General features: G+C 38.8%; 14 protein-coding genes and 1 long non-coding RNA gene across 33 annotated transcripts; 11 read left to right on the top strand and 4 right to left on the bottom strand.

Annotated features, from left to right (window-relative positions):
* The first annotated feature begins 8034 nt into the window (after nucleotides 1-8034).
* LOC103452612 (CBL-interacting serine/threonine-protein kinase 1-like) lies at nucleotides 8035-14473 on the top strand. Of its 3 annotated transcripts, none has more exons than XM_029090873.2 (13): nucleotides 8035-8546; nucleotides 8914-8976; nucleotides 11876-11993; nucleotides 12148-12219; nucleotides 12342-12449; nucleotides 12558-12638; nucleotides 12728-12907; nucleotides 13008-13217; nucleotides 13310-13423; nucleotides 13543-13659; nucleotides 13796-13858; nucleotides 13982-14056; nucleotides 14147-14473. In XM_029090873.2, exons 4-13 carry the CDS (start codon nucleotides 12175-12177, stop codon nucleotides 14207-14209), a joined length of 1056 nt encoding a protein of 351 aa, XP_028946706.1. In that variant the 5' UTR covers nucleotides 8035-8546; nucleotides 8914-8976; nucleotides 11876-11993; nucleotides 12148-12174; the 3' UTR covers nucleotides 14210-14473. The 3 variants fall into 3 exon arrangements, with proteins under 3 accessions (XP_028946706.1, XP_028946707.1, NP_001315954.1); XM_029090874.2 differs by lacking the exon at nucleotides 11876-11993 and adding an exon at nucleotides 11259-11428 and having other exon boundaries at nucleotides 8036-8546; NM_001329025.1 differs by lacking the exon at nucleotides 11876-11993 and having other exon boundaries at nucleotides 8325-8546; nucleotides 14147-14209.
* Nucleotides 14474-15053: 580 nt separating this feature from the next.
* LOC103452613 (probable GTP diphosphokinase CRSH, chloroplastic) lies at nucleotides 15054-17752 on the bottom strand. Its single transcript, XM_008392129.4, has 4 exons — nucleotides 17268-17752; nucleotides 16045-16977; nucleotides 15662-15943; nucleotides 15054-15442 (listed from the first exon to the last, which is right to left on the bottom strand). The coding sequence occupies exons 1-4, from the start codon at nucleotides 17643-17645 to the stop codon at nucleotides 15287-15289; spliced, it is 1749 nt and encodes a 582-aa protein (XP_008390351.1). The 5' UTR covers nucleotides 17646-17752; the 3' UTR covers nucleotides 15054-15286.
* A 643-nt stretch (nucleotides 17753-18395) lies between these two features.
* LOC103452614 (large ribosomal subunit protein uL3m) lies at nucleotides 18396-21731 on the top strand. The gene is made up of 5 exons (XM_008392130.4): nucleotides 18396-18980; nucleotides 19565-19774; nucleotides 19968-20072; nucleotides 20922-21035; nucleotides 21339-21731. Exons 1-5 carry the CDS (start codon nucleotides 18600-18602, stop codon nucleotides 21510-21512), a joined length of 984 nt encoding a protein of 327 aa, XP_008390352.1. The 5' UTR covers nucleotides 18396-18599; the 3' UTR covers nucleotides 21513-21731.
* A 13070-nt stretch (nucleotides 21732-34801) lies between these two features.
* Nucleotides 34802-35678, top strand: LOC139190587 (uncharacterized). The gene is made up of 2 exons (XR_011574907.1): nucleotides 34802-35124; nucleotides 35374-35678. It is a non-coding gene; the product is annotated as an uncharacterized lncRNA (long non-coding RNA).
* Nucleotides 35679-47177: 11499 nt separating this feature from the next.
* On the top strand, nucleotides 47178-51793 carry LOC103452610 (uncharacterized). Of its 2 annotated transcripts, none has more exons than XM_029091464.2 (7): nucleotides 47178-47503; nucleotides 48196-49701; nucleotides 49797-50474; nucleotides 50552-50635; nucleotides 50740-50815; nucleotides 50931-51247; nucleotides 51382-51793. In XM_029091464.2, exons 2-7 carry the CDS (start codon nucleotides 48385-48387, stop codon nucleotides 51610-51612), a joined length of 2703 nt encoding a protein of 900 aa, XP_028947297.2. In that variant the 5' UTR covers nucleotides 47178-47503; nucleotides 48196-48384; the 3' UTR covers nucleotides 51613-51793. The 2 variants fall into 2 exon arrangements, with proteins under 2 accessions (XP_028947297.2, XP_070666922.1); XM_070810821.1 differs by having other exon boundaries at nucleotides 47230-47503; nucleotides 51386-51793.
* A 2219-nt stretch (nucleotides 51794-54012) lies between these two features.
* On the top strand, nucleotides 54013-59577 carry LOC103452611 (ABC transporter B family member 11-like). The gene is made up of 12 exons (XM_008392127.4): nucleotides 54013-54412; nucleotides 54635-54689; nucleotides 54780-54955; nucleotides 55036-55257; nucleotides 55342-55580; nucleotides 55716-56241; nucleotides 56357-56630; nucleotides 56746-57638; nucleotides 57768-58034; nucleotides 58169-58432; nucleotides 58548-58841; nucleotides 59097-59577. The coding sequence occupies exons 1-12, from the start codon at nucleotides 54092-54094 to the stop codon at nucleotides 59448-59450; spliced, it is 3885 nt and encodes a 1294-aa protein (XP_008390349.3). The 5' UTR covers nucleotides 54013-54091; the 3' UTR covers nucleotides 59451-59577.
* A 5817-nt stretch (nucleotides 59578-65394) lies between these two features.
* Nucleotides 65395-86357, top strand: LOC103430745 (ABC transporter B family member 11-like). Its single transcript, XM_029091951.2, has 17 exons — nucleotides 65395-65851; nucleotides 66152-66206; nucleotides 66293-66468; nucleotides 66561-66782; nucleotides 66857-67095; nucleotides 75099-75512; nucleotides 76579-76592; nucleotides 78020-78117; nucleotides 78255-78528; nucleotides 78673-78964; nucleotides 79238-79586; nucleotides 80960-81151; nucleotides 83712-84356; nucleotides 84465-84731; nucleotides 84871-85134; nucleotides 85249-85542; nucleotides 85864-86357. The coding sequence occupies exons 1-17, from the start codon at nucleotides 65531-65533 to the stop codon at nucleotides 86215-86217; spliced, it is 4470 nt and encodes a 1489-aa protein (XP_028947784.2). The 5' UTR covers nucleotides 65395-65530; the 3' UTR covers nucleotides 86218-86357.
* A 1879-nt stretch (nucleotides 86358-88236) lies between these two features.
* Nucleotides 88237-98543, top strand: LOC103452608 (INCREASED PETAL GROWTH ANISOTROPY 1-like protein 2). Of its 2 annotated transcripts, XM_017336683.3 has the most exons (10): nucleotides 88237-88442; nucleotides 91172-91305; nucleotides 94430-95342; nucleotides 95674-96117; nucleotides 96204-96335; nucleotides 96651-96832; nucleotides 96933-97044; nucleotides 97311-97454; nucleotides 97539-97597; nucleotides 98026-98543. In XM_017336683.3, exons 3-9 carry the CDS (start codon nucleotides 94806-94808, stop codon nucleotides 97593-97595), a joined length of 1608 nt encoding a protein of 535 aa, XP_017192172.1. In that variant the 5' UTR covers nucleotides 88237-88442; nucleotides 91172-91305; nucleotides 94430-94805; the 3' UTR covers nucleotides 97596-97597; nucleotides 98026-98543. The 2 variants fall into 2 exon arrangements, with proteins under 2 accessions (XP_017192172.1, XP_008390344.1); XM_008392122.4 differs by lacking the exons at nucleotides 88237-88442; nucleotides 91172-91305; nucleotides 97539-97597.
* A 1468-nt stretch (nucleotides 98544-100011) lies between these two features.
* Nucleotides 100012-101887, top strand: LOC103452609 (diacylglycerol O-acyltransferase 3). 2 transcript variants are annotated; one of them, XM_008392123.4, is made up of 2 exons: nucleotides 100012-100603; nucleotides 100894-101887. In XM_008392123.4, the coding sequence occupies exons 1-2, from the start codon at nucleotides 100229-100231 to the stop codon at nucleotides 101659-101661; spliced, it is 1143 nt and encodes a 380-aa protein (XP_008390345.2). In that variant the 5' UTR covers nucleotides 100012-100228; the 3' UTR covers nucleotides 101662-101887. The 2 variants fall into 2 exon arrangements, with proteins under 2 accessions (XP_008390345.2, XP_008390346.2); XM_008392124.4 differs by having other exon boundaries at nucleotides 100026-100603; nucleotides 100933-101887.
* Nucleotides 101888-104257: 2370 nt separating this feature from the next.
* On the top strand, nucleotides 104258-109944 carry LOC103452676 (proline--tRNA ligase, cytoplasmic-like). 2 transcript variants are annotated; one of them, XM_017336993.3, is made up of 13 exons: nucleotides 104258-104400; nucleotides 104746-104802; nucleotides 104900-104985; nucleotides 105071-105163; nucleotides 106193-106309; nucleotides 106677-106864; nucleotides 107133-107199; nucleotides 107360-107482; nucleotides 107582-107734; nucleotides 108180-108464; nucleotides 109006-109224; nucleotides 109492-109585; nucleotides 109705-109944. In XM_017336993.3, the coding sequence occupies exons 2-13, from the start codon at nucleotides 104763-104765 to the stop codon at nucleotides 109767-109769; spliced, it is 1530 nt and encodes a 509-aa protein (XP_017192482.2). In that variant the 5' UTR covers nucleotides 104258-104400; nucleotides 104746-104762; the 3' UTR covers nucleotides 109770-109944. The 2 variants fall into 2 exon arrangements, with proteins under 2 accessions (XP_017192482.2, XP_028947124.1); XM_029091291.2 differs by having other exon boundaries at nucleotides 104276-104395.
* A 246-nt stretch (nucleotides 109945-110190) lies between these two features.
* LOC103452606 (uncharacterized) lies at nucleotides 110191-117903 on the bottom strand. 4 transcript variants are annotated; one of them, XM_070811517.1, is made up of 25 exons: nucleotides 117375-117903; nucleotides 117121-117184; nucleotides 116667-116758; nucleotides 116527-116582; nucleotides 116306-116381; nucleotides 116069-116135; nucleotides 115652-115718; nucleotides 115488-115554; nucleotides 114743-114826; nucleotides 114624-114665; nucleotides 114332-114487; nucleotides 113531-113608; nucleotides 112987-113055; nucleotides 112827-112892; nucleotides 112621-112749; nucleotides 112434-112490; nucleotides 112074-112163; nucleotides 111847-111912; nucleotides 111640-111708; nucleotides 111465-111569; nucleotides 111158-111283; nucleotides 110916-110974; nucleotides 110805-110841; nucleotides 110415-110626; nucleotides 110191-110325 (listed from the first exon to the last, which is right to left on the bottom strand). In XM_070811517.1, exons 1-24 carry the CDS (start codon nucleotides 117615-117617, stop codon nucleotides 110432-110434), a joined length of 2160 nt encoding a protein of 719 aa, XP_070667618.1. In that variant the 5' UTR covers nucleotides 117618-117903; the 3' UTR covers nucleotides 110191-110325; nucleotides 110415-110431. The 4 variants fall into 4 exon arrangements, with proteins under 4 accessions (XP_070667618.1, XP_070667619.1, XP_028947629.2 ...); XM_070811518.1 differs by having other exon boundaries at nucleotides 116667-116755; XM_029091796.2 differs by having other exon boundaries at nucleotides 110265-110626.
* Nucleotides 117904-119072: 1169 nt separating this feature from the next.
* On the top strand, nucleotides 119073-123088 carry LOC103452605 (aspartic proteinase-like). 2 transcript variants are annotated; one of them, XM_017337108.3, is made up of 15 exons: nucleotides 119383-119493; nucleotides 119651-119770; nucleotides 120060-120406; nucleotides 120493-120553; nucleotides 120632-120726; nucleotides 120832-120944; nucleotides 121093-121261; nucleotides 121356-121395; nucleotides 121514-121578; nucleotides 121716-121829; nucleotides 121935-121999; nucleotides 122088-122244; nucleotides 122364-122483; nucleotides 122568-122656; nucleotides 122821-123088. In XM_017337108.3, exons 3-15 carry the CDS (start codon nucleotides 120080-120082, stop codon nucleotides 122903-122905), a joined length of 1500 nt encoding a protein of 499 aa, XP_017192597.1. In that variant the 5' UTR covers nucleotides 119383-119493; nucleotides 119651-119770; nucleotides 120060-120079; the 3' UTR covers nucleotides 122906-123088. The 2 variants fall into 2 exon arrangements, with proteins under 2 accessions (XP_008390340.1, XP_017192597.1); XM_008392118.4 differs by lacking the exon at nucleotides 119651-119770 and having other exon boundaries at nucleotides 119073-119493.
* Nucleotides 123078-124471, bottom strand: LOC103452604 (guanosine deaminase-like). The gene is made up of 4 exons (XM_008392117.4): nucleotides 124351-124471; nucleotides 123870-124060; nucleotides 123598-123702; nucleotides 123078-123509 (listed from the first exon to the last, which is right to left on the bottom strand). Exons 1-4 carry the CDS (start codon nucleotides 124364-124366, stop codon nucleotides 123366-123368), a joined length of 456 nt encoding a protein of 151 aa, XP_008390339.1. The 5' UTR covers nucleotides 124367-124471; the 3' UTR covers nucleotides 123078-123365.
* A 1843-nt stretch (nucleotides 124472-126314) lies between these two features.
* On the top strand, nucleotides 126315-129081 carry LOC103452601 (uncharacterized). 9 transcript variants are annotated; one of them, XR_003767915.2, is made up of 5 exons: nucleotides 126315-126740; nucleotides 126816-126866; nucleotides 126980-127113; nucleotides 128458-128698; nucleotides 128765-129081. XR_003767915.2 is itself a non-coding variant. In XM_029091332.2 (4 exons), exons 1-3 carry the CDS (start codon nucleotides 126342-126344, stop codon nucleotides 127075-127077), a joined length of 537 nt encoding a protein of 178 aa, XP_028947165.2. In that variant the 5' UTR covers nucleotides 126315-126341; the 3' UTR covers nucleotides 127078-127113; nucleotides 128458-129081. The 9 variants fall into 9 exon arrangements, 8 of the variants coding, with proteins under 8 accessions (XP_028947165.2, XP_008390332.4, XP_070667614.1 ...); XM_029091332.2 differs by having other exon boundaries at nucleotides 126991-127113; nucleotides 128458-129081; XM_008392110.4 differs by having other exon boundaries at nucleotides 128458-129081.
* LOC103452602 (1,4-dihydroxy-2-naphthoyl-CoA thioesterase 1-like) lies at nucleotides 127962-129056 on the bottom strand. Its single transcript, XM_008392114.4, has 3 exons — nucleotides 128805-129056; nucleotides 128485-128676; nucleotides 127962-128207 (listed from the first exon to the last, which is right to left on the bottom strand). Exons 1-3 carry the CDS (start codon nucleotides 129054-129056, stop codon nucleotides 128055-128057), a joined length of 597 nt encoding a protein of 198 aa, XP_008390336.3. The 3' UTR covers nucleotides 127962-128054.
* Nucleotides 129082-137940: the final 8859 nt, after the last annotated feature.

Genomic DNA, 137940 nt, shown 5'->3' with positions numbered 1-137940 from the left:
CGACTCATTTCAATTTTTCGTCGAGTCACACGCTACGTGTAAAATTTATGTAATACATGAGCGTTGAAACTTTGATTTATCGGTCAACATTTATTTACCAAAATTTCGATGTCTACATTTATATAAAAAAAAAATAATGAGTACATTTTAGATTAAAAAATAAGTAGATTTTACATTAAAAAATTGGTACATTTTACATAAAAGGAATGGTACTAACAAAACAAAAAAATTGGTACATAAAGTGGTACATTTTTAAATAAAAATGGATACATTGTAAATAAATTACAGGTACAAATAAAAGTTTAAAAAATGGGGGCATAAAAAGAAATTAATATATGGGTACAAATTGAAACTGAAAAGAAAATTGATACAATTTTTTTTTTAAAGCTTGCAAATTAAAAATGGGTACAAACTAAAAGTAGAAATATATGATACAAAGTTTAGCTATAAATATAAATATAGCAAATGTAAAGTTTCTAACACTAAATGAATATATTTAGAAATTTAATTTAATTAAAAAGAAATAAATTTAATTATTTTTACATATTTTATTATTGAAATAATTAATGAGGTTCATAAAACCTAAGGATCTTGATTAAAAATTGAAAAAGAATAAAATCTTAATCAATAGAATAAAAAAAAAAGAATGAAAGTCTAATTTACCCTTTAAAATAATACCAAAAAATTATGAAGTTTTAAGTACTTAATATTATTTTGAGTGGATCCCATGTATTATTGGAAGTCAGTATTTTGTGAGGACTCGGTCTTTTGAGAAAAATGATGCGTTATCCATAGCAAACGACATGATCCTAAAAATAACACTTTAATCCACGTCATAGACACCCACACGGAAAGGAAACTCGTTTTTTCTACAAGTTAATTATTTAATGTGACCATTGAAAATTATGTATTGGATTTTATTAATTATTGTCTTGTACCTTGAATAACAAAAATAATAGGGTTAGTTTAGTTGGTAAGGGCGTGCTTGTGGTTAATCAATAATTTAAGTTCGGTCTCTGTTTGCAGTTCTCGTTGGTGAGTGATTTGTAAATTTATACATAAATTCATACTAATGGTAGCGGACAATTTGGTGTCATGCAAAAGTCATTCCTGCTTGAGATTGTGAGTATGCCTTTTGGTTGTGAGAATAGTCAATTTCTTCCTAAATTCTTGTTAACAAAAAAAATAAAATAAATCTTCTGAATTGAAAAATGGGAAGCATATTTTATATCTTTAGTTTGAGGCAAATATACAAAAAAAAACTCATGCTCCTCCTTTTAGAGTGTTCTATTTGTTGCCCTTTGGGATGCGACGATGAACTCGATGTTGTCCTTTGAGTTTTAAGAAAATATAAAGAGAAGATAACACAAAAGCAATTGAACAATGGCCACGGTATACTCCGTGGCGAATAAAAGTGGCGGACAAGTCAATCTTGATAAAAAATGAAAAACAATAAGGTTTCAATTAATGAGAAAAAAAAAATGAAGAATGCGAATGTAATTTATTTTAAAATGAGACTTATATCACCGATAAGTTTAATTGTTCGTAAAAAGTTTGTTGTTATACAAGATTTGAGGCTTCCAACAAATTATCAAAAGAAAACAAGCTACATACACTATTTTAAAAAAAAAAAAAACCGCTCAAGTTACAAGTTCCTTGCACCGATAGAACTTCAACGGTATAAAACACTACAGCACAATGGATCTAAAGATAGATTCCCAAAATTATTTAGCTAATAATAGAAACTTGATTAGGAGACAAGTTTGTATATCGAGTTATCCATATTGGCTTATTCTATGAGTGCCATCGCATCTCACGTTCAATCTGTATAGGAAGATATACATAAAATAATACAGGGAATTATAAAATAGGTCAACGAAATGTTTTAAAAGTCATTCATTTTGAAAAAACATACGTAGCTTACATGGTTATTAGAAGTTTTTACTCTTATTTGAAATTCGTATTCGAATTCTCGCTCCACCAATATCATTAACTTAATAAAGCAATATATATGTTTAATCTATATATGAAGCTATAAAATAATACGAATTATAAAATAGATCAACGAATTGTTATGAAAATCATGCATGTTGAACTTAGAAGGGTAGCGGTATTTGAATAGAAAAATGCTTGAAAGACTCATATGAGGTTTTGGGTGATGGGTGTTTTTTTTTTTTCCCTAATTGCTTCAAAGTATGAGTAAATGTTAGACAAATATCAAGTGGAATCAAATCAATCATTTAGGGTTTTGGATGGTACCTATAATTTAGGTAACCATTAAAGATAATAATCATAGTTGTGAGCCCTATGATCTTGCATGCATATGCACCTGTCATTTCTATCGACTCTTTCCAAGCACAGTGGCATCTAATAAATCTCTTAATTTATTTATTTTTCTTCATCAAATTTCATATTTGTATGTCAAATGGGTAGGTCTGACTGCTGAATGTATGCAAAAACCATGTTCTTTCTGGTTTCGATTACTCCTTCTTTTAATTACATCTTTAAAAAAAAAAAAACAATAAATGAACATTTTTGTTAGGAGAAAATTTTGATTCGCGATCGTGGTAGCATATAAGATAATAATTTTAATTAAAATATTATTTACATCATAATATGCATAGAAAGAAGGTAAATTTTAATAATTTTTTAAATAAAATTGTACCAAAATGTGTATAGAAAGATGAACATAAGATAATATATTCAGCAGGACAATCTTGGTCAGCCAACCCCCAAATGATGGGATTATGTGAATAGAAAGTTGTTCACTACTTAGTACTATAATTTAATAATATTTTTTTTAATTAAAAGTAAGAGATCTTAAATTGATTTTTATCCAAAATAAATAATAAAAGGCAGCCACAAAACCAGATTAATACAAGTGTCATATTTACTCATCAAGAGGTTTATCCTTTTCTTTCTAGCAACATAAGCAAAAGAGAGGGTCATCGGTCACAAGATCGATAATCTAGGTCCTAACTATTATTATTGTTATTATTTAATGTGATCTTTGAAAATTATGTTTTGGATTTTATTATTGTCTTGTACCTTGAATAACAAAAAAATTCTTCTAGATGCCAACGAGGTTAGTTCAATTGGTAAGAGTGTGCTTGTGGTTAACCTCCAATCCAAGTTCGGTCTCCGATGCCAGCAGTTCTCGTTGGTGGACGATCTGTAAATTCTTACGTAAATTCATACCAAGGACAACTGGTAATTAGGTGCCACGCGTAAGTTCTTCCGGCTTGAAATTGTGGTATGCTCTAACGCTAGTGGCGAGATTAGCCAATCTCCCCCTAAACTTTTTGTTCAAATAATAATAATAATAAAATAAAATAAAACTTTGGATTGGAAAATGGAAAGCATATTTATCTCTTTAATTTGAGGCAAATATACAAAAAGAACTCATGCTCCTCGTTGTAGAGTATTCTATTTATATTTTGAACACAAAATAATATCTACATTAAGAGGGTGGGAGAGTGAGCTAAGCCTTACAATGGGCTTGCCATAATAATGTGGTTCAACTTGTCTTTGGCGAGAATTCTAATCTAAAACATCTTACTTACAAGTAAAGAAGAGTATCATTAGACCGGAGTACTAAGTGGCTTTAGAGTATTCTGTGATGCCACGATGAACCTTTGAGTTTTAAGAAAATATAAAGAGAGGATAAGACAACAATTGAACAATGGCCATGATACACTCCGTGGCAAACAATAGTGGCGGATAAGTCAATTTTGATAAAAAAAATGAGACAGAAATAATGTTTCAATTAATGAGAAAGAAAAATAAGGAATGAGAACCTAATTCTAAAATGATACTCCTATCACCGAGAAGTTTAATTTAATAGTAAAAAGCGCGGTTGTTATACAAGATTAGACATATCTAGTAAATTATCAAAAGAAAACAAAATACGTACACTATCAAAAAATTCAACCACTAAAGTTACAAGTTCTTTGCAACACCGATCGAACTTTAACTTTATAAAACACTACTACATGATGGAACTTTAGCTGATCATAGAAACTTGATTGGGAGACAAATATGTATATCGAGTTATCCATATTGGCCTATTCTATGCAATCATATTTAATATGTTATTTTTTGCTTTCAGTTTCGTTTGGAAGCTAAATAAAATGAGTAAAAAGAATTTGTCGGCACAGACCAAGCAAGGTGGTGGAGTAACATGGCAGCTCCATGAGTGTCATCACTTCTCACGCTCAATCTGTATAGGGAGCTATAAAATAATACAGAGAATTATAAAATAGATCAACGAAATGTTTTGGACGTACGTCATGCATTTTCAAAACTGTCTGTATAGCTCGCGTGATTATGAGTATTTAATCTTATATTTAAATTTCGTGTTTGAATTCTTGCTCTAGCAATATCTATTGTTTAATAAAGCAATGTATATGTTTTAATGTGTATAGGAAGCTATAAAATAATACAGAGAATTATAAAACAGATGAACAATATGTTTTGAAAGTCAAGAACATTGAATGTTCTAAAAATCCTCTTCTAGGCGCTAGGCGGCTGACCATCGTCCCGATTAATGCCTAAGCGTTTGAAAATTAAGAAATGACGCCTAGACCTACTGAGGCACCCGCCTAAACCGCCTAGGCACCCGCCTAGCCCTCTCAGACCCGCCTAGACACCTGCCGAAGTTGCAACTCACTTAGATAGAAAATAGAGAACTTTCCTTTTGCATTTTATTATTTCCAATAAATTGTAAGAGACTTATTGAACACTTAAATAAACATACATTATATGTTTGCTCCTCATGTTTTCATTATGTTCCAATACTCTTCATAATATACATGTCATTCTATTTTCTAACTAGTTTATGATAAAAAAAGAGTAAATTGTAGCAATGGTCCCTCAACTTTAATCAAATTAGAGTAATGGTCCCTCAACTAAAAATCCATTACCATTGGTCCCTCAACTTATCAAAATGTGTAGTTATAGTCATTTTCATCAATTTCGTCAGAATTTTGTTAAAATAAGTTATATTGGAATAACCATTCATATAATTAGGATCCCTCAACTCATTAAAATGTGTATTTGTGGTTATTTTCGTCAACTACGTCAAAATTTTTGTCAAAACGAGTTATGTTGGAAGGACCATTGCTACAATTTGGTTAAAGTTAAGGGACCATTTCTCCAGTTGAATTAAAGTTGAGAGACCAATGGTAATAAATTTTTTAGCTGAGGAACCATAGCTGCACGTTTTGATGAGTTGAGGAATCAATGGTAATGAATTTTTAGTTGAGGGACCATTGCTCCAATTGAGTTAAAGTTAATGGACCATAACTACAATTTACTCGATGAAATTATAAACATACACTTATTTACACGAAATACAATAGATTTACTTAAATCCGCATACGCGTTAGGCCTGCCGCCCGACTAGAGCCTAACGTCTTTTAGAACCTTTGAACTTAGATAGATTACGGGTGTTCCAAAAAAAAAAAAAAAGAAGATAAATTACAAGTGTTTGAATAGAAAAATGCTTGAAAAACTCGCATGAGATGATGAGTTAAAATTTTCCCAATTGCTTCAAAGTATGAGTAAATGTTAGACAAATATTAAGTGGAACAAAATCAATCATACAGGGTTTTGGATGTTACCTATATAATTTAGGTAGTCATTAAAAATAATAATCATAGTTGTGAGTACTATGATTTTGCATTGCACATGCGTCTCATTTCTATCCGCTTTTTCCAAGCAAAGTGGCATCTAATCAATCTCATAATTGATTTATTTTTCTTCATCAACTTTCATACTTTTATGTCAAATGGGTAGGGCTGACGGCTGAATATGCACGCAGAAAGCATGTTCTGTCTAGTTTTCAATATTCTTTTAATTACATCTTTAAAAAAACAATAAATGAACATTTTGGAAAGGAGAAGATTTTGTCATTGCTATCTTTTATGGTAAATACTTCCTTTCCTACCTTCCATATTGTTGTGATCAGATCTGATCAGATCTGATCTGATTAATCATGTATCACGATCATGGTAGCATATAAGCTAAAGATTTAATTAAAATATTAATCACATCATAAGAAGGTTAAACTTAATAATTTTTAAAGAAAATTGTACCAAAATGTGTATAGAAAAATGAAATAAAATAATATTCAATAAGGCAATCTCTGTCAGATTATTAAAAATGATGGGATTATGTGAATAGAAGTTGTCAACACGTGGTTTATCCTATGCTTTGTCCTTTTCTTTTTCTTTTTTTATAAATTTTTTATAGCCACATAAGCAAAAGAAGCAGTCAAAATATTGTCCACTATTCAAACCAATCTTTTCCCAACACTCCTCAATGAGATTAATCCCTTAAGTTATGGTTTGGCATTGAATTAGGTCGTATTATTATTATTTTACAATAACTTTACTTTTTTTCATCTTTTTTTAGTATACAAACGATATTCTACATTAATTTACATTAAAATAAGAAAGTTTTAACTCAAAACGCATAACGTAGAATTAAAGAAGATGTCACTAACCATAAGAATAATTCATCACCTGATGCTTTCACCTTGTCGATTAACATCATGGATTCAAAATGCATTGACTTCCCATGAAATTATATGTGAAAAAAATAAAATAAAATAGAGAGTCATCGGTCACATGAGTGACATGAGGCAACTACACACCTAAGAAATAACAAGTATGCTTAGTTGTAATACCTTTTAATCTCGTGATAAGTTGGAATATAAAATAGTGGTAGAAAATCAAAGCATCTGTAAGGGTGTAGGGTTGAGAGTGCATGGGAGGCTCTTGTGTGGGTGAAATGGCAAGATGGTGGTTGGCAACAAAAGAAGATGAAAAATGTGGCTAATAGTTGAGTCTCGTGACGTTGCCCAAGTCTCACACGGCTGCCGTGTAAAAAGATAAGTGAACCCCGTAATCTTCAAACCCTCCGTCATCCAACCAACGACACACTTTATCTTTTATCCGTGGCAATCCTAACTAATTAACATCTTATAATTTTGATGATCTGTACTAGGATAAGGTAACGTTTCATATGTAAAATAATAAAGATAAGGAGTAAAATTGTTATCTGGACTGCAAAATATTCATCATGTACTTCTGAATCAGTAATTTTTTTTATTGTGTTCTTACAAATGAGGATTATATGATTTTTTATTTTTTATAGTTTAATTTCAGTTCGCTCTATAGAAAGGATGAACACATCATTGAAACTTTGTTGTTGTGTTTTTTTTTTTTTTTTTTTTTTATGGGGGAAAAATTCTTTTACTATTATTAGGGGGCATGAGAGAGTTTGAAACCATTACAATACTTTAGGAGAGGAGGAATTTCGAACTCAGTACCATAGTTAGAAACCCAACACCTATCCACTGGAATATGGGACTACATGTGTGTTATTGAATAACATATCAAATTAGTGTAACCAGTTCTACTCGGAATTCTCTATTCATGATAGTCAAACTTAAAACATCATACTTATAAATAGAGATAACCTCACCAAATCATAATACTTGTGTAAAGATTTTGGTATTAAATTCATAAACTAAAATAAAATTATTAATTAGATATCCATGAATTTGATACCATGTATGTAGGATATATATATTGGAGTAAAAAGATTTCTCTGGTCACCTTTATTTCTAGATATTGTTGATGTATGCCTCTAAAATGATATTTGTCCCTTGTTAATCAGTGGTTTTTTCAAGTAACGTGTATTCAAGCAGTACTTAACACGTTACACTACAAATAGAGAAATAATATATTTTTTCATGTTTTTCCACTTATTTTATAACACGTGAAGTACCCGTTCGGCTTCATACCCGACATTTGGAAAAATTTCTTCTTGTCAAAATAAGACACGAGATTCTCTCTCTCAAGTCAAAATGTTTTTTATTACGGAACATTACAACCAATTTTACCAAGGTCTTCTCTATCTTAATTACAGTTCAACTCCCCCACCCCCTCTGGTATTTATCCCACACACAACGTGCATTGTACGCACGGTCCTTCTGTATAAATACAAGACTCCTCCAATGGCTTCCTCCAATTATTAGAAACTCAAGTTGCCTTCTCATAGTTTATCGCCCCATTTTATATAAGCACACAACTCCAACCGTCCAACGCACAGAGAGATTGGTTCCATAACTTTCCAAATACGTCTCTGTTTCCGCCCGTTTGGACTTTGGACTTTTGCTTCGTTTCACCTTCTTCTCCGCCCTGCTTTTTCTGTATTCGTCGTTTATCAGAACAATTTTCAGACACTGGTTTTTTGTTTCCCGAGGAGATTTTCTGCAACCGCTCTGCACGGAAAAAACAGAGCAGGCGTGTAATTACATGGTGATCGTGAGAAAAGGAGGAGAGGAGGACAAGAACAAGAGGAACAGTGGAAATTACAGTAACAAGGGAATGCGACTGGGGAAATACGAGCTTGGAAAGACACTCGGGGAGGGTAATTTCGGGAAAGTTAAATTTGCTAAGAACGTCGAGTCCGGCCAGTCCTTTGCAGTTAAGATTCTGGAGAAGAACAAAATTATTGACCTTAAAATAACCGACCAGGTTCTTCTTTTTTTCCTTTTAATCTTAATTTTTGTTCAAAGTTTTAATCATTAATTAATGGGTTATTTTTTGTCTGTTTCAAAGTTTTAATCTTTTTGCTTTAAAGCTTAATCTTTCACTAATGGGATTGTTCATAAACTTTGGGTGGGAATTATGGATCCTGCAATCGAAACTGAAATTGGCATTCAAGTTTTTGTATGTTTTAGAAAAATTTCCCATATTTTCTCTTTGCGGAAGAATATTCCAAACTGCCCTAATTTACGAATAAGGTATCGAAACTCGGTTGTGTCAGGCTGGCCTAACCTGCATCTACAGTTTTGTTCGTTTTAAATTTGATGAAGAAAATAACAGAACTGAAAATTTGCAGATAAAGAATGAGATTGGAACACTGAAGCTACTCAAGCATCCCAACGTCGTAAGATTACATGAGGTACGACAATGCTACTACAACTCTGCTAATCGTGTTCTTCTGGTTTAAGTCAATTATAATTGTTTAATCAATAGTTTGATAATCATCATCAACATAATCTTTAATCCTCCACTAATTACGGATTTACAGCATACTAATACTTTAATAGTCACATCGGATCATGAGTCCATCGGTAGGATGTTTGGTTTGGTTTTACTTGGTAACATTTTTCTGATGTTTACCATGTGTCCGTGCTGATACGCGATTAAAATAGCATTAGTAGGTAACCCAAATGGACCACAATATTTCCCATGTGGCCTCGGTTCCCTTTTGTTTGTTGTCAATTTCAAGATTCGCATGTTAATTTTTTTTTGGCTGTTAATTTAGGGTTTTGGTATTTTGGATTTGTTAGGCTATGATTGAAGTAGATACTATAGGCTGGAAGTTGTGTTTATTGTTTGATGCAGACAACTCAATTTAGTTTGAGAAAGGTTGGGAGTTTTCTTGCTCAGGTAGTTGTAGGGGCCTCACCACGTTATTCTAATAAAAATTAAAACGAAAGGGAAATTTGGTTCTGCTTAGTACTATTATCTGGTGGTATATTTTTTTTATTTGTAAGTGAGAGATTTTGGTTTCGATTCTCCCTAAATGCTAATTTGAATAACATTATTGCTGGTTTATTGTGAGACATAGCTCATTTTTTTTTTTGTCGAACACTTCATTCTCTTAGTGTAAATAATATTATTTGTTAAAAAATATATATAACAAAAGCTCCCCTTAAATCAGCAATCCCCGCTCATCAACTCAAAACCCATACATGTGACACCTACAATTCAAAACAAATTGGAACTTGTAAACTCACCACCTACGACCCAATACACCTCAAATAATAGGGTAAGGCTTGAGAGACTAAATGATATGTCATCAATAAGAATAAACACGTTTATTAATACTTAAGTAATAAACCAATCATCAACTTTCATATTCTTTAGTTTCTAAAATTTTGTCTATAAATTTAATCTTCCTAACATTACCTTAAATCGAAGAAGAAGATTGCAAGCAAAATCGAAGAAGAAGATCTTTGAAAAATCAAAGAAGGTGGTTGACAGCGAAATCAAAGACGATCACCCAAAATTGAAGAAGAGGATTGATGACCAAAATGAAATAAGATGATCGTGCAACAAAAAAGAATTCATGCAGATTAAGAAGGAAATCACAGAGACGGACTTGTAATTCGTGTATAAGAATAGGATACACAACCTATCGGTCTTAACATGTCCAAAATACATATCATAGATATTTTAATTGAAAATAACCTGTCACATCTAGCACACTAAACTAAATCTTAAATCACACATTATTACACAATCTTGAGTTCTGCTAAGAAAGAACGGGACTTGGCTGTTGAATAATCAGCAGCACCTCCTGTTGATAACCAATCATTGCTGGACCTGTGTCTAAGTTGTTGATTTTTTAATCACAACTTGGACACGTGTCCAACCGTGATTGGTGATTAGCAAGGAATGCTGCTGATTCTTTCAGCAGCCAAGTTTTATCAGCTAAAAAATATCTCAATGGTTACGTGGGATGAGGATTCTCTCGGAATCCTCAATCCCCATTCGATTTGATTATCCATGAAATGTCATTAGTCTTTCTTCGATCTAGTTAACCAGCGTAATTGAACGTTGACCCTTGATTTTAAATTGTGATTTGATGACCTTGTCAAGTAACCCAGCTTGATGACCAATCAACTTTTTTCTAATGATCTAATGACCAATCAACTAATTACTTAAAAAACTTAATAGGTTATAATTTAAGAAACTGAACACTTATTATAACATAAATAAATGTGTTGGCGAAGGCATTGAAAAAATCCCCAAACAAAAAACTTCTTTTTGATTTTGGTGATCAAAGGATTTGTTGATTTTTAGAATTCGAATAGTAATCTAATCTTTAAATATTGAGAGAATTCAAACTTATGCACATCAGACTCATTGCCCTAAGTTACAAAGAGTGTTTCTCGAGCATTTGGAACACATGACGTTACGCCCCTTCATAACCTTTTCTTGTTTGAAATGAAAAGTTGGACATAAAAAATGCTAGTCTTACCACATTTATTAATACAATATCTGTATTAGAGATAAGACTCACATGTCCGTAGGCCTTACCGCAAGAAATGCTAAGTAGATTCTTTCAAAGTGGACCTCACAGTTTAACGTTAATCCTCATGTCAACAATATAAAATATTGTGTTAAAAATATAAAGTGATAGGGATTTCATGGAGGTTCCACTTTTGAGTACAGCTGTCTTCACCAACCAGTCCATAAAAGCCACGTGTCTACAGTGTTATCATCTCCACTTCCCTACGGGCTACGGCAGTTATTGCGTGGAATGATCTGGAAAACCCACCGACGGCTATTAGCTTCTCGGAGTTTAGAATGCGGTCCCACATGAAAGCTTTGTGGTGGATAAGGTCCATCAATAACGTTTTAATTATTTTCACCCACTTTCCGTAACGTCTTAACTTTATGCCTATTTTGTCCCCATTAAAATTAAAAACGAAAATGACAGGTGGCTTAGTATATTCATTAAGTACCTTAAAAATAAATTTTAGTATTGTAAATTAATATTAGGATGTACAATAATCGTCTTATGCAATTGTTTAGTATAAATACCTTCATGTTTCGCTTAAGACTAAGACAGAAATAATATAGTAAAAAATAAATGAATTTTAATAAGAAAAAGAAAGGAAGGGGAGATGTGTAAGCATATTGGTTAAGAATATGCTTTTTGTTAGGCCAAATTGATCCCGAGGACAAGTAGGTCTCTCACACATAACTATTAACGAAGAGCTAATCTCATTTAACTTTTTTTTTTATTTAAAAAAAATACAGTTCTTCAATTTCTTTTTTTTGTGAAGGGGAAGGAGCAGTTCCAACTCTTGACCTCTTCCAACACTGTCATATGTCGAATTGTGATTTGTCTGCGAGAAGGAACGACTCCTTACATACAATCGGCCAAGTATTTTCAAAGAAATTGTTAGTAGCAATAGTTTGTAAAAGATATTAATTGTGGAATTGAGAAAAATAAGATAATATTCCTTGTTTCTAATCATTTTTATTTTTTATTAGAGTATTCAAAGCAATGACCAACAATGCTTCGTTTGATGCTAAAATTGTGCTCATCTTGCAGGTTGTAGCTAGCAAAACCAAAATTTACATGGTCCTAGAATATGTTACCGGCGGCGAATTGTTTGACAAAATTGTAAGGAGCTCTTACTCTAAGCAGCTTCTAACAAAAACAAAATGGTTATCGAACGAGCACACGATGGAAAACATATAAGTTACTAAGTAGTGGTTATACTAATAAGGTTCTCCGTGCTGCAGGCACACCATGGAAAACTTAGAGAAACTAAAGGCAGGAAGCTTTTCCAACAATTAATCGACGGTGTGAGCTACTGTCACAACAAAGGCGTCTTCCATCGGGATCTTAAGGTACTTCCTGCATTTCCCAAACATTTATTTTTACGATATGGAGCCAAAACAAACTGCATTGTGTTCCAGTTTGCTCACACTTTCAAATATTGTATGTTCTGGTTGCAGCTTGAAAATGTTCTTGTTGATGCCAAGGGGAACATAAAGATATCGGACTTTGGCCTCAGTGCTTTGCCCCAACATTTTCGGGTACATTACTCTTCCAAACCAAACTTTAAGTGTTAAGTTTCGCGTCAAGTACGAGTAATTTAACCCTTTGATTGTTTCTGATATGTCAGGAAGATGGTTTGCTTCATACAACCTGTGGAAGCCCCAACTATGTTGCTCCCGAGGTTCTTGCTAACAAAGGTTACGATGGTGCCACCTCCGATATATGGTCATGTGGTGTCATCTTATACGTCATTCTCACCGGATTTCTCCCTTTTGATGACAGAAATCTTGCAGTTCTCTATCAGAAGGTATCGACGAATTCTCTTTGAATCTTTCTTACGTTGAGTGGAGGAAATTTTCTTGTTTGCACTCCATCGCTTCGATGCTAATATTTTTAGGGGATTTCAGATCATTAAGGGGGAAGCTTTGATACCGAAATGGTTGTCACCCGGTGCAAAAAACTTGATCAAGAGGATTCTCGATCCCAACCCTGCTACCAGAATAACAATGACCGGCATCAAGTCAGACGAATGGTTCAAGCAGGATTACTCTCCTGTAAACCCTGATGAAGAAGAAGATGTAAACATCGATGATGAAGCTTTCTCAATACATGAAGTGGTATGAATTCACAATTCTTGTCTGTTATCTACCCTTTTTGGCTATCCGTTTTTATCTGTGCTAAAACTGAAGAGTTATTTCTTTTGGTATAGCCATCTGAGGGGGAGAAGAGTCCAGACGCCCGGCATGCGCACACCCATATCAATGCCTTTGAGTTAATCGGAATGTCCTCTTGTCTAGACCTCTCCGGCTTCTTTGAGAAAGAGGTGAGGATAAAATGATTTATCTTCTTGTTTGGCATTGAATGTTTCGATATTTCTGCCGAAGTTGAAAGTTCTTGATTATATCTGATTGTGATATCTGCTTTCTGTCTGAGTTAATTTAGGATGTGTCCGAGAGGAAGATCAGATTTACATCCAACCACTCTGCAAAAGATTTGCTCAAGAAAATCGAAGAAATCGTAATGGAGATGGGATATTGTGTCCAGAAGAAAAATGGAAGGGTTAGTATTGTTTACACCCTCATTTCTACTCAAATCCAAAAAAATACTTGCGTTTCAATCATATAAACTTGTATAAATCATGTCGTTTTCATTTCAATATCGACTAAAATATCGTCATGTTTTCTCGATATTTCAGTTAAAAGTGATGCAAGAACACAAAGGGGTGAGAAGCCTGGGCAGTCTATCAGTTGCAGCAGAGGTAAAATTTCATTCCCAAACTTTTGGAGTACTTCTTCCCGGAAAAGTATATTTACCGGCATGCATTTGAAAATTTAAGTTTACTTGAATGTCAACTGACAAATTATGTTCATAATTGCATCAGGTGTTTGAGATAAGCCCATCTTTATTTGTAGTAGAGTTGAGAAAATCATATGGTGATTCTTCTGCATATAGACAGGTATGCATACCCCCCTCTCTTGCAAATTTACCACTACATCCCTTCTCTCTTGGGTTTCTGGCATTAAATCAGTTCTTTTGGTATGTGCAGTTGTGTAAAAAGCTATCAAACGACTTAGGTGTTCCCTCAACCCAAGAGTTGCTGACCAGCTAGTGTGATTAGAAATGTATATAGAGTGTGTGTGTGTGTGTGTATATATCCATATATTACAAGTTTATGTAAATATTCAGTTTTGGATGCAAGACTCGAGTAAATGCGAAATATGATTCAGATTGCAAGAAAAACATCCTTGTGTAGTTTAGCCCTGAGCACCGGCAGATTGTTTCCGATGTTCTGAGCCCTTCATCTCGGGTTAAAAAATGCTGTAGTAAAACAAAGTAACTTGATGAACAAGAGAGTACCTGCTGTCTTCAACCAGATGCTAGAAAATACATTGCTGCAATGCTGCTGCCAATATTTTTACCATGTAACAAAAATCAAGCTGCTGTTCTCTGCAGCTTGACTTTTTCCATTCAACGCGGTCTTGTACTTCTCGTCTCTGCTTAAAGTTAAGCATAGATTCAATATGCAGAGAAGAACAAAGACCATACAAGTTTTATTTCCACTGTCACTAACATCAACTGCCATATGCAAACTCCTGCACCTGCTTGCGTATGACCAGGTTTTTCAGCCATTTTCAGGTTGCTTTAGCTGCCGATGATAGGCCTGCAGAAAATTTATAAACAGAATGTGAAGAGTGCTTAAATTCCCACAACTTCGAACTACTTTCCTGCCCATTGCCCTTTAACCCATGGCGGTGGATACCTCCTAATGCTTCATCTGTAACCTTAGTTGGGAGTTAATCGCCGGTGAACGGAATCAAAGAATAGATGGAATGAATCGATGAGTCGATTTCATTATTTGGTTCGAACTTAGGGAAGATTGAAGCCATTCTATCGCGTTATTAACTGTCGAATCAATTTTTTAAGTAGCAACACATAAAGACAGTAGCCTGCAATGACGGTATACATTCTTTGTTATAATCGCAAAGAGAGGGAATACAATGTTGGATGGTTAATTACAGAATACGGATACATCACTCCTCGTCGTATACACTGTACAAATCAGGCTATCCTTTTGGAACCAACATGTTCTAAACCATTAGGACACCTGAACAATAGACGAGAAATTTAGCATATACAGTTTGAAACCTTATATTTACATGGTGATTGAGAGACTACAGATAAGTCTTCAACCGGATGCAAGCAAATCTAATTCCGAAGCCCTGCTGCTAAGATCTTCACCGGACACCTGGATCAAACTGCTACTGTCTGCAATTTGAAGTTTGTCATTCAACACGGTCTTGTACTGCTCATCTCTTTCCTCGAAATTACGCATAAAGCCAACCTGCAAGACATAGGTAGAAACATAAGTTCTTCAACGGCGAGAATGTGCAAATTCTACACCAGTATCACTATTATCCGGTATTTGAATTATCTCATTAACACCACCCTTTCTCTCTCCACAACCCGGAAAGGAACAGAAATGCTGAAAGAAAACCAATAATCCTTCTAATATTTGTTCTTCCGGCTAACTACTCCAATTGCGAAAGACGGAAATCTTTACCTGTTTCTGAAACAACTCAAATTCATCCGAGCTAAGTGAACCATCACTATTTGCATCAAGTAGCTGCATCATCTCACATGCATCTTCCCCTGGGGCACCAAGCTCTTCCATCACCTCCATAAGTTCCTCAATATTGATCCTACCATCTCCATTCTTGTCAAGAAGGCGGAATACTCGATTATTCTGACTCTGCTCAGTCTCAATGCCTTCGTGATTAATATCTTTAAGGCGCAACGCAGCAAATTCGGCTGCAGCCATCATGATGGCCTTAAGCCTCTTTGCCTGATCATCAACGATTGATTATAAGCCTCCAATAAAACATGCTGAACGTAAAAGACAAAACATTCAAAATTAGCAAATATCAAGTGCATAAATCAAACAACCTCTTCTGGGTCTGTAAGACCGCTTTTGTACAATGAGTGAGATGCCATTCCAGCGTCGGCCAACATGTCCATCTCCTTAGTCCTTATCTGTATTTCCATCAATGGCCTACTCCTCCCACAGTCACTAACATCAACTGCCATATGTAAACTCCTGTACCCATTCGCCTTGGGCCTTGCAATGTAGTCTTTTGTCCTGTGAGGCATTTCCTTCCACATAGATCGAACAACTTCGCGCGTCCTGTAACATGCTTGTTCCCCTACCTCTGCCATATCTTCTCCATCTCTAGGCTCCAATATGACTCTCAATCCCAAAACATCATTCACTTGCTCTGGCTTCCTACCATCCTTCAACAGCTTCTTCATTGTGCTATAGCGACTCTTATACCGCCCATCAACCGAAACATCAACCACCATGTCTGCCAACAACGGATCAACTCTCAACGACCGCAACAACTGTTCCTTGTACACATCCACCAGAGGCTTACTTCCAGTCTCATGACTTCTCAACCAAGAATCGACATAAAGGTACGAATGTGGAAATAAGTACTGAAACGAAAGATCCTCGAGCTCCAATGACAGCCAGTTGGCCCCAACAGCATGAGCCAACGGCGCGTGAAGCCTCATTACTTCTAGAGATGTCAACTGCTGCTGATACCGCGGCATGTAATCAAGATGCCGCATCACATCAAGCCTGAGCACCAAGTCCAAAATCACAGCCCTCATATCGTAGTAAGTCAAGCAAAACTTCCTCAATGCAGTTGCACTGTCATCATCCAAGACATCAACTTTTGAAGGGACTTTCATAACCCGCAAGCTTTCGTGCAAGAGATGCGCAGTGCCAGAACCAATCTGGTTCCTAACATCGAGAATCGAAATTGAACGGGCCTCCACAACTGGCCGGAGAATCCCAGCTGAAATTACTTCAGCATCCATCTGCAACAATCAAATTTACCGAAAACCCATTAATGAGTTCATCCAAATTACACAATGAAGGACCAGAAATTAAAAAATTACAAAAACAGAAGGTTGACTCAAACGATCATTATACAAATACGAATTGCTGAACTGATCAAAATAAAATAATTTACAAATATTTGCTGAAAGTAATCAAACATTAACCACATATTGATCAAATATTTACGGAGAAACGATGATTTCAGCAAATTGGATTTATAAATTCATCGTTTCAGCCAATTTCCCGGAAAACCAAAAGTCTCCGTTACCTGAAGGTCAGCAAGGAGGAGGGAGATGGAGAGGGCTCTGGAGAGAGAAGAACGGCCATCTGGGGTCAGAGGCAGAGCATGGAGCAAAGGAATGGAGAGCTTGAGAGCCTTGAAGAGCAAGTGGGAGCCGCTGCTGGAGAGCATGCCCATCCTCTCCGTGAGCTCGTTGAACGCCCCCACGAGCTCCACCACCATCTTCCCACCGGTCTGCTCCAGCAGAAACGACCTCGTCTTGGAGAAACCATGCCGTCGGCTTCGCTGGTTGCATTTCCGTAGAGTCAGAGTGAAAGGGAAGATCCGCACGGTAGGGTCGAGGGTTCTGGGTATTGGGTCCTGGTGAGGAAGACGGTGGTGAGGGTGGGGAAGGTAAAGCTCCATGGATGGATGATGGACTGGTTTCTTCGTGGTGGAGAAGTAAAGAGAGGTGGTGACTGGTGAGTAGTGAGGACAGGACAGGACAGGACACGTTTGTAATTTTCCAAGTTATTCCTCCTTTTATAATAAAAAAATCAAAAGCTTTGAAATCTGTCATGGGTTCTGTCAAAATTTTTACAATAAATCGGTAAATATTGTCAATATTCATTTATTTTCTTATAATAATTCTTAATTTATTGGATATTTTTTACTAAATCGATCCTCGAATATTTTGACAAAAATATTAACAATTTCATCGATAGTTTAAACATTGATTGGATGTGACATATGGAGCGTAAATTCCTTTTTTAGATCATCTTAACGTGTCAAAATGTTTAGACACATATATTGACATTTTAATATAACATTTCTCATTGCTCATCCATCAGAAAGATAAATCCACAAATACGGTAATTAAGCTAAATCTCCATTAATCTCTGTTACACATCTCAATTTCTAATTTTTCATTTTTACTTTTGATACACATCTCTTAATTTCGATCATCGAATCATATAAATTGAAGATTATCAACAATAAAAAATTAACTAAAATATAATTAATAAGAATAAGTACGTGAATAACATTTTTCTTTTTAAATTACGACAATTATAAAATTCTGGATTTTTAATTGCGACAATTGAAACTACAGAAGTGAAATTCGTCCACCACACAGGGACCAAATTATAAACATCCAAAAATAAAATTACATACTTTGCCTATTTTTGACATAAACGACTTCGTTTAGTAAAGTAACGGAACACACAGAAGAGAAACATCCTCTCTCTCTTCCTAAAGTCCTAAAACCCTACTGCGCCAATTCCCCATTGCGATCTCTGCAACCTCCTTTCGGGGTTTTACACCGCGATATGCCATCAAACCCATCACTCAACTAAACACTCTTCAGATTTCACGGCGGCCATGTCGGCATTATCGAGAGGCCTCATTTCCCGCCTCCGCCTTCTCTCGCTCAACCCCTCCCCTTCTTCTTGCACTGCTACTCCTGCCGCTAATGCTATGACGTCGTTGACGCAGACCCAGTGCCATTTCTTCAGATGCTTCAGCTCCGAGGCCATGGTGGACGCGACGGAGGCCGTGGCGGACAGGAGACCGGTTATTGAAGCGAAGCCCGGCCCCATGAGCCCGGGTTCGAAGAGGACCGGGCTCATAGCCGTCAAGTGCGGGATGACTGCGCTCTGGGACAAATGGGGCGCTAGGGTTCCGATAACTGTGCTCTGGGTCGATGATAATATCGTCTCTCAGGTCAAGACCCCTGAGAAGGAAGGCTTCCCTGCTCTCCAGGTAACCTTTTTCTCTTCATTTTTCGCTCTTCGTCGCAAATTTGATTTGGCTTCGTTTGGTTATTGTTTTAATTAAAATATTTAGGCGTTATGAAATTTCCAAAGTTCAGATCTTTTGGAATTTTCGAGAGAAGAATATGGTAGTGCGTTTCTGAAGTTTTGTAATTTGGTTACAGTGTATTCGATTGAACCAGTAGAAGTTGCATTTTAGCTGTTTAATTGGATTGGCTTGGCCTTAATATCGGGTTGCTTCAGTTGCGATTTGCAGTTTGAAACTATATGCATTCCTCGCTGGGGGATCAAGGGTGTTGTTAGTAGGGGTTTTGATGAATGGGAAACTGACAGGTTCCGAAATTTTTGGTCACCGAGAGAACATCATTTGTAATTTGTTTTCCTACTGTTATTTGTTAACTAGATTCAATGGAACTGTAATTTTGGTACTTGCATCTGGGTTTTGTTTGGTTTTTCCAATATTGATCACATTGATTTTTCTTGGCCACTAAACATAGGGTAATTTTAGTTTTTGAAAAATTCCGAGGTCACGGGTTTAATTATAGGATTGTATTCTGTTGTGGTGCTAGTTAGATTGGTTGCGGACAGAAGAAAGCAAAACATTTGACAAAGCCAGAGGTGGGTCATTTCCGAGGTCAGGGTGTTCCACTTAAGAGGAAATTGCATGAGTTTCCTGTATCAAATGATGCGCTCCTCCCTGTTGGTATGGGAATTGGTGTTCGCCATTTTGTTCCAGGCCAATATGTTGATGTCACAGGAATCACGCGAGGGAAAGGTTTCCAGGTGAACTAATTTATTTATCTTCACCTATGGTTGTGTGTGCTATTTCAAGGAAAAAAAAAAAGAAATCTTTGTAATAGAATTGATCAACGAATTATTCAACTGTGTTTCTCAAGGATCTTGATGTGATGGTGACAATGGTAACACTTTTGTGAGGTTATGAAACATTATGTATCACTTTATCTTCTGTGCCCAGGGTGGAATGAAAAGACACGGTTTTAGTGGTATGCCAGCATCCCATGGCGCATCTCTGTCGCACCGAAGTATTGGTTCTACAGGTCAGAGGGATGATGCTGGAAAGGTTTGGCTTCCAAATCTCCATAAACTATTCTGACAAGTTCTTTTGGGATATCTCTGTATACAACCAAACCTTTCTCTTTTCTTGTAATGATGATGACCTAATTTAGTCAAATAATCTGTTGCTTATTTGTGCATGAATAATTCTATTTGAGCACACAAAGCTGACACACTTTCTAATATAGATGTGCCCTACATTGTATGCGGGACACGTTATATTAGAGAAGTGTGCCAGCCAGTGTGTTAGTTTTGTGTCTGAATAACATTACTTTTTGTTTATTAGTGGACATGCTATATATATTATATTGGTTTACCTGTTTATATTTTTTCTTGGTTTAACTGCGTTTTACACCACAAGGTTTGGGGTTCATTTGCAAAATGAGCCAAGAGGTTTCAATTTTTGCATTTTACACCACGTGGTTAGTGAATTGCACCAATTTAAACTCTCCGTCAATTTCATCATCTAATTAGATGTTGCGTGTTGATGTGGCATAGACTTGGCCCACATTTTAAGCACTTGTTGACCGTCAATTTCAGTGTTTAGTGCTTTACTCTTTTAATCCTTTTATGAAATTGATTGTAAACGTGTGCTTAAAATGTGGGCCTGGTATATGCCACATTAGCACCTAACATCTAATTGGATGATGGAATTGACGGAGAGGTTAAATTGGTGCAATTCAAAAACCACATGGTTGAAAATGCAAAACTTCGAACCTTGTGGCTCATTTTGCAAATGACCCCCCAAACCTTGTGGTGTAAAATTCAGTGAACCCTTCTTTCTTTATCTGTAAAATGCAGGTGGTTTCCAATAATTTAAAATTGTAACTGTTACAATCATTTGTTGTATGAACAGGTTTTTAAAGGCAGAAAGATGCCGGGGCGCATGGGTGGGAAACAGAGAACGGTGAAAAATGTATGGGTCTACAAAATCGATCCTGCAAGGAATTTGATGTGGGTGAAAGGCCAAGTATGATTCCTCACACTTTCTTTTCTTAAGTTCACGCATTTTGATTATTGAACCTTATTCAACAATAGTCTTATGAGCTTAATATCTTCCCGAAGTGTTCAGAACGTTGAGGAGGAAATGTATAATGAAAGGTTTGAGCTGGGTAGATAATTTTGGTTGGTTTATTGAATGCGTTGATACACATTCACAACTGCAGTGTTTAAAATCAATACAGTGATTGGTCCTAATCCTCTTCTGGAGTCGTATGTTGTGCTGTTAATTCCTGTTTCGCGCTACTCAATTAGATGTTGGCTATTTTCACAGGTCCCGGGTGCTGAAGGGAACTTCGTTTTCATCAGAGATGCTTTCTACAAGAAACCTGATGTTTCATCGCTACCATTTCCAACCTACTTTGCTCCAGAGGATGAGGATCCATCCAAGTTAGAACCGCTAGTTGCTGATCTCGGAGAAGTAGATCCGTTCATGGTGGCAGATTAACCAGGAGCTGAATTTGAATTCCCAAAGGTACTAGGTTGTTGAGTTATGGCCAATCGACAACATTTCTGTCGCGGCCTGTCTGAGGCTATTGATTTGTCTCGTTTTCTTTCATCAAAGTTGAATTTTGGTATAGGAATAAGCTGGCGCAGAGGCTGTAATATTATAATTGAGTTCATTTCAACCTCAGAATTGAGTAATGACATCCACAAATGTTTTTGATGTTGGAACTTGCAACCATGTTCTCAAATAAATGTGGCGACTTGAAAATTTCACATCGCCGGACTTGTACATTGCTCGTTCAGAGTGGTAGCTTAGGTCTCCGGACGAGTGGTATTACATTACCACTTCAAGCATGCACACTTGAATTTGGTACGCTACCATTCGACACGCACACTACCGCTTCAAATATGAACTTTATTTGCGTTTAGTGCAGTGAAGCATCGAAGCAATGAGTCGAACGAGTGTGCATACGTGCGTACATTTGTTTTGGTCATGTGTGAATGAGCGATATTCTATTTTAAACCAATTAGATTACGTGAAAGTGAGAAACTTGTATGAGTAATTACCTACCGTCGTTCTAATTTAGATCACGTGAAAGTGAGAAACTTGTATGAGTCTTGTACGAGTGATTACCTTCGCCCTAAAGCAATGTGAGCGGGTTCGACGGTTCAAGTCGAAAATATAAAAAATTAATTTTGTTGTGCAGACGGGGATTTGAAAAAAGAGAAAAAAAACAAAAAGGGGTTCGGCTTTTGGCGTTTTGCCAAAATTTTCAAACGCAAACCGTCAAAGTGTCAAACGCTCGTAGACTTGTCAAACACTCGACTCTGAACAATCTCCTACGCTTCAAAACCCTAATTCGCACCCCAAAGAAACCCTAATTTCCACCTCCCGCTTCCTCTAACCCTAGGGTTACCGTTACCCAATAATCCCGTCCTATCCGGTGCAATCCAATCCCCCACCATCAAATGCGATTCCAATGGCAATGAGGCGAGACGAACCCGAACCCGAGAGGCGACTCTGCGGCGTCTGCGGCTCCTCCGAACGGTGGTTCCTCCATTACATCCGCCACAAAGGGGCGTTTCAGAGGCTCTGCACCAACTGCGTCCTCCAAAACTACCGCGGCCTCTACTGCCCTTTCTGTCTAGAATTCTTCGACCCACCCCTTCTGGCACGTGACCGGGTCATGTGCGTCAAGTGCCCTTCCGTTTCTCACCCCGCCTGCGTCCTCGTCGCCAATTCCTCCTTCCATGGCTTCGAGTGCAATACCTGCCGACAGGGCTACCCCTTCTTCAGCCTCAATCGCCCACAAAACGACGCCAACGACCCCAAAACGGCATTCGTCATCGACAAGGCCAACGCCAAGGCCCTTGTCGCCGCTGCCAAAATTGCTGCGGCTTCGATGGCGAAAGCCGCCGTCGCGGCCAGGACGGAGGCCGAGCGCCGCGTCAGGGAGGCCGTGATGGCGAAGAAGAAGGCGAAGGAGGCGTTGGAGAAACTCAGTTCTCTGGTTAACAAGCAGAAGGAGCAGGATTCAAAAGCTGGAGACGTTGTTTCCGGGCCTAAGAGCCTCAACGGAAAGCCAAAACTGGAGAGTTCTGGTGGAATTCCACCGGCGCCCAAGATTGTTAAGGCTGAGGGAAGTAATGGGTTGGGCAGTGATCCATTGAAAATCGGTAATGTTGACGCCATGGAAGAGTGATCTCAAATCAAAGGAAGGATTCTGAGCCTGTTGAGTTCATGGGTTTCATTTCATCTCCTCAGCTTCTGCTTACACAGCCTCTGTCAACCTGTGAGTCTCTCTGTTAGTTGCAGATAGTTCTTTTTTTTTTTTTTTTTTTTTTTTTGTAATTTATGCGAGGGCAGCCTGGGAACCTTTTTGGAGGCATCGTAGATCAGATCGTTGTTCTGTACTCATATTTACTTTTCCATACAGTTTTGTGTAGCTGAATTTTGATGTTGTGACGATTCTCTGGGCCTCTCTGTATCTACATTGTACTTCTTTTTCATGATCAGGAATTGCATTTTCCAATTTCGAATGTGAAATTTTGTGGTTCATTGAGCTTTCTCCAATCCAATTTGTGTGATGACCTTGCTTGCTGTGTGCTAATGTACTGTGTCCGGATTTTCGATGCTTTTTAAGGAGATGCTAGAAAGTTGACATGTTTTTCAGGACTTCAGCGCCGGTGTCTCATCAAACACACTGGCTTAAAACGAGTCCATTTCTCGTTCCTTACATCTTTGCCGGTTTTACTGTCTTCTCTCTAACGTTTTTTTAGTCAAGCAAGAGCATCATTTGACATGGTGTGTGATTTCCTGCAAGAGATCAGGTTGTGTTACGACGTCGGTTTGTTTTCAAAGTAAGTCTGTTGTGGTTTTAATTGATTCTTCAGACTCGTTTTTCCTTGTTCCTTTTGTTGGTGCTTGCATCGCATGAAGCTCAAAATTTTACAGGCCTAGAGTGCCAACTTCAAGGTTGCAAACCCCTTTGTCTGGTAAAACCTCAAAAATTACCTCTGTGATTCAGTGTCATTCCTCTATGAATTGACCTTATGGCCGTTTTTACATATCTGAGTGTTCAAAACTCGATTTAATTTAACCTCTCTCGTATTTGTTTTGCTATAAACTATTCTCTTTCCTGGTTGCTCTGTTTCCTTCTTATTGTATGTTCTTTGTCACTCCCCAGGGGAATACTATGTTCATCTTCTCAACTTCTTTTCTGTTTCGTGTAACTGGCCTCTCATGCAAGAAATTGTTTCAATGTGCCGTAAATACGGTTCGATGCACAAACTATCATAATACAAATGGTTGGAACTTGAAAAAAATAAATAGAATATACTTAGGTGCTCACTAGTGAGTACCTTATACTCACTATTTAGATTTGACCCAATGATATTTAACACATGTTTTGTTGTTTAAAAAAATAGTGTGTTATTTAATTAAAAAATAGTGTATATGTTAAAAATAAAAAACACGTGTCATTTTTTTAGGAGTGTGCTATCCACACACCTCTTTTTACTTCTCACACACTATTTGTTAATTTCTGTCCGTTGATCTTCTTCAATTCATTTGATCCAACGACCGAAAATTAAAAGGGTGTGTGAGAAGTAAAAAGGGGTGTGTGGATATCACACCATTTTTTTATTGGGTCAAATTATAAAATGAGTATATATGTTAGGGGTGTGCTATACACACATCTCATTTTACTTCTTACACATCCCTTGATAATTTTCGTCCATTGATCTTCTTCAATTCATCCGATCCAACGGTTAAAAATTAAAAAGGTGTGTGAAAAGTAAAATGGGGTATGTGGATATCACATCCCTATATGTTACTCATTAGTGAGAGAGATTGTTTAGTGTGCTTGGAACACGGAGTGGTTTACCGCATGTTTTTATACAATTGGAAGGGCACTTGAAAAAAAAAAAAACTTATCTCAAATTTTATAATAACATGTGGTGTACCTAAGTATCACAAAAAATAAAAAATAAATTTCAACCACTTGTATTATGAGATTTGTGTACTATCTGTGTACCTGGCACGTTAAAAAATTTCTCATTTTCCACACCAACAAAACAACCACAACATAAACTGAAAAAGAAAAAGGTGTAGAAAATCATCTTCAAATGAAATATCAAATTATAACAGTCAAATTATAATTGATGGCTGATGCAACAACATAAATTATGTCAAATTTAGTACTTCTCCAATCTAATTGTCAAATTATTACTTTCCGTTATTGCGATAAAGGGTTGTAATATTCACACATCCTTAACTATTTTTCCCACACCTTTTTTATTTTTTAATACTTAATTGGTATCCTACTATTAAATCTTGGGATGTGATATCCACACATCCCATTTTACTTCTCACACACCCTTCTAATTTTCGACCGTCGGATCGGATGAATTGAAGAAGATCAACAGACATAAATTAACAAGGGGTGTGTGAGAAGTAATTTTGGGTATGTGGATAGCACACCCCTAAATCTTCTATATATACCTTTCATACTTTTTGACTTTTGAAAGTTGTTTTTGATTTTTGATTTTTACACTAAGAAAGAATCAACACTCAAGATAAACTCCCATATTTCTCCCCTTCCTCTATGCCTCTGTTCCCTGTCATCTTTGCTTCCATTCATACCCTCCATGAAAAGCCAATCTATTACCCTTCTTTATTACTTCTTGTGAAAAACCACAATGGATGACTTGATAATAACAGATGAAGAGCTCCAGATGGACATTGAGTTGTAAAACATATTGGATATGGCATGCAAGGAGGATGGCATGGAAGAAATTTCAGAATGCATTCCTCCTCTTAACTCTTTTGATGGTAAGTTTCTAAAGTATTTTCTCAAATTATTAAGATTGATTTTGATTTTGGAATTTAGGGTTTTTGTTCTCTTCTTGCGTTAGGTTTTTATCTCAATTTGTTTTTTAGATTTTTTTTTTCTTTCCCTAATTTGTTGTTCAAATCTCAATCAAATGAATAAATATTGGTGTAGTTTTAATTTTTAGAGAAGATTTTCAAATTATGGATCAAAAAATTAAAAATTGATTTATGCTGATTTTGGGGAAATTAATTTTCTATTGGAATGCTGTTTCTATTGGTCCCCAATACACTATAACTTAATGGTAAATTGGTATTAGGTTTAATTGTTATGGTTTTACCTAGGCTCCATGACCATATGGAATTATTGGGTGCCTAATCTCAATGTGCAAAAATTGATGTAGAGAGCCGCTTTGCAGCTTAAATTTCGAGTCTGCTGCCCGTAAATACTTACACATTGTTCAATAATTCTTGTCTATGAATGTATATTCAATCCATTTACTGCACTAGTTTGTCAATCAATACAATTCCATAGGTTAGGATGATAAGGATTCCTAACGCCACCCATATAAAAATTAAGAAAGGAAATTTTAGGTATAAAACCAAAGTATATATTCTACATATATAAATGTGTTGGTTTGTGATATATAGGAAGTCAACCAACGATTGATGAGCCCGATAAAATGCCCTCTTTGTTGGCGAAATGTTTTGAAAGTCAAGAAGGCTTCATCGATGAAGTTCATAAGATAGCAGTAATGCAAGGGTTTGCAACTGTTATTAGAAGATCTAAGACAAATAGATATGTTGCTATTGGTTGTTATAGAGGTGGGGATTATTGAGCCTCTAAAACTTCACTAGATGAAAGAAAAAGAAACTCAGGATCTCACCTCATAAATTGTCCATTTAAAGTCAGGGGGGCATAAAAAGAAACGTGAAGAATTTTGGAAGTTAGAGATAAAAAGTTTATTGCATAACCATGAACTTTCGAATGACATGTGTGGACATCCTTCTTATCGTCAATTTTCACAAGAGAAATCTTATGAATTAAATAAATGAGTAAGGGTGGTATACCACCACGCCAAATTCTCTTTTCGCTTCGGCAAGGCAATCCTCATCTTCAAGTAGTTTCTCGAAACATCTATAATCAAATAGTTAAGATTGTGAAGGAGAGTCTTGTTGGGCGTCCAGTTATTCAAGCATTATTAGAAGAACTTGGTGAAGGTGGTTTCACTTATAACATTGAGTATGATCATGAAGGCCACTTGACTCATTTGATCTTTGCTCATCCCTTGTCTATAGAGTTGACCAAGAGCTACCCATATGTTTTTGTGATGGATTGCACATATAAGACCAACAAGTATAAGATGCTATTATTGGATATCATAGGAGTTTCAAGTTTCAACACATCTTTTTATTCTTGTTTTGTTTTCATGCAAAATGAGAAAGAAGAAGATTACGTGTGGGCTCTAAAAATGTTTAGTAAGATTTTGGAAGTTGATAATCATCCTATGGTGATTATAACAAATAGGAAGTTGGCATTAATGAATGCCATATGCATTGTCTTTCTGAGTACGTCCAATCTTTTGTGCGTGTGGCATATTGAGAAAAATATACTTGCAAATTGTAAAACTCATTTTGAGGAAGAAGTTGATTGGATTGATTTCATTTCTACTTGGACAATTTTAATCCAATCTCGTAATGAAACATCATTCAATGAAGCTTGGAGTCATTTTGAAGTTAAGTACAAGGAGAAGAAATTTGTTTTGAAATATATTCTTAGTAATTGGCTTCCATATAAAGAAAAGTTTGTAAATGCATGATCTGAGAAAGTTACCCACTTTGGTAATCGTGTTACTTCAAGAGCTGAAGGTGCACATGCAACGCTAAAAGAATATCTTAAAGTTTCAACCAGAGGTCTTCGTGAGGTAAAAGAAAAAATATGCCTTGTTATTGAAAATCAATTTCAAGAAATCAAACTCAACTTTCAAGTGAAAAAGTTGGAGTTTCACACAAGTTTCGACTTCCCTTCTTCAAAGAGGTTGTTACTCATGTATCTAGATTTGCATTGAATGAGTTATATAATCTGTTGATGCACAAAATAAGCGAGTACTTTGGTACAACAGAAAGTGTTAAGTTTGTGACCTTCGCTAGATTGCTCCGGTCACTAGTGTGGATAAGTATGTAAATGGATAGAGACAGGGAAGCAAACACAAGATGTACGTGGTTCACCCAGATTGGCTACGTCCACGGAGTAGAGGAGTTCTTATTAATTGTGAAGGGTTTACATAAGTACATAGGTTCAAGCTCTCCTTTAGTGAGTACTAGTGAATGATTTAGTACAAATGACATTAGGAAATATTGTGAGAGAATGATCTCTATTTATAGAAGAGAGTTTCTAGTTTCATTCTGACATTGACACGTGTCGTGTTGTGATTGTTTTCTGATGTTAACACGTGTCGCGCTACGATTGGCTTCTGATGTTGACACGTGTCGCGCTGTGATTGGCCTCCTGGTTGGAGGGAAACTCTTCTGGGTCCTTGACGGTATAACGTTGACCGATGCTTAGTAGTTTCGGGATTGGTCAAGTATGATACAAACAATGCTTCCCTAAGTTCCCGAGTAAGGGAAGCTCCTCGGTTGGGGACTTGCAAGATCCAAGCCATTGAGTAATCATGAAACTTCTAAGTACCGAAGTGTGGTATCATTTTCACTTGCCTTATGTGTCTCATATGTAGATGTGGCATCTTCTTTGGAAGTACTTTTTCTCTATCCAGGGGTGGTATCTTTAACCGATGAAGATGCCTAAGGTAATGTATCAATTTCACATGAAGCTTACTTGTAGTTTCGGGCTTGGTCAAGTGCGATACAAAACCCTATAGTAGGAGTCCCCCAAGTCGCCGAGCTAGGAGATTTGCCGAAAGAGGTAATAGACAAGGTAAGCAATCAGAATTCCAAGCAAGCAACCTAGATCGGAGGTTCGACTTCGGCTCCCGGTTTATTGTTCTCCTTCTCCCTGTGTCGTAAATAGCAACAAGGATAAGGATAAGCAAATGGAGAAGTGATGATATGAGATACATTTGCTTTTGAAGAAGTAACTTTCCACATGTTTATTCTTGAACTGGGCTGGAGGGTTTTCTGGTTTCCTCCAGAGTATAAGGCCGACTCAAGAATTTGAGGGTCAAAACAAGTCCATCAAATCAAGAGTGCGTTCGACTTTGATGATATGGGATACTTTTGCTGTTGATGAAGTAATAGATGAATAAGCATGTGTTCTATTGCGCTTGTCTCCACATGCTTCCTTGTATCCCTCTCACTTGCCCTATCTGTTCCCCAGACAGATGTGGTGTCTTTTGTAGAAGCATGAGATGTTGAAGATGAGTACTCGAGAACAATGTCAGGTAAGTAATCAGGCAAAGGGTTCCAGGCAGTCAGTTCCTGACTGGAAGCTTGATTCCAAGTGCTGACTGATTGTTCTCTTTCTCCTTGTCTTACAGGTAAGAACAGGGGCAAAGGAAAAGACAGGGAAAAAGCATGATATAGGATACTCTTGCTTTTGACCCTGATGATATGAAATACTATTGCTCTGATATGGCTGGTTTGCATAGGTATTATTGGGGGGGAAGAAAGCTGAGTATTTCGAGAGGCTTCGTTGGGAGTGCCCTCTTAGATATGAGGAAGGGTTGAGCATTTTTGCAGGTCTGCCTGTCCGTGGAGGATGAAGGTCAACATATATAGGAGTCTCCCTAACAACAAGTAGTAATGCTATTCCTTTACCCTTCTTGGTCGTAGCAATGTAGTGGGAGTTGCAAGTTTCACGTATTTTAACTTTGTCAGAGCACTTTGAAAAAATGGTATGTGGTATCTGGAAAGCTGATGTTACGTGTGAAGATTGCAGACAAGCTTTATCCAAGGAAATCTGGCTCTTGAAGTTTAGAGAGCAATGCCTCTTCGGTTTTCGAACAAGTAATCCTATCGGGGATCTGGCTCTCGAGATTCAGAGAACGGTGCCTCTTCTATTTTTGAGAAAGCAATCATGTTGGGAGTCTGGCTCTTGAGATTTGGAGAGCAGTGCCTCTTCGATTTTTGAGAAAGTAATCCTGTTGGGAGTCTGGCTTTCGAGATTTGGAGGGCGGTGCCTCTTCGATTTTTGAGCAAGTAATAATGTTATTCCTTTACCCTTCTTGGTCATAGCAATGTAGTAGGAGCTGCAAGCTTCACATGTTTTAACTTTGTTAGAGCGCTTTGAAAAAGTGGTCTGTGGTATCTAGAAAGCTGATGTTGCATGTGAAAATTGCAGACAAGCTTTATCCAAGGAAATCTAGCTCTTGAAGTTCGGAGAGCGGTGCCTCTTCGGTTTTCGAACAAGTAATCCTATCAGGGATCTGGCTCTCGAGATTCAGATAAAAGTGCCTCATTGATTTTTGAGAAAGCAATCATGTTAGAAGTCTAGCTCTTGAGATTCGGATAGCGGTGCCTCTTCGATTTTTGAGAAAGTAATCCTGTTGGGAGTCTGGCTCTTGAGATTCGGAAAGCGGTGCCTCTTCGATTTTTAAGAAAGTAATCCTGTTGGGAGTCTGGCTCTCGAGATTCGGATAGTGGTTCCTCTTCGATTTTTGGGCAAGCAATCTTGTTGGGAGTGTTTTCTCGAATGTGAGTAAAGGTTGGGCATTTTTGCCAGTCTGCCTTGCCACAGAGCACGGAGGTTGACACATATTAGGACTTTCTAGTTATTAAGCAGTGGTGTTGTTCCTTTACCTTTGTGGGTAATAGTAGGGTAGCTGGACCTTCAAAATTTATGTGTCTAAACTTTGTCAGAGATCTTTGGCAAAGTTATCTGTGGTACTCGATGAGCTGATCTTGCGTGTGGAAAGTGGTGCCTCTTCGAAATCTGGAGAGTGGTGCCTCTTCGGAATCCGGAAAGTGGTGCCTCTTCGGAATCCCGAAAGTGGTGCCTCTTCGATTTTTGAACCAACGACCTTGTTGCCCTTTCTTTTGTAAGAGCACCAATTGTGTGCAAGGAGTTCATTCAGAGAGTTATTACTTGTAGGAATTTTCCCATTACTTCAGAGATTTATTGCACCTCATTTCTCATTCATCATTTCTGAGAATGTCTGGCCCATCTGACCATCGTTTTGACTTGAACTTTGGTGAAGAGACAGCCATGCCTTCTCAAGACAACATATGGCGCCCATTATTCTTATCCCCTATTGGTCCTCTTACCGTTGGGGACTCTGTGATGAAGAATGATATGACCGCTGCGGTGGTGGCCAGGAACATTCTCACTCCTAAAGATAACAGACTACTTTCCAAACGCTCTGATAAGTTTGCTGTTAAGGATTTTATGGCTCTCAGTGTTCAGTGTGCAGTGTCTAATATGGCCCAACGCCTATTTGCTCGAACCCGCCAAGTTGAATCATTGGCGACTGAAGTGATAAGTCTAAAACAGGAGATCAAAGGGCTCAAGCATGAGAATAAACAGTTGCACAGGCTCGCACATGACTATGCTACAAACATGAAGAGGAAACTTGACCAGCTGCATGAATCTGAAGGTCAGATTTTACTTGATCATCAGAGGTTTGTGGGTTTGTTCCAAATGCATTTAATGCCTACGTATCCTGGGGTTGTACTGCGTAATGAAGCTCTAAATGATCAACCTTCGGTGCCTCATTGTTTTGGAGTTCTGCCTAGTACTGAGACTCCGAATAATCACCCTCTGGTGCCTCCTCGTTCTGGAGCTCTGCCGACTGCTGAGACTTCTCCTTAGCAACCTTTGTGAAGGCTCACTCTTGTTTGTTTATTTTGATTCATGTATATGTACATATTTGTAACTTATCGGAGATATCAATAAACAAGTTTTGCTTCATTTCAACGTATTTGTTAAATACACCAAGGCCTTCTTCACTAAGTTCTTTGAATTTTTCTCTTTGTTGAAGCTTTGTGAGTGAAGCATGTAGGTTGAGGTAGTGCTCCCTTAATTTCCCGAGTGAGAAAAACTTCTTGTTTGGAGACTTGAAAAAATCCAAGTCACTGAGTGATCGTGAGACTTCCGAGTATCAAGGTGCAGTAGCATATGGTAGGAGTCCCCCAAGTCTCCGGTCGAGGGAGTTGACGAATGAGGCATTTCCTTTCTAAGTGGTAGCCTAAAACTCCTTCTTCATATACATATATTTGTTATGAAAGTTGTTAGGCCCAAAGAAGAGGAGGCCTAGGCAATTTTATTTTTTTTTCGAATTTTTGAATTTCCGAATTTTTGAATTTTCGAATTTCCGAATTTTTGAATTTTTGAATTTTCGAAAAAATATATATATATATATATATATTTTTAAAGCTTTGTAGGTGAAGCTTTGGTGTTGAAGCTTTGTAGGTGAAGCTTTGAGGTTGAAGCTTTGTTGGGCACCATGAATTGATTTTGCTTCACACTATCTTAATCAAGATAGTGTGAAGCTTTTGTAGGTGAAGCTTTTGTGTTGAAGTTTTGTAGGTGAAGCTTTTATGGGTCAAGCTTTTGTGGGTCAAGCTTTTGTAGGTCAAGCTTTTGTGGGTCAAGCTTTTGTGGGTCAAGCTTTTATGGGTCAAGCTTTTGTGTGTGAAGCTTTTGTAGGTCAAGTTTTGTTGGGCACTATGAATTGATTTTGCTTCACACTATCTTGATTAAGATAGTGTGAAGCTTTTGTAGGTGGAGCTTTTGTGTTGAAGCTTTGTAGGTGAAACTTTTGTGGGTGAAGCTTTTGTGGTGGGTGAAGCTTTTATGGGTGAAGCTTTTGTGGTGGGGGAAGCTTTTGTGGGTGAAGCTTTTATGATGGGTGAAGCTTTTGTGGTGGGTGAAGCTTTTGTTGGTGAAGTTTTTATGGGTGTAGCTTTTGTGGTGGGTGAAACTTTTGTGGGTGAAGCTTTTGTGGTGGGTGAAGCTTTTGTTGGTGAAGCTTTTATGGGTGAAACTTTTGTAGGTGAAGCTATTGTGGGTGAAGCCTTTGGAAAACTAGAAATTTGAAAATGTGGGAGAGACAACATATACAAATTTTTCTTCCACACTGTTGAGCAAGAGATTGTGATACAAGCCACACCTTGTAGTAGTCAAAGGTTTAGATGAACCATATAAATTAAATTTGCTTCGAACAGTCTTGAATTTGCCTCGAAGGTTTGAGAATTGTAGTTGCCCTCCATTGATGAAGCTTTTGTTAGCACTATAAATTGGTTTTGCTTCACACTGTCTTGATCAAGAGTGTGTGAAGCTTTTGAGAATTGTGGTTCCCCTCCATTGATGAAACTCTTGTTGGCACCATAAATTGGTTTTGCTTCACACTGTCTTGATCAAGAGTGTGTGAAGCTTTTGAGAATTGTGGTTGAACTTCTTTGATGAAGTTTTTGTTGGCACCATAAATTGATTTTGCTTCACACTGTCTTGATCAAGAGTGTGTGAAGCTTTTGAGAATTGTGGTTTTACTCCTTTGATGAAGCTCTTGTTGGCACCATAAATTGGTTTTGCTTCACACTGTCTTGATCAAGAGTGTGAAGCTTTTGAGAATTGTGGTTGCCCTCCATTGATGAAGCTCTTATTGGCACCATAAATTGGTTTTGCTTCACACTGTCTTAATCAAGAGTGTGAGAATTGTGGTTGAACTCCTTTGATGAAGCTCTTGTTGGCACCATAAATTGGTTTTGCTTCACACTGTCTTGATCAAGAGTATGTGAAGCTTTTGAGAATTGTGGCCGCCCTTCATTGATGAAGCTCTTGTTGGCACCATAAATTGGTTTTGCTTCACACTGTCTTGATCAAGAGTGTGTGAAGCTTTTGAGAATTGTGGCTGCCCTTCATTGATGAAGCTCTTGTTGGCACCATAAATTGGTTTTGCTTCACACTGTCTTGATCAAGAGTGTTTGAAGCTTTCTACGAGTTATAGTGTTTGCATTGTTACATAGGGGAAATGTTTGAAGCAGATGCAAAAGGGCTGAATAGCTTGATCTTCGTATGCCATGCACTGAAGTTGTTGTTGGCTTGCAATAAGACTTTGTTGGTGACTATAACTCTTGTTTGGCATAAGTGCTCCCCTAGTTGAGTTGTCAAGCTTGAGGGTTTTTGATTATTTGTGAATGCTAGAAGTTTACATGTACAAGTTGTACCACTCGTTTTCTGGTATGTGGAATGAATGGTGAGTTGCTTTCATCACTTGGTTGGTGGTACGAAGGTGAGTTCCTTCTTCCCCTGGTTGGTGGCATGAATGGCAAGTTGCCAAATGATATTAGAGTACGGGTTGTACATTTCATCACCTGGTTAGTGGCATGAAGGAGAGTACAGGTTGTACATTTCATCACCTGGTTGGTGGCATGAAGATGAGTTCCTTCTTCACCTGGTTGGTGGCATGAGTGGCAAGTTGCCAAATGATATTAGAGTACGGGTTGTACATTTCATCACCTGGTTGGTGGCATGAAGGAGAGTACGGGTTGTACATTTCATCACCTGGTTGGTGGCATGAAGATGAGTTCATTCTTCACATTTCATCACCTGGTTGGTGAGAATAAGAGCAAGGTGTCTAGGCACATTGTAGCAAGTGTCGAATGACACAAAATATGTTGAACCCTTTCAAAGCACAGTTGGCTTATGTATAAATATGTTGGAATGTATGATTGAACGAATATACTGTGAAGTTGTTCGTTTATTTGTATAGTCTTGTTGACATATACTTAGACTTTGTTTCATGTTGGAAGCATTCATGTTGAAGCTTTGAACCCGAGTGTTTCATTGCTAGGAATGTAAGAGGATTACGATCGAGTTGTCTAAATCATCTCTTTATTGAATTCATGTCAAATAGTCTTCGTTACATAGGATGCTGAACGGCTGAAGCTTAACACTTGTACAATGTGAGTTTACTTGTAATAGTACTTCAAGTGATCAGCGTTCTATGGATGGCCAAGGGTCTTGCCATCAGAGCTTATAAGCTTGTAGGAGCCAGGGCGACCAGTGGCGGATCCACAGTAGGGTCGTCGGGGTCACACGACCCCTTGGAAACCATGGAAACAACCTTGAAGCTCCCATATGCGACCTCTTGGAGCTGAGGTCGTCGGGGTCGGACTTGCACGCCAACTGTTCGACAAAAATCCTGAACCAAGACTCGGCAGGAAGAGGAAGAAGAAGCAGCGCTCGCATGGAAAGCAACGAATCCTACATTCTTCAAAATAATGCTTATATGGAAAGCAACGAATCCTACATTCTTCAAAATAATGCTGAAAATCCGGCTTCGACCCAGCTGCCCTTGAGGTTTTATAAACAAAAAGGCGTTCCTAGGTAAGGAAACGAAGGCAATTACCTCATGAATCAGTGAATTCAAATACAATATTGAAAAGCTATTAGTTTATTTTGGATGGTTTTTCATAACAAGTTTACATACTTGTGAGTGTTTGTAGGGTAGTATAATCCCAAAAACTCTGCATTTTCAGCTAGTATTAGATCCTAATTCGTTGTTCTTCTGTAGAAACTATAAACCGTCGGCATCTAAGTAAAACAATTTCATTACCCGGAAACTCTTGATTGCAGGTTTATTGACAAGTTTAAGCTGTCAATCCAGCTCCAGTCGTCTTCTTTTGATGATCTTCCCCAGTCTTGGACTGCACCTTCAACAAGAGGATAGCAAACGCTGCCAGAAACATAACCATCACTTCGTTGAAGTTTCTGGCAGCCCTTCTCATAGAAGCAGCTTATGTGCTTCCGAGTTTTGGTATACTATGAAATCAGGCAATTATATAACAGAGCCCTAACAATTAGAGTTCATATTACCTAATTTAATTTCCTATTCCTAATGAACATAAATTTTAGCCAAGTTAAATGTACAGAAATTCGTAGTATCGTTGTCGGCAGTAACTGCACCTGTACATGGAAACATAGAAAGGTTCCGAGTTTGCTTAACAAAAGAAGAATATGGTTCTTATTCATTTACCCAAAAAGGGTTCTGATTAGAAAACACGCATTTAGTAACTAAGCTCTAATCCATAGCATTGTACAGTTTGTACTTGCACCCAAATAAGCAGATATTCATGAACAGGTTAAGTTTCTTATGGATTAATAAATATCCAAAAGAGTGTCAATCGACGCTTCATTCCCCTATAGTTTGTAATATTGTTTCCATTATGAATTATGAATGAAAGTACTATGATTTCATTTTCAATATGTTTTTCCATCCTAAATTTTTATTTGAACTTTTACACTGCGACCCCTTGGGGTAAGATTCCTGGATCTGCCACTGAGGGCGACTGATGCCAACAACTTCAAACGGTCCATCCTAGTTTGGACTAAGTGTTCCTTCACTCGGGACTCTGTCGCAGAGTAATCTTTTCTTCAATACCCAATCCCCTACTTTAAAAGGATGAGGTTTAACCCTTGAGTCATAGTAGTTGGAGATGCGCTGCTTGTAGGTGACATTCCTCAAGTGAGCCTAGTTTCTGTGTTCCTCGACTAGATCTAAGTTAAGGGTAAGTTGTTTGTCATTTTCGCTTTACACGTAGTTCTGGACTCGGAACGTTGCTTGCTCAAGCTCAACTAGGACAACTACCTCTGTACCAAAGGCAAGTGAGAATGGGGTTTCTCCTGTTGATGTCCGATACAAAGTGCGGTATGACCAAAAAACTTGGGGTACAAATTTTGGCCAACAACCTTTAGCCTTGTCCAAGCTGGTTTTCAAAGTTCGCTTGATTATTTTGTTGATGGCTTCAACTTGTCCATTAGACTAGGGATGAGCTGGGGAGGCAAAACATAAGTTGATGTTGAACTTAGAGCAGAACATCTTGAACTTATTGTTGTCAAATTTTCGCCCGTTGTCAATGACTATCGCATTGGGAATGCCGAATCTGCAAAGGATGTTCTTCCATACGAAGTCTTCTATTTTTGCCTCAGTAATGGTTGCCAAGGGTTCTACTTCGGCCCACTTTGTGAAGTAGTCAACTGCAACGATTGCATAGCGAACCTTGCCCTTCCCTGCAGGCATTGGGCCGATCAAATCAAGTCCCCATTGGGCGAATGGCCAAAGGCTGATCATAGAGTTGGTCATTAATGATCAAGTAACGGGTAGCCTTGTATCGAATCTGCTTAGCTTGGACTTTATCATTTGGAAGGGTGCCATGAGCAAGGAATCTATAAATCAGGGTCATCCAATTATCTCATTGTTGTAATATGCACACTTCCGCAGTCATGGTGTTTGATGCTGCTAACAATTTGACTTGATTTTTTCTCCCAATCTTGTCTTCCACCGCTGAGGCGAGGCGAGCCAAAGCATTTGCATGACTGTTTTCCGCTCAAAGAATTTGGGTGATCTGGTAGTGGAAGTGCTTGAGCAACAATTGTGTTTGTGCGAGATATGCTGCCATTGAGCTATCCTTAGCGTCAAAGTTGTTAGTGACTTGGTTAACCACCAATTGGGAGTCACTGAAGATTTCAATTCATTTAACCCCAAAGTGTTTAGCCAAACGTAAGCTTGCTAGGAAGGCTTCATATTCGGCCTCATTGTTCGACGCCTTGAATTTGAAACGAAGAGCATACTCCATCGCCACTTTGTCAGGGGTCGTAAGGACTAGTCCTGCTCCACAATCCTGTTGGTTGGATGAGCCATCAACATATAGACTCCATGCTAGGGCTGTTGGTTCTATTTTCTGAGCTTTCAAAGGTAATGAAACCACTTCTTTAAGCGTATAAACAATGTCAACATGATATGTGAAGTCGGCGATGAAGTCTGCCACTGCTCGGCCCTTCTCATCTGGCTTTGGTTGGTAGGAGATGTCAAACTCATCCAATGCTATCGCCCATTTGATCATTCGCCCGGAAGTGTCAGGACTTTGGAGTATTTGTCAAAGATGATGATTGGTAAGCATGATGATGGAGTGTGCTTGGAAGTAAGGGCGAAGTTTTCGAGCAGACATGACCAATGCTAGAGCCAATTTCTCAATGTTGGAGTATCGTGTCTCTGCATCTTGTAAGGCTTTGCTAACGTAGTAGACAGGCCGTTCAACATTACCATCCTTTCGAATGAGAAAAGAACTTATTGCTGAAGCCGATACCGACAGATAGATAATGAGAGTGTTACCAACCTTAGGTTTGGAGAGTAAATGGGCTTTACTCATGTAGTCTTTGAGGTTCTTGAATGCCTCAGCACATTCATCAGTCTTTGTAATGTACTTCTTACTTCCCTTACGTGCTTTGAAGAAATGAGCACATCTGTCTGTGGCCTTAGAGATGAACCTAGTTAAGGCTGCCACCTTGCCAGTAAGGCTCTGGATGTCTTTTGAAGTTACCGGTTCCTTCATGTCGAGGATTGCTTTGATCTTCTCGGGATTAGCCTCAATGCCTCGTTGGCTTATCATGAAGCCAAAGAATTTTCCAGAGCCTACGCCGAAGGCACATTTGTTAGGGTTCAACCTCATTCGATACCTCTTCAGAATGGTGAAAGTTTCAGATAGGTTGGTGATGTGTTAGTCAGCATGTTTGCTCTTGACTAGCATATCATCAACGTAAACTTCCATGCTCTTCCCAATCTGCTCAGCGAACATTGAATTGACCAGTCTCTGATAAGTCGCTCCTGCATTCTTTAGGCCGAAGGGCATGACTTTATAGCAATATAGTCTCATGTCAGTAATGAAGGCTGTGTGTTCTTGGTTTAGAGGGTTCATGAAGATTTGGTTGTATCCTGAGTAAGCATCTATGAAGCTCAGGAGTTCACACCCTGCCGTAGAGTCTATAAGTCTGTCTATGAGAGGAAGAGGAAAGCTATCATTCGGGCATCCTTTGTTTAGGTCGGTGTAATCGACACACATTCTCCACAAGACCTTTTAGAGCAGGAGACTTTCCTTGGTCGAATTTTTCTTAACAATGACAACATTTGCTACCCATGTTGGATAATTGACTTTGCTGACGAAGCCTATGCCTTTGAGTATTTCAACTTCTGCCTTCATTGCCTCGTACCGTTCAGAGTCATAAGATCTTCGCTTCTGTCTCACTGGTTTAATCTTGGCGTCAATACTTAAGCGATGACAGATTATATCGGAAGAGATGCCTGGCATGTCCTCGTATGACCAGGCGAAGACCTCAATGTTCTCTTGCAAAAAAATGATCAATGCCAACCAAATGGGTGGTGACAAGGTGCTACCAATCTTCACCATGCGATCCGGATAATTTTTTTAGATAGAGACCTTTTCCAACTCTTCAACGGGTTGTGCTTGCTGGGTGAAAGAGTCATCTCGAAGATCGTCAGGTTGACTGTTGCCACCGTGAAGACCCAAGTTGGCTTCGTCTGGGCTGGTCTTTATGACTTGGTCATGTATAGAAAGGGTTTCCTTGGGCACATGCAGGTGTTGTTGCTTGACCGAAGTGTTATAACATGATCGTGCACTAAGTTGATCTCCTCTGATGTAACCATTGCCATAAGGGGTTGGAAATTTCATTAACAACATATGTGTGGATACCATGGCCTTGAGATCATTGATGCCTGTGCGTCCGAAGATGACATTGTATGCCGTTAGGCAATCAACCACCAGAAAGTTAGTGGTAATGGTAGCTGTGTAAGGGCCTGTACCAATGGTGAAAGGTAAGTGTATACTCCCCAAAGGTTGCACGATATCACCGGAGAAGCTTATCAGAGGGGAAATCGAGCCGTCGAGCAAGTGTTCAGCTACATTAAGTGCCCTGAAAGCTTCAGCAAACATGATATTGACCGAAGCCCTCGTGTCTACCAGGATTCGTCGTACTTCAAAGTTGGCTATGTGAGCTTCCACGATCAGTGGGTCGTTGTGAGGGTAGATGATACCTCTTTCTTCCTCAGGGTAGAAACATATTGGATCCCAGTTAGGCTTTTGATACTTACCTCCCATGATGTCTTCCACGTGAAACACTTGGTGGCCAGACCTTAAAGCTCGTTCATTATTTTTCATGGCCCTGTTGAAAGATTTAGATATGGGTGTGCGACCACTTATGGAATATATCACATTTACCTGGAGTTGGTTACGGTTACCCCTTGGAGGGTGAATGAGGAATTGATCAATTTTTCCTTCACGTGCCAAAACTTCAATATGATCACGAAGGGTGATACACTTCTTACCGTCATGGCCGTTATGCTCGTGTAGCAGTAAAATGTGCCCGTGTTCTTCGTGAGCTTGTAATCCGGGTGCCTCGGCTTTGGCTTCAGTATCAAGTGTGATATGCTGGGGTAAATGGCCACGCATGTGGCGTTCAAAGGTGTGTATGCTTCATACCTCGGGGTAGGGGTTGTCCTGACACATGCTTGACCTACTATGTTGACTGCCTGAGGTCGGGGATTATCATGGCGATACCATTGGTTATCGCGGTAGTGTCCCTTACTCTTTTTACTAAAATGAGACTGGTAAGGATGGAAATCTTTCCTTTTGCCTTAAGATTGATATGTATGTTGACTTGGCGAAGTATTAAGTAAGGTAGATGGAGGCACTGCTGCCGTTTGGAAGCTCGAGGTCTTCTTATTTGGTTGGATCTGGCTTCCACTCCCTACTTACTGATAAGGGGTGGTTGTGGGGGGTTTCCCTTGATATGTCCTTGCATCGGCGAATGCATGGTTGTAAGCCTGTGCCATCACCTCAGAGTAAGTCTTCCAAGTGTTGGCATTGATTATGTACTTGAAGAAACAATCACGTAGCCCTGTCGTGAAGGCCTTGAGGGCAGTCTTGTCATCTGCCTCAGCGCAGCGAGAATACTCATGGCTGAAACGACCAACATACTCTCGTAGTGAATCATCCGGCTTCTGGCGAATAATGTACAAGTCATCTGCAGAATGCAAGCGATCGGTCTGAAAGATGTGTTGAGAGACAAATAGTTTCCTCAGTTCCTCAAATGAGTCTACTGTCTCAAGTGGAAGACGACAATACCAGTTTAGAGCTCCACCAGAGAGGGTGGAGGGGAAGAGAAGACATCGCTCTTTGTCGGTATGCATCTGATATGCCATGGTGGACACAAAGAGGTTAAGGTGTTCAATTGGGTCCTCCCTTCCAGTATAGAGTTGTAAACCAAGCTTTTGTTTTATCTTCGCTTGAAGGGAGGTGTCAAGGATCCTCCTTGTGAGAGGGCCATGCCTGGGTTGGTTCCAGTCAGGTATCTCGGCCTGACGTTCGGCCTTCAACTTGTTTACTTCATCAAGGAGCTGTAGGACAAGGGGGTCTTGAGTGGAGTCATGTACCACTAGGATTTCTTTCGTAAGTCTCCATCACCTCTTTGAAGTAGGAAAGTTTGAGTAAGGGTGTGATTTTTCCTTGGACTCGCCGTACTGACTTCTAGGGCGAGTCTGTCGGAATACCTCAGAGTCTCCTGTACCTTCATATTCCTCTAGGACATGTCGTTCCTTCCCTAGATTGGCAGTTGACCTAGGTCGTATGAGGGGACCGAGTTTTTCAGAAACCCTTGGGTCATTGATCTTCGAGCATATGTGGAGGGGATTCTCTCGACGTTGATTTAAGAAATCTCTGCAGTCACGATAAACGGCTTTCGATCTTTCCAACCCTTCTGCAAAGATGTGTCTTCCTCCACTTCTCTTGCTTTGGGTCGAAGCAGCTGGGTTGAGAGAAGTCTCATGTTGATCAATGTTTTGATGATTAGCTCGCTCCTCATCAGGGATACCCATGTCGAAGGAAGATGACCCTCCGTGTTGGGGGGCACCCAGATGATGGTTTATGTCCATAGGGGCAACAAGCTCGCGTGTTTGAGTACGCATAGTTTTGTGGAGTGTCTCAAAGAGCTTCTCATACTGCTCCTGGAAGACCTCATTCTTCATTGCTATTTTGTTGTTTGGAGCTTCTAGCTCATCGACTTTAGCTTGAAGAGCAACCCTCTTTCCTTTCTTCTTTCGTTGCTTTGCACTAAGTGCAAGAAGGGTGTCATTCTGTGTGTTGTGGCTTCCTTCGCTCCCCATGTTGGAGAGGGATGCCTGGTCAAAAGAGAGTGTACGAATGGTGGAAACCAGCTTGACAAAGATGAAAAGAGTGGGAATAAGTGTCGTTCCCACAGACGGCGCCAAATGTTGATGCACAAAATCAGCGAGGACTTTGGTACAACAGAAAGTGTTAAGTTTGAGACCTTCGCTAGATTGCTCCGGTCACTAGTGTGGATAAGTACGTAAATGGATAGAGACAGGGAAGCAAACACAAGATGTACGTGGTTCACCTAAATTGGCTACGTCCACAGAGTAGAAGAGTTCTCATTAATTGTGAAGGGTTTACACAAGTACATGGTTCAAGCTCTCATTTAGTGAATACTAGTGAATGATTTAGTACAAATGACATTAGGAAATATTGTGAGAGAATGATCTCTATTTATAGTAGAGAGTTTCTAGTTTCATTCTGACATTGACACGTGTCATGTTGTGATTGGCTTCTTATGTTGACATGTGTCGCGCTATGATTGGCTTCTGATGTCGACACGTGTCGCGCTGTGATTCGCCTCCTGGTTGGAGGGAAACTCTTTTAGGTCCTTGATGGTATAATGTTGATCGATGCTCAGTAGTTTCGGGATTGGTCAAGTATGGTACAAACATAATCAATATGAAGCATCAAGTTCTAGTGATCTTCCATCTCAATATAAGGGTCATTTTCTCAAGACAATGGGTCTTCCTTGTGCTCACATGATGATTAGAGAGATGAATATTGAAATCTTACAACTAAATGACATACATCCACAATGGAGGATTGATAGAAGATTGTTTGTCAACGATCATCATGTAAGCTTGGATAATGAACGAGATCAAATAAGTGGCCTTCTATTGGAGTCCAAAGATAAGTATGAAAAGTTGCATCTTACTGAAAAAGAGGATACCAAAAGGCAACTTTGTGAATTTCTTGATACTTCTCTTCCATTAACTCTTGAGCCTAATGTTAAACCTCACAAGGTCGTCCAATGGGTTCTAAAAATAGAAAAGAATCAAGCTCTACAAAACGCGGTCCTTCAAAGTTTGAAATAGTGGAGAAGGCTTAGAAATGTGCTAGACAGGTATGTTATTTTTTTTATTTATCTTTTAATATTGTCTACTATGGTCATGATTATTTATATATATGTATAACTTAATGTTCATTGTTTATAGGTGTGAGCAACATAATGATTTGCCAAAGAAACTTTTTGTTAATAATAGCTTAGATGTATAAAGAACACATGAAGGTACATATATTTTTGTTGATTTTCCCCATAAAAATACTAATCAAGTTTGTTATTTTCTTTCCTTTTCTTGACATGTTTTTATTTTCTTGTAGGTTGGAGTGCATGAGTTTCATATCTTTTTGGAAACATTGACATCTCCTTTGAACACAAGATTAAAGGTCAAACATAGTGTAGGCAGGATGTGAAAACTTGTAATGATATCTGATATATTTTTTGGGGCATGAGGCTACTATTATGGGGATTAAAGTATGTGGATTACTTACTAGTATTTTGTACAATTCATGTAACTTATGCATATATACTATATCATTAGGTAATCGTTTTATTTTTATTTATATAGTGCTGAAACTTATATGTTTTTTTTATAATTGGTGTTTTATACTTGTTTTGGGATCTCTCATGTTAGGTAGTAGAACTTAAGAGTTACAAATGAACATATGTGGTTGAGTGTTTAAAAATAAAAATAAAAGTTTAAAATAAAATAATAATAAGATACCAATTAAGTATTAAAAAATAAAAGAATGTGGGAAAAGTTGTTGAATATCACCACCCGCGATAAAAGAGCAGAAAGAAAACCATTTCTGGGGCCCACAATATCTTATCTCTGATGCGCACAGAAAAAGTAGGTGCTGACGAATGACTTCGCTCTTAGTAAATCATCAATACACCCCACCCTCCCTGAGCTCGCCCGGGATCCGCGTTTCACCGTTACGCCGCCTTGAATCAAGCTCGACTATGGTGGAGCTCAAGCAGTTGCACTCCCAAGTCATGAGGCTCGGCCTCGCCGCTGACAACGAAGCCATGGGATGTGTCGTCAAGTTTTGCGCCCTCTCCAAAAATGGCGATTTGGGTTATGCCCTCCAGATGTTCGACACAATGCCTCAACCGGATGCATTCATTTACAACACCGTAATGAGAGGCTACTTGCAATGCCAATTGCCGAGAGATTGCATTGTTTTGTACTCACGGATGTTGCAGGACTCTGTCCCTCCCAATCGGTACACGTTCCCTTCCATTGTGCGAGCTTGTTGCGCTGATGGTGCTGTTGGAGAAGGGAAGCAAGTCCATGCCCATGTCGTCAAACTTGGGTTTGGAGATGATGGGTTTTGTCAGAACAATTTGATTCACATGTATGTGAAGTTTCAGTCTTTGGAGGAAGCTAGAAGGGTGTTTGACAAGATGCCCCAGGATGTTGTGTCTTGGACGACTTTGATTACTGGGTACTCCCAATGTGGCTTCATTGATGAGGCTTTTGAAATTTTCGAGTTGATGCCTGAGAAGAATTCTGTTTCTTGGAATGCCATGTTTTCCTCTTATGTCCGGAGTGATCGTTTTCACGAGGCGTTTGCTTTGTTCCAAAGAATGCGAGTGGAAAATGTAAAAGGTCGTACCAAGTGCACAAGGCTCCCGCTTTACGCAGGGTCTGGGAGAGGTGAATGTCGGCAGCCTTACCCCCATTTTATGGAGAGGCTGCTCCCAAGTCTCGAACCCGAGACCTACCGCTCATGGGCGAGTGGAAAATGTAGAATTGGATAAATTCATGGCAGCTAGTATGCTGTTGGCTTGTACAGGTTTAGGTGCTCTAGAACAAGGGAAGTGGATACATGGATATATTGAGAAAAGCGGGATTGAATTGGACTCGAAACTTGCAACAATGATCATTGACATGTACTGCAAATGTGGTTGCCTGGAGAAGGCTTTTGAAGTTTTTAACGGGTTGCCAGATAAAGGGATTTCTTCATGGAATTGCATGATTGGTGGGCTAGCAATGCATGGGAAGGGAGAGGCCGCCATTAAACTTTTCGAGCAGATGCAAAGGGATATGGTAGCACCTGACAACATTACTTTTGTTAATGTTCTTAGTGCATGTGCTCACTCAGGGTTAGTAGAAAAGGGGCAGCAGTACTTCCGCAGCATGGTTGAAGTCCACGGTATTGAGCCCCGAACAGAGCATTTTGGCTGCATGGTTGATCTTCTTGGAAGAGCCGGGAGGCTGGAGGAAGCAAGAAAGCTAATAAACGAGATGCCAATGAGCCCCGATGTAGGTGTATTGGGTGCTCTCCTCGGAGCTTGTAAGATCCATGGAAATGTTGAACTGGGAGAGGAAATAGGGAGGAGGGTAATCAAACTGGAAGCAGAAAATAGCGGGCGCTATGTGTTGTTTGCAAATCTATATGCGAATGCGGACAGGTGGGAAGATGTTGCCAATGTGAGAAGATTGATGAATGACAGGGTAGTGAAGAAGGTTCCTGGATTTTCCATGATTGAACTGGAAGGCTCTGTCAATGAATTTATTGCCGGCGGAGGGTCTCATCCTCAGACAAAAGAGATATATGCGAAAGTCGATGAAATGTTGCAATCTATAAGATCTGCAGGATATGTTCCGGACACAGAGGGAGTGTTGCATGATCTTGATGAGGAGGAAAAGAAGAATCCTTTATACTACCACAGTGAGAAACTTGCAATTGCCTTCGGCCTATTGAAGACCAAACCCGGGGAAACTGTTCGTATATCAAAGAATTTACGAGTCTGCAAAGACTGCCACCGGGCAAGCAAGCTCATCTCGAAGGTTTTCCACCGCGAAATAATCGTGAGGGATAGAAATCGCTTCCACCATTTTAGAAGGGGATACTGTTCTTGTAAAGATTACTGGTAAATAGGAATGCTGTCTGGTTGTCCAGAAAATACGTGACATCTTGCTTGAGAAAATACTATATGTATGTATGCCCGGATGTTCATCTAAGTACTGATATACTGATAGAATATATATGTACCTGTATAAATTGCTAACGAATAGTAAAAGCTCTTGGGTGAATTGTTTTGAAAAAAGAAGAAACCATTAGGTACGTTTCATTTACAATTCGTAACCTGAAATATCAAGAATTTGATGGGTTAGGGGTTAAATGTTCTCACACACATTTTCCCACTCTCACATTTTGACTTGTCAATTCATGACCTACTTATTCTAAGTAAGTAAACACAAGGACGGATCTCTTCAATAGCAAGAGCAGCTCACATACCTCGAAAAATCTCTCTATTGGACCGGATTTGTCCATCCAATAGTTGGTTAAGATAGGGTGTGGCTGCATATCCCTTTTTCTACCCACAATCATCTACCATTTTGGGTTTTTCCCACTCTTTCACGCAAATTCACTCGCTCCATTCAAATTTATCTATCACAACTTCCTTCCTCAATTGTTCTGGCGCCATCTTAACAACCCACACACCACCAAAATTTTATATCTTACCCATCCAAAAAAAAAAATTCCTCAATCCTCCACGGTAAACAAATCATGAAATCAAACTAAATTTTCAATAGCTTGCAACACCCATTTTAAGCTTTTTCCCACTTAATTGTCTCATTAGTTTAATCAAATTTGTGGTTTTCTTGACAAAAATTTGATCGCATTTGGGTTGGCGATAGTTTTATGCTTAAAAGTTCATGTCTCCTCTTTGTTAAAAAGTATATAGAGAAATACTAAGAAGCCTCTTTCAATGTAACATACTTCGGCGTATCATTACTATTGTTGAAGATATCAAATGGCTGGCCTCTTCTTTTAACTCTATTACTTGGAAGCATATTTTGAGAGAATCTAATTTTGTAGCTGATGCCATCACTTTTTGTGGGCATGGTTTAGATAACTTCCATGTTTGGATTGGCTATGTGCCTCCAACAGCTACTAGTGCCTTGTTGTTTGACTCTAGGACCCTTGGGTGTTCCTGGGGTTTTTCCATCTCTTAATGTTATTTTGCTTCTCAAAAAAAAAAAAAAAAAAGTGGGTCATAGACTTTTTGTCATTTTACAATTTAACGTTAATTCGTGTGTCAATATTATAAAATATTATATAAAAAAACATAAGGTGACAGGAAGTCCACAAAGAGTCCTACTTTTGAGAGAATTCTTAACATTTCTCAAGTATATATTATGTAAATGCGTACCACGTGTCAGTATTAAAACCCGATTAAGCAAGAAGAAAGATTAGCCTAACTTGTAACCGTTACAAAAGACCTTTGGCGACGATTCAACGAATAATTATCCACTCACTGAGTCAAACTCACACAATTAAATTCTGCAATATAAATATTTGTCTTGAATTTTAAAAGAAAAATAAAACAAATAAAAAGAAAATAAAAACTTTTGGGGGGCAAAAGCCGTGTTATATGCGCCATATTTTAATCTTTTAACATTTTTTTTCTCAAATCAATTATTTGTAGGAAATAGTGAAAAATAAAAAAGAAGATTAATATCTTTACCATAAAGAACAGAAACCCTAAAAATCGGCGGGTCGAGCAATCGAGTCGAACCTATCCCACTCGCGACTCACGATTCCGAACGATCCCGGCTCGTTCTTCCTCCTTCCCCCAAATTTTTAATTTTTCCCACCAATCGGACCGTCAAAAACCCTAATTTTCCATCGATTTCCCCTCCTTCTTACGTATCAATCATCGCCAAATCCGGATTTCTCTCACCCAAATCCAAAAACTTTCAGATTCGTCGAAATTTCTGACCCAGGTACGGAAAATTTGAGCAAGATTTTTACTTTTCAGTTTTCAGAGACATGGATACTAGTTTTTTTGCTGGGTTTAGTGGAATCAGATTATCCCCTCTTCGTATTATTGTGTTAGAAATTTTTAGCCTTGAATTTTTGGTGTTAGAAAATTTAAGCTGTATTTATTGGTGGTTCATTGTAATTTGCATCAAATTTAGTAACTTTTGGTGTGATTATTTTTATGATGATTCTGGTAGCTACCTACGTACAATGTTTGCTTTCTGCCATGATTTAGTAACTACTTCAGTTCTTGACGTTTTTGTTGTTTCAAGTAATTCTCTGCTGCTTCAAATGCTTAGAAAAAAAATTTACTTGGGAAGTTTTGGATTGAGTTTTGAAACCTATTTGTTGCTTGAGAAGCTTTTTTTTATGAACTTTTTTCTGTTGAAATTTTCATTTGAACGGTTAAATGACATTTTAACACCACCTGTTATATGTTCCTAAAACCCGGATGTCTTTTTCCGATGTTGTATCGATGTAGCAAGCACGTTTAAGAATCGTGACAGCTATTTTTTGATGTTATCTGCCTTTACCATCGTCATACTCAACGTTATGGATTTCTTGTTTGTGCTTGCTATGCTTTGTTATTGACCTGTATGTTTCCCTTAAGATAATGCACGAAAATACAACCTTCATTTTCTTAAATCTGCTGCAGGTTCCTATTTCCTGTTGCTTGACTGTGACTGCGGTAAACACCAACGTCCTCTTTTACTAGTGTCAATGGACCATGCAACATCGCATGATCAAAGATATTGACTTCTGTTAGTGCTGAGGATACAGTGTGTGAATCAGATAACGGTAGTTTCTTGAATAAATTCTTAAATGGATTGAATTGGTAGCTACAATGCGCTCATCTGGACTTGTTGACCCTGGATGGGACCATGGCGTTGCTCAAGATGAGAGGAAGAAAAAGGTTAAATGCAATTACTGTGGAAAAATAGTTAGTGGTGGAATATACAGATTGAAGCAACATTTAGCCCGAGTTTCTGGAGAAGTTACTTATTGTGATAAAGCTCCAGACGATGTATACTTTCGTATGAAAGAAAATATGAAAGGAAGTCGTTCTCATAAGAAACCTAGGCTTTCCGAAGATATTGGCCAAGCATATCTGAATTTCCAATCCAACGATGACGAAGAAGATGTGCATGTTGGTTATAGAAGCAAAGGAAAGCAGTTGGTGGGTGAGAGGAATTTAGCTATGAAATTGACTCCTCTTCGGTCGTTAGGGTATGTTGATCCTGGGTGGGAACATGGCGTTGCTCAGGATGAGAAAAAGAAAAAGGTGAAATGCAATTATTGCGAGAAAATAGTTAGTGGTGGTATCAATCGGTTTAAACAACATTTAGCTAGAATTCCTGGAGAAGTAGCACCTTGTAAACATGCTCCTGATGATGTCTATGTTAAAATAAAGGAGAATATGAAATGGCATCGTACTGGAAGGAGACAGAGACAACCCGATTCCAAGGACATATCAAATTTTGATCCTCTGTCAGATAATGAAGGCCAAGACGATGACCAAATGGAAGCTGTTCTGCCACATATGAGCCAGGAAAGCTTCATCGATGGTGATAGGAGATTGGGCCAAAATTTGAGACATACATTCTTGTCGCTGCCTCCCAGCACTGGTTCTGAACCATTATTTAAAAGATCAAGGCTCGATTCTCTGTTCTTGACATCTCCTAAGAGTTTTCCACCACAATCTTACAAGCAAGCAAGGGTCAGAACAATGTCAAATAAAATTTCCCACAAGGAAGTTATTTCCGGAATTTGCAAATTCTTTTACCATGCAGGAGTTCCTATACAAGCAGCAGACTCCCTATACTTTCATAAGATGCTGGAATTGGTTGGCCAATATGGGCAGGGTATGGTTGCACCTCCAAGCCAAATAATAACCGGTCGGTTTCTACAAGAGGAAATTGCAACCATTAGAAACTACCTGGCTGAGTATAAGGCATCATGGGCAACCACTGGCTGTTCTATTATGGCCGACAGTTGGAGAGACACAGAGGGTAGAATATTGATAAACTTGTTGGCTTCCGGTCCAAATGGTGTGTACTTTGTTTCTTCAGTTGATGCCACTGAAATTGTTGAAGATGCTTTGAATTTGTTTATGTTGCTGGACAAAGTGGTTGAAGAGATGGGGGAGGAAAATGTAGTTCAGGTATTTGATTTTATTTGGGTTTGATTTGTTTCTCATATAGTTGCCCATCTCGAACTGTCTTACGCTACTAACTTTGCTTTGCGTCTAATCCCCAGGTAATCACTCCAAATACTCCTAGTTATAAGGCTGCTGGAAAGATGCTTGAGGAGAAGAGAAAGAATTTATTCTGGACCCCATGCGCCACCAGTTGTATCGATCAAACGCTTGAAGATTTTTTGAGGATAAGATGCGTAGCGGAGTGCATGGAGAAGGGCCAAAAAGTTACAAAGCTCATTTACAACCAAGTTTGGTTGTTAAATTTTATGAAGAGTGATTTCACACAGGGGAAGGAACTTTTGAGATCGTCTATCACCCGGTTTGCTTCTAGCTTTGCTACCTTACAAAGCTTGCTGGACCACAAGACTGGTCTTAAAAGAATGTTTCAATCAAACAAATGGATTTCATCTCAGTGCTCCAAATCATTTGAGGGAAAAGAAGTGGAAAATATTGTCTTAAATGCTGCATTTTGGAAGAAGTTACAGTTTGTTAGGAATTCAGTGGACCCGATAATGCAAATTCTTCAAAAGGTTGAGAATGGTGACCACTTGTCAATGTCATCTATATATAATGACATGTACAGGGCAAAGATTGCAATAAAAACCATTCATGTCCGTAAATATGAACCATTTTGGAGCGTTATAGAGAGTCATTGGAACTCACTGTTCTACCACCCTGTATACGTAGCTGCTTACTACTTAAATCCATCATACAGATATCGACCTGATTTTACGGCGGTAGGAGAAACAATGGCTGCTTGTGTTTTTTATCATGATGTTAAGTTATTTCCTAATCCAGTTGGTAATTTGTGTAGCATACTGAGGTGATGCGTGGACTTAACGAATGCATTGTTCGGCTGGAGCCAGACCATTCAAATAGGATTTCTGCATCTATGCAGGTAATAGTTTTTTCGTACTCGATTTCATTATTTGGATCCTGAATGGTTTTATATATTGAGATGGGTCTTATTATATTTTCCCATTCTGTATCCGAACATCTCAGATTTCTGATTACAATTCTGCTAAAGCTGATTTTGGAACTGAATTGGCAATCAGTACAAGAACAGAGCTTGATCCAGGTATAGCATTAGACTGCCATGCTACATGTTTTAGATTTCCGGTATATGTATGCCCTCTGGGCGTTATTCCATTAGTTGATACATTTCTCCGTTTTTGTTTCTTGTTTCTTATTAGCTGCATGGTGGCAACAACATGGGATAAGTTGCTTAGAGCTGCAGCGTATAGCTGTGCGTATATTGAGTCAGACATGCTCTTCTTTTGGGTGTGAGCATAACTGGAGTATATACGATCAATTGTACAATCCGAGAAGTAATCGTTTGGCCCAAAAAAGGTTAAACGACCTCATCTACGTTCATTACAATTTGCGTCTTAGAGAACAAAAATTACGAAGAAGGCCGGAAAATTCAACCTCCCTTGACAATGTGCTGTTAGAGCGGTTGCTAGATGATTGGATTGTAGATGCTGCGGAAAATGACTTGCTAGACAATGAGGTATTTCAAGTGTAGATTCTATTATCCGGCAGAGTGGCTTGGTTTTGTGCCATTGACACCAAAGGCTTCTTTATAAAACTACACGAAATCTTATGCATTGTCTGAAATCAAGTTCTTTATCATTTCTCTGTTAGGAAGTCCTTTACAACGAAATCGAACAGGTTGATGAATACGAAAATGATCTCGTTGATTACGAATGTGGAATTGCAAACGGAGAGACTAGGAACGGATCCATTGAGCTGGTAACCTTGGCTGATGCAGATGTCAATCCGGCCAATGCTGGCGTTGCCACCGATGATGATGACGAGGAGGAGGAGGGGGCGGAAGGTGAGATGAACTTTTTCCATGATGACTTGAGTGATTAGCAAGTTGTAGACCTTCAACTAACAAAGATGCAATGGTGGTGAGGAAGCTCTGCCTTAGTGGTGTAATATATTCCAGCTTACTTGTTTTGCAAGTTACCTATGGAAGTAAAACAGGGCGTCCTTACATGTAATATTCTTCAACCTTTTTGCTCAAATGTTACTAACTCAACCGCTTTTTGAATCTCCAAAGCATTTACATTGTCTAATATGATTTTATGTTACACACGTAACGGATACAAATATCAGATAAATTTAGAAGAAATAAAAAAGCATTAAACGGTGGATACATAAAAAATTTTAAATTTTAAAATCCTACAAAATATGGGAGGTTCAAATTATTTTCTGAGAATTCCGAAATTACCAACCAAGTTTCTTCTTTTTTCATTTATTATTTACCTAAACTTCACATGTTTATAAACAGCTTAGCCGCCATTATCTTAACATTGTGATGTTCTAATATTTTGGTCACTGTAGATCATTTTTGTCCCTTCGTGAAAATTATGTCAATATTCTCATTAAGTGGAGCGGTTAGTTTGATAAAAATATTCTTAAAATGGTTGTCACGTAGTTGTTCATATTACAATTTAATGAGGATATTGATTGATTTTTCACATAATAACCAAAATGATTTACGGTGAACAAACTTAAGGATCACTTCTATCTATTTTCATTGTCAAAGGCCAAAGTAAGGGTCATGTCAATCTCAATAACCATTTTGGCTAAGAAAACCTTTCATCCATAACTGAAATGTCAAATCAACCCAAAGTTACCATTACATTTCCATTCTTTTTAGCCAAAATGATCTTTGAAATTTATATAACTCCTTACTTTAGTTCCTGACTTTTAAAATTGATAGAAGTGGTTTGTCCACCGTAAATCATTTTGATCATTTTGTGAAAAATTTCCGTTAAATAGAAAAGCAAATTGAGGGGTTGATTGGACAAAGATACCCCCAATTTAACGGAGATTGATTGACAATGGACAAACTCAGGACCACTTCTATCGATTTTCAATCTAAATGACTAAAGTAAGGAGTTATGTCAATCTCAGATACCGTTCTGACTAAAAAGCCCCCAAAAATTAAAAACAAAACTCGTCCCATCAAAGCAAAAATAAAAAAATTACCAATCCATTTCCCAAAAAGTGGTATAAAGCTTGTTTCTTCAATACTAAGGTTGCATCTATCATGTTTGTAAAGTATGTTTCCAATCTGTAGACTATATATTCTCTCCATTAGCAGCTTTGCTTTCCTTGGCTTTGTCTTTTGATTTGATTCTTCGTTTCCGAGTTAATTAGGGCTTAATTGCATGTGTGTTGTGGAGGATGGAATTTAGTCTTGTGAGGTTGCAAAGATATGTTCTCCGTAGCTTTCTTTTTCTTCTTTTGATTTATAATACTTACAAGAATTAGCTTCCTTGCATTGCATGGTTGCTATGTGAAGCTTTTGAATTTTTTTATTTTTTTAAGAATAATATTTCATGGAAAACTTTTGGCTGAATGATTTTTTAATTTTTGGATGAATAATCAAACTCTATATTATATTACAGGAAATTTGTCATCCATTATTTGGAGAACTATATTTTTTTTAAGAAATTTTTTTGAAATGTCATATGAACTTATACACTTTTTTAGTGTGTCATACAAATTAATTTTTTAAACGATTTGTCATATCAATTTTCTAAAATTCTTAGTTTGTCATCTTATCTTAACCCCGTTAAAGTTTCCATCCAAAATAATTCACGTGCATTGTACATTACTTGTATTTAGGGTAATTTCAGACTTTTGACCTCATTTTCACAAGTTTTTTTTTAATTTTTATTTTATTTTTATACAAGGATATATTTATACTAGGAGGTGGAGGAAGAAATTGGTTTCGGACATTTGACCTCTTTTTCACAAGCTACTTCTCTTTGGTATGAACCCAAAAATTTTGACTAGTAATAAAAAAGTATGTCGTGTTCGTTTCAAAAACTTAAGGTGAACTATTAAAAAATTATATTAGGCTTATTAACATGTAGTTTAACTAATTACAAGCTTTGAGAATTTAACGCGATCCACCTATTCTTTAAAAAAGGAGTTGAAATATCGGAAATAATCTTGAAAGAGTGTGAGGAGTTAAAAAGCTGGAAATAACCTTGAAACCAAGTCATTTGCAAGGCATATGGCTTATTTTGGGTGGCAAACTTAACAGAGTTAGGATGAAATGACAAATTAATGATTTTGAAAAGTTGATATGACAAATTTCTCAAAATTTTAGTTTATACGACAAATTAAAAAAGTTGTACAAGTTCATATGATGTTTCAAATTTTTTTTCTTTTTTAAAAAGAAAGTTTGGTTGCCAATTCAAACAATAAATAGTTCCTTTTGCAGCTCTGATCTCACCACCTAAGTTGTCTGAGTTGCTTTGTGTTGTAAAACAAAGCAACTAACTTTCTGAAGTGCTGCTGCTCGTCAAAAACAGCAAGTTAACATTAAGACATGGCTGAGGTAAATCCTGTCGATGGAGAGGCAGTCAAGGAGCGGGACGTGGCAGCATCAAACGGCGATTCAACCGTGGAGGATTCCGAAAACAATGCGCAAGATACGAGCAAGAGCAAGGAGGATGGCACCAAAACAGTACCATATTACAAGCTTTTCTCCTTTGCTGATTCCTTGGATTACATGCTAATGTCTGTGGGTGTAATCAGCGCCATTGGAAATGGGCTCTGTCAGCCCCTAGTGACTGTAATCATAGGAGATATGATTAATTCTTTTGGAGGAACTGGGAATACCAAAGATGTGGTGGGTGCAGTTTCTAAGGTAAATATTCTGTGGCTAAAACCAAGTAAAAACTTTTCTTTACGAATACATATTTACTAGGAATCATGGACCTAATAGGACTTGGAATCATGGACTCGATTCAAATCTTGTCTAGTCAAACGGTCGTTCCATTACAATTTGTGTCTGAACTTCCTTTTTTTGAACTTTTAATTTGGCTTATGGAGTCTGCGGTTTAGTTGCTAAATAGGATCATATCCTCAGGTAGCTCTGAAGTATGTTTACTTGGCCGTGGGAGCTGGTGCTGCTGCATTTCTGCGTAAGTATTACTGAGCTCCCTTCGAGTATTGAACAAATAACTTGGCTTCTTGGAAACTGAGATAATCAATTAGCTTTTGCTGTATGTCAGAGATGTCTTGCTGGATGATCACCGGAGAGAGACAGGCTGCACGAATAAGAGGCTTATATTTGAAAACAATATTAAGGCAAGATGTTGGTTTTTTCGATAACGAAACAAACACTGGGGAAATTATTGGGAGGATGTCAGGTGATACTGTGCTCATTCAAGAGGCCATGGGCGAGAAGGTATCTACACGCCACAAAAAGCCTCAAGTGATTGCCATTTTCTCTAGCAGTCTCTAATTTTTTTCATGTTCTTCTTGCAGGTAGGAAGTTTTATCCAATTAATTGCAACATTCATCGGAAGCTTTATTATCGCATTTGTTAAGGGGTGGCTTCTCACCCTTGTCATGCTATCGTCCATTCCCCTTCTTGTCTTCTCTGGGGCCATGATGGGCATCGTTATATCGAAGTTGGCATCCCGTGGGCAAACTGCTTATTCACTGGCATCAACTGTGGTAGATCAGACAGTTGGTTCAATCAGAACTGTATGCTTACTTGTCTTTAAAATAACATTTTATTTTCTATAATCTCTTGTTATAGAACAAAAACGATGAGTATTCGCATTGCAGGTTGTCTCATTTACAGGAGAGAAACATGCCATAGCTAATTACAACAGCTCCTTGATTAAAGCTTACAAGTCGGGTGTGCACGAGGGTTTGGCTTCTGGATTTGGGATTGGTTCTATGAGGCTTATTGTAATGTGTAGTTATGGTTTGGCTATATGGTTTGGCGGAAAGATGATAGTTGAAAAAGGATATACAGGAGGAGAAGTAATGAATGTAGTTTTCGCTGTGTTGAATGGCTCCCTGTAAGTTGCAATTTAGTAAAATTTGATCAATAATTTTTGTGACCCTAGCATGATTTCACTGGTAACACCCCAAAATTTTATATTTGAGGCTACAGAATGTCGAGATATGAACATGTCTCTGTGATAAATTTTCAGGTCCCTTGGGCAGGCATCTCCATGCATGAGTGCATTTGCTGCTGGAAAAGCTGCAGCTTATAAAATGTTTGAGACGATTAACAGAAAGCCTGAGATAGATACTTATGACACTAATGGGGAGCAGTTACAAGAGATCCATGGAGAGATTGAACTGAGGGATGTTTATTTTAGTTATCCTGCAAGACCAGGTGAACAAATATTCCGTGGATTTTCTCTCTCAATACCTAGTGGTGCAACTGCTGCTTTGGTTGGAGGAAGCGGAAGTGGTAAATCCACTGTAATCAGTTTGATTGAGAGATTTTATGACCCCCAAGCTGGGGAAGTTCTTATCGATGGTCTTAATCTGAAAGAATTCCAGCTGAAATGGATCAGACAGAAAATAGGCCTTGTCAGTCAGGAACCCGTTTTGTTTACTTGTAGCATTAAAGATAACATTGCTTATGGGAAGGAGCGTGCAACTAATGATGAAATAAGGGCTGCTGTTGAGCTTGCTAATGCAGCTAAATTCATAGACAAACTGCCTCAGGTTAAATTCGTTTATACTTACTCTAAGTTTGGGTGTTTCTTTGTTGATCTTACCATTTCGATACATTAAAAGATGGAACCATAGCATAATTCAGCTCATTCAATTCATTTTTTAGGGACTAGACACAATGGTTGGTGAACATGGAGCTCAGCTATCTGGGGGACAAAAGCAGAGAGTTGCTATAGCTAGAGCAATCTTGAAAGACCCAAGAATTCTACTTTTAGACGAAGCCACAAGTGCTCTCGATGCAGAATCTGAGAGAGTTGTGCAGGAGGCATTGGATAGAATTATGATTGGTCGCACTACTGTTGTTGTAGCCCATCGTTTGAGCACAGTAAGGAATGCTGACACCATTGCAGTTATACATAGAGGGACAATTGTTGAAAAAGGTAACACTTTTGTTTTCTGTTTCCCAGCTTACTTCCAAAAAAATTTGAAGTATCATTACACATAATCTGAATTAATTAATGAGTACTGCACATACTGAGCTTTTCACGTAAGCAGGACCACATTCTGAGCTAATTAAGGACTCTGAAGGAGCATATAGCCGGCTTATAAGGTTGCAAGAAATGAGAGCAGTGTCAGAAAAGACGAATGTGAATGATCACGATAGGCCAGAAATTAGTAGTGTGGATTCTCGGAGACATGCAAGTCCAAGATTTTCAAACTTACGATCCATAAGCTGGGGATCATCTGGAAGACGAAATAGTGGTCGTCATTCCCTCTCAATCTCATTTGGTGTGCCCACTGCAGTAGGTGTCCTTGAAGCAGCACCTCCAGGATCAAATATTCCTGACTCAAAATCATCAAGAGTGCCTCCAGAAGTCTCACTTCGCCGCCTAGCTTACCTGAACAAGCCAGAGATCCCAGTCTTGTTACTAGGAACTATAGCTGCAGCAGTCAATGGGGTATTCTCACCTTTTTTGGGGGTATTATTAGCCTGTATAACCAAAACCTTCTTTGAGCCACCGCATGAAGTCCGAAAGGATTCAAAGTTTTGGGCATTAATCTTTATTGTTCTTGGACTGGCTTCTTCCATAGCACATCCATTAAGACAATACCTTTTCGCTGTCGCGGGTTGTAGGTTAATAAAACGAGTCCGATCGATGTGCTTTGAGAAGGTGGTTTACATGGAAGTAAGTTGGTTTGACGATCCTGAGCACTCAAGTGGTGCAATTGGTGCAAGGCTTTCTGCAGATGCAGCTTCTTTGCGGGGGCTGGTTGGAGATGGGCTTGGTTTGCTTGTTCAGAACTTAGCAACTGCAGTTGCTGGTTTGGTGACTGCTTTTCTGGCAAATTGGCAACTTGCTCTTATAGTTCTTGTTTTGCTGCCTCTGTTAGGAGTAAATGGATATTTTCAAGTCAAATTCATGAAAGGATTCAGTGCGGATGCGAAGGTATTTCTCTGCAATCCAAAAATTGGAAAAGAATTATAGTACCCAACTTGTAATCGATGCAGTTCAAAACATGATCCGATCTCACATACATGATATGTATAAGACTAATTTTTATCATTATGGTTGCAGAAAATGTACGAGGAGGCAAGCCAAGTAGCGAATGATGCTGTAGGGAATATCAGAACAATTGCTTCCTTCTGTGCCGAAGAGAAGGTGATTGAATTGTACCAGAAAAAATGTGAAGGCCCAATTAAGAAAGGGATTAGACAAGGGTTAATCAGTGGGATAGGATTTGGGCTATCCTTCTTTTTTATGTATTCCGTGCATGCCACTAGTTTTTACGCAGGAGCCCGACTTGTTTCAGCTGGAAAGACAACATTCTCCGATGTTTTCCGGGTAAGTTACTTTGCCTTGCCCTACAAGTCTGTAAGTAGTAAACGGCACGGAAGACTCGTTCCTATGTCTGAACTCTGCTAAATAAGTACTTGTTACTTGAAGTAAAAAATAATAATTGCTCCTCTGGTTTGTAGGTTTTCTTTGCTCTCACTATGGCAACTATTGGAGTGTCTCAGTCGGGTTCCCTAGCCCCTGATGTAAGTAAAGCAAAGAGCTCTGCTGCTTCTATATTTGCAATTCTCGATCGAAAATCAAAAATAGACTCCAGTGATGAATCTGGAACAACTATAGAAAATGTGAAGGGAGATATTGAATTACGCCATGTCAACTTTAAGTACCCAACTCGACCTGACGTGCTAATCTTCCAGGACCTTTGCTTGACCATTCGTCACGGCAAGGTAACTTAGTAGCATGCTTATTCTTCTTTTACTGGTTTTCAATTAATTCATGAGATTGAACCTCGTAGTCTAATATGCGATTCTGGAATTTGGTAATGTATTTTGTGTTTTTCAGACAGTTGCTCTGGTTGGAGAAAGTGGAAGTGGGAAATCGACAGTCATCTCATTGTTGCAGAGATTTTATGATCCTGATTCTGGTCACATTACACTAGATGGAATCGAAATACAAAAGCTACAGTTGAAGTGGTTGAGACAGCAAATGGGGCTGGTGAGCCAGGAGCCTGTGTTGTTTAATGAAACCATCCGAGCCAACATTGCATATGGAAAGGAAGGGGATGCAACAGAAGCTGAAATTATAGCTGCAGCAGAATTGGCAAACGCTCACAGGTTCATTAGTAGTTTACAACAGGTAGGCACTGACTTAAGAACTTCGTCGATTTGTTTATGATCAATATAATCTAGGACATGTGTCTCTGAAAATAAAGGTCGAGCCACCTCAAATAGATGACCATTTCGAAGTTCCATACCAAAACATAAAGATCAAGCCAAATCAGACATGAAGATTTCGATCTTTATGTTTGTAATGCATGTTCGTATTACTTATCACTGAAAAAATCTTACGGTGTAAAATTATTCAGAATGTTAACTTTGGAAACCAATGCAGGGTTACGATACAATAGTAGGAGAGCGGGGGGTTCAACTGTCCGGTGGACAGAAGCAAAGGGTGGCAATTGCAAGAGCTATAATGAAGGCACCAAAGATTTTACTACTAGATGAAGCCACAAGTGCTCTTGACGCTGAATCCGAACGAGTTGTTCAAGACGCATTGGACCGAGTCATGGTGGATCGAACCGCGGTGGTGGTTGCTCATCGGTTATCCACGATTAGGAGTGCAGATTTAATCGCTGTGGTGAAAAATGGAGTCATTACAGAGAAAGGAAAGCATGAAACTTTGATCAATGTCAAGGATGGCATTTATGCTTCTTTGGTTGCATTCCATGCAAGTGCCTCATCTTAGAGATCTACTTTTCAATTATTATACTGCAGTAACTTAGAAATTCCAAGGAAAATAAGTATGTATAAACTTTTTTTAGGTGAATCTCACTTTACTACCTATAAGTATCGTAAAATTTGCAGTTTGCTTCCCTTTGTTTTTTTCGCCTTTCTTTCATACCTAAAGTTACGATTTGCTCCCAAAATCGTACTTTCATTAGTCTAGCCTTTAAATTCTTCGTTAAACGATGACATGGCAGGTCTTGGCTCATTATAGTTTGATAGGTTTACACTTCACATAAATTTTCCCTTTTAACTTCCCTTTTTTTATACAAACAAGCAATATTTAAGTAGGGAGATTCGAATATATGACTTTCCACTTGAACTACAAGCTCCTTGTGATTTTCTCCGTTAGTTTCATATGTGTAAATTTTAAAGGATTGAAGAGGTTGCTATCTTTGACATTGTTGGGAGTATGAATCTACCTCAAAGAAAGTACGGACCTTGTATATAGACTTATAAATAAGTTGGGTTACTCTCCATACCGTCAATTGATTTTATAGTAGAACCTTAACTTTTTTAGACATCTAAAGCTCCCCCTCAATGGGAAAATCAAATTACTCTTTCATACACAGTCTCCATTCTTCCATATGATACTGACAGAAGTCCTCCAAGAGGGTTAAAGCAAGGAAATAAGGAGCTGCGGAAATATTTCTAGATCAGTCACTGATCACTTGTGATGGCGAAACAAAAGAAGTCGTATTGGATGCCATTATTTTTGTTTCGCTACGATTTTTTTCTTATTCCTTTTACTCATTTCGTTAAACTGCAAAGCATCATATGCTACCTAGTATTATATATGCTTACAGTTACGTAGCACATAAGCAAATAAAAATAAAAGGATAATACTTGCATCCCCAATGTGGAGGATGCATATATTCTTTATTTGCGAATAACGTAATTTGACTAAATAAATTAACGATTGGAATCGTTCAATTTGTTGATCTTCATATGAAGATGACTCCTAGAAATAATCATTCAAATTGGATATCGTTTTATCATCCAAACATATCAATTAAATTGATGGTTCATCGTGAATAAAATGTATCAAATAAATGAACGATTCATCGTGAATAAAATGTATTAAATAAATGGACGATTCATCGTGAATAAAACATATAAAAAAAATGGATAATTCATCATGAATATGTTACTTGTTACCTACACCGTCGATTTGTTCTATACATTTGAATGACTATATTGATCTCCATATGAAATGATTTTGTAGGAGTGATCTTCAAATGAAGATTAAGAAATTAAACAATTCTGATCTTTTGATTTTATTCAATTAAAATACATCATTCGCAAATAAAAAAAATATGCGCATCATTGCATGGAGATGCAAGTAGTATTCATAATGGAATGCTAGAGAACAAAACTAATTGATTTCTTTCTCTTTCTAATCAGTCTATCAAATTGTTGAAGGATTTTTCTTTTTTAGGAGGGTAAATAGACACGCCCCGACCCTAATATTCCCCGAATACTAGGATAGGCATGTGTTGGCCGACACCCGAGGGTGACGAAAGCCATTTATTGATTACAAGAGTAATGATTAGGAGGAAATATTCATGAATAAACATTAGAATCTAGAAGTAGTAAACAAAGTTTAAGGAAGTGTCTAGAGTGCACAGAACACAATCTAATACAAGATTCACAAAAAGGAAAGACCATTACAAGATATCACACAAGTGAGTGGTAGATTGCTACTGGAAGGGGAATGCCTCGTACGTCGAGTCGTAGTCCTCGCTTCTAAGACCTGAATGAGGGCGCAAAATAAAGGTGAGTGTACCAAGTTCATAGATACAATAATAATAAAACAGTTATCAATATACTAACCCCCACAGTTTATATATATTTAACGAAAACTACTAGCATAATAAGTGATGGATTTAAATAAAATCCTAGCATGCCAAAAATATCTCAAAAGTCATATTGTGGAAATCAAAACAGTAAACATCTCATAAATTGTCTCGTAAGCGCGGTGTGCTGCTAGAAAGATCGCTGAATAAATATAACTCCCGACCCAATGCCTGCTCCGTGGTCTCTGCGCCCGTAGCCAGAGATTACCAACTCCCGGCCCAATGCCTACTCCGTGTCCCTCATCCCGTAGCTAGGGATTATTTCTCCCGGCCTAACTGCCAACACCAGATCCTCGCCCCAGGCGGCATAGTGTCTACTAGGTACGCACAAATAGTTACGCCTCTCATAAATAACCACTTCATAGTATAAAGTCATCCATCGTTTATACTATAAAGAGGGGTTTCTAAAACATGTTCTAGCATCCTATCGTCATCCATCAGATAGTCTACCAGTTCATGGTTTTATAGAAAATAATATATTTTAAAAATATAGCTCAATATAGGCTAACCAATAATTTCCTCACCAAAAACACGAGACGAAAATCAACATATTCAATAAACATTGATTATCATAAATCAAATCATAAACTCATAAGGCATACTATTCATTTATGAAATTAAACTATGAAATTATGCAAATTTTAAAAATGGTCCACTCACAGATACTCCTCAGCAGTAGAGTTGTGCGGATGAGGATTAAGAATTTCTCTACTAGCAACTTTACCTAAGCACAAAAATGTAATAAATAAATAAAAAGATTTTCTAAAGGATTTGGGTTGGATGGGTTAGGCCCTAATAGGTTTTAGAATCCTAGAGTTTTTGGGTTAAAAAGGTTTTGGGTGAAAAAGGTGGTGTGGGCTTAAAAACCCAAACCCACACTCACACACACACCAGCCCACAAACACACACCCACACGGCACATACATACACACCACACATGCACAACACACGCACACACACCACACATGCATAACACACACACACACACCACACATGCACGGCACATGCACAACACACGCACACACACCACACATGCATGGACACACACACACACACACACACACACACACACCACATAACCCCCACACACACACACACCCAACCCAAAACACACACACGGACCCATGCAGGGCACGGCCCATAACACACACATGCATAACAGTCCTCACACAAGCAGGCCGGGCTTTAACCCCTTTCATTTAAAACTGGCCCAAGGCCTTTTTTGGGTATTTGGGTTTTAAAAACATATAACTAAAAATAAAAATTATACGGGCTAGGGTATTGGGTTTAAAAACAACGGGCCTAAGGCCCGTGGTCACTAAGAACGGCCTAAAAGGCCTGGGTTTGTCGAAGAAGAAAGCCGGAGCTGCTACAGCTCCGGTCACCTGAAAACAAGGGTTCTAGACCCCAACCTAAGTACGAATAAGTAGCACAAGATGAGAGGAACACAAAATTACCTTTAGATCGTCGAAATACGTCTGGAGGTGACTGGAAAAACGTTAAACGTTCACGGGTTTGCCAAAAAAATGGGTGTGCTCAACCCAACTCGATTCTGAGGTAAAACCTAAGTAAAAAGGGAATGATCTGACTCAGAAATCACAACCAACATCACATTAACAGAGAGAAGGAAAGATCTGCGACTTACCTAACGGAAAAATGGGAGGGTTCGTCGGAGCTTTTGCTCCCGTGCCGTCGATCTCACAGGGTGAGAAAAGGAAAGAGGTCCTGGGCTCGTTGTGAGCCTTCCTTGATGGTGACACGGTCCGTGCGTGTCCAGAAGAAGAGAGTGGAACGAGAGGTTGAGAGAGAGATGTCGAGGTTGGGGGGGGACAGAAAGAGAGAAGAGGGAGGTGAGTTAGGATGCTACCACATGGCAGTTTAGGGTAAAGCCACACATATAATATAGGGTAAAAGACTGTTTACTACCCTAATGTTTTGTGGTTTTCAACATTTAGTATATCAAGTTTTTTTCGTCTCAGATTCATACCTAAAGTGTAAATTTTGGAACAGTCTCATACATCCGTTAGTCAAACTGTTAAGTCTCCTGTTAATTGTGATGTGGCACACTGACTGGGCGCCACGTGTCATCCACGTTTTTTTTTTCTTTTTTCTTTTTTCTTTCTTTTCTTTTCTTCTTCCTTCTTCTTCTTCTTCTTCTTCCTATGACCGCAACTTTTTTTTTTCTTCCTCCTTCCTCTTCTTCCTTCCTCCTTCTTCCTTCCTCCTTCTTCCTTCTCCTTCTTCTTCTACTTACTCCGAAATCTGGGGAAGTTTGTTTTTTTTTTTTTTTTCTTTCTTCTTCTTCCTCCTTTTTCCTTCTTCTTCCTTCTTCTTCTTCTTCTTCTTCTTCCTCCGACTGCAACCTTCTTCTCCTTCTTCCTTCCCCTTCTTCCTCCTTCTTCTTCTTCCTCCAAAAATAAAAAATAAAAAAAAAGAACTTTCACCTTCCCCCAGATTCGGAGGAAGAAGAAGAAGAACGAAGAAGGGGAAGGAAGAAGGAGAAGAAGGAGGAAGAAAAAAAAAACTGAATCTGGGCGGATTCGAAGGAAGAAGAAGAAGAAGAAGAAGGAAGAAGAAGAAAAAAAAAGAAAAAAAAGAAAAAACTGAATCTGGGTAGATTCGGAGGAAGAAGAAAAAGAAGAAGAAGAATGGAGAAGGAGGAAAGAGAAGGAAGAAAAAGAAGAAGAAAAAAAAAAAAGCTTCCCCAGATTCGGAGGAAGAAGAAGGAAGAATGGGAAGAAAGGGAATGAAGAAGGAGAAGGAGGAAAACAAAAAACAAAAAACAAAAAAATGTGGATGACACGTGGCGCCTAGTCAGTGTGCCATGTTACAGTTAACGGGAGACTTAACAGTTTGATTAACGGATGTTTGAGATTGTCCCAAAATTTACACTTTAGATATGAATCTGAGACAAAAAAAACTTGATGTACTAAATGTTGAAAACCACGAAACATAAGGGTAGTAAACAATCTTTTACCCTATAATATAAATAATTGGGGGTGGTTGTAACATAAATGCACACATCATATAAACTGAATAACAGAAGGCATATAAATGACGTTTTACCGTAGTGACAAAAAATAATGATGTCTATGCGCCATGGTATGTGGGTTCGATTCCACCAACTCCCCTTTCTCCTGATAATTAACTATTTTATCCACTACTGCTCGCTTTTGTAGAAAAAAAAATAAAAAATTGCATGAAGCCGTACTTTATATACAAATGCTATTAAAAATATAACAAAAAATTTATTAACCGTCTATTTTTTTTTCCTTTTTGAATCAGTCTTGTGCCATAACAGCCTTCTAATTGAATAAAAAAAAATTCCTAAAAATGATCTTGATAAGAAGCAGTACTGATTCTAATTATAAAGTTTAAATCGTAAAATGATGTCAAATCGTCGGTCCAACGACTCCTTGCATATATGTGGACCGCTGGACACCCAAGGAGGACGTCTGCGTCGCCAGTTGCTAGCAGCCGAACGGAGTATCTGATGAATGCAGGTATCCTAATCCCACTACAACACAACCTTCCCAGAATTTTATTTTTTATTTTTTATTTTTTTTTACGCTATCTTTTGTAAAATATTTTTTTACAACACATTGAAAGTTGCAATTAAGATGCTGTGCTAATGTCTCTTCAGTTCTCCAAATGTCTCCCCTTTACCATGCATTATGCCATTAACCGCCCACTTGGTTTCTCTCTCTCTCTTGTTTCATTTGATATCAATGTTAATTACTTTTTTAATTGTGTTTTGTGGAAGATAGCATTTGTATCCTCTGCTGAGGTTGTAATTCGTTCTTTTGATTTACAATACAGACAACAACTATCGCTTCCGTGCTTTGCATGACTGACGTGGAGCGGTACGGTTTATTTGTTTAGTGTCCTCCAATTCTATTTTTTTATTAAAAGTTTGTAACCTATTATGTTTGTCGTGAATAAAACTTTTTGTTCTTTGCATTATTATTGTTCGTTTCATATGCATATGTTCCTTGGAATGCAATTCAATTTAGCGCTCATGAACTATATATTTGTATTTTCAGAAAAAAAAGTTGCTAATTCAAAACCACAAGTTGTTTCTCTTGCAGCTCTGATCTCATCGTACAAGTCAATAAAGTTGCTAATTCAAAACCGTAAGTTGTTTCTCATGCAGCTCTGATCTCATCGTACAAGTCAACTGTAACAAATGGCGGTGGAAAATCCTGTGGATGGATATGTAATGAAGAAGCAGGTCACGGCAACATTAAAAGGACACTCGACAGTCCAGGATTCCAAAAACAGCAAGCAAGATTCGAGCGAGAACAAGGAGGATGGCACGAAAACAGTACCATATTACAAGCTTTTCTCCTTTGCGGATACCTTGGATTACATGTTAATGTCTGTTGGTACAATCAGTGCCATTGGAAATGGGCTCTGTACGCCTCTAATGACCGTAATCTTTGGAGAGGTGATTAATTCTTTTGGAAGAACTGGGAATACCAAAGAAGTGGTGGATGCAGTTTCCAAGGTAAAATTATGTAACTACAAATTACGTCAACGTCTGCAGTTTCGTTGCTAAAATAGAATAATCTTCTGTTGAGAATGAATCCCACATGGATGGGAAAAGGGACCTTGCGTAGACTTCTAAGTAAGATGGGCTACTCCCCATATAGCCAATTAGTTTTATGGTGAAACCTCAACTTTCTTCATCTTCCTCCACCAAATAAATTCTGCATTGAGTAACTCTTTATATTTGTAAATTGTGCCACAAGCAATTGTTATTGACTAGGTTTAATGGAAAATAATTTGACCAACTCGATATCCTCAGGTGGCTCTAAAGAATGTTTACTTGGCTATAGGTGCTGGTGTTGCTGCATTTCTACGTAAGTATTACTGAACTCCCTGCTGGTATTAAACAAATAACCTGGCTTATTGGAAACTGACTTAACCAACCTTTTCCATGTGCCAGAGGTATCTTGCTGGATGGTTACTGGAGAAAGACAAGCTGCACGAATACGAAGTTTGTATCTGAAAACAATATTGAGGCAAGATGTTGGCTTTTTCGATACAGAAACGAACACTGGGGAAATTGTTAAGAGAATGTCAGGTGATACTGTGCTCATTCAAGAGGCCATGGGCGAGAAGGTATTTACACGCCACACAAAACCCTTAAGGTTTGCCGTTTTCCCTGGTATCCTCTTAATTTTAAAATTTTAAAATTCGTTTTCTTATTGCAGGTAGGAACTGTTATCCAGTTAATTGCAACATTTATTGGAGGCTTTGTTATAGCATTTGTTAAGGGATGGCTTCTCGCCCTTGTCATGCTATCTTCCATTCCCCCTCTTGTCCTTGCTGGTGCCGTCGTGGCCATCCTTGTATCGAAATTGGCAACCCGTGGACAAGCTGCTTATTCAGTGGCAGCAACTGTGGTGGAGCAAACGATTGTTTCAATTAGAACTGTATGCCTACTTGTCCATACAATATTAATGATGTCTTTGGATAGAGCAAAAACTAATGGGAATACCCAATGCAGGTTGCATCATTCACAGGAGAAAAACAAGCTATATCTAATTACAACAATTCCTTAATTGATGCTTACAACTCTGCTGTGCTAGAAGGTTTGGCATCTGGGTGTGGAATTGGTTCGGTTATGCTTATTATGATGTGTAGTTATGCTTTGGCTATATGGTTTGGAGGAAAGATGATTCTTGAAAGAGGATATACAGGAGGAGAAGTAATAAGCGTACTTTTCGCGGTATTGACTGGCTCCTTGTAAGTTGCACTTCTATAAAATTTGATGAACAAATTTGGTAACATGTCTTTGTTTTTTTTTTTTTTTTTTTTTTTTTGCACAGTAAGAATGCAATTTTTAACTCCGCCGTGTAAGTTTATCTTACATTGCCGGTCCCAAGCCCGGATAAAGGAGGAGGGGGAGGGCGTCAGGTAGTCGACAGCCGGCACTCCATGATCACGTCGAATCCTTATGAAAATGAATCCAGAACGAAATCGCGCTAAAGCTAGGGCGTCACCCGTAAGTGGCGCGCTGTGTGGCCTGAGCACAGTGATAAGTGAGCAAGGGTCGCTGTATCTCCATCGGCACCCGGATGCAGTGTTAAATGAGCAAGGGGGCTATAGAAACTTCTTTTCGAACGACTCCACTCAAAGTTGTTTGGGAGCATATGCTCCTATCAACTTTACACGGGACACACAAAAGAAGTACTTTGATCCTATTAGACGGGGAAGGGTGAAGAAGCTAGGACAGAAGGGTAGAGTTCAAGAGAGCAAAATGTGTTTAGGAACGTGGAATATAGGAACCTTGACGGGAAAATCTATGGAAGTAGTAGAAGTTATGGTGAGGAGAAGGATAAATATTATGTGCCTACAAGAAACTAAGTGGGTTGGTCGTAAGGCAAAGGATCTAGAAAACTCAGGGTTTAAACTATGGTATTCGGGCACAAATAGAACGAGAAACGGTGTTGGCATCATCGTGGACAAGACCTTGACACAAGATGTTGTAGATGTCAAGAGGGTAGGAGATAGAATCATGGCAATCAAGATTGTAATAGGACAAGAACTTATCAATGTGATTAGTGCGTACGCACCTCAAGTAGGGTTGGATACGAGTTCGAAGGAGAAATTTTGGGAAGACCTTGGAGACTTGGTGCAAGGAATTGCTCAGACAGAGAAGTTATTTATAGGAGGAGATTTAAATGGACACGTGGGCAGGGAGACAGGCAACTATGGAGGTTTTCATGGTGGCCATGGTTTTGGGGAGAGAAACGAGGATGGGGAAGCTATCTTGGATTTTGCAATGGCATATGATCTCTTCTTAGCCAACACCTTCTTTAAGAAGAGAGAAGAACATGTGATCACCTACAAGAGTGGGTCGTCAAAAACACAAATAGATTTTCTTCTAATGAGGAAAGGGGATCGTATAACTTGTAAGGATTGCAAAGTTATACCAGGAGAGAGCGTGGCTAATCAACATCGCTTGTTGGTGATGGATGTACATATCAAAAGAGTGAGAAAAAAGAACAAGACTTGGAAGTGCCCAAGGACTAGATGGTGGAATCTAAAAGAAGAAAAACAAGCCATTTTCAAAGAGAAAGTAATCACCCAGTGTGTGTGGGATAGAGAGGGGGAAGCTAACCAAATGTGAGATTCCATGGCTAGTTGTATCCGAAAAGTAGCAAAAGAGGTATTAGGAGAGTCCAAGAGCTTTGCCCCACACCAAAAGGAATCTTGGTGGTGGAATGAGGAGGTACAAGCAAAGGTGAAGGCTAAGAAGGAATGTTGTAAAGCCTTATACAAGGATAGGACCGATGAAAATGGTGAAAGGTATAGAAAAGCGAAGCAAGAGGCGAAGAAAGCTGTGAGAGAAGCTAAGTTAGCGGCTTATGACGATATGTATAAGCGACTAGATACCAAAGAATGAGAGTTGGATATCTATAAACTAGCTAGAGCAAGGGACAAGAAGACAAGGGACCTAAACCAAGTGAGGTGCATCAAGGATGAGGATGGAAAGGTTCTTGCTACAGAGAATGCGGTTAAAGATAGATGGAAAGGTTATTTTCATAATCTTTTCAATGAAGGACATGAAAGGAGTGCTTCTTTAGGGGAGTTGAGTAACTCAGAAGAGTGTAGAAACTACTCTTTTTATCGTAGAATCCGGAAGGAAGAAGTGGGTGTAGCTTTGAAGAAGATGAAGCATAGAAAAGCAGTAGGCCCAGACGATATACCAATCGAAGTGTGGAAAGTTTTGGGAGAGACAGGTATAACATGGCTCACTAACCTTTTCAATAGGATTTTGAAAACGAAGAAGATGCCGAATGAGTGGCGAATGAGCACTTTGGTGCCTATCTACAAGAATAAGGGCGATGTACAAAATTGCATGAACTATAGGGGTATTAAGCTAATGAGTCATACAATGAAGCTCTGGGAGAGAGTCATTGAGCATAGATTGAGGCAAGAGACACGGGTTTCGGACAACCAATTCGGGTTCATGCCAGGGTGCTCAACCATGGAGGCAATCTATCTCTTACGAAGATTGATGGAAAGATATAGAAATGGGAAAAAGGATTTACACATGGTCTTTATAGATTTGGAAAAAGCGTATGATAGGGTCCCAAGAGACATTCTTTGGAGGATTTTAGAGAAGAAAGGAGTACGAGTAGCATATATCCAAGCTATACAGGATATGTATGAAAGAGCAAAGACTGCCGTAAGAACTCATGAAGGACAAACCGAAAGCTTTCCCATAACTGTAGGATTACATCAAGGCTCATCCTTAAGTCCTTACCTTTTTGCGTTGGTAATGGATGAGTTAACAGGACATATTCAAGGTGATATTCCTTGGTGTATGCTTTTCGCAGACGATATAGTGTTGATAGATGAAACTCAGGAAGGGGTAAATGCAAAGCTTAACCTTTGGAGAGAAGTGTTGGAATCTAAAGGTCTTCGCCTAAGCCGATCAAAGACAGAATATATGGAGTGCAAGTTCAGTGCAAATGGAGGCCAAAACGAGTTAGGGGTGAGGATCGGAGATCAAGAAATACCAAAGAGCGACCGTTTTCGTTACCTAGGATCTATCTTGCAAAAGAACGGAGAATTAGATAGAGATCTCAACCATAGAATACAAGCTGGATGGATGAAGTGGAAGAGTGCATCCGGCGTGTTGTGTGACCGCCGTATGCCACTGAAGCTCAAGGGAAAATTTTATAGGACGGCAATAAGGCCGGCGATGCTGTATGGCACAGAATGTTGGGCGGTGAAGCATCAACACGTACATAAAATGGGTGTAGCGGAGATGAGGATGCTTCGTTGGATGTGTGGGCACACGAGAAAGGATAAGATTAGGAATGAGGATATCCGGGGTAAAGTAGGAGTAGCCGAAATTGAAGGAAAGATGAGAGAAAATCGGTTACGGTGGTTTGGACATGTGCAAAGAAGGCCTACTGACGCTCCGATTAGAAGATGCGACTATGGGACAGAGGTTCAGGGCCGAAGGGGCAGAGGAAGACCTAGGAAAACTTTGGAAGAGACCCTAAGAAAAGACTTAGAGTACTTGGATCTAACGGAGGACATGACACAGGACAGAACACAATGGCGTTCTAAGATTCATATAGCCGATCCCACTCAGTGACTTGGATTTTCCAAGTCTCCAACCAAGAAGTTTTCCTCACTCGGGAAATTAAGGGAACACTACCTCAACTTATATGCTCCACTCACAAAGCTTCAACGTACAAGCTTCAACAAAAGAAAATTCAAAGAACTTAGCGAAGAAGGCTTTGGTGTATTTAACACAATACGTTGAAATGAAGGAAAGCTTATTTATTGATATCCCCGATAAGTTACAAATATGTACATATACTTGAGTCAAAATAAACAAACAAGAGGGAGCCTTCACAAAGGTTGCTTAGGAGAAGTCTCAGCAGGCGGTAGAGCCCCAGAAAGAGAAGGCACCGGAGGAGGATCATTCGGAGCCTCAGTACTGGACAAAACCCTAGAAGGAGGAGGCATCAGAGGTTGATCATTTGGAGCTTCATTACGCGGTACAACCCCAGAAGACGAAGGCAATAAATGCCTTTGGAACAAACCCACAAATCTCTGATGATCAAGTAAAACCTGACCATCAGATTCCTTCATCTGGTCAAGCTTCCTCTTCATGTTTGTAGCATAGTCATGTGCGAGCCGGTGCAACTGTTTATTCTCATGCTTGAGCCCTCTAATCTCCTGTTTGAGACTCATCACTTCAGCCGCCAATGATTCAACTTGGCGGGTTCGAGCAAATAGGCGTTGGGCCATATTAGACACAGAACCTGCACACTGAACACTGAGAGCCAGAGAATCCTTAACAGCCAACTCATCAGACCGTTTGGAAAGTAGTCTGTTATCTTTGGGAGTGAGAAGGTTCCTGGCCACTACCGCAGCGGTCATATCATTCTTCATCACGGAATCCCCAACGGTAAGAGGACCAGTAGGGGAGACGAAGGATGGGCGCCATATGTTGTCTGGAGAAGGCGGGGCTGCCTCTTCAACAAGGTTCAAGACAAATCAAGATCTTAGAAGTGCAAGAATTGAGCTTCTACTGGTGGATATTCAAGTGTGCTTTGGAACTTAATGTCAGCCCCTATAAAAATCTGCATTCGACGAAGCTTCAGAAATCGAAGAGGCGCCTGCTCAGAAATCGAAGAGGCGTTTGTTTTCTCAAAAGCTGGGCTGCTCAGAGACCACGAGGGTCGATCTCAGAAATCGAAGAGGCGTTTGCTTTCTCAAAAGCTGGGCTGCTCAAAGACCACGAAGGCCGATCTCAGAAATCGAAGAGGCTTGCTTTCTCAAAAGCTGGGATGCTCAGAAACCACGAGGGCCGATCTCAGAAATCGAAGAGGCACCTACTTTTCCAGCCTTGTCAGCACCTGTCACACGCACACTCAGCTTTGCGGAAATTATGGGCATTCTGTCGAAGATTTCTGACGAAGTAGAAAGCACATGAATCGTACTGTTCAATCACCCACTTCCCACACGCAACAGTAGCTCATGGGTACCACAGATAACTTTGCCAAAGTTCTCTGACAAAGTTGAGACACGTGAAGCTTGCAGCTCCCACTACATCGCTCTGACCAAGAAGGGTAAAAGAATTGCAAAGAAACAACACTAACAAAGTTTAAACACATAAATTTTGAAGGTCTAGCTACCATATTATTACCCACAAGGGTAAATGAACAGTACCACTGCTGGATAATTGGAAAGTCCCGGTGTGTCAACCTCTGTGCTTCGTGGCAAGGTAGACTAGCAAACATGCCCAACCTGTACTCACATTCGAGAAAACACTCCCAACAAGATTGCTTGCTCCAAAATCGAAGAGGCACCGCCCTCCGAATCTCGAGAGCCAGACTCCCAACATGATTACTTTCTCAAAAATCGAAGAGAGGGTAAAGGAACAGTACCACTGCTGGATAATTGGAAAGTCCCTGTGTGTCAACCTTTGTGCTTCGTGGCAAGGTAGACTAGCAAACATGCCCAACCTTTACTCACATTCGAGAAAACACTCCCAACAAGATTGCTTGCTCCAAAATCGAAGAGGCACCGCCCTCCGAATCTCGAGAGCCAGACTCCCAACATGATTACTTTCTCAAAAATCGAAGAGAGGGTAAAGGAACAGTACCACTGCTGGAGAATTGGAAAGTCCCTGTGTGTCAACCTCTATGCTTCGTGGCAAGGTAGACTAGCAAACACGTCCAACATTTACTCACATTCGAGAAAACACTCCCAACAAGATTGCTTGCTCCAAAATCGAAGAGGCACCGCCCTCCGAATCTCGAGAGCCAGACTCCCAACATGATTACTTTCTCAAAAATCGAAGAGACACCGCTCTCCGAATCTCGAGAGCCAGACCCTCAGCAGGATTGCTTTCTCAAAAATCGAAGAGGCATCGTTCTCCGAATCTCGAGAGCCAGATCCCCGACAGGATTGCTTGTTCGAAAATCGAAGAGGCACCACTTTCCCAACTTCAAGAGCTGGATCTCCTTGGATAAAGCTTGTCTGTAATCTTCACACGCAACATCAGCTTTCCAGATACCACAGACCACTTTTTCAAAGTGCTCTGACAGGGTTAAAACATGTGAAGCTGGCAGCTCCCACTACCGTGCTATAACCAAGCAGGGTAAAGGAATAGCATTATTACTTGATGTTAGGGAGACTCCTATATATGTCGACCTCCATCCCTAACGGACAGGCAGACCTGCAAAAATGCTCAACCCTTTCTCTTATCTGAGAGGGCACTCCCAACGAAGCCTTTCGAAATATTCAGCTTTCTTTCCCCCCGATAATACCTCTGTAAACAAGCTATACTATAGCAAGAATATCTCATATCATCAGGGTTAAAAGCAAGAGTATCCCATATCATGCTTTTTCCCTGTCTTTTCCTTTGGCCTTGTTCTTACCTGCAAGACAAGGAGAAAGAGAGCAATCAGTCAGCACTTGGAATCAAGCTTCCAGCCAGGAACTGACTGCCTGGAACCCCTTACCTGATTACTTACCTGGCATTGCTCTCGAGTACTCATCTTCAACATCTTATGCTTCCAGGGAAGATACCGCATCTGCCTGAGGAACAAATAGGGCAAGTGAGAAGGATACAAGGAAGCATGTGGAGACAAGCGTAACAGCACACGTGCCGATACATCCACTACTCTGTCAAAAGCAAAAGTATCCCATATCAGCAGGGTCGAACGTACTCTAGATTTGATGGACTTGTTTTGACCATCAAATTCTTCAGTCGGCCTTATACTCTGGAGGAAACCAGAAAACCCTCCAGCCCAGTTCAAGAATAAGCCTGTGGAAAGTTACTTCTTCAAAAGCAAAAGTATCCCATATCATCTCTCCTCATTTTTCTTCTCTTTATCCTTCATGCTGCCTGCAAGATAGGGAGAATGTAAACAATCAGCCGGAGCTCTGATTGCTTACCTTGTCTGTCACCTCTTTCAGCAGATCCCCTAGCTCGGTGACTTGGGGGACTCCTACTACATGGTTTGTATCGCGCTTGACCAAGCATGAAACTACAAGTAAGCTTCAAGTGAAATTGATACATTACCTTGTGCATCTCCACCAGTTATAGATACCACCCCTGGATGGAGGAAAAGTACTTCCAGAGAAGATGCCACATCTACCTATGAGACAGATAAGGCAAGTCAAGACGATACCACACTCCGGTACTTAGAAGTTTCGTGGCTACGAGATCATTCTCCCACAATATTTCCTAATGTCATTTGTACTAAATCATTCACTTGTACTCACTAAAGGAGAGCTTGAACCTATGTACTTGTGTAAACCCTTCACAATTAATGAGAACTCCTCTATTCCGTGGACGTAGCCAATCTGGGTGAACCACGTACATCTTGTGTTTGCTTTTGTGTAAACCCTTCACAATTAATGAGAACTCCTCTATTCCGTGGACGTAGCCAATCTGGGTGAACCACGTACATCTTGTGTTTGCTTTCCTATCTCTATCCATTTATATACTTATCCACACTAATGACCGGAGCAATCTAGCGAAGATCACAAAAAGTGACCGTTTTCGCTACCTATGATCTATCTTGCAAGAGAACGGAGAATTAGATGGAGATCTCAACCATAGAATACAAGCTGGATGGATGAAGTGTAAGAGTGCATCCGGCGTGTTGTGTGACCGTCGTAGGCCACTGAAGTTCAAGGGAAAATTTTATAGGACGGCAATAAGGCCAGCAATGTTGTATGGCACAGAATGTTGGGCAGTGAAGCATCAACGTACACAAAATGGGTGTAGCGGAGATGAGGATGCTTCGTGGGATGTATGGGCACACGAGAAAGGATAAGATTGGGAATGAGGTTATCCGAGGTAAAGTAGGAGTAGCCAAAATTGAAGGAAATATGAGAGAAAATCGGTTCCGGTGGTTTGGACATGTGCAAAGAAGGCCTACTGACGCTCCGGTTCGAAAATGTGACTACGGGACAGAGGTTCAGGGCCGAAGGGGTAGAGGAAGACCCAGGAAAACTTTGGAAGAGACCCTAAGAAAAGACTTGAGTACTTGGATCTAACGGAGGACATGACACAAAACCGAGCGCAATGGCGTTCTAGGATTCATATAGCCGACCCCACTTAGTGGGAAAATGCTTTGTTGTTGTTGTTGTTGTTGTACAGTAAGAATGCAATTTTTATTTACTCCCCGTCCCCCCTTCACTCCAAAATTAGACATTTGATGTTTAAGTATCAAGATATGAACATGTATTCGTATTTTCAGGTCTCTTGGGAATGCATCTCCATGCATGAGTGCATTTGCTGCTGGACAAGCTGCAGCCTATAAGATGTTTGAGACGATTAACAGAAAGCCGGATATAGATGCTTATGACACTAATGGGCAGCAGTTACAGGATATACGTGGAGAGATGGAACTGAGGGATGTTTATTTTAGTTATCCTGCAAGGCCTGATGAACAATTATTCCATGGATTTTCTCTCTCAATACCTAGTGGTGAAACTGCTGCTTTGGTTGGAGAAAGCGGAAGTGGTAAATCAACTGTAATCAGTTTGATTGAGAGATTTTATGACCCCCAAGCTGGGGAAGTTCTTATTGATGGTATTAATCTGAAAGAGTTCCAGCTGAAATGGATCCGACAGAAAATAGGCCTCGTCAGCCAGGAACCTGTTTGGTTTCTGTTAGAACCCTACTCTACATCTTCCACAATTGCACAGAGAGAGTAACAAAAGAACAATATAAACAATACAATTTCATTAACTCCTTTCTATCTTTACAATCTCCTATTTATGCTAATACCCACTCTAACTGTCACCACAAGATGATGCCATCTGGCATCCTAACAATACTCCCCCCTTAAAACAGAACTGGGGAAATAAAAGTCAAGTACAGAACTACGATGAAATAGAACAACTCAAAGATATCACTCCTGAAATGGTTCTACCATTGGACTCACTTCACTAGCAGCAGCATTGCTTCTCAGCAGAGTAACTCACTGCCTAAAAATTGACTCCACATTACACCCTCCCAAAAAGACGAACAATGGTATTGACCAAATAAATTGCCACTACAACACTACACCTATTTTCCAGCTTTAGCATGTACTTTGCACCAATGAAAGCGACATCCAACTTCCTCTGTTTAGCATAATGCATAGCAGTATAAGCCACTAGCTCAACAGCCTCGCCTTGCTTCGGGTCCGGCTTCCCCACCCTTTGATCCAACATGCCTTGCAGCTTCCCTGCCACTATTCGCTGCCCTGCGTATTCCACAACCACCATTGGACCTCCGTCTTCACTATTTCTAAACAGAGCCCTCTTCCCTGTCAAAAGCTCCAATAGCACCATTCCAACTCCGTAGACATCACTCTTTGCTGTCAGAACGTTTGACACAAAGTACTCGAACTTTATGGAACTTGAACTAAATGGAGCATTCAGAACATTGGCGATTCTAGCATAATGCTCAGCAAAGAAGAAATTGTAACTGCTCCTTTTGGACTTGGGTCGAGAGGGATCACGTAATGCCAACCTGGATCTCTTTCGGTTCCGTCGAGTTGGCATGTCCAAAAAACTCTGAGAAACATATGTAGCTGTAGGAGCATGATACAAGACACCTTTCAGTTCATCAGAACCCAAGTTGACAGTAACCACATATCCACCGTCAAATTTCCCATCAATGGTTCCCATGATTGAAGAGCCAAATTGCACTTCTGCACTTTCCTTCACGGTGGCTGACCCATTGAAAAGGTCCTCGCTTACTGGTTTAAGCACTGGGGTGCTAAAAACTTCTTTATGGAGATAATAGGCCTGCTCAAAGTGATACAGCAAAGACAAGTAGTACTTCCGTAAGACAAACGAAACACTAGTAATTGTCGTTGGAAATTTGAAGGCCACAATCACTGCTTTCCATTTGTGATCTCTAATCACCTTGTCAAGCCCACCACGAGATGTGACTTCAACAAAAAGGAGATGTAGATCCAGAGATTTTCCTCCGACAGTGTATATCCTAAATTTTGAGCCACCATCCTTATCCCGGATGCCCTTGCAGTAGTCACGATCGAGGACAACACAACAAACAACACAACAACCATTTCCAAATCTGGAGAAAGTGAACTTTCTTTCATGTTTTCTATTCTTGTCCATACAAGCTTCTAACTGATGCAATCCCAAATTACCAGCATCCTCCGCATTAATGATCATGGAAGAATCAAAACTCACCTCACATTTGATCACCTTGGAACAATCAGAACCTATAACACAATCTTGATTCTTGGACTTCGAAGTGAAGAGCCTCTGACTAATTGTTCCACCCTTGTCACGAATTCCCTTGCAGTAGTAGCCCATGGAACGATCGATATCAACACAAAAAACTGAGTCTTTGCAGCTTGCCAGTAAATCTATTGACTCAAAACTGAGTCTTTGCAGTTTCCTTGGGGGGTTGCGACGTGGTACTAGGAGTTCAATGGCTACGGACTCTTGGGCCAATACTGTGGGATTTCGACAAGCTCTCCATGCAATTCTCAAAAGGCTCTCAAACTTTTTGTATCACTAGTCCAATATCTACCCTGCACCAAATGGAGGATATCACAGCTATGCAAATGCAGAAACTTCTTCAACAAGACAGCACAGTAGGAGCAATACTGTATCAAATCGAACCAGTGCCTGTTCCCGTTTCTTGTGCTGATCATGTTCTCAGTGACAATCCATCCCAAAATCTCAATCCGCAACAGCAACAGGACTTGCATTCTTTGTTACAAGAATATGAGGTACTGTTTTCAACTCCTACCACACTACCTCCGCATCGACATCATGATCACAAAATTCCATTAGTTGAAGGGCATAAGCCTCCCAATGTCATCAGTAAATCTATTGACTAGTCCAATGGGTGGGAGGACCCCAAGGACTTAAGAACCCCTACACCCCCATAAGTGTAGTCGATGTGGGATCATAACATTACACCACCCTTCGGAAGCCGACGTCCACGGTGGCCCTTACTCTGGTGGCTTTCACTCTTAACGGCGGTGCACCCTTTGGTCATCCCGTTAAGGTAGCCCTTTCCAGGTTGCCCCCTCCGCAGCGTCGGGAACCTAGGCTCTGATACCAATGTTAGATACTCAAGCCCAAGGGAAGACTGTCACCACAAGATGATGCCATCTGGCATCCTAACAGTTTCCTTGTAGTATAAAAGATAACATCGCCTATGGGAAGGACGGTGCAACTAACGAAGAAATAAGGGCCGCTGCAGAGCTTGCCAATGCTGCTGAATTCATAGACAATCTGCCTCAGGTTAAATTCGTTGCTTTTATCTAAGTTTCTCATAATTTTCTGTGAAGTTTTTCCGCAATGATGAAAGCGTGTTGAGACATCCAGTGATCTTACATATTTTTATTTTCCTCTATCGTCATTTTGTGACATGCTTTTAGGGACTAGACACAATGGTTGGTGAGCATGGGACTCAGCTTTCTGGGGGCCAAAAGCAAAGAGTTGCTATAGCTAGAGCAATCCTGAAAGACCCAAGAATTCTACTTTTAGATGAAGCCACAAGCGCGCTTGAAGCAGAATCTGAGAGAGTTGTACAGGAGGCATTAGACAGAATTATGATTAACCGCACTACTGTCATTGTAGCCCACCGTTTGAGCACAGTAAGAAACGTCGACTCCATTGCTGTTCTACATAGAGGGACAATCGTTGAAAAAGGTAATGCGTTATTCATATTGTCCTGTTCTACCATTTAAGTGCCAAATCTTACTGTCAGTAGTTCAACAATCATTTGTGCAACAGCTATTACTGTTTAATGTTCGTCAATAATTACTCCACAGACCCATTTTTTGAACTGAGCAGGTCCACATTCTGAGCTAGTTAAGCACCCTGAAGGAGCATATAGCCAGCTTATAAGGTTGCAAGAAATGAACAATACGTCAGACAAGACTGCTGTGAATGATCAGGAAAGGCGTAGTAGTGTGGGTTCCCAGAATCAAAGTCAAATAATTTCACACAGACGATCTATAAGTCGGGGATCATCTGGAGGAGGAAATAACAGACGTCATTCCTTCTCAATCTCATATGATGTGCCCGCTGCACTAGGTGTCCTTGAAGTAGCACCTGCAGAATCTGATATTCCTGATTCAGAATTGTGAAGTTTCAGATTTTCATTAACTTTTGGGTAACCTTTACAAGCCTTTATACACCAAGAGGTCTACAGAATATAGGGGTTCCTATAGCAGCTATATAATACAATTAAATACAAAGTACATTTAAATGATAACAGCTCATCTTGACTGCCCTAACAGCTCATCCTAACTGCCCTTGTCTACACTCCCCCGCAAACTTGACGCCGGAGAAGAGACAAGTTTGGAACACAAGGACTGAAAACGCGTCTTCGATAGGCCTTTCGTAAAAAGATCAGCCAGTTGCGAAATGGAAGGAAGAAAGTGAACACGATGAGTTCCGGAAGCAACACGTTCCCGGACGAAATGATAATCCAAAGCAATGTGTTTCGTGCGAGCATGAAAGACCGGATTAGCAGCCATATATGTGGCACTCAGATTGTCACAATGCATCAGTATTGGCTCAAAGACTGGGACACGAAGCTCACGCAAAAGACCTGCTATCCAAATAGAATCAGCACATGCAAAGGCAAGAGCCCGATACTCCGCTTCGGCACTGGATCGAGAGACCGTCCGTTGTTTCTTAGCACACCAAGAAATCAGATTGTCACCAAGGAAAATACAAAAGCCAGTGGTAGAGCGACGTGTGTCAGGGCACCCTGCCCAATCCGCATCAGAATAAGCAATGAGACAAAATGGTTGTGAAGAGGAAGTTAAGCAAAGGCCCATACCCAAGCTGCCCTTAAGATAACGCAATATTCGCTTAACCGCTTCCATGTGAGCAGTAGTAGGATGACCCATAAACTGAGAAACATTTTGTACAGCAAAGGAAATGTCCGGCCGAGTTAACGTAAGATACTGCAAGGAACCCACAAGTTGCCTATAAAGAGATGGATCCGAGAGGGGAGCACCGGTGTGTGCAGAAAGTTGCGTCTTGGCTGCTATAGGTGTGGAACAAGGTTTACATTCTAATAAGTCACCACGTTGTAATAATTCCAAGGTATATTTGTTCTGAGACAAGTGAATACCATTGGATAAATAGGATACCTCAATGCCAAGGAAGTAGTGCAGCTTGCCGAGATCCTTTAGTTCAAACTCAGTGCTCAAAGTGTGGATAAAGGATTGAATAAAGGGAGAGGAATTACCAGTCAAAACGATGTCATCCACGTATAGAAGAAAAACAAGGATAGTGGAGCCATGATGATATGTAAACATCGAGCTATCTGCTCGACTTTGAACAAAGCCGACCTGCATGAGAAAGGTGTTTAGGCGTTGAAACCAAGCTCGCGGAGCTTGTTTAAGACCGTAGATGGCTTTCCGAAGCTTACAAACATATTTGGGACGACTTGGATCAACAAATCCAGGTGGTTGGGCCATATAAACCTCTTCCATAAGTGAACCATGGAGAAATGCGTTCTTCACGTCAAGTTGATGTATCGGCCAACCAAAGGACACGGCTAGGCTGAGCACGGTTCGAATCGTGGTAGGCTTCACAACGGGACTAAAGGTCTCTGTGTAATCAACCCCAGGTTGTTGATGGAAACCTTTGGCGACAAGACGCGCCTTGTAACGCTCTATCGACCCATCAGAATGACGTTTTATTTTGAACACCCATTTACATCCGACAATGTTAGCATAAGGAACGGGAGGAATTAAAGTCCATGTACCTTGTTTGAGCAACGCATTGAACTCATCCAGCATGGCCTTGCGCCACTGAGGAGACCGTGAGGCCTGTGTAAAACAAGTGGGCTCCGCATCGGATGCAACAAGGGCAGTCATTGCAGAGGGAATAGGATGACGACTAGCAAAGTAGGCCTTGGTTTTGGGTTTGAAAATTCCAGACTTGGACCGTGTGTGAGGTCCTGAGGAAGGAGCATGAGCCACGCCACTAGCTGGCAAATGAGATGTATGTGGATGTGATTGGTGCAGCTGAGTTGCAGTAGGAATTGACGTAGGAAGAGGGGCAGAGGTGTGGACAGCAACTAGTTCCATATTTTGAGGCATAGTCACGGGTGGTGCAGGTAGTAGGGGTTCCACGCCACCAACTGGCAAGGGAGATGTATGTGGAGGAGAAGGCATGGTCACGGGTGGTGCATGCATATTTTGTTGCTGAATTGCAGCAGGAAAGGACGCTGCCAGATTTTGAGGCAAAGTCACGGGTTGCATTAAGGGCAACATGGGTGACAGGGCATGGTGGGGTTGAGGTGGGGCAGGTATGGGGACAATGGGAACAAATACCAAGTCTGATTGTGGCACGGAAGATGATGCCATAGAAAAGTGAAATGGAAAATCATCTTCATTGAACGTAACATGGCGGGACAGGTAGACACGTCCAGTTGGGGGATGGAAGCAACGATAGCCTTTATATTTGTCACTGTAGCCAAGAAAAACACATGACAAGGATCTGGGTTGTAGTTTGTTAGTTGCATAATCACCAAGATATGGGAAACAAGCACACCCAAACGTGCGCAAAAACATATAATCAGGAGCTCGGCCAAATAAAATTTGAAACGGAGAAGCCCACTTGAGAACAGGAGTGGGTAGCCGATTAATTATATAAACAGCGGTGCAAAGTGCCTCAGCCCAAAATTTATGCGGAAGACTGGCAGCAAGTAACATGGTGCGTCCCATTTCTGAGATATGACGGTGCTTCCGTTCTGCAAGTCCATTTTGCTGCGGGGTATGTGGACAAGAAAATCTATGGTGAATCCCTTTATGCGCACACAATTGACGAAAGGACAAATTATCATATTCTTTACCCCCATCACTTTGGAGTATTTTAACCATTGTAGAAAACTGATTAAAAATGAAAGTAATAAAATTGTTAAAGTGATTAAAGACCTCAGACTTCTTACGCATGGGATAAATCCATGTGTATCGTGTGTAATCATCCGTAAACAAGACATAGTAACGAAAACCCGACACCGACACAACAGGAGACATCCAAACATCAGAATGTATTAATTCAAAAGGGGTCATAGCAAGGTGTTCGGAAGACGTAAATGCTAGGCGATGGGATTTAGCCAACGCACAGTAATTACAAAAATCTTTAGTGGAGATAGGAAAGGATGAGCCTAGTACATCACGAGATGCTAACACACTAAGAACTTGACGGGAGGGATGTCCAAGACGACGATGCCAAAGTGAGGGTGACGCAAAAATGGAAGCAAAAGCATGTTTGGCAGTAGACCCATTGCTAGAAGCAAGACCAAGCTTAATGGGATAAAGACCATCCTCACATGGGCCCTGAAAAAGAACAACACCCGTCTTTAAGTCACGTACGACAAAACCCCATGGAAAGAACGTTAGACTAACAAGATTATCATGTGTAAACTTAGCAACCGACAATAAATTTTTCCGAATTGCTGGAACATGCAAAACTTGGGAGAACCGAAAAATGAACGACCCGGACTTAAAAGAAATATTACCAGTGTGCGCAATAGGGAGGGTCTCACCATTACCCACAACAACCTTGTCATTAGAACCATACCCCGTAGCCGAAGTAATGGAACGAGAGTCACTTGTCATATGGTGAGTAGCACCAGTGTCCGGATACCACGTAGGATCAGAAGGGGAAGCAATGTGCATGCCAGCGAAAGCTCGAGAGATGTCATCATCAGAACGAGGCGCTCGAGGACACAACGCAGCTATATGACCAAATTGATTGCATGACCAACATTGAGGGCCACGAGTAGCAGGACCAGGTCCAAGTATGCCAGGGCGTTGATGTGTAGCACGCTGACCATAGCGACCAGCACCACCATGCATAGGAGAACGACCACCACCATAAGTACGAGGAAGCCGATTGCTACTTGAAGTGCCATGAGGGCGGGAGGACAAATTACCACGTCCCTGAGAGAGATTACTACCAGAATTACGTGCGGAGTAGAAAGCGGAGGGAGCCAAAGTAGCTTGAGACATAGCATGTTTGGATTCATAAACCAGAAGACGAGCACGTAAATCGTTGAATGACGGTAGAGGAGGGAAGTTGGTCAACGCCAAGACAAGAATCTCATATTCAGGCCCCAAGCCATTTAGTACATAAGTCACCAAATCATCATTCTGAACAGGTTGGCCAATAGAAGCCAATTGATCTGCCAAGTGTTTGGCAAGACCCAGATAGTCCGAAATTGTTTTAGTACCTTTCTGAAGAGACAGCAACTGAAAGCGAGTATGGGTAGAGTTGGCAAGGGATTGTTGAGAAAAATTTTGACGAAGATGCTCCCAAATCTCACGAGAAGTAGACAACCCGACGGTTAAAGAAAGAACAGGCTCTGTAAGCGTAGCACGCAACATGCTGACAAGTGTTTGATCAGTCTGGTACCACACCAGGTAGTCGGGGTTGGGAATGCTAGTAGTCACAGGAGGCACCACTGTGGAGGAGTCTGAATCCGCAGAGGCATTTGGTGAAGGGGCATGAGTGGTGGTGGTGAGAAAGGAAGGAGGGCACGGGTGTGTTCCATCTACAAAACGCCAAAAGTTTTGGCCAATCAAGAATGGCTTAACTTGACTTTCCCAAGGTAAGTAATTAGACTCAGAAAGTTTGACAGAAACTAGTGTAGAAATATTTGGGATGGGAGATGAAGGAGAGGAAGTTGCGGAAGCCATGGAAAAAAAGGATCAGAGGCTCAATACCATGTGAAGTTTCAGATTTTCATTAACTTTTGGGTAACCTTTACAAGCCTTTATACACCAAGAGGTCTACAGAATATAGGGGTTCCTATAGCAGCTATATAATACAATTAAATACAAAGTACATTTAAATGATAACAGCTCATCTTGACTGCCCTAACAGCTCATCCTAACTGCCCTTGTCTACAAGAATCATCAAGAGTACCTCCAGAAGTCTCACTTTGCCGCCTGGCATACCTGAACAAGCCAGAGATCCCAGTTTTATTACTAGCTACTATAGCTGCAATAGCCAATGGGGTAGTCTTACCTATTTTTGGGCTAGTGGTTGGCAATGTAATCAAGACCTTATTTGAGCCACCTCATCTACTCCGAAACAATTCCAAGTTTTGGGCATTAATCTTCTTTGTTCTTGGTGTGGGGTCTTGCATAACATTTCCATCAAGACAATACCTTTTCGCTGTGGCGGGAAATAGGTTAATAAAACGAGTCCGATCAATGTGCTTTGAGAAGGTGGTTTACATGGAAGTAAGTTGGTTTGAAGATCCTGAGCACTCAAGTGGTGCAATTGGTGCAACGCTTTCTGCAGATGTGGCTTACCTGCGAGGGTTGGTTGGAGATGCTCTTGGTTTTCTGGTTCAGAATTTAGCAACTGCAATTGCTGGCTTGCACATTGCGTTTGTTGCAAATTGGCAACTCGCTCTTAAAATCATTGTTTTGTTGCCTCTTTTAGGGGTAAATGGTTATTTTCAATTCAAGTTCACGAAAGGATCCAGTGCAAATGCAAGGGTAATATCTCCGAAGTCCAAACTTTGTAACACAATTCAGTCTCACATGCATAATTTAATATAAGACTAAGCCAGTTTTATCAATACGGAAAATTCTAAATGGTTGCAGAGAATGTATGAGGAGGCAAGTCAAGTAGCAAATGATGCTGTAGGAAGTATTAGAACAATTGCTTCCTTTTGTGCTGAAGAGAAGGTGGTTGAATTGTACCAGAGAAAATGTGAAGGCCTTATTAAGACGGGGATAAGACAAAGCTTAATCAGTGGGATAGGATTTGGTCTATCATTATTTTTGCAATTTTCTGTGTTTGCCTGTATTTTTTATGCTGGATCCCGACTTGTTGCAGAAGGCAAGACAACATTTGCTGATGTTTTCCGGGTATATTTTCTGCCTTGCACTACAAGTTTTGAGTAGAAAATAGTACAGAGTGCTTCTGCTAAATAAGTTTTTGTTACTTAAGATTGAAATCTTTGTATTCCATTCAATACATATTGAAATTTGCTCTTCTGGTTTGTAGGTTTTCTTTGCTCTCACTATAGCAACTGTTGGAATTTCTCAGTCGGATTCCCTAGCCCCCGATATTAGTAAAGGAAAGAGCGCTGTTGCATCCATATTTGCAATTCTCGACCGGAAATCAAAAATAGATTCCGGTGACAACTCTGGAACAACTATAGAAAATCTGAAGGGAGAAATTGAATTATGCCATGTCAGTTTCAAATATCCAACTAGGCCTGATGTGCCAATCTTCAAGGATCTTTGCTTGACCATCCATCATGGCAAGGTAACTTACTACCATGTATCGTTCATTTAATCAATTTAATTCAATGCATAAGATTTGGACCTCATAATCGGATTTAAGTTACCGGAACTTATAACTTGATCTTGTATTGTTCAGACAGTTGCTCTGGTTGGAGAAAGTGGAAGTGGAAAATCGACAGTAGTCTCATTGTTGCAGAGATTTTATGACCCTGATTTGGGTCACATTACACTAGATGGAATCGAAATCCAAAGGCTACAGTTGAAGTGGTTGAGGCAACAAATGGGGCTGGTGAGCCAAGAGCCTGTATTGTTTAATGACACTATCCGAGCCAACATTGCATATGGAAAGGAAGGGACTGCAACAGAGGCTGAAATTATAGCTGCAGCAGAATTGGCAAATGCTCACAAGTTCATTTGTAGTTTACAACAGGTAGGCACTAACTAAACAACTTTGTCTATGTATGCACAAATAGAACCGGTCACAAACTTTTGATGAGAATTAGAAACTGATGGGTTACTAAATAGACAATAACGGTAGACTTAAACAACAGTTTACATACGACTTATTATCCGTATAGTGCCTCCCCAACGTTTCAATTTTACCAATTCGGTTATTGTTTCTAACCGTGTTCTCTATTTTTGCATGTTTCCTTACCGTTGTGTTGCATTAACGAGGACTAGTTGATAAAAACTCACAAACAATATTATGAACGTTGAAGATTATACATGTTAAATTTTGAAAACAATGTAGGGTTACGATACAATCGTAGGAGAGCGGGGGGATCAATTGTCTGGTGGACAGAAGCAAAGGGTGGCAATTGCAAGAGCGATAATGAAGGCGCCAAAGATATTACTACTAGATGAAGCCACAAGTGGTCTTGATGCTGAATCCGAACGAGTTGTTCAAGACGCATTGGACCGAGTCAAGGTGGATCAAACCACAGTGGTGGTTGCTCATCGGTTATCCACGATTAAGAGTGCAGATTTAATCGCGGTGTTGAAAAACGGAGTGATTGCAGAAAAAGGAAAGCATGAAGCTTTGATCAATATCCAGGATGGCATTTATGCTTCTTTGGTTGCACTGCGTGCAAGTGCCTCATCTTAGAGAGCCCTTCTATTCTTCTTCCGAACTGCTGCAAGTAAAACAAATAAAATTTCAAGGAAGAAAAGTATGTGATGTAATTTTATGCAGTACAGCAATGCTACCCTTTGTATTAAAGTTTGTTTGATTTGCATAGATTTCATGCTCAACAAGAATTACCATTATAAAAGATTGAAGGGGTTGGAGCCTTTGACATTTGAAGTGCGAGAGAACCTTACCTACATCTGGAATGCTATATTGACGGTATTTGAACTCAATCATGTATTACATAAAAAAAAAAAAATAAATATAATAAAGTGATAAAAACAGTGCATGATTGACTTAACATGCCGTCAGCATATCACCGAAAGTGAGTTTTTTTCTCTTGTAGTGCCCCCTCAACAACCCAATTTTTCCATTCACAAAACAGCATAAGTGGATTAAGCTTTACTCAGAGTCTCCAGCAATCGTAGAAAACAAAGTTAAGCCAAGTTTCTTGCTTTGCAAGCTCATACAAAACCAATTGCAGTAAGTGATTCATTTCTTATCAAATCCTTTCTTAAAATTTCTTTTTCCATCAGTGAACTCATCATTTAAACATGATTAACTTGGTGACTGAGACTTCCATTGCCATCACAGAACCCTTCCACCTACCTCTGATCTGATCCACCACCTATTTCAAACCGCCATTTTCACTAAACAAAGATCTCAGCTTCTCTTTTAAGAGAGAGATTTCCCTACAGCTTCGAAAACATGACATCTCAAATTAATAATGTAATACTTTATGAAAAAAGTAAAACACATAATATTACAGCATTTATTTGGAAACCACAATGGCTTACCAGGGTGTAAGTAAATCTTCATTTACATGGATCAAGTTCACTCCTATTATAGTGCATGTACTAATAAAATAATAACACGTGCAGTTTCTTAACTCATAACGTTGTATTATTAAATCAAAACGTCGTGTGATGAAGAACATATTCCAAATAAATTGCTCTCCGCTTTTAGGCAAGTGGGGCCAAATCCTGCTGTTTTTTATAGGCATTCTGTAGATGGAAAAGTTGCAAGTAAGAGAAAAATAGAGAGGATAAAGTAATCAAATAGACCTTTTATTATTATGTGATATATTTGAAGTCCCACAACTACAACCTTCCACCACCTTTCAACTACTTTCTGGACACGTTTTAAGGATCGTTGTTATTTGATAAAAACTGATTATAACTTGCTCTTTTACACACCATCATGCAATATTATGAAAGTAATAAATTAATAATAATGCTAGGGTCAAATGGCCTTCCCATGAACATACAAAACCCTAATCTTTTTACAAATTTTATGATTTGGGACCCACGAGTACCGTTGTTTTGTTGAACTTAAATCAAAAGACTGAATCTGAAACACACACTAAAATAAATAACCACTAATTCAGCAAACTTTCTTTACAAAAAAAATGGTCCGTTTTTGCTTGGTTCTCAAGCTACAAGCGACAAGCATGATATTATGATAAAGCATGCGCAAGAAAATCATCGAAATGCAATATTTATAGAAGCACGAATGTCTCTAGCTACAAGCATTAATTTGGTGAAACTAACTGATATTTATTCTGGGGAGTAAATTAGAAAATGACGTTTATTAGTCAAACTTCCCAGTGTAAATGCAAGCATTAAGCACCTAGGACTAATCAATTTAAAACGAAACAATGCATCGATATCTTATCTCCAATATATATGTCACATTCAAAACAAAAAAGCTACTTAGGACTACGGTTTAGTGATATTTTTCTTCACTTATAAGTGAGATGTCTTAAGTTTGATTCTCGCTAAAAACAAATTTGAATCACATTATTGCTAGTTCCATTGTAAGACTTAGCACACTCTTCCACCTTCTTAGTGTAGTTAATATCATTTGTTAAAGAAAAAGAAAAAACTACAAAGACATCCTGTGATGTGAAATTGCAACTGATCAACCAATTTATAATATTATTCAGCTATATATCTTTCTTTTTTTTCCTTTTGTCTTTTTTGTCAACGAGCTATATATCTTACTAACTTTGCATATTTTCAAGTATTATTCCCTTCAAAGGGAATCCCATTCCCCCAGTTCTATTTCTAATCCAGTTCTATGATCGATCATTCATTCTTCAATTTCCTCTTGTTAATCAGCAAAAGTTGATCGATCATTCGTTTCAAATATTGATGCCTAATTGCATACTTAAATTTGCTAATGGGGTGATCTACAGCTTTCAGGTACACTGGTTTGAATGCAGTAATCTAGATTTCATGCATCGTCTTTAAGCTTGATTTTTTAAACCTTTTTTACTACTACTTCGCATTGTGTTTAGCTGTTTCGTAGTACTGGGCTGGTTAGGTGTTTATGATTCACTATATTGAAGTAATAAATGAAGGAGTTTCGTCTAACTTGAAAGTTGAAAAGAATTATTCGTGAACGAAACTTATTCCTACCATTCCTCATATAATGGTAGAATCAGAAGGGATAAAGTTTCTCATGTCCAATCCCTAATAATCATTCAACCAAGAAAAAGTCATTTATACTACTCTTCTTAGTACTGTTAAGGGAAATGATTTATAAACACTTTTTTTCTTCTTCTGCACACTATAGTTTATTTGTATCTTTCTTGGTTTGTCCTTATTTTACTTGATTCAAAATTCAAAAATAAAGAAAAATATGCATGAAGAAAAATCATGTCTCCGGAAATCACTTCGCAAGAGGTAAAAACGCTTTTAAATAACCGTAACTTTATCAAGGTTAGCTTCCCTTTCTGCAAAATTAAAATTTGTCAATATCCCAGATCCCCAATGAAGATTATTGGGCCATCAGCCATGTTAAGGTGGTCCAAATATGGTCAATTGGAGACAAAAACATGAGCTAGTAAAGGCAATTGAGAAATAAGTATAACGTCTTTGTAGTAAATGAAGGGCATGCAGTGCACCATGGAATTATAATTTTCTCTTTATCTTTGAGCCTTCGAGCCTCTTCGGTGGCTTTCAAATCCAGCGCATGCAGAAGCACAGGTCCCATTCTTCACAGGCTCACAATTACTCACTCTCACATGCACTGTTGCATGTATGGTTTCCATTCCAAAAGGTTTCACGGGTCAGCTATGTATTTAGTGCTGCATGCAACTGGTGGCTGGCTCTTATAATTTTGTACATATTGGACATGTTTGATGCACATCAATCTAATACATAATATTAACAAAATTTCAAGCCTATATGTTCTCTTTGATTGTACATATTAAGTGGGCATGTTTGATGCCCCATTCTCTATATCTCTTGATTTTTCTTTGATTTGTTTAATCCAAATTTTTTAAAATAAAAAAAAAAGAAAAAAAGAAATTGTGTGGAGAAATCACTTTTCCTCTTTCATACCATTTTTCCAATCCGAGTATGGAATGTTGAGAGTTTACCACATTGAACGATAGAACTCTAGCATATAACTGCTTAAACATGGACTTCTTCACCCACTGTCAATTAATCTTAAATTAGAAACTAATTAATTTTCTAACATGGTATCATAGCAGAGTCTTCAAGTGTCAGACTCGTTCAACATTCTTTCACATCACCTAACAAGAATTGTCTAGATGTTAGGCGCAAAAGATTTCAAAGTTCTTAAGCTTCGTAGCACACCGTTACGTAATTCTACTAATCAAGCATCGTAGTCCTCGTTACATGCAAACTTAAAACTAACCAGTCTTTATTATCATCTAGATCTGTGAAATAGACCTGGGCCTGGTCGGCCTGACCCTATGCCAAATATGTAAGGCCCTGGCCTAGCCGACGGCCAGAGAAAATTCGGGGCTATGAGCAGGATGCTCAGCCTGACCAATTTTGCCTTTTAATCATTTTGTGTAAATATAAAAAAAATAGTATGTTGTTGAGAATTAAACTTAAGATTTTATTTTTATTAGTTGTCAATGATCATTTCAACTAAGTATTTGTTTGGTTAGTATAGTCGATTAAATTGTTTAAGTATTGAAAAAAAAAGAGTTAATAATATTAAAAAAATAAAAGTATTTAAATTACATCAAGCCTTATCGGGTCGGGCCGAAGAACTGGGCCTAAGAGTCGGGCCTAAACTCATCCCATGGGCTGGCCTATGGCCTAAAATGCAAGGCCGAGGCCCTACCTATTTAAATTGGGAGGGATAAAACCCGAACCTAAGACCAAACCCAATCCTAGGCTAAATGCTATTTTTTAGGTTTTATTCCCCCCTCTCCAAAATCTAACCCAACACATGCTAAATGTGTGGCCTAAAAGCTAAAAGTCAAATAAAAACCAAATTCCTCCCAGGATTTAGCCCAGAAAATGGTGTGGGCTCCACTAGCTGGACCCTACCCACATGGGCATGTCTCTCAGGATTTATTGAATCAAACGGTTGAGATCGAATATAATCAAATCTAATAGTAAAAAAAAAGATCTAACGGCCCAAATTTAAATCCAACGGCTAAAATAATTAAAAAAATTATTTAACTCAAAACTCACCCAAATTTAGTGATTTTTCAATATTTATAATGTTTATAAAATTAAATTATGATAGTGTACATAATTTTTTTTAAATTACTTTAAAAGAAAAAATTAGCCTAAATTTATTCTTTAATAATATCAAGCTAAAAAATTGAAGCCAAAAGAGTTGAAGTAAAAAAACTGTTTCTAAGCTAAAATTTAAATTTTCTGAGCTAAAAATTTTAGATTTTAACTCAAATGTTGGAGATGGTCTAAAGACTAAATGGAGCCATCTCACAACCCAAAAAATGGGTCGGGGCTCGTGCCGGCCAATTGAGCCTCGGTCCTTTTACAGGCATATTATCATCACATGGATTCACATTGGAACTTGAAACCACTTTTTGTAATATATGCATACACATGAATCGCAGTGATTCTTGGTGATTCAGAAGAATCACATGATGAACAGATCATGCATGCCCCAAACTGAAAGTGCTTTTCATTTCATTCAGCTACAGTGCCGGCATAAACAGAACGTTTCATAATTCATATGCAGATGCAGGCCACTTTTCGTCGTCGTATGATGGAAAAGCACAACAAGGAAGAGTAGAAGTTTGATTGGCATTTGATTTGAGGGTTAAGTAAGGTATGGTGCTTATGACTTTTAACTCCTGCAATCAACAAGTGCTTAAGTTTTTGTGTCTTTTCATGCACTATATATTTTCTAATTAGGAAAAGGATCCAAGCCGGATCATTTTCTTAGATATCCTAGAGATTATGTGATCGTGATTGTTCATAGTACATTGTGCAGTTATAAATTATTTTAAAATTTAAAATTTAAAATTAAATATAAATAGTAGTACCTAACAAAAACTGACCGCACAATATACGATGAACGGTTACAATTGCGGAATCCCTAAAAATTTGACCCGGCAAGGATCCTTTTCCTATTAATCCATGGCTTCATCAGCCTATAGGCTACAACTATGGTGGGATTTAGTTGGATCTTGGAACCATGCTTTTTGGATTTGCATGTTGCTTTGAGAATAATTAACAATAATCTTAGATGTTCCTAGCTTAATTTTTGGGTTTGGATTTGCATGTTGCTTTGAGAATAATTAACAATAATCCTAGATTTTGGTCTGGAATATTTACCCTAGCCCAGTTTTTTATTATTCAGAAATTACCTAGGGATTAATTTTGGAAGTTGAATACTCTCCAAATTATACATTCTCCTACCATATTGTGTTTTAAAAAACTTCGTCAAGTTATATTTACATGCACTTTTCTTCCTCTGCTCAAGTATGAATAATGATAAAGAGTGCTGAAAGTAGTGGGGACTCCCATTTTGCGCTCAAATAAAAAAAAAATAAAGATTCGATGCAAGTAACTTATAATTGATGCTTCAAACTTATTTGATAAATAATCCTTTGATCAAATCATAATGGTGGTGTAGTTTTGCCAATACTACAATATCTAATTTACAATTTCAAGTTTCGTTTCCACTCAAATCCCAGCCACAAATAATCTAAATCCCATTCATCTTTTCTTATCTTTCGTTTTTGTGAACTATTTTTTCTCATCTTTTTATCCTCGATAGTACTGAAGGTTTTAGCTAGTCTATGTCCAAAAGTCGAAGGTGTCATTTGGAAATGCTTTTAAAACGCTTATAAGTGTTTTTAGAGAAAATGTTTTTGGATTATAAAGTACTTCCTTCAAGAATGTGCTTCTTTCAGGAATCACTTAAGTGCTTTTTCAAGGTTCACTTGCATTTTTGCTAAGAATTGGTATAAAAAACATTTTCCTCAAAAAACTCTTTCAGCTATTTTAAAAGCTAACCCCAAACATTTTATCTGGTAAATACATTTGAAAAACACTTCCAAACTAACCCCAAACATTTTATCTGGTCAATATATTCTTTGTTTTCCTTGGGAGATAAGACAGAGCATATACTAATTTAAGCCGTCCCCAATATTGATTTGGACATTGAGGAATAAATGGAATATGGACCCCAATAAAAATTACATTTTCTTCTACATTTCCTTTTCTTGCACAAACAAATGGAAATATAACTATATAAAGACAATACTGGTTTCTGTTCAACTCCCTTGAGAGGCCAAACACATCTTAATGGTATACTCTAACCATTACTACAAAGAGGTCTAACAGAACTCATTTGAAAAGCTATATGCATGAAGGCCAACGTAAAGAAAAATAGTGTGTAATTTGCAGACAATTCACATTTTGACATTTTGCATAAAAAATTTCTATTGTGTTTTCACTAAGTCACTTCAGCAAAAAATAATGTCCGTTTGCAATTTGCAACTATGTGTTTATATCATGGGGGAAGATTTTGTATAAGCTACACAATAGGTTAGTTATAATAAATTCGTATTGAAACTCGTGATCAACGGGAAGCAAATTTAAAACCTTCTACTTACAGATAAGAGACGTATCAATAAACCATAATAGTAAATATCCTCTACAAATCAAATTTAGAAAGGCAAACATGCACCAAACCCTAATATTATAACTTTCTTAATCCAATGGGATTAATTTGTGTGTGAAGACTAATCCAATATATGGCCCATAATTGTGACTTTGCAACCAACAAACAATATCTAGAGGGGAGCAGTTTGAGCTTAGAAGATAACTCGAATGATTAAACAAAATCTTCCATTTTGTAGTGCACTATGATTGGTCTTTAAGCATAAAAAATTCACCGTTAGATTCCTCTACGTTACTATTATCCTCCACTGATCCTCATCAATCCAATCATTTTCTTGGAAAAGGATCTTTCGAGGATCCAGAATTTTAGGGATCTCGTGATCGTGATCGTTCATCGTACCTCATGCGGTCAGTTTTCGTTAGGTACTATTTATATTTAATTTTAAATTTTAAATTTTGAAATGATTTCTGACCGCCCAATATACGATAAATGATCACGATCACGGGATTCCTAGAATCCCTAGAAAAAGGATCCGACGAGAATCATTTTCTCACGAAGACGTGCGGCATGATGGGCACATCATGATTTCTATAGGAACGATGGCAAATATTATTAAGATGCTAAATTCACGTTTCTGCATTTAAATGCAGAGAAAATTGCAAAAACAAAAAACAAAAAACAAAAAAGAACAAAAAAAAAAAAAAAGAGGCCGGGGCACTTTCAAAGTTTTTGTCCTTTGGTCGAATCTTGTGTTGTACTTGAGTGGAAATAAGTTGCATTACCTTTACCCTTACTTGAGTTTGTCGTGCGACTTTGTAGCATTTTTCGGTGAGAATTTGTAGTTTTTATTGATAATTTAGTATAAGCGGAAGCTTAATATTGAATTTCTCTTTCTGTGATTCTCTGTTAAATGATTTTATAATTTTAACGTCGATAATAAATTAAGGAAAAAATAGGACACAGAATGGATAAAAACAAGAGCTACACGACGTACAGCGGACAAAAATCTGCATGCATTAATTAATAAAAGGAAAATATCACTGTTCATACAAAAAATATCACCAATTTGTAGCTATAAAAAATTTAAAGGAGAGTATTTATAGGTTGGTGGAAATGACTATATTCCTATCAAATTAATTTTATGAATAATTAAATCCCTCGTAACACCCAAAACTACGTTTCTTCCTCACCAATTCAAGATCCTAAAATTTTATTTAATTCGTGAATAAATGTGTTAGGTGAGGAGTCTAGAATTTGGATAATTTTATGACCAAGAATTAAATTATGACAATTCTAACTGAACATTCATTTATATGCACAGAAACTGATAAAACACAGTATCACCAAAGCAAGCACAAATGGATTATGGAAATATGGAATGTTTGAGTTCTCAGCATCTCAGTATTCTCCATACCCTCCGCTCAAACTCGAAGGTTGCCTGCAGATTTGCTTGAGACTGAGAATTTGAGTGGTAGCCAAGAAGAAGGTGGTTTGGTTCAGTGTGATCCATGTGCCCGTGATCAATTGAGATTCAGCCATGCGAAACTTCGATTCGTAATTTGATTCCGAGTGCCGTTGAGGAAAAGAAAAAGATGGTTTTTTAGTAGTTAAAAAGTCAAACTGCCCCATAAGTATCCATGCACCAACATTGCAGTACAAAAAATTCCAACTTGTTGCAGTCGCAGGTTGCTTGAAACATGTCTCACCAGACGACGCCGTCTTATCTCAGAGCTTCAGCTTCTTCCAGAGCAAAGGAGTCGCCGACTGCTGCAAGACCGGCAAGAGCAATGTCGGTGTCCCCAGATGTGAATTCAGAGAGTTTGAGGAGTACGATGAGGGCTCTCCTGCTCACCAGCAAGCCGGAATCTGGGGAGCTTGTGTTGGGATCTCAGAAAAGCAAGGAACTTGAGGAGAAGAAGGTTGTGGGTCGGATTGGAAACCGCCAGGCCGCCGAGCAGTCCTCGAGGCAGCGGCGGCTGAGGGCGGTGGAACCCAATTCCAAGAGAAATGATTCGAATGAAGACGACCCACATGGGAAAAACAGAGAATTGCAGGAAAAGCTTGAGATGAGTGAGAGTTTGATCGCCGGTTTGCGGGCAGAGGTGGCGGCGCTGAAGGCGGAGCTGGATAAGACTCTGGGTTTTAACGTGGAGCTGCAGTCGCAGAACAAAAACCTCTCTCGGAATCTCGCCGCCGCTGAAGCAAAAATTGCAGCTTTTACCACTCCTGAACAGGTAAAGCCTCTAACTTTCATGAATCTAATTGTTTTGTTTGTACGAGTGATATTCTACTTTAAACTATTCTAAATTGTCGGAGTTGAATGGTCAACTCTCGGTGCACAGAGAGTATCTGCTCTAGCCAATGTAGTAGATTGCTCATACGTCTGTAATTATTTTCCATGAAAAAAGTCTTGATTGTGTTCTTCCATCATGTTAATATTTGAATGTGGATTTTTTTTCTTTTAAAACTAATATTGATTGTGTTATTTGACAAAAAAATTCGATTTCGTTGTTGGAAATTGTGTCCTTAGTATCTGTAATTTAAATTTCGTGTTCTTGTTTGTAGAAGGAGAAAAATGGAGAGCACCAGAGCCCTAAATTCAAAGACCTCCAGAAACTCATTGCCAACAAATTAAAACGGTCAGTAGTACAGAAAGAGGCAGTCAATGAAACAAGTCCTCCTATCAAAGCACCACCTCCTCCACCACCAAAATGGGCAGTTCTTAGAGTCTCCGCCATCCAATCCGGGCCACCACCACCACCTCCGCTACCACCATCACTTCGGTCCCCACCCCCACCCCCGCCCCCGCCCCCGCCCCAGTCCTCAATGAGAGCAACTGCCGGTACCACTCAGAAGGCTCCAGCACTTGTAGAATTATTTCACTCATTGAGGAAGCAAGAGGTGGAGAGGGATTCACTGGAGTCTCGAAACCATCATAAACCGGTGGCTACTAGTGCACATAATAGCATTGTCGGAGAAATTCAAAACCGTTCAGCACATCTCTTAGCTGTAAGATTTTGATGTCTAATTTCTTCTTTTGTTCCTCGGCTCAAAGTTTGAATCGTTATCCAATGACAAATGATTTCTTTTTCCAGATAAAAGCAGATGTTCAAACAAAAGGAGAGTTCATCAATGACCTTATCCAGAAAGTGCTGGCTGCAGCATATACGGATGTAGAAGATGTCCTAAAATTTGTCGATTGGCTTGATGTTGAACTTTCATCTTTGGTAAGTTCTAATGCCGACAAAAACCTTATTTACCGCACCATCCATGAGCAGAAGTTGAAAACTTCTCGAATCAGTTGCAACTTATGTGAAGATGGTAGACTGGTAGGCTTTTATCGTGATTCAGCCCATCTGGCATTAGTTTTGCTTTTTAAGAGGGGTTAACATGGGATAATCTTACATCACCTTGACTTCGGAAAATTTTGAAACTGCGTACCCCTACTAGGTTGTTTACTTGTTTCGGTGGATGCTTAATTTGTTCAGTGATTAAGATACATAAATGGGTGGATAAACCTAACATTCTCGTGCCTTCTACAGGCTGATGAACGGGCTGTCTTAAAGCATTTCAAATGGCCTGAGAGGAAAGCTGATGCCATGCGAGAAGCTGCAATTGAATATCGTGAACTTAAACTGCTGGAAAGTGAGATTTATTGTTACAAGGATGACACTGACATTCCATGTGCAGCTGCCTTGAAGAAGATGGCTGCCTTATTGGACAAGTAAGAACTATGTAATGTGTTTATTAAAAGCATACCGCTTTCTAGGCGCAGAATGTTAACATTGCTCTCTCTCTCTCTCTCTCTCATCTCATCGTCTAAGGTCGGAGCGAAGCATACAAAGGTTAATTAAGTTGAGAAGTTCTGTTATGCGTTCTTATCAGGAATTGAAAATCCCAACTGATTGGATGCTCGATTCTGGGATTGTGAGTAAGGTATGCTCCTTGTTTGTGCATTTTATAATATCATTGGGGTTATAAAGAAATCCTGTAGTTTACTTTGAGAAGTAGAAATATCAGCATAGCATAAACCTTTTAAGTGTCTTTATTTTTTCGATAAATCAAATTTACTGCAGAGCCATATCAGCATATATCTCTGCCGTTCTTAGTGACTAGCTATGCTGTTCTTGGTCATTGATTACGGAATATGCTTTTATTCACATTGTATTTGAGGTGAACTGATGTCATCCCAAATGGTGCAGATAAAGCGGGCTTCCATGAATCTGGCTAATATTTACATGAAGAGAGTGACGTTGGAGCTTGAATCCATTCGGAATTCAGATAGACAATCAAATCAAGAATCTCTTCTGCTTCAGGGCATGCATTTCGCATATAGGGCTCACCAGGTAATTCTTGAGCAGTTTCTATGTAAGTAGATACTGTGTGGGAAATTTGGAAAAATAACCAAAATTTGGACCCCATATGGACAGGAACTACTATATAATCACCTAACAAGGAACCTAATGTATTCACTGGATCAAAAGTAAAGGTAAACAGGTCGTATTGCTGTGTTTCAATTTGGGAGTAGTAGATGTATAACTCAATACTTTCAACCCCCTTATCATGAGAAGTAGTACCCCGAGTATGATGAAATCCCAAAATTCCTGTATTTTGATACAGATCTCTATTTATTAACATATGATGCATTTCGGGGACAATTGTCATCACGTGTGGCATTTCTCTAGGTGGTTTGAAACTTTGGATGAAATTGTTTGGTTCCCGCCCAATGGTGTTCCTGTTTGACTAGTTAGCCAATGCTATGTCTTAGGGCCCGTTTTATAACCACTTCATTTATGTTTTTTGGTTTTCTGTTCAAGGTCTGAGGTCTTAAGAGAATCTGATCATGTCAACTTTGTTCTTGATCTTTTCTGAGATGTCTCTTTTTCTCATCATGTTTCCATGTATGACTGTCTGCAGTTTGCTGGAGGTCTCGACTCTGAAACATTATGTGCTTTCGAAGAAATAAGGCAGCGAGTACCCGGACACTTAGGAGGTTCCCGAGAGCTATTGGCAGGCATAGCATCTTCCTAACAAGCTACAACGAGAGATTTCTTGCTGCCACTTACAGGTTCTTAAGAAAGTTAAGGATTAAGTATTCTCTCCTTCTGTCCCCATGCATTTTTTGGAAGTTTGCAAGAACCTCATCTCCCAGCTGCAAACAGAAACCGAATAATCCGACCTGAAAAGGTTTACAATCAAATTTTGTGAAGCGTTGAGAAGTGAACGAAATCTCCGCCAAGAACATCGAATGACTCGGGATGCCCCTAAAACCGGCTTTTACTACTATCGACGATTGTGATAACAGATACCGTAAAAGCTGTATAATGATTATATAATTTCAGTCTGCTTTTTTGTGTATAAACATCAAACAATCTTGACATATTTAATCTGTCTTTTTTTCGAAATAAGACGTCAATGGATTGTGATGAGTTTAATCTGAAGAGCTATATAAATGCAGCACACGTGTGAGGTGTGTTTGAAACACGGTTGTATTTGCAAATTGCCAAAGCTGAATCATTGTTGCTGATACGAATGTTGGCTGTAGATTGGCATTGCCTTTTGCCCCACGTTGTTTGTCTTGCTATCGGAATAGGATATTCTCTCCTTCTATTTAAATAGTTACGATTAAGTCACGCCAACATTTTGTTTTGAATTTTTTTAAGTAGAGAAAAAGATGAAAATGAGAGTGTGAGGAGAGGAGAGGGAAAATGACGGTAATAAGAAAGAAAAGAATCATATTCCCTTGCTATCACCTTTTAAGTATTGTACGAGTGTATAGCATACGTTTACTAGTTCATGTTACGTAGCCAAAAAAAAGTTGTTTAGCCTATACCTATTACAATAGGGCATAACAATCGACCCTTTTTTATGTTTTTTTACCTACTCTTGTTTACCCATATTCTTTGTTTCTATTTTATATATTCAATTTAAAGTAGTTGTTTTTAATTTATATCCAATTCAACGGTGAAAAGTCAAAGATATGTACAATAAAAAAAATTGTATACTCTTATCATTTTCCATATTAAAATCTAATGAAAAAAAACGTGTTTCGTTATCCCCTTTAGAAAAATCTATAATAAAAATAGTGTGCAAAAGTTGACTCGGTAGTCAAAGCATGTGAAACCTTCTAAATTCTAGAAAGAACAATAATAGTCTTCACACATTCCAAATTATTTCTCTCACATTTTTTTAATTTTTTAAATTTTTTTATCAAGTGTTAGTAGTGTGTAGAAAATATTAAAAAATTAAAAAGATTTGGAAAAAGTAAATTGGAGTGTGTGAATATAATCTATCTTTGGATTATTATGTTAAAAGGGTGATGTTATGTGAGATTTTTCATGTACAGGAAATACGTTTACTATGATACTAAGTATCATAATATAAACGGTTGAATATTTAAAAAAAAATACTTCAACCACTTATATTTTGATACTTGGTACACCAGATCGGGTTTCTGACATCTTGAAAACTAACTATTTAAATCAAATTTCGTAAACTATATGTCATGATGATTGATGATTAAATTATTAATTATATGTTGATTAACGTATTTATATTCTTTTGGTAACACATCACAGAATTTGTAAATTTGGTTCAATAATTTGGGCTTACATAATATTACTCTGTATTAAATGTGGGTTTGTATAATGAAATTGAGTTAAAAAAATGTTTGTTTTAAAAAGTAGTATTTTCTATTTTATGGCGCAAAAGTTAAGAAACGCTTACTTGGCAGCACATGTGGCACCAGTTGGCTTCATCTCCACCCTCGGATCCATCGAAAGGTGAAGACTCAAACAATTCGTGTGGACAACCGAAAACGGCCACAAGCTTCCAGATGCCCAGCACCCGCCATTCCACGTCATCACCCGTCAATTAAAAACGTGCACGTGGCTCTAACAGTTAAAACCAAAGCCTTCTCCGTCCCCTCGTCTCTCTCTTCCTTCCCCCCTCCCTCCCTCTCGTACAAGGAAGCTACGCAGACGCAAGCTCTGGTCTTTACGATTTAAAACGACGATCTCTTAATCGATTTCACCTGCAACGCTGCAACTGTTAATTCTGGTATACGGTGCGTTTTGTGGGTCTACGGTTTCCCAATTTTCAGCATCGTATTTAAAGAGCCATGGAGGCCTCCGGCGTCGTTTCCCGCCAAGTTCAGTGCTTTTCCGCTGCTAAAATCGACAACTCCGCCCGTTCTTGTACGTCGTCGTTTAACTGCAAGCTTCGCGTTCTGGGTCGTCGTGATTTTGGAGTTTCACTGAGAACCAGAAAGCCTCGCCGGCATTTAAATTCCGGGTTTAGCGACGACGGACATTTACAGTATTATCAGGCGGGTCCCATGTGCGGTGGTATGAAGGAGAAGGCGAAGGAGATCAAGAAGAAGGTGAAGTTGCTCAAGGGGTTGTCGAAGAACTTGGCGGCGTATTCTCAGATGGGTTTTGGACCGTTGGATTCTCAAGAGGGTTTGGTCGATCAACTTCAGGGGAAGCTGATCTCGGTATGTTTCTGTTCATTTGAATTTTATCTCTGTAATTTTACTTGAATTGGGCTTTTATTTTTTATTCATGGTAAAATTTCTACCTTTCTGCTGTGAATTTTGTAATTTTACATTTTAAAGGTAGATTTTTTTAATTAACATAGTTTAGATCGCTTCTAAATTTATAAGAGTTCGTTTTTATTTTGTGGGAAGAATGAATCAGACGTGTTTTAATTTTCGCGAAATTGGGTTTTGGTACTGATGATTTATTGAGCTGGAGTGATTAAATGTTTAAGTTTCTCTATATGCAGGAAAGTGCTGAGGAATTATTGCTAAAACAATTGGAACAGCTAAGAGCAGAGGAAAAGGAATTGAAGAAGAAGGGGAAAGAAGAGAAGGCAAGGCTTAAAGCTGAGCGGATGAAAACCATGGTTGACAGTGAATCATCATCGTCTTCATCGTCTGAATCCAGTGACAGTGAGTGTGGGGAGGTGGTAGACATGAAGCGCCTGCAAAGTGAAGTCCCGGCGCAACCAATTGTAGATAGTTTGCAGCCATTTGCTCATCAAGAAGGGGCATTGTTGACCATACTTAGCTCGCTAGCTACTCATCAAGAGAACACAACTGTGGAAACTGGCATTGATTTTGGAAGTTCACAGATAGATCAAAAAGCAGAATGCTGTAATGGAACTAGTACTATTTGTGGCAGTAGCGGTAGTATTACCTTTAATGAGTCTCTAAGTAGCGCAGTTGTCGGAGTTTCAGCGAAGAAGATTGAGGTGTGCATGGGAAACAAGTGCAAGAAATCAGGAGGCGGAGCGTTGTTGGAAGAATTCGAGAGGCAGATGGGCGGTGAAGGAGCTGTTGTAGGGTGCAAGTGTATGGGAAAATGCAAAAACGGCCCTAATGTGAGGGTTTCAACCACCGTTGGCAGGATTCAATCCGAAGGAATGGATGACTCCGTTAGAAGTCCGACGAATCCTTTGTACATTGGAGTTGGCCTGGAAGATGTGAGCCTCATTGTGGCTAATTTAATTGGGGACGAAAACAAGGATTTGGACCTTGTTTCTGCAGCTTAGATTTAGCTATTTAATGATCTGCAAAGAAGGGGTATGGCAATAGAATTGGTTTGTTTTTGGTGTATAATTTATGTTTTATGACTTGTAAGTTTGCATTTTTACTGTCATGTCCACAGGTCCTAGTTCTTTAGAACGTTTTATCTTTCTACAAGTGTAAATGTAAATAGACAGATGATGTGTCCGCAGTCACTACTTACAAGTTAATCACACGCCTTTCTTTTTCTAACTGTATTCATCTTTTATTCCTAACCATTAAATTGAATGAATCAAACAAAAACAACAAACGAGACCATATTGAATGAATCAAATGAAAATAACAAACGATACCTAGCTCGGGTAAGCGAGAGGAGCAAAATGGTGTGCGGTGGTTACAAGTCCCATCTGTTTTTCAACTATTGCTTTGGAAACAATTAAATGATGGATCGTATTTTACTAATTCCCTGATCCGTTTGGTAGTGTTGAACAAGTAATGTTACTTGCAAGACACCAACCAAGAAGTCCGTGGGATTAGGTCTCACTTTAACGCGGATGTTAGTTGTGCGCCAATTTCTTGATAGCGATTTTACCACTTGTAAAACAAAGGGTTAAACCATAGAAAATTCTTGCAAGAGAACAAGTGTTTGTAGTATAGAATGGCTCAAGCAAGGTCAATCTCCTCAGGGACTGATATAAACAATTTACGAGTTTTTGTGTATTTAACTTATTTAACTCTAAGAACTAAACTAATTTGACGAAACTAAATACTACTGGATGTGACTTAAACAAATATCTAAAATGGGAATTGGCTTATAGGAATAGTGATTCAACTAAACAAAACAAGTAAATGAGGAAATTCAAGATAAAATAAAGGATTGAAGAAAAATAGATTGACAATATGCTAGAGTTCAACCTTTACCAACAACGCTCCTACGTAGCTATTCCAAGTGCTTAAATAATTGAAAATACACATGCTTTGAAAGTTGGATTTTCCTTGTGTATGTTTTACTTGTGACATTCAAGCTAAAACACATACCACTACATGCAACTTATCCATGACATTTGGATTAAATATAAACATGAGTGATTCATTAATCTTGGTGAAAATCCTTTTGTTAAACCATGTAATCCCTAAGAGCATGATATTTACCTTAGGAGAGTACAATCCTCAATCACAAGAAGCACAACCAATTTTAACGTGACATTCGTTCAAAATTGCATCCGATAACTTTTCTAAGCATCCTAATGGTGATCAAGCATCAAGGTACATAGATAGTTTAATTCAGTGATTGAAAATATCAAAGCAAGCATGTAACAACACTTAAGCAATTGAAAAATAAATCTACGTATTCATGTTGCGGCTCATGGCCTCACTCTAGCAAAATAAATTAGTTACACATACTTGTATTAATACATAAGAAATTAATCATAAAAAAAATAACAAAGAAATAAAACACCCGTTTTTGCAAGACGAGCTCTCCGTTCCTTTTGCTCTCTGCTCCTCACTTCCTGTCCTCTGCCTTTCTGCTTCTTCCTGCGCACCGCACTCTAATTCTCTGCTTCTTTTGCTCTCTGACCTCTACCCTTTTTCCTCTCCTTCTTTTCTACTCTCTTCTGTCCGTGTCTTTTTCTTTATTCCCTCTTGCTCTCCCTCTCTCTGCCTTTGTTTATTCCTTTTTTTTTTCTTCCGTGCTTTTCCTTTAACAAAAGGCAGCCATTTCAATTCACTAAGCACAAGTGGAAGACAAACCTCATCCCACTTCCTAGTGCTCCACCTTGCTTGTGCTCTTTTTTCAAACACCACCCATGGAGACAATCTCCACTTCCATTTCTTTTGTTTGTTTAATTTATTTCCTTTTCTCCTTTTTGTTTGAAATTGATCCTAAAGCAAATTTAACTGCATGCTAACACAAGATAAGGTAAAATGCAACCATTTTAACACAAAAACATCACAAAGACTTTATAAATTGACGGTATAAATGCATGAAATATATGAGTGATCATTTTGACAATAGAAAATTTGGCTCCATTTGTCCGGCTTATATTTTTTTATTTTTTTTATATACTCAAGAATTTGAACTTGGAACATATTTTGTATCAGGATCTAAATTTGAGATCAACCTAAAAAAAAAAAAAAAAAAGATTCAAACCTTTTGGTCCTTGAGACTAGAAAATAATATTTAGTCTTTGTCCAAAAAATAAGATAATGATTTCCAAGGCCTAAACTATAAAACTAAACATATGCTTTTTGTACATACCTAAACCTTGGTTAATTGAGTTTCTTGGGTCTCAAGCTTCTCAATAAAAAAAGAATCTTAAACAAAGACAAAAGACCTAAAGCCTTAATGCCTATATATAAAGTCCCATCTAAGAGTTGTAACTCCATCATTACTAATCAAACTAGAAAGAAGATTTGGCAAGATACACATTATATTTCGTATTTTCTTATTCTAAAGGCCTAATTTAATTATTTATGATATTTTTAATTTAATTTTACGCTTATCAATCTTTCTAAACTCAATTGGCTAGCTTTAGGGCCAAGCTTATTGCTTATTTGGGCCGAAGCCCAAAAGCATCTCTCAGACAAAGGGAATTTCTAAGCAGCGAATTAGGGCAAAAAGCCTGCTGCTGTATAGTGATAGCACAAATTCTTCGAGTCTGCTGTCTTCTCTCTTTCTTTATTATCAGGAGAGGAAGGAGGCGAAGGAGCGAGAAGAGAAGCAAAGCTCCGAGCCGCAAACGCAACCAACCAGATTCAGTTGGGTACTAAAAGCTCAACTTTCCCAGATTTTTTTTTCTCTCGTTTTTTGGGGTCAATTTTGTTTCTCCTTCCGTTTTTCTACTATTTTTTTCTGCATTTTTCTTCGTTTCATCCTCGAGTTGTTAAAAATGGAATCTGGGTTTTTCCTGTACGCTTTTGTTCTCTTCTGGGTCTGCTTTAGTTTTACATTTTGTGGTATTGTTTAGCAAAAAAGCTGAGCTCTGAGCTTAATTGTGCTATCCAGATATGTGAAATGGTTTAAGTTTGTAGATTTATGGTTTTCTAGCACTGCCCATTGTTGTAATAATCTTGTGTGTGGTGCGTGTGGTGCGTGTGGTCTGATATAGGTTAGAGATATCAAATCATGGCGGACCAGGGTGCTAAGAAGCCCAATGCCAAGGGTGGTGAGCTTCGCTTTTCTGCTTCTCAATTATCGGGTTGTTCTTTGATTTCTGTGTTTCTGTTGGCTTAGCTTTGGTATTAATATTTCCTGATTTTTAGGAGGGAAAAAGAAGGAGGTGAAGAAAGAAACCGGTCTTGGTCTTTCCAAGAAGAAGGATGAGAATTTCGGAGAGTGGTATTCTGAGGTATCTGTCTTAATCTTGTCTGGTTGTCTGGGGTTATTCAACAATTAAGTAAGTAATGAATTGACCCATGTTTTGTTGCGTGTAGGTCGTTGTTAATAGTGAGATGATCGAATACTACGATATCTCTGGTTGTTATATATTGAGGCCATGGACGATTGCGATATGGGAGACTATGCAAGTAAGCACATTTTTTCGTATTTAATCCATTTCATTTTGTAAATGAGTTTTTTGCTTTTAGAACCATTAACAATCACCCGGTCACAGCATTTGATAACACATTCCCTGTATAGTTCTGAAGGACTCAATTTAAATTTGACATCGTATCATGGTATTGGTATCAATTGATGTAATCTCACCCCGTCAGTTGATAACTATTTTGCCTGAATTCTTTTCGACAATTTGAACCTGATACTACCATTTCATTTTGTTGTACTTTTATGCATAAACGGAAGCGAATTATAACAAAGTACCAAATATCAACGTCGTAGGTGAAAGCTAAAACGAACAATCTCAAACTAACACAAGAGATTTACGTGGTTTGGCGTAAAGCCTACTTCACGGGCGAAGCACAGCAAGGAATTTCACTAAACAAACGGAGATTACAAAAGAGTGTTTAAACTCTCACAACCCAAATCCCACAAATTACAAACCCTAAACCAAACGAGTAGAGAACTCAAACAAACAGAGAAGATTCTCCCAAATTGCTCTCTAACTCACAAACTCACAAATTGACTCTCACTAAATTGCCACACAAATGAGCCACATCAAAATACACTAACCTTAAGGTCCTATTTATAGTGCATAGGACTTAGGTTACAATAAGAATCCTAATAGGAAGTAAATCCAAATCCTAATCAAATAGGTAATTAACAAAATCTCTCCACCAAGGAAACCAACTAAGAAGTCAAAATCCAAACCCAAATAGGACACCAAAACCAAATAGGTAACACAAACCTAATTTTTTGCATCATCCTAATTTTGAGCCGTAAAACCCAACACATTTTCCCTTGTTGTCTTGAGTTTACTTATAATCTCATTTTGCACTTATGTGATTAAGTATTAGTGGCTATCTTGTGATATATCCATCCCTAATGTCAAAGTTATGAACTTTACCTACCAGTTTTTATGTTTGTAGATTTCTAATCCTTTAGAAAATTGCTATGTAACTCCATCACAATTACTCACTTCAAACGCTGTTACTTTGCAGGCATTCTTTGATGCAGAAATAAAGAAAATGAAGATAAAGAATTGCTATTTCCCTTTATTTGTCTCCCCTGGTGTTCTGGAACGAGAGAAGGATCATATAGAGGGTTTTGCTCCAGAGGTGAGATATGTCATTTGTGTGACATAGTTTACTGTGTTAAATGTAAACAAGCACATACACATGCGCAGTTGATTGTTGATTATAATTTCTTATTCTAGTTTTCTTTCCCTGTTTCTCTCCTTTGCATGTCCCCTATTTTAGTGTTTAGCATGCAACCTTCCCTTTTATGTGTTTGCCTTGGTTTTTTTTAAATTAGATTGTTGTATAATGATAAATTTGTAATTTGCTTGTCACTTTGTGAAAATTTAAGCCTGTCTTGTTATTCCCCAATCACCACCACTGCGTTACTGTTTGTGATTATTTTTTATGAGAAGATCTTATTTGTTTTATACTACCTCTCTTTTCATGCTTTAATTTTGATAAATAGGTTGCATGGGTCACAAAGTCTGGAAAGTCTGACTTGGAAGTGCCAATAGCAATTCGTCCAACAAGTGAGACTGTTATGTATCCTTATTTTGCTAAGTGGATCAGAGGACACCGTGATTTGCCATTGAAGCTAAATCAGTGGTGCAATGTTGTCCGGTGGGAGTTCAGCAATCCTACACCATTTATCAGGTATTACAATGTGTCATGGTTTTGGTGTGCTTATAATACTGTCTGTAGTGTTTTTGTGGTATTGACAATAGTGCGATGAGTCAAAACCTTTTTGTTTGTTCGTTCCGTTCTGTTCCCATAGATTTCAAGTTCAGTTCTTGCTTAGTGTTTGCTTGCATATTTAGTCAGGGTTTTTAATTGCCCTCTATTTCTATGTCAGAGGATCATTTTCTTTGAACTCTCTCTTTTGTAAGTTTGTTCAATTTGGTTTTTCTTCATATGATCTTAGGAGTCGGGAGTTTCTTTGGCAAGAAGGCCATACAGCTTTTGCAACAAAGGCAGAGGCAGATGTAGAGGTAACGAGCCACTTAAATTGCTGTTTCCCCTTTCTGTGCTTATTATGTTGCTAATCACACTTTTAGGATAAGAGTTGCATTTTTACCGTGCTGAGTTTTATTCTCAACCGTTCTCACCTTTCCTTGAAGATTGCTTTTTTATTATACATCCTGATTTTAGGTCCTTGAGATATTGGAACTGTACCGGAGGATATACGAGGAGTATATGGCAGTTCCAGTTGTGAAGGGAAAAAAGAGTGAGAATGAGAAATTTGCTGGTGGTCTTTATACTACTAGCGTGGAGGTACTTGATATGTTCTTTATGTATATTTATATGTATAATTTGATCTTACTTCTTATGCCTCTCTATGGTGAGCCTGAGGATATTAATTCATGCATGCAGGCTTTTATTCCAAATACAGGACGCGGCGTACAAGGTGCCACCTCACATTGTTTGGGTCAAAATTTTGCCAAAATGTTTGAGATTAATTTTGAAAATGAAAACAGAGAAAAGGGCATGGTTTGGCAAAACTCTTGGGCATATAGCACTCGAACGGTAGCTTTGCTTTCTTCTCTCTTCTGTGTTAAAGTTTCATTCAAAGTCCATTCTATACAAGAGCAATTTTTCTTTTTTCTTGAAATCAATTATGCATGCCATGCATCAAGAACGTTTTTGGTCATACCATATCAATATCTATATTTTTTGCGATTTATTTTTATGTTGAAGCAAGTCTGAGACTATTGAACATTCCACATAGGTAGGTGCATTGTCCATGTTAATATTGTTCAGTACCTTAGGCCGTGTTTCTCTTTCTGGTGCATAGGGTAATATGTCTTTGCTGGTTCATAAAGTTTAACTTAGAGACAATGCATAATGTTTACTACTTCCACCACAAAATGCCAATTTTTTTTCTATGATGTCACCCCATTGTTGCTATTACCATCCACATAATCTTTTTGTTTTTTATTAGTGTTCTTATCATTATTGGTATTTTGTTTAGATTGGAGTGATGGTGATGGTGCATGGAGATGATAAAGGCTTGGTATTACCACCTAAAGTAGCAGCTATTCAGGCTATTGTGGTTCCAGTGCCTTACAAGAATACTCCTATGGAAGAGATATATGATGCCTGCTCGAAAACTGTGGATACCTTGACTAAAGCTGGTATTCGCGCTGAGGCAGATATAAGTGACAACCAAACTCCTGGTTGGAAGTATTCACATTGGGAAATGAAAGGTGTTCCTCTAAGGATTGAAATCGGACCAAAGGATCTGGAAAAAAATCAAGTGAGGCTGTTCTTCCATTTAATTCGATTTTCCACCTAGTTGCTCATATTTGCTTCTGGTCTTTTTGTCCTGTTGAGTAAGCTTGTCATTAGGCCCAGGGACCTGTTTAGCACAGATCTCATGGTTTTATTTCTGGCCTCATCATGAAATGTAAGCTGCTAAAAGGCAGGTTGGGTAAAATACTGGCATATCAGGTCTTGGGCAAGTCTTGTATATTCGAGTATGACATGTTAAGTAAAGATGCATCTTTTCCTGGTAATATTAGGGCCTGGACCTGTCTGGTGTGTGGACAAGCAAACATTAGTTAGCCTGTTCCTTACCTTCAAGGATTAAAATGGGAGACAAGCAAACATTAGTTGGCCTGTTCCTTACCTTCAAGGATTAAAATGGGAGCCGATGTATGAAATGTTAACCTGTTCCTTACCTTATGAATTTGCAATTATGAAGATGCTTGTGTTAAAACTGTTGTTTGTAATCCTGTTTTCCTGTCAAAATCATTGGTGATTCTCTTGAAGGATTGAATAGTGTTTGCTTGGTTTAGGTACGCGTTGTCCGCCGTGACAATTCAGCAAAGGAGGACATTCCTGTGAGCAACTTGGTTGAGCAAGTACAAGACATCTTGGTGAAAATTCACGAAAATCTGTTCAATGTTGCAAAGGAAAAACGAGATGCTTCTATCAAGGTTGCAAAGACATGGGAAGAATTTATGGAAGCTCTAAACCAAAAGAAAATGATCTTGGCTCCTTGGTGTGATGAACAGGTACTGTAATCACTCACTTATATTACGATCTAGCATCTGGTACTTAATCACTGTCACTTACGATTTTGTGTTTTTATAACATGATGGGTATCAATCTCTCATATTAAGTTCTTGCCTGTTTGGGTTCTTAGATCAGCACTCAGTTTTGTTGTTTGTTAAATAATTATGTTGTGATTTGTGTTTGGTACTACTCATGTTTCTTTTTTACAAACCTTTTAATTTTTCTGTCATCGTCTTTCCTTTCACCGTTTCCTTCACATTTACCAGGCAGTAGAAGAGGAAGTGAAAAAACGAACAAAGGGTGAAATCGGAGCAGCCAAGTCGCTGTGCACCCCATTTGAGCAGCCCGAACTTCCTGAAGGTACGTTTTTAATTTGCATACGAAGCTTCACAGCATGTTTAGTTTATGGTCAGCAGGTGCATTCGTTACAAAGTAGTGCCTCAAAGTGTTTGGAAATTGAAAATGCGACTTCTGTGCAGGGACACTTTGTTTTGCCTCTGGAAAACCTGCGAAGAAGTGGACCTACTGGGGCAGGAGTTACTAGACCACCTGTTTTTTTCAAATTATGCTGTTTAGTTAACCCCCACATCGTTGGGCTAATACTTTTACATTCCTATTTGCCTTGAGGAATGAATTTTAAATTACTCAAAAATTGTTTTGTTCCACGGCGTACCGTCTCCGCCTGTAGTTAATACGATACTTGCAGTATACAGTTAGAATGTGGGCATGAGTTCCTTCTCGTTCTTTTTCGAACAATGGTGCCTTTTAGGCTTGCTAAACTGAATAACTTTCCACTGAACGCTTCTTTCCTGAAAAAAGCCACCCTTACCTAGGGTGATGTGACTTGCGAGCACTTTCCCTTGGGTGCACATGCTTGAATTTTACTCAGAGGTCCCGGTCTACGAAAATTCTAGTATTCTACAGTATATGGCATGCACCGAATGAATGAAGAGTACACCGGTGTATTGTATAAAAACGCTCCTATTTTTAAGAAGAGTTTGAGGGGGGCGATCCGATGGACCTCGATAGATTGCATGCGTGTCGAAACAATCTTGTATGCAACTCCGGCAGCATCTACATAACTATACGGTTGCATTAACCTGACACGGTAAGATCACCATTCACCATTCACATCACTAGTTTAGCTTCAATATTGTGCTCTAAACGCATTTCAAACTGGCAAAATTACCATTTGGTAGTCTTCATTCAGTGCCTTGGGTTTTTGAACTTGGGCTGATTTTCGGGGTCTTCCCTGCTGTTACAACGCTTCATGTAAGAGTCGGGTGTTTTCTGCTTTGAAGGGCTGCTTCCCGGCTGGCTGAATGCAAGTTTTTGCTTTGCAGGGCTGCTTCGTGGCTGGCTGGCTGCAACTTCCATGGTATTCTCGTGGCCATCGAGCATCTGATTGTCCAAAAACCAGAATTCAGTTTACTCTAAAAAAAAACTAAGTTTCTTTTCCTTTTTGCCCCCAAGAAGGAATACAGAAGATGAATTAGAGCTCAGTAATGTGTCAGGTCTGTGCAAGTATGTGCAACGTTTACTATATTTAAGACGCTCCCCAAGAAGGGATCGAAATTACCTGTCCGAGATTTTCCAACTTGCTCTGAACAACATCCCTGAAGATGAAGAGTGTTAGAGATACAAAAATCATCAAACTATTTGGAAAGTAGAGAATTGTGTAAAATCATACCATATAATGTCATCAACCGTGTCATTTGCTAGAAGGTAATATATATTGACCGAAGACACCTAAAAACATGAACAAAACACATCAAGGAAATGCATAAATGCATCAAATGTTTGCTGTTCGTGTATAACAAATTAAGAATAGGCTTAGGTCAGCCCAACACCAATCACCCTTGGAAACATGGAACTGTCGAAGAGAATATTTTTAAATTAATGCAAAGAGTTCTTCAGAATCACAAACTTTACCTGGCCAATTCTATGAGCACGATCTTCAGCTTGAATTAGATCGCCAGGAGTCCATGACAGTTCTGCGAAAATAACAGTGCTTGCAGCTGTCAATGTTAATCCAACGCCTCCAGCTTTGATAGAGAGCTGCACGGTGATATTTAATGACAAACATTAGACATATATCACAGAACAACCTGAGTTGTAGCACTCCAAATTTTCAGTTTATTTTATTTTATTTTATTTTTTTAACAATTTTCAAACGACAAAAGAACTCAGTAAGGTTACACAGAAAAACAAAGTAAATAAATGAAGCAAACTACCATACCACTGCTGCCTTGATAGAATCTTTTTCTTGAAATTCTGTAACATAAGCTTGCCTCGCTACAGTAGGGATACTTCCATCAATTCGAATGCAACCCACTTTCTTTTTCTGGAAAATTGGAAGTTCTTATAAGAAATTGGCCAATCTTAGAGGAAATTTTGAATTCATGTGGCCTTACCAGAAGAAACTGATATATCGAATCAATCATGGACTGATGGTGTGCAAATACAAGAAACTTGCAGCCTGCCTGCAAGAACCATTATATAAGAACATTTAAAACTCTGAAAAGGAAAACATTCAGACTAAACTAATGATAAGGAAACAAAAGCACCTTAGAAAAATATAACTAAAGACAGAGAGAAGGATATAATATAGGGTGAAGTACCTCCATGACAGTTCCCAGGTAATCCAAAACTGTGGGGATCTTAGCCTCAGCAGAATCCGTATATATCTGGAGGACAAATGAGGAAGTTAAAGGGTTCAAATTAAGCTATCCAATTGTAAAAGAAAAACTACAAGAAGAAATGGCATGACTATTTCAGCATTTTCAGCATAAGAAAGGAACTATCTTTGCCCCATGTGCCCTACACTGCAAGCGTAATGCATGAATACCTTATTCATGAGATTCTTCTCAGTAAACTTCAGTGAATCAACCTCTTCTTTGGATTGGCAGGCCTTAATTTTCCCTTTCACCACTTCCAACTACAAAAAAGGAGATAAACAGCAGCAACGCTCTATTATAATTTTCCTTATATCAATTAAACTTTACAAGGCACATAAATAATGTATAACCATGGTGCCACAGCAAAGAAATCATACAACTAATAAAATATGGGGAAAAAGGAAATTAAAAGGTTTCATATAAGATAACAGCACAACAAAACGTGAACGGACTTCAGCTAGTTGGAACTCCAAGAGGGCAATAGCTACTTATTCTCAACTTATCAACTTCATTAACGAGACTTGGATTACCTCCCGGAAGAAAGCATTGATTTGTTTCATGTCCTTTTCGGCCAAATCCAAAAAGACCTGAGATCAGCAAGAGAAGAGAGAAGACAGAGGGGTGGGGGGTGGGGGGAGGGTAAATATCACTGATTGTAACTACCAAGGCCATCCCACGGGTCAAAACGCAGATTGGGAAAAGCACACAGACACTGACCTGTTGCCTACGCTTCACAGGAAGCTCAGAAAGAACATCATTTTTTAGTCTGCGAATCATCACTGTTGCCTTCATCAAATTATGCAATTCTTCATGGTTACATGCACCTTGATACAATCCAAACGTTCCCTGAAATTCCAAACCAGTAAGGAACAAATCTCTCATGACCTGATAGAACATCTTCAGGATAAGAAATAGTGACTTACGCCCTTGCAATATCGATTACCATATTCGTGAACACTTTTGTATACATCAGGATACAAGGCTTCAAGCTGTTAAAATTCAGAGAAATTAATAAACAAATTATTAAAATCTAGATAAAGATACTTACATTTATGCAGCTTCTTAACTAGAGTTTTGAAATACCTGCTTAAATAGTTCAATTGGTCGGGACAAAGCAGGAGTTCCACTCAGCAATATTGCGTACTGAGCCCTCTGAAATTGTTCAAAATATTACAGAGAGAGATTGAGATCAATACGTTCAATAACCCATTGCATTATTGACCAAAACGGGTCAAGGAGAAAAAACTCAATACTTTCAATAAGCAGTTTCCTGAGCCTTTACTCCTCTCTATATATTTCTACCAGAATAGGCATAAACATCAAACTTTCATTTATGACTTGACGCAAATTTAAATTGATACGTGTTGAAATTGTTTCCAATATTTTCATCAACTTCATTCACTGAACCAGCCTGTGAGGTTCACTACTTTTATTATCATAGTTGAGAAGAAATGACAATGGTACATCACTGTTACTACTCAAGGTAGAAAGCCACAGAAAAATATCTTACTAACGTACACCTCATACATGTATGCAAATGGTCCCTCTAAGGCAGGTACTACAAGAATGGAATGAGAAAAAAGTTAGCAGTTGTAAAGCTAGTCATCAGTTCACAAGAGAGAATGACCTTTATGACAGGAAGGGAGGCACTTGTCCTCTTTGCTTGAGCATTTTTCAAAAAGTGTGACTCATCTGCAATCACAACCTGAACAAGAAATTAAGAACATATCAAAGGGAGCAGCATATGAAAGAAGCGGGAAACAGAAAAAAAGAAGACCAGCAAGACACTATTTATCAATTTAAAAGAGGCTCGAATTGTTTCTAAAGAAAATTTTATATAGTGTTAAAGTTCCAATATGAAAACTAGAGTATATACCTTGATCCTAACATAAATATCTTAATTCCTTCTAAAAGTATCAAGGAAAACACCAAACTCTTCTATCATTAGGTCTGTTAGAAATGTGAAGAACACGCATCATTGCAGACAAAAAGGAAATAGTTTAAGATTTTCATTCACATTCTACCTTTACAAGTGTAGCACATGGTTCCATGTAATCAAGTGTACCACAGACTTGTGTTTTAGGTAACATAGAGTTGAATGGTAAATAACAAGCATCTCTAAAAGGTAATCAATCTATAATTATGAACTCTTTGAAAAATAACTAAAGAAATTAAAGGCGTATCAGCGTGTACTCATTCTTTCACATGTTCTTCAGCTTTAGTGCTTTGCACACTGAATCATATTCGGCCTAATAGACATCATTATTTCTAATATTAAGTGCTGTAAAACCACCCAAAAAACAGAGGTGTAGGATCTGTAGGGCAACATACTCTGTATTCTGATACAGCTGATGGTCTAAGATATAAGATTGAGTTATTTAATTATAGAAAGTAAAAAGAACATTACACTGAGTGTTTTAATCCTCACCTTAAACTCTGATGCCATTAGTAGATTCTGAATTTTAGGTACTACATCATAGGAGATGATGTTGAATAGGCCATCAAGATGAATGGTCCCCTTGGCGTTTGAGGATACAATTGTAAACCCGCTTTTGTTTGTCCCACCGCATTGAGTCAAAACAACCTAGTGGAAAAAGAATTCAAATACATAGTTTACAATAACTAACAAGGCATCAGACCACAGACAAATCTGTTCAATATTCAAGCTGCATAAACAAAAAGTGACCAGAATATTTAGACAAGAAAAGTGAATAACATACAAGTATATCTGATGAAGGGATGTTTAACCATTGTTGAATCATCTGCAAGAAAGAAAGAAAAGTACATTATTTTTGGCAAGATCAACCTTCTTACTAACAGAATTCAATACCGCACTTACAGAGGCCCACTGTAAACGCAAGGAAGATGGTGTGATTATAAGAACAGGCCAACAGTCACGAACACAAGATGCAACAGCAATAGCCTGAAAACAAAATGTATAAGGTATCCATCTAAGGCTGAAATTGGGAATGGTTTTGCAAATAATCTCCAATCCTATGGAAGCATTATAAATCACCCTACAACTGTGCAAGAGGGAACTCCATCATATTGGCACCACATTATACCAACAATTCTGGAATTGGATTTGATGTATGAATTCAACCCAAAGTTCTTTTGGTTTCTCAAAAAATCTGGCATCTGCAACTCACCATAATCATAGACAGCACGCAATTTGCAATGTCCTCCAAAGATCCCACTGATATTTCTGTCTAAACTTTCTCCCCTATCTTCTACTCACTTTTTTTCTTCTTTATCTCTCTAGTTTCCTTGAACCTATAGCAAAATTAAGTATTTTTCATTTGTCCTCCAAACTTCTGATTACCAAAGTTTCTGACATTTGCAGGCTATAACCCATATAGTCATAGGAAGCGCCTACCTATGTTGTCCTATTTTAGCGTTCTTACTGTACCATAATACATAGTTCTACAAAGTTAAAAATCCATCAGATTTAAGAGCTTCTTGTCAAGGGAAAACGACCAGGAAAACTTGTACATAAGTACAAAGTACTTTCAAATGCCGGATTGGTTGTATGTAACTGTTTATCATTGAAGGTACAGAAAGAGTAAGCATGAAGAATTTATTGCCTGTAAAGTCTTTCCCAATCCCATTTCATCTGCCAGGAGAGCACGCCCCCCGTGCTGCAAGATAAACCTGGAAAAACAATACTGATAAAGTTTAAAATGATACGTAAGAAAAAGACAATATAAATATCCACAACATAAGGAGATTCTTCAGATTTACAATATACCTAACACCTTCTCGCTGAAATGCCAAGAGCTTTGATTCAATACATCTAGGTATCCTATCGTATTGGTCTGGACAGGGAAGACACCAAAAAAAAGAACAAACAAAAAAATATCATGCAAAAGTTAGAAAGAAAATAAATGAAAGATGTACAGACCCTGTCACTCTAAAACAGAGCAAGACATACAATACCATAAGTGAGACCAATATTTGCTCTTTCATGAGCTTACCCTCTAACATATAGGAGTCAGAATTGTCAACTATCTTTCTTTTTCTAATTTACATGTTACAGGTCTTATTCAATCAACCAGAGAATTATGCAAAAACAGAAAACTGTCTGGAAGAGGAAAAGACAATTCATACCAACATATCAATTATGCACAAACTGAACTTCACAAATACTAGCATAATCACCCTTTACCTCGAAGGTCTGGAACAACAGAGGCAGCAGCAATAGCACGGTGAACTAAGGGATCTAAGTTCTCTACCTGAAACAATTTGCAAAAAAGTATCAAATGATGAAATGAAATGAAAAAACATCCCGATTTGCTGAACTTCAAACACAAATGGTAACACTGTATACATCAAAACGTTCCAATTTAAACTGAACCATCATGTAACACCTGAGTAAAAACTGAAAAAGAGCAAAAGTTATCACCTCAATGTTAACACCAGATGTCTCATGAAGAACCTTCTCAGCAGAAGACAAAGAAGGTATAGGGAACATCCATAATCTGCAGATTCAACACTATTACATCTGGCTGGGGCTCCATCCCATAACATGCCCATGTTTTTCAAAAGTCCATAGAAGATATGAAGAAAAAGCATAATGCATTTTGGAAGTGGCTTTGGGTAGGATGGAGAGTTGAGTAGGGATACCTTTCTTTAGCGTACCATGTGGCTTTGGGGATCTTGCGAACAGCACCTACTACCGCCTGGTGCAACATGGAATCTAATTGATAAGAAAACAAAGAGTTTGACAAGTGTTGTGAAGGAACATTCTTTACAGAAAGGAATACCTGGTCATAAGGAAATTTTGCGGCAATGTTTCCACTAGCATGAAGAAAAAATTTAACAGTGATCTTAGGTAGCTCCTTTAGACGTTCACCTTCTTGCAAAAAGGCAACGAGATAGAGGTACGAGCCCAGAGTTAGCCAGAATATAACAATGCAACCAGCGAGTAAATCAGTTGAGCGCAAAAGCTTCAAACTGGTATGGAATTGGAAGATTAACCATTGACCATTGTCAAGATGGGACATTTAATTCCTGATTCGTTTTCGAAATTCAAAGTGATAACTGCTTTGAAGACCGCTATTCATGCTCGATACAAGTAGCATACGTGACGAAGAAGTCAAAATAAGGTTTCATGCTATTTTTTCTTGGAAATAGTTGATTTTTAACACTCAGTAAAAGAGAAGAGTTCAAAACTTCAAAGTACTTGTGTAATAGAAATGGGCAAGGAGGGAAAATTACCAAGGTTTACTTTACATGGGACTGATGGAGGTAATACTCTAGTCCCGGGAGACAAAGGTGCTACCTGCATAGTTGCAAAACAAACATGTAAACAGATAAAGGTGTTAAATTTCTAATTTTTACTAAAAAAATTCAAGAAAAACATGGTAATAATTCAAAATTCAGAAACAAAGAAAGAACAGTTCCATTAATTAGGCATCCGAAACCCTGGAAAATAAAAGAAGGAACCACTGACGGGAAAAAACGAATTTCACCTTGTTCGGAAGAGAATTCGAAATGGGTTTCGCAGGGGAACTCTGGAAACTACAGTTGCTGTTGTAATTGTTGGGAAAAGATTGGGGCACCTGGAAGAGATCAAACGAAGGATACGAAGAGGAAGAAGAAGAACACGTGGAAGCGGAGTTGACGCGTTGCTGAGTGAGTTTCTGGAACGCGTCTCTTTCCAGAGAGTCGAATTCTTCGGCGCTCAAATCCCAGTCGTCGTCGTCCAACGCCATTGTTGGACAGAAAACTGAGAGAGTTGCAGAGTGCCGAGAAAGTATTTGAATTTTTGGGGTTTCGGATATTTTTTTTTTTTATCCTTTTTGCGACATGAACGTCTCTCAAGCGGCAAAAATGAAGAAAGTAACGATGAAAAACCTGCCGCCGTTACACGCCTGATTTGGGCGCTAACCTCTTTCCGTTTGACCCCTAAACTATTATCCTAATTTAATTTGATCTCTGAACTAACCTTGAACTATCTAAACTCAGCTACTTAACCTCTTGCTCTCATATTCGATGAAATTTCATTCGTATTGTCATCAAGTTGTTGACGAATTTATCCTTAGTGAATCATGTGTTAAATCATATGCTAATATTTGACAAAAAAATGGATGAAATTTTATCGAGTCTGGTGAAGTTCTAATTAGTTAATTTCAAATAGTTCACTTAATTAATTTACCTATAAAATGTCAACTTCAACTAAGACAATAGTTTAAGGGTCAAACAGCAATTACCCCTTACTTTCTGATATTTAAGTAACCCAACCCAACCATCAACCTTTGGGCTCTCTATTTGGGCCCATCACGAGGATGGCTCACTAGGCCCAAACTTTATATATATATATATATATATATATAATATTTTGTAGGGTAATGTTTGGATGAGCGTTTTAGAAATGGATCTGCTATCCACACACACTCTTTGTTAATTTCTGTACGTTGATCTTCTTCAATTCATCTGATCCGACGCCCAAAAATTAGAGGGGTGTGTGAGAAGTAAAAAAGGATGTGTGGATATCACACCCCTTTAGAAAACCCAAATGATTGATATCAAGTTATAAAAAATGGATCATAAATGTAACATTGATGAAATTAGAGAAACCCTTCACACATGCTTTCGTAATGCTCAATCGCTCATGGACAATTTCTCTAATCTTATCCATATTACATTTTATGGTCAATTTCTTCGTAATTTGACATCAATCTCTTGAGTCTTCTAAAACCCTCATCCAAACATACCTTTAGGGATTTTCTGAACATGAATGATCAAGTCAGATAGGGTTTAGGTAGTTGAGATGATATGAAGAGAATCACTCTCAAAATTACCCGTTCTTTAGCAACTAAAGCCTGAACGAGTTAGGGAAGAATACATTTTTAAACCGTCAAAACTAAACCTGCAACAAATCACCCAAAACTTAAGAAAACAAATAGCAAAGTGTCATAAATCATTCATTAAATAGGTGGGAAGAATTTACTTATCACGTTGTTGATGTCATCTTAAAATGCCGGTTCTACATAGTTAAAATCCATGTAAGTGAGCTGAGGTATCAATAATGTGATCAAAATATTACAAAACAGAACCGATTACAAACTTTAATATAAAAAAAGAACTCGAACACCACTGAATTAACACAAAAGCAGGTATATAAAACACGTTCTAGGAATCTAGGATCCTCTATTATTTTTTATATTACATTTGTTTCAATTTTTAGTAAAAGTTTGTAACCAGTACACTTCTGATCGCTTATCAGTATGTCAGTATGTGCCAACTATCACTTGCAATTGTGGTCATTCAATAATTCATGAAGAAATTTCCCTACTCAACTCCAACGTTATATTAACAAATCCTTAGCAGTTAGCAGCTGAGCAATCTCTGCAAGCAAGATATTAGCTGAGCAATCTCTGCAAGCAAGATATGTGTCGCTCTCCCTATATTCTTTGGTCAATTCCAACCCCTACGGATCTGGAAACTGCCTTGCGGTTTCCCAAACTCTCCATCTCTCTCTCTCTATAAATTGTGGACGAAAAAAGGCATAAAAACGGCAACTGGTGCCACTCTCACAATTCTCCACGTAAAGCCATGCCACTCCTTCCCACCTGAAACTGCTTCCAGGTATGAAGCATGAACACTATCAAGTTTCTAAATTCCCATTACCTCTCATCATTAAATTATCATTACTAACTTAATATTCTACATCTTCGTACTTGTTACCATGTGAATTGAACATATGGGATAACCTTATCTTGTCGGGCATTTTTTATGTTGTCAGACTCTGAATATAAACGGGATTTAGTAAGAAGATGAGCTTAATCATGGAATATTCCACTCTTCTATGATGTAGTCACCAGGCTTAATTGAAAATTTCCTTTCATACCAGAAAACTTCTTAGGCAAGTTCAAATCTTTGCAATATGATGATTTTATATGAAGTTTTTAAAGTTGTATATCAAGGTGGCATAGATTAGTGTTGTATATTTTGTGCACTCAAGTTCGAATCTTTTTCTCTAGTTTAGCCTCGAATCAAAAGAAAACGAGAAGGTTTTTGAAGTTTGGTAGTGAAAATTTGTCGTATACACGTTAATGAAATTGAATGGATGAATAGTTATGAGGTTGGGGTCCAACTGTACGGCTGTGAAATTCAGTCTGCTAAGATTGTATTTTACTATTATTCCATGGCAGCCGGAGAAGCTCTCTGGAAAATGGGGTTGAAGGTACTTCTGGTTGCAATTTGCCTGTGGGTTTGGTCAGCCTCTTTGTCTAGTGCTACAAAATCCAGTGATGGGCTACTGAGAATTGGTCTAAAGAAGCAGCCTTTGGACCTCACCAGATTAAATGATGCAAGACTCACCAGGTCACAAGCTCTTCAACCCAATGATCTTAAATCCAACATTGTGTATCTGAAAAATTATCTGGACACCCAGTTTTATGGAGAGATTGCTATTGGCACCCCACCACAGTACTTGGGTGTTGTCTTTGACACTGGCAGCTCCAATCTGTGGGTCCCATCTTCAAGATGCATCTTTTCTGTAAGTGTAATTTGCAGTGAATTTTTTCAAGTGTTTTGTTGTTCCTGGAGTCTTTGAGCAGTTTGTAAAGTAATGGATATCTGCAGATTTCTTGCTATTTTCATTCTAAATACAGGGCAAGCCTTTCAAGCACTTACTCCAAAATTGGTAAATTTTTTTAACCCTTACGTTTGATCAATTCTTGATAGAATTAAACTGAAAATTGATGTGTGTGTTGTTATTTAGGAATACCCTGCAAAATTCCTTATGGGTCTGGTTCGATTTCCGGCTACTTCAGCAGAGATAATTCGAAAATTGGGAATGTTATCATCAAAGATCAAGTGGGTTGCTCTCTTTTTCCATTTTGGTTTATCTGAAGTTTTTGTTTAAATGTGTTCCTTTTCCAAGTTGTTGATGCTATTGCTATATCTGCTCCCATCCTATAGGAATTTGTTGAGATTACAAGGGAAGGATTCCTAACATTCTTAACGGCGAAGTTTGATGGAGTCCTTGGACTTGGATTTCAGGATATCTCTGTTGGTGAAGCCACACCAGTGTGGTATGGTTCTGGCATAAACTGTTTAACACTGATGTATCATTAACTAGCTTTTAGTTTAGCGGTATTTCTCTTCTTGTTGGAATTTGATGCTTTTAGAAATAAGAAGATTTTTTATGGTTAAAAGCTTGCATTAGTTATCCGGGTACAGGTTTAACATGGTGCAACAAGGTCATATGAGCCAGGAAATTTTCTCCATTTGGCTAAATCATGATCCAACATCGAAGTTGGGAGGTGAGATCGTCTTTGGTGGATTTGATTGGAGGCACTTTATTGGTGATCACACCTATGTCCCAATTTCACAAAAGGGTTACTGGCAGGTTTATTGTAGTGATAAAAAGTTGGTGTTCCTCTCTAATATGTTCTTCTTGCCTAAAGAAATGACATTTGATTCGGTTTCATTGATCTCTATAGATTGAGGTTGGAGATGTTATCGTTGCAGACAATTCTACAGGTTTTACCACATTTCCACTCCTATGTTGTTTTAACTATCTTTATTCCATCTTCAAAGATTAAAATTGCTCGGCAAGTCTAGGAATTCATGGCATAACATCAAGATTTGAAATTGTCAGGACTGTGCAAGGGCGGGTGTGGTGCCATTATAGATTCAGGGACATCCTTCCTCGCTGGTCCAACTGTATCAACTCGTGCCTAATACTTAAATTAATTTACCTTCTTTTGTGCTTTTGTGGGAAAAGGCTTTGTTGTTGTTGTTGTGCTTTCGTTCTGCAGTAACAACCTGTATTCCATCATTGATTAGCTCTTCCTTTTCAGACTATTGTGGCTCAGATCAACCATGCCATTGGAGCAGACGGGCTTGCGAGCTTGGAATGTAAAAATGTCATTTCCACTTATGGAAATTTGATATGGGAATATTTAGTATCTGGGGTTTGTGTTTTCTTTTCCTTTTCACCTCCTCAAAACTTCATTTGAAATTCCTCTCAAGAAATGGATTACTGCATTAATTTATAATTTACCCCACATTGTCTGCAGGTACGGCCTGATATAGTGTGTGTGGACATGGGTCTATGTTTATACGACAGTTCTCGGAATATAAAGTTGAGACTTCTTTTTCTTACAATTGTTATCAGTTTTTACAACTTCATCAAAATAACCATAACATGAGGAAAAACTTTACTTCTGCAGCAATAACATTGAGTCAGTGATTGAGAGCAAAACCGGGAGGGAGTCATCAGTCGATGAAACTCCTTTATGTACCTTGTGTGAAATGGTAGTCTACTGGGTTCAACTACAGCTTAAAAAACAAATAGCAAAGGAAAAAATATTTAGCTATGTGAATGAGGTAATTGTTCTTCAAGTCTGCGGCTCCATGACTGATAATATGCATATAGATTATCGACCGATTTCTAGAAGTTTTTTTAATTCTTTTCTTTCGTTGCAAATGTTTTGTGAATTATAAAGTTGTGCGAGAAGCTTCCAAATCCGGTAAAAAAGTCGTTTGTCAACTGTGATAACATTGCGTTCATGCCAGACATTTCATTTACAATTGGAAACAAATCCTTCGCCCTCTCTCCAGAACAGGTATACTTAATGCTTCAAGTCTCACTTCATTCCTGAAGATTTTTTCCTTGAAATTTTTTTACACCGTTCGGACTTCATGTTCAGTACATACTTAAAGTTGAAGAAAAATGCTCCACTGTCTGCCTTAGTGGATTTACTGCTTTGGATGTGCCTCCTCCACAAGGTCCTCTATGGTAAGCCACTATGAACCCTCTATGTTCAACTTAACGAATTTCTGTGATTATGCTAAAACTCGGAGGGGAGAGACTACGCCCCTGATTATCCATGAGACATGACATGTCCGATTATTGATTTTAAGTTTTGTACAAGAATGTAACGACGTTACTACATTCTGCAGGGTTCTTGGAGCTCTGTTCTTGGGAGCATACCACACGGTGTTTGACTTCGGTAATCTCAGGGTAGGATTCGCAAAAGCTACGTAGTGCATAGACTTGATTTCCCACTTTGTACGTAAAAGATTTATGCTAATACTAAACGATTATCGTAGAAAATAAGATATTATGGATCAGTAAATGTCCCATTGGGTTATGTATTGAAGTATCCAATGCGATGCATTAGGGCCTCTTATAACTTATATAAATAAAACGCGGGCTGTTTGCTTGGTATGAATTGCAATAAGATGCAAAAATTGCCAAATATTTGATTCTGCTGTAAATTATGTGCTGCCATCTAAGGCTAGAAGTATTTGCTTGACTGGATTCGGCATTACTATTAGAGCTTAACATAACGATCAAAATGCTTCGCATTTCGCTATAGAGGATCGAATAAGCACGGCTACTACCGTTGTATTAATTTATTCGACATGTCAAAGCTTGATGGAGTAGAAGCCATTTGGAAGCACAGCAACAGAGTTCAGTACATTTGGAACTTTGCCTTTGTTCCTCAAAGACCTGTTCTGCAACTATCTGCTCTTTTGATATCCAGTTGTGCCTTTTGGTAGAAGCCGGTACCTCTCGATGCATCGGCACTAAAATCACCAAAACCGACAGCAATGGCTGCTTCTGCCTTGGCTCCATAGACCAGCCTCTGTTAGAGATTAGTGTACAAACTACGTGTTATAGATTAAACCGGAAATTAAGGAAGAAACAAGGGAAGAATTTTGAGCCAGTTCAACCTTGATCCTTGAGAGATGGATGGCACCAAAGCACATGGGGCAAGGCTCGCAAGATGCATACATTTCGCAGTCCGAAAGCTCAGTCTGCTTCAGCTTCTTACATGCCTTGCAGAACAAAAAACAATATGAAAAGAGAAGAATTCATATGAGATAGGTCTAAACTTCAGGAGAAACTTCCTTGCAATCGGGACGTTAGGATAACGGTATTCCAAGCTTTAGGATACCGCCACCTTGGCCTCCCGGTTGCATCTAAGTTCCTTCGTCAGTCTAACCTCTCTTATTGCTGTGACCTCAGCATGCGCGGTTGGATCTGTGTTCTTCAAGACCATGCTGTGACAGCTCACAACAACTTGATCATTTTGTACAACAACGGCACCAAAAGGGCCTCCATCTCCACATTCAACACCTTCATATACTTCCTCAACCGCCTTTCTTAAAAACTTGTAATCTCTATCCTGCACATCTGTATGAGAAACCCATGAAAGCATAAAAGTTAGAGCTACAAAGTGATCACAAGCATCCAGACTTTACTAGGTCGCGGGGTTTTCTTCGTCACCAAGAAAACACATAAGTTTCAAGAAAGAGAGACTAATCAGTCAATACCAATAAGTGCATGAAAGAAAGAAGATGGCGGCCGTTCGGGCAAGGCCGGTGGCATCATCTTGATGCTAGTAACATTTTGGGTTAAGCTGTTGCGTTTGTTAGTGGAAATACATTGTGCTAAGTAAAAGTGAGAGGTTCTAACACACTTACCGTTGGCTCCCTCCATTGCAAAGTTAGGTCGATTTCGACGTTGATGGAGGTATATGATGAAGCATCGGTTCAATATATATATATATGTGCGTGTGTGTGTGTGTATGTATATGCAGCACAAATTTTGATAATTTGTACAGAATTAAAGAACAGTATGTGACTGGACCGAAAGATAATAGATGCCAAATGTGAGTTGTTATTCTTCTACCACCTTGATATGATTCTTCTTCCATCTTCATATGTTTCCACGCTAATCAGATCATAAATCAGTAGAGGAAAAAGCACACATATAAGCTATATAACTCATATAACTTCTCTCTATACCAAACTTACTCTTTACACCATATTGTTTTTAATTAAACCATCAATATCTCTTTAAACCCAAAACGGTTTAGAGTTTAGGGTTTGAGGTCTCAAAGCCCCAACGGAATATGTAAATTCATCCTAACACGCATTTGAAAAAATGAAAAACCAAAATCAAAGCATTGTCTCCTCTGATGTTCTCTCCTTCCAACAGTTGCTTTTCATGGAGTCTTCATCAACCTCTATAGGACATTGACTGAAGTAAGTGCAAGCGAAAGAAGCGTGAACATAAATATAAAAATTGTATTGTTGATCACTATTTTAATAACAACTTACCACAAATTGAAAAAGAAAGAAACCAAATTCCTAAAGTAAAAGTTTTTTACACTCAACAATAGGACATTGACTGAAGTAAGTGCAAGCGAGCTTCTTAGACATCAGCTGGATTTTTGCTTTGGGTTCATAAAATAATTGAAAAAAAAAATTGCATCAATCGATTTATACCTTAGTTGAAGGATCCAAAACTTCAAAATCACCATTCATATGTCAAAAAGGGCTTGTTTTTCTTTATGAAAGTGTCTTCAGGTTTTTGCCAAACTAGAACGTAGGAGAAAAATTACGTGATGGTTAGGCCTTGATTATTGTGTATGAATTTAATGACAAATCCTACTTTTATTGTTAATTTCATTTTGTATTTGATGATAATTATGCAATAGGATAATAAAGACATTTCACACTTGAAGTTTAAATTTGATGTAGAAAGAGACTGTATAGCTATTGACACAAATATAGATGAATTTGGTAAATAGAAATATCAAATAAAAAGTAATTGCACGTATTCAAAACTTATTAGGTCGCAGAGTATTTTTGTTCAAAAAAAAGAAAGAAATGATAATTGATCATAGAATCAATACCAAGAGAATTGATAGCCAATCTGAGCTGAAAAGTAAGTATTTTTCAAAAGAGAAAAGAGCTATTGGCAAAGTGATATGTATTTGTTTGAAGGAGAAAAGTAAGATTAAATTCAAGTTTCATAAGGCATACCCAAAAAAAAGAAAAGTAAAAGTTTGGAATTTTTTTTGGAAATCTTAACGAAACATTCCTGGTACTGTTCATTTTTAATGGTAAGGACATTTTTACCTTCAAAAGTCACTCTTGAATTATTCACTTACACCTTTATTTTATCACATAAAGAGCTTGTTTTTCTTCATAAGAGTGTATTCGGGTTTTTGCCGAACTAGAACGTAGGAGAAATATTACATGATGATAATTATGCAATAGAATAATAAAGATGTTTCACACTTAAAGTTTGAGTTGGGTTTAGAAAGAAACTATATAGATATTGACACAAATATAGATGAATTTGGAAAAAAAAAAACCAAATAAAAAGTAATTGCACGTATTCAAAACTTATTGGGTGGTAGAGTATTTTTATTAAAAAAAAAGAGAGAAGAGAATTGATTATAGAATCAATACCAAAAGAATTGATAGCCAATCTGAGCTGAAAAGCAAGTATTTTTCAAAAGAGAAAAGAGCTATTGGCAAGGTGATATGTATTTGTTTGAAGGATAAAAGTAAGATTAAATTCGAGTTTTATAAGACATACCAAAAAATAAAGGCAAAAACAAAAGTTTGGAATATTTTTTTTGTCACATAAAAAGGTAAGCACAACGGCATGCCGTTTGGAGATGGGACTTAGAACAAACAGATTAAAGAAGCACGACGTCGTTCCAATTTTTGTTTTGGACGACAGCAGGCAGAGTTCCACGGTCGAGATGTGGGTCCAGCCCCTTCCAGTGGTCTTGACGGTGAAGCCATGGAGCTCTCCTCACGGCGGCAGCCGCACAACCGCCTCTCTTGTTTCCCAGAATCCCAATATTCCATCTGCATCGACGCAGCAACTGCCGATACTCCCAAAACCCACTTTCAATTCAAGGACTCCATCCTCCCAAGTCCCAAACGCAACCGCTGCTATCTTCTTCTTCCTCCTCCTCTGCTATTACTCCGTCCGCACAAACCGTCAAGCTCAGCGAATTCGATCCACCGCCGAGTTGGGCCTTCTCTCTCTCCTCTTCGTCCTCTCCACGGTAAAACCCATTCGCCCATTTTACCACTTAACCAGTAATTGCTGCTTATTGAGTTAATGGCGCTCTGACCTGCAGGATTCTGCGGCGGTTTTCTCCGTCGCTATACTTTGCATTCTAACAATAAACGTAAGCCACTCACTCGCTCACTCACATCCCCTGCATTTTTTTTGTGCTTTGAATTTTGAGCAATGGAATCATTTTATCAATTTGTGAGCGAATGAAGCTTATTGGGATTTCAGGCTATGAGAAGATTGGCAGCTTCAGTGGACAAACTATCCAATGTGGTGTCCCGGGAGGTGCCCGGAATGCTTTCTTCTCTCAAACTCTCCGGCGTTGAGATCAACAACTTGGCCAAGCAGCTTGCCGCTCTCAGGTAATTTGCATTTTCTTCCTTCCCCAATTCTCTTACATTGCTTATCAAATAAAAAACACATGCTTTTGCTCATACTATTTTGAATTTTTGGGGTTTTCAAGGGAACAGATTTCCGCAACTCGGTTTGACAAGAATTCACAATTTGTTGTTGAATCAAATTATGTACATGTAGTCTTGTAGATTTTCCCATTTAATCTCAACTTGGTGTGTGTATGGATGTATACTCTTGAATCGAGTATTTGCAGATTTAATCAAATTTTCAATTTTGTTTATAGGAACAATGTTAAGTTGTATGATTTATTAAAAAGCTACAAACTTTGGGCCCATTTCGATAACCATTGCGTTTTTAGCTTTTAGCCTTCGTCCTTTGTGCCATTGATGGAGGAAAAGTACAAGGGAGAAGAGGAATGAAGAAGGATAAGAAGTAATGAGAAATGAGGGTGTATGGAAGAATGACACACAATATGAAAATTAAAACGCAAAATTTGAAAACAATTTTAAGTTGTTTTCGCTTTCAAGTTTTTGTTTTCATATAGTTTCCTCCATTTCCTCCTCCTCTCTCCCACCACCTCTCTTCATCCTTCTCCACACCTACTTTCCCTTCTAGCACAAAAAATGAAATATAAATATGACAACCAAAATGGTTATCGAACGGATGCTTTAGTCTAACTCGTTCCTTGCTTCATATTAGGAGACTGAAACTACGTGGCTTTGTAGTTTGTGTGATCGGCCTACCTAATTTGGGTTGCGATCATCAGTACAATGTGTCTCATTCCTTGTACTTTGTCGATGCCAAAGCTAGGCTTTACTTTGACAATCTCATCTAGAGTTTGATATAGTTGTTTGAATTATAATGCTAAATCAAAACGTCTTTGATTTCTCTGTTGGTTCAATAACAAGCAGAGTTGAACATGAATAGGGGGGGGGGGTGTTTACAAAGTTTATAATTTGGCATACTTCTTGAGCGTTTCACCGGCGCCTTTCGCGTGCTCCGGCACAGGCATGTTGCTTAAAAGAGTTACTCTTGATGATGATACGATGGATTTGATGTCTGAGTTCGAAGGATCAATCTTCCATAGTTTCACATCCCAAACCTGCCCAAAAATAGCCAAACCCGAAAACAATCCTTGAATGATGTAATCCGTTGATCAATATTCGTTACAGAAAAGGAAATGATAAACTGATGAAAGATGAAAAACCAATGTGGATAATTGGGTATTTGCATTCACATTTCTTTAGTATAAATCTCTTTCAGTAGGAAGTTATCTGGAAATAGATTGTTGGGAAGAATGAGATGGAGAATTGATAATGATATAACTGTTGTGTTTTAATTGGAAATGATAGTTGCTGATGAAGACTTGAGAGGATTACCTGAATGGTCCTACCGACATTGACCGGGCAGGCTTCAGCAAAGATATGGTCGTCGAGCTGGGCGGGCTTCAAATGGCTGATGCTGAGGTGAATCCCGGCCACCCTTTGGAAACCAGAGGCCAGGCGAGCTCCCATGCTAGCCAGGGCCTCAGAGATGAGCGCTGATATCCCTCCATGTAGCACCTTGAATGGCTGGTCTCAGCAGGAAAGAATGGTAAGTAGTTAGTCATATATGTTTTGTTTTGCTTCTGTAATTAACATCTTTCAGAAATTTGAGCAGGAAAAGATTCATGATATGAAAAGAGAAAGAAGATGATGACCTGGACGCAGTTTTCGGTGACATGGAGGCGACCAGAGACCTTGTTGAGGGTTATCTCTTCAAGCTCGAACCCGAGCGCACCTAGTGGAGCATCCAGAGTCGACGTCGTCGATGGCGGCAATAACGACGGCGCTGACGGCTGAGATTGGGACTGAGAAGCCATATCTGTAGCAAACATGACTGCGAATATATTTAACTGACATATATATATACTGGATTTGGTTTGTGTATTGTTTTTAGACGATGAAACCATAGCAATCCAAATTGCCCTTCGATTATTTAGTGGATGGTAAGACTTTTCCACTGTTGAATTATTGTATACATCTGGAGGTCAAAAATATCATATTAGGATCCAGAACACACACTATTACGTAGGGTCCACTTTGTAACAACAATCCAAACCGTCTATATTTTAGTAGATCAATAAACATATAACTCAATCCAACGGTTACATTGTTTTGAATTTAGGTGATTTTTGATAAATATAATCTTTTTGATGTAAGACGAAAAAGATAGACAAATGCGTGTACGCTCATATCCTAATCCATACTGAACCGTACAGAAGCGTGCCCAGGCCTACCCATATGTACTATGATCGATTTGACATTTTCTGGGCCTTGGTTGGTGGTGACAAGTGAGGATTCCGAGAATCCTCAAATCATATATATCGTGCGGTCAGAAATTATTTTAAAATATTTTATTTAAAATTGAATATAAATAGTACTTTACGAAAACTGACCGCATGATCCACTATAAACGAATGTAATTAAAGAATCCCTAAAATCTTCACAAAGAGAATCCGACCAAAATCCCCTCTTTCGGTGGTGACCTATCGTTTGTTAATTTCTGGAGGGTCCACTGGCTGCCAAGATCCCCAGGGAAGGAGGAAGGAAGGGTAGTTTGGTCCATTCACACATCCCATTGGTGAGGATGCGGATAGGTAGGCGGAGCATTGGTGATGCATGTGACGCAAGAGGAGAAGGAGAAGTTGATTAGGACTAGGTGCCTGTTCTTCGTCACCTGTCAATTTTGGCTCCGCATTTCCTCCGCCACCTTTGCTCTTTTTCTCCCGCCATCAAACTTCCCCGGTAATGCCAGAATATTTTTTATTTTTATTTTCTCCAATAGATTAATTCGCACGTTGCTTAAATACTATTTTTCTGTTTTAGAATAAATGATAATTATTCATATTAAAGTAGTGGAAGAGTGACTTAAGTCTCACAATTAGTCAATCATAATAATGTGGTTCGAATTTGATTTTGGCGAGAATCGAACATAAGAAACTATAGTACTAAGTGACGAGTTGCTTAAATACTTAAATGTGTGTGTGTGTGTTTATTTTTTATTTTTTATTATTATTAACAATTTTCATTAAGTGTACATAACATTGAGAGAGAAGTGTTGGAATCTAAAGGTCTTCGCCTAAGCCGATCAAAGACAGAATATATGGAGTGCAAGTTCAGTGCAGATGGAGGCAAAAACGAGTTAGGGGTGAGGATCGGAGATCAAGAAATACCAAAGAGCGACCGTTTTCGTTACCTAGGATCTATCTTGCAAAAGAACGGAGAATTAGATGGAGATCTCAACCATAGAATACAAGCTGGATGGATGAAGTGGAAGAGTGCATCTGGCGTGTTGTGTGATCGCCGTATGCCACTGAAGCTCAAGGGAAAATTTTATAGGACGGCAATAAGGCCGGCGATGCTGTATGGCACAGAATGTTGGGCGGTGAAGCATCAACACGTACACAAAATGGGTGTAGCGGAGATGAGGATGCTTCGTTGGATGTGTGGGCACACGAGAAAGGATAAGATTAGGAATGAGGATATCCGGGGTAAAGTAGGAGTAGCCGAAATTGAAGGAAAGATGAGAGAAAATCGGTTACGGTGGTTTGGACATGTGCAAAGAAGGCCTACTGACGCTCCGATTAGAAGATGCGACTATGGGACAGAGGTTCAGGGCCGAAGGGGTAGAGGAAGACCTAGGAAAACTTTGGAAGAGACTCTAAGAAAAGACTTAGAGTACTTGGATCTAACGAAGGACATGACACAGGACCGAGCACAATGGCGTTCTAAGATTCATATAGCCGATCCCACTCAGTGACTTGGATTTTCCAAGTCTCCAACCGAGAAGTTTTCCTCACTCGAAAAATTAAGGGAACACTACCCCAACCTACATGCTCCACTCAGAAAGCTTCAACATACAAGCTTCAACAAAAGAAAATTCAAAGAACTTAGCGAAGAAGGCTTTGGTGTATTTAACACAATACGTTGAAATGAAGGAAAACTTATTTATTGATATCCCCGATAAGCTACAAATATGTACATATACATGAGTCAAAATAAACAAACAAGATGGAGCCTTCACAAAGGTTGCTTAGGAGAAGTCTCAGCAGTCGGTAGAGCCCCAGAAAGAGAAGGCATCGGAGGGGGATCATTCGGAGCCTCAATACTGGACAGAACCCTAGAAGGAGGAGGCATCAGAGGTTGATCATTTGGAGCTTCATTACGCGGTACAGCCCCAGAAGACGAAGGCAATAAATGCCTTTGGAACAAACCCACAAATCTCTGATGATCAAGTAAAACCTGACCATCAGTTTCCTTCATCTGGTCAAGCTTCCTCTTCATGTTTGTAGCATAGTCATGTGCGAGCCGGTGCAACTGTTTATTCTCATGCTTGAGCCCTCTAATCTCCTGTTTGAGACTCATCACTTCGGCCGCCAATGATTCAACTTGGCGGGTTCGAGCAAATAGGCGTTGGGCCATATTAGACACAGAACCTGCACACTGAACACTGAGAGCCAGTGAATCCTTAACAGCTAACTCATCAGACCGTTTGGAAAGTAGTCTGTTATCTTTGGGAGTGAGAAGGTTCCTGGCCACCACCGCAGCGGTCATATCATTCTTCATCACGGAATCCCCAACGGTAAGAGGACCAGTAGGGGAGACGAAGGATGGGCGCCATATGTTGTCTGGAGAAGGCGGGGCTACCTCTTCAACAAGGTTCAAGTCAAAACGACGGTCGGAGGGGCCAGACATTTTCAAAGGTATTGAAGAGAGAAGAGGTCGGACAAATCAAGATCTTAGAAGTGCAAGAATGGAGCTTCTACTGGTGGAGATTCAAGTGTGCTTTGGAACTTAATGCCAGCCCCTATAAAAAGCTGCACTCGACGGAGCTTCAGACATCGAAGGGGCGCCTGCTCAGAAATCGAAGAGGCGTTTGCTTTCTCAAAAGCTGGGCTGCTTAGAGACCACGAGGGTTGATCTCATAAATCGAAGAGGTGTTTGCTTTCTCAAAAGTTGGGCTGCTCAAAGACCACGAAAGCCGATCTCAGAAATCGAAGAGGCGCTCGCTTCCTCAAAAGCTGGGCTCCTCAGAGACCACGAGGGCCGATCTCAGAAATCGAAGAGGCACCTACTTTTCCAGCCTTGTCAGCACCTGTCACACGCACACTCAGCTTTGCGGAAATTATGGGTATTCTGTCGAAGACTTCTGGGGAAGTAGAAAACACATGAATCTTACTGTCCAATCACCCACTTCCCACACGCAGCAATAGCTCATGGGTACCACAGATAACTTTGCCAAAGTTCTCTGCCAAAGTTGAGCACGTGAAGCTTGCAGCTCCCACTACATCGCTCTGACCAAGAAGGGTAAAAGAATAGCAAAGAAACAGCACTAACAAAGTTTAGACCCATAAATTTTGAAGGTCTAGCTACCATATTATTACCCACAAGGGTAAAGGAACAGTACCACTGTTGGATAATTGGAAAGTCCCTGTGTGTCAACCTCTGTGCCTCGTGGCAAGGTAGACTAGCAAACATGCCCAACCTTTACTCACCTTTACTCACATTCGAGAAAACACTCCCAATAAGATTGCTTGCTCCAAAATCGAAGAGGCACCGTCCTCCGAATCTCGAGAGCCAGACTCCCAACATGACTATTTTCTCAAAAATCGAAGAGAGGGTAAAGGAACAGTACCATTGCTGGATAATTGGAAAGTCCCTGTGTGTCAACCTCTGTGCTTCGTGGCAAGGTAGATTAGCAAACATGCCCAACCTTTACTCACATTCGAGAAAACACTCCCAACAAGATTGCTTGCTCCAAAAATCGAAGAGGCACCGCCCTCCGAATCTCGAGAGCCAGACTCTCAACATGATTACTTTCTCAAAAATCGAAGAGACACTGCTCCCCGAATCTCGAGAGCCAGACCCCCAGCATGATTGCTTTCTCAAAAATCGAAGAGGCATCGTTCTCCGAATCAATCGAAGAGGCGCTCGCTTTCTCAAAAGCTGGGCTGCTCAGAGACCACGAAGGTCGATCTCAGAAATCGAAGAGGCACCTTCTTTTCTAGCCTTGTCAGCACCTGTCACACGCACACTTAGCTTTGCGGAAATTATGGGCATTCTGTCGAAGACTTCTGGTGAAGTAGAAAGCACATGAATCTTACTGTTCAATCACCCACTTCCCACACGCAACAATAGCTCATGGGTACCACAGATAACTTTGTCAAAGTCTCTGCCAAAGTTGAGCACGTGAAGCTTGCAGCTCCCACTACATCGCTCTGACCAAGAAAGGTAAAAGAATAGCAAAGAAACAGCACTAACAAAGTTTAGACACATAAATTTTGAAGGTCTAGCTACCATATTATTACCCACAAGGGTAAAGGAACAGTACCACTGCTGGATAATTGGAAAGTCCCTGTGTGTCAACCTCCGTGCTTCGTGGCAAGGTAGACTAGCAAACATGCCCAACCTTTACTCACATCCGAGAAAACACTCCCAACAAGATTGCTTACTCCAAAATCGAAGAGGCACCGCCTTCCGAATCTCGAGAGCCAGACTCCCAACATGATTACTTTCTCAAAAATCGAAGAGACACTGTTCTCCGAATCTCGAGAGCCAGACCCCCACCATGATTGCTTTCTCAAAAATCGAAGAAGCATCGTTCTCCGAATCTCGAGAGCCAGATACCACATACCACTTTTTCAAAGTGCTCTGACAGAGTTAAAACATGTGAAGCTGGCAGCTCCCACTACCATGCTATGACCAAGCAGGGTAAAGGAATAGCATTACTACTTGTTGTTAGGGAGACTCCTATATATGTCGACCTCCATCCCCAACGGACAAGCAGACCTGCAAAAATGCTCAACCCTTCCTCATATCTGAGAGGGCACTCCCAACGAAGCCTTTCAAAATATTCAGCTTTCTTTCCCCCCGATAATACCTTTGCAAACAAGCTATACTAGAGCAAGAATATCTCATATCATCAGGGTTAAAAGCAAGAGTATCCCATATCATGCTTTTTCCCTGTCTTTTCCTTTGGCCTTGTTTTTACCTGCAAGACAAGGAGAAAGAGAGCAATCAGTCAGCACTTGAAATCAAGCTCCCAGCCAGGAACTGACAGCCTGGAACCCCTTACCTGTCATTGCTCTCGAGTACTCATCTTCAACATCTTATGTTGCCAGGGAAGATACCGCATCTGCTTGAGGAACAGATAGGGCAAGTGCGAAGGATACAAGGAAGCATGTGGAGACAAGCGTAACAGCACACGTGCCGATCCATCCATTACTCTGTCAAAAGCAAAAGTATCCCATATCAGCAGGGTCGAACGTACTCTAGATTTGATGGACTTGTTTTGACCCTCAAATTCTTCAGTCGGCCTTATACTCTGGAGGAAACCAGAAAACCCTCCAGCTCAGTTCAAGAATAAGCCTGTGGAAAGTTACTTCTTCAAAAGCAAAAGTATCCCATATCATCTCTTCTCATTTTTCTTCTCTTTATCCTTCATGCTGCTGCAAGATGGGGAGAAGGTGAACAATCAGCCGGAGCTCTGATTGCTTACCTTGTCTGTCACCTCTTTCAGCAAATCCCCTAACTCGGCGACTTGGGGGACTCCTACTACATGGTTTGTATCGCGCTTGACCAAGCCTGAAACTACAAGTAAGCTTCAAGTGAAATTGATACATTACCTTGTGCATCTCCACCAGTTAAAGATACCACCCCTGGATGGAGGAAGAGTACTTCCAGAGAAGCTGCCACATCTACCTATGAGACAGATAAGGCAAGTCAAGATGATACCACACTCCGATACTTAGAAGTTTCGTGATTACGAGATCATTCTCCCACAATATTTCCTAATGTCATTTGTACTCTAATGTCATTTGTACTAAATCATTCACTTGTACTCACTAAAGGAGAGCTTGAACCTATGTACTTGTGTAAACCCTTCACAATTAATGAGAACTCTTCTATTCCGTGGACGTAGCCAATCTGGGTGAACCACGTACATCTTGTGTTTGCTTTCCTATCTCTATCCATTTATATACTTATCCACACTAATGACCGGAGCAATTTAGCGAAGATCACAAAAAGCGACCGTTTTCGCTACCTAGGATCTATCTTACAAGAGAACGGAGAATTAGATGGAGATCTCAACCATAGAATACGAGCTGGATGGATGAAGTGTAAGAGTGCATCCAGCATTGTTGTGTGACCGTCGTAGGCCACTGAAGCTCAGGGGAAAATTTTATAAGACGGCAATAAGGCCAGCGATGTTGTATGGCACAGAATGTTGGGCGGTGAAACATCAACACGTACACAAAATGGGTGTAGCAGAGATGAGGATGCTTCGTGGGATGTGTGGGCACACGAGAAAGGATAAGATTGAGAATGAGGATATCCGAGGTAAAGTAGGAGTAGCCGAAATTGAAGGAAAGATGAGAGAAAATCGGTTCCGGTGATTTGGACATGTGCAAAGAAGGCCGACTGACGCTCCGGTTCGAAGATGTGACTACGGGACAGAGGTTCAGGGCCGAAGGGGTAGAGGAAGACCTAGGAAAATTTTGGAAGAGACTCTAAGAAAAGGCTTAGAGTACTTGGATCTAACGGAGGACATGACACAAAACCGAGCGCAATGGCGTTCTAGGATTCATATAGCCGACCCCACTTAGTGGGAAAAGGCTTTGTTGTTGTTGTTGTTGTTGTTGTTGTTGTACATAACATTGAGTGCTATAAAAAGTGAATGGTTTGAAATTGAATATGAAAGACTTAATAGTCGTAAAGTTTAAATTTAACAAGGTGCATGATCTACCGCTTTCTTGCAACCCCAGCTGACATTGATCAGAGAGAATCATCTGAATGAGATGAAGTCCAATACTGTCGATGTACTATGTCATGGGGAGGTGGATGTTGGTCCTAAAATCTTAAGGCTATTAGATCAAGACTAAAGCACTATGAGCAATAGAATTGTCGAAAAACAATTTTAGGTGACCGAAGCTGAATAATTCATGAACCAAAACATATAGCTTTCATTAATTGTTTTCAACAGATAATGGTCTAGTCCCGTGCTTGTTTTATTTTATTTTATTTATATTAATAATAAAAAGTAGTAGAAGTGGGACGGGTGGAGAGTTTCTTGGTGCAACGGTTCTTTCTTTTTCGGACAAGGATTGGTGTCTTGCACATGATTGTTGACGAAAAACCAATCTCGAGCCATCCGTCTCTAAAAATTTTACAAAAAATAAAAAAAAAAATTTAACACCTAAAAAACTGTAGCACATAGTACTGAAGTCACATCTCAACATTATTATATAAGTTTTATCTGTTTTTTTTGTCATATTTTTTATAAGTTTTATCATATTAATAGTTTGAATCTTTTGACTTTTGTACAAAATAAAGTAATTATATTATTATTTAATTTTAAGGTTGAATTGCATGTATAAACTACTCGCAACTCAATTCATGTTTAAAACACTTTATTATCAGACTTTAAACGTAATCAAGTTGATTATTACTATACTTTACATGTAACCTCAGTCAATCGATTTTTTTTCTTCTTATAGTTTGATTCTTTAAGCATAGCCGTTATAGGTGACCTAGTTACATAAATATTACTAATATAATGTTTGCCTATACCATTATCTTTAGGAAACAATTTTGACTGCATCTTGATCCGCATAATTTTGGTCACACCCCGATCACAACATAACATTTTTTTTTTGTATATATCAACATACAAACATATCATTAGTCAATGTGTTTTTATTTTATTTTTTTAAGTTAAAAATTAATTCAAATTTGCAACACAAAATATTTGACAAACATACGCAGCCAGGTCCAACGCCGGACCAAACGTTGGAAAACTAATTCAAATCCAGTCCCATTCAGTGTCGTGAAGGAGCCTCTTTGAATGTTTCCCACTTTTTTTTTTCTTGACCGACTAATGCTTTTTACTCCATAATATTAATTTATACGTCTTATTCCCACGGGCACGTTTACTTAATTTGTTTATTTATTTATTTTATTAGAATTGGTTATGACATATACCAAATTCCGACGTGAGATTGGTTTATTTTTCATGCTTTGTATGTTAGTAAATGTTAAATATGTCAATAATGAAAATAATACAGATACCTTCATGCTCATTCTTTGTAGTCATAACACGAATTTCTTGTTATTCATTCTCTTGTTTTTCTGTTATCTTGATTTTTTAGGTATCTTGTTAGTCACACTTTTGGCAGTATCATTGATAAGTGCAGACAATTTAAGAGAGGTATTGGGGATTGTGAATTGATTCATGTGTATAGGGAGAAAAACATAATTGCGAATGGTTTTTAGACTGTTGATATGATGGGGGCCTTATGACTCACCTTTTATGTAATAATATCTCTTTAAGCTAGTTTCAGGGTGTTTCACTTTCACCCCGTTTATTACCCAAAGAAAAAAAAAACATGAGAAAGACGATCACTATTTTCTACCGAAGTAGAATTGGGGGAAAATAAAGAGTTATAAAACGAAAAGTTTTCTCGTCGTTTCCCAATATTTTAATTTGCAAGAATCTAATTACATTTTGCTATAAGGGATGTTGATTCTTTGGTTTAAGTGAGAAATTATACAAGGAAATAATGGAAAATATAAGCATAAAATGAAAAAAGTTTTTTTCGCTGCCGAGAGTCGAACCCGATATATTTGTATGCAAGAGTCCAATTAAAGTTTGCAATAGTCCAATAAGACCATGAGAAATATTTAAAGAAACTAATGAAAAGAGTTTAAAAACTTTGAGTTTTAACGATAAGGACAAAATAAAAGGTAAAATGAATAATACCATGATTGACTTTTTAACGTAAAAATATGATTTTT

This window comes from Malus domestica, chromosome 13, assembly GCF_042453785.1.
Source record: "Malus domestica chromosome 13, GDT2T_hap1".
In the NCBI taxonomy this organism is placed as follows: Eukaryota; Viridiplantae; Streptophyta; class Magnoliopsida; order Rosales; family Rosaceae; genus Malus; species Malus domestica.
Note: the sequence above shows the minus strand (reverse complement) of the source record. Positions and strands in the feature narration are given on the sequence as shown.

Excerpts from the sequence above, each read along its gene's own strand:
- LOC103452609 (XM_008392123.4), top strand. The coding sequence starts at position 100,229 with ATGGAGGCCTCCGGCGTCGTTTCCCGCCAAGTTCAGTGCTTTTCCGCT. Across the intron at positions 100,604-100,893 it reads TTCAGGGGAAGCTGATCTCG|GAAAGTGCTGAGGAATTATT; the intron begins GTATGTTTCTGT and ends CTCTATATGCAG.
- LOC103452606 (XM_070811517.1), bottom strand. The coding sequence starts at position 117,617 with ATGGCGTTGGACGACGACGACTGGGATTTGAGCGCCGAAGAATTCGAC. Across the intron at positions 113,609-114,331 it reads TAATGGCATCAGAGTTTAAG|GTTGTGATTGCAGATGAGTC; the intron begins GTGAGGATTAAA and ends TTTCTTGTTCAG. Across the intron at positions 113,056-113,530 it reads CCTCCCTTCCTGTCATAAAG|AGGGCTCAGTACGCAATATT; the intron begins GTCATTCTCTCT and ends GAACAATTTCAG.
- LOC103452604 (XM_008392117.4), bottom strand. Across the intron at positions 123,703-123,869 it reads AGGTCACAGCAATAAGAGAG|GCATGTAAGAAGCTGAAGCA; the intron begins GTTAGACTGACG and ends TTGTTCTGCAAG. Across the intron at positions 123,510-123,597 it reads TCCATCTCTCAAGGATCAAG|AGGCTGGTCTATGGAGCCAA; the intron begins GTTGAACTGGCT and ends AATCTCTAACAG.
- LOC103452676 (XM_017336993.3), top strand. The coding sequence starts at position 104,763 with ATGGCGGACCAGGGTGCTAAGAAGCCCAATGCCAAGGGTG. Across the intron at positions 107,735-108,179 it reads GGGCATATAGCACTCGAACG|ATTGGAGTGATGGTGATGGT; the intron begins GTAGCTTTGCTT and ends TATTTTGTTTAG. Across the intron at positions 109,225-109,491 it reads CTCCTTGGTGTGATGAACAG|GCAGTAGAAGAGGAAGTGAA; the intron begins GTACTGTAATCA and ends CACATTTACCAG.
- LOC103452612 (NM_001329025.1), top strand. The coding sequence starts at position 8,325 with ATGGTGATCGTGAGAAAAGGAGGAGAGGAGGACAAGAACAAGAGGAAC. Across the intron at positions 12,220-12,341 it reads GCGAATTGTTTGACAAAATT|GCACACCATGGAAAACTTAG; the intron begins GTAAGGAGCTCT and ends TCCGTGCTGCAG. Across the intron at positions 13,660-13,795 it reads TCCAGAAGAAAAATGGAAGG|TTAAAAGTGATGCAAGAACA; the intron begins GTTAGTATTGTT and ends TCGATATTTCAG.
- LOC103452605 (XM_008392118.4), top strand. The coding sequence starts at position 120,080 with ATGGGGTTGAAGGTACTTCTGGTTGCAATTTGCCTGTGGGTTTGGTCA. Across the intron at positions 120,727-120,831 it reads ATGTTATCATCAAAGATCAA|GAATTTGTTGAGATTACAAG; the intron begins GTGGGTTGCTCT and ends CCCATCCTATAG. Across the intron at positions 120,945-121,092 it reads GGTGAAGCCACACCAGTGTG|GTTTAACATGGTGCAACAAG; the intron begins GTATGGTTCTGG and ends ATCCGGGTACAG.
- LOC103452610 (XM_029091464.2), top strand. The coding sequence starts at position 48,385 with ATGCGCTCATCTGGACTTGTTGACCCTGGATGGGACCATGGCGTTGCT. Across the intron at positions 50,816-50,930 it reads AAGAACAGAGCTTGATCCAG|CTGCATGGTGGCAACAACAT; the intron begins GTATAGCATTAG and ends GTTTCTTATTAG. Across the intron at positions 51,248-51,381 it reads ATGACTTGCTAGACAATGAG|GAAGTCCTTTACAACGAAAT; the intron begins GTATTTCAAGTG and ends TTTCTCTGTTAG.
- LOC103452611 (XM_008392127.4), top strand. The coding sequence starts at position 54,092 with ATGGCTGAGGTAAATCCTGTCGATGGAGAGGCAGTCAAGGAGCGGGAC. Across the intron at positions 54,413-54,634 it reads TGGTGGGTGCAGTTTCTAAG|GTAGCTCTGAAGTATGTTTA; the intron begins GTAAATATTCTG and ends TCATATCCTCAG. Across the intron at positions 56,631-56,745 it reads AGGGACAATTGTTGAAAAAG|GACCACATTCTGAGCTAATT; the intron begins GTAACACTTTTG and ends TCACGTAAGCAG.
- LOC103452608 (XM_008392122.4), top strand. The coding sequence starts at position 94,806 with ATGTCTCACCAGACGACGCCGTCTTATCTCAGAGCTTCAGCTTCTTCC. Across the intron at positions 96,336-96,650 it reads ATGTTGAACTTTCATCTTTG|GCTGATGAACGGGCTGTCTT; the intron begins GTAAGTTCTAAT and ends TGCCTTCTACAG. Across the intron at positions 96,833-96,932 it reads ATGGCTGCCTTATTGGACAA|GTCGGAGCGAAGCATACAAA; the intron begins GTAAGAACTATG and ends TCATCGTCTAAG.
- LOC103452613 (XM_008392129.4), bottom strand. The coding sequence starts at position 17,645 with ATGGAGCTTTACCTTCCCCACCCTCACCACCGTCTTCCTCACCAGGAC. Across the intron at positions 16,978-17,267 it reads TCCTCCTTGCTGACCTTCAG|ATGGATGCTGAAGTAATTTC; the intron begins GTAACGGAGACT and ends TGATTGTTGCAG. Across the intron at positions 15,443-15,661 it reads TTGAGTTGTTTCAGAAACAG|GTTGGCTTTATGCGTAATTT; the intron begins GTAAAGATTTCC and ends TATGTCTTGCAG.
- LOC103452602 (XM_008392114.4), bottom strand. The coding sequence starts at position 129,056 with ATGGTTTCATCGTCTAAAAACAATACACAAACCAAATCCAGTATATAT. Across the intron at positions 128,677-128,804 it reads TCACCGAAAACTGCGTCCAG|CCATTCAAGGTGCTACATGG; the intron begins GTCATCATCTTC and ends TGCTGAGACCAG. Across the intron at positions 128,208-128,484 it reads ATGTCGGTAGGACCATTCAG|GTTTGGGATGTGAAACTATG; the intron begins GTAATCCTCTCA and ends ATTTTTGGGCAG.
- LOC103452614 (XM_008392130.4), top strand. The coding sequence starts at position 18,600 with ATGTCGGCATTATCGAGAGGCCTCATTTCCCGCCTCCGCCTTCTCTCG. Across the intron at positions 19,775-19,967 it reads CGCGAGGGAAAGGTTTCCAG|GGTGGAATGAAAAGACACGG; the intron begins GTGAACTAATTT and ends TTCTGTGCCCAG. Across the intron at positions 21,036-21,338 it reads TGATGTGGGTGAAAGGCCAA|GTCCCGGGTGCTGAAGGGAA; the intron begins GTATGATTCCTC and ends CTATTTTCACAG.
- LOC103430745 (XM_029091951.2), top strand. The coding sequence starts at position 65,531 with ATGGCGGTGGAAAATCCTGTGGATGGATATGTAATGAAGAAGCAGGTC. Across the intron at positions 65,852-66,151 it reads TGGTGGATGCAGTTTCCAAG|GTGGCTCTAAAGAATGTTTA; the intron begins GTAAAATTATGT and ends CGATATCCTCAG. Across the intron at positions 84,357-84,464 it reads GATCCAGTGCAAATGCAAGG|AGAATGTATGAGGAGGCAAG; the intron begins GTAATATCTCCG and ends AAATGGTTGCAG.
- LOC103452601 (XM_008392108.4), top strand. The coding sequence starts at position 126,342 with ATGGGACTTAGAACAAACAGATTAAAGAAGCACGACGTCGTTCCAATT. Across the intron at positions 126,867-126,979 it reads TTTGCATTCTAACAATAAAC|GCTATGAGAAGATTGGCAGC; the intron begins GTAAGCCACTCA and ends TTGGGATTTCAG. Across the intron at positions 127,114-127,214 it reads AAGCAGCTTGCCGCTCTCAG|GGAACAGATTTCCGCAACTC; the intron begins GTAATTTGCATT and ends GGGGTTTTCAAG.